The sequence below is a fragment of the Uloborus diversus genome, chromosome 1 (genome assembly GCF_026930045.1).
Source record: "Uloborus diversus isolate 005 chromosome 1, Udiv.v.3.1, whole genome shotgun sequence".
Lineage (NCBI taxonomy): Eukaryota > Metazoa > Arthropoda > Arachnida > Araneae > Uloboridae > Uloborus > Uloborus diversus.
The window spans coordinates 83,874,474-83,985,042 of record NC_072731.1 but is presented as its reverse complement, the minus strand read 5'-3'; the positions used below and the strand labels follow the sequence as shown (position 1 = coordinate 83,985,042).

The 110,569-nt window shown below is 32.6% G+C and overlaps 1 protein-coding gene across 1 annotated transcript; it reads left to right on the top strand.

The window, feature by feature from the left end:
- Window positions 1-3,268: 3,268 nt before the first annotated feature.
- On the top strand, window positions 3,269-62,355 carry LOC129230758 (casein kinase I-like; the record flags this gene model as incomplete). Its single annotated transcript, XM_054865194.1, is given in 8 exon segments — window positions 3,269-3,309; window positions 6,870-6,939; window positions 13,849-13,997; window positions 20,117-20,351; window positions 27,024-27,194; window positions 32,411-32,559; window positions 54,075-54,292; window positions 60,118-62,355. Coding segments are annotated over 8 exon segments (1,085 nt in total), but the record flags the coding sequence as incomplete, so codon positions are not given.
- Between the last annotated feature and the right edge of the window lie 48,214 nt (window positions 62,356-110,569).

Genomic DNA, 110,569 nt, shown 5'->3' with positions numbered 1-110,569 from the left:
GCTTTATCCCACTTTTTTTAATGTCTCTCAACGATTTTGAATGAAATTGTTGGCGTAGAATATACGTATTTGATATTTTAAACATTTTTTGAACTTGAAACGCTATCTTTTTTTGCATATTAAGAGGGAATAAGATGCTTTTTAGAAACTTTCCATACTTTTCATCTAGAGTTTCATACATAAATATTTTACTAAGTTGTATTCATAATTATTTCCTTACTTGTAGTAGCATTCTGTTGGAAATAGGAGCAATGAATCATGTTAAGGTTTATTTTTTAAGTGATTATTTCTATTGAATAAACTGAATAATTTCTGGAACAGATTGCTTTCAAGAATATATTCTTTTGACGTTGGGCCATTTCATAGTATTTTGTCCAAATGTAGTTTGCAACATGATGCTTACAACATGATTTTTGCCATAACTATTTAATTTACTGTTTGATTAGCACAAAATTTTACTTTGAGTCAGTCGTACCAACACACCAACTCAAAATAAAACAGTGTTAATCAAACAGTAAAATAGAAGCAGGGCTAAAAAAATCTTTGAAATTTTACATTCCCTGCTGGTCATGTTGTCTTAAGAGTGAATGCCCGAATAAAATGTTTATATCCCTAGTTTTTTTATTGTAGAATTATAAAAATATAGGAATTTGTTGTGTATAGCATTAATAAGACAAAAAATTAATTTACCAGCTTTATATTTGAATCAAGAATTATTCTACTATAAAACATTTAAAAAAAAAGGTTAAATAAATAGTACAGTATAATAAGTTGTCAGTAAAATTACCAATACTTAATCAAAAAATTATAATAATCACTTGCACAGCTGGACATGTAGGGGGAAAAAGATTCAATGGCCGATCGGAATTTTTACATGCTCGAGGCATGTCAGGCAACATAATTTTCGAGCCCTGGTAGATAGGTATGTCAAAAAAAGTGTCATGTTATGGACCCTACATTTGGACGAAATACTATGAAAGGGTCATTTCATGTCAAATCAACCAATCACTCAAAATGACTATCTCAGATTTTCATGAAACTTTCAGGGATTATACTGTTTGACATTCTAAATTCAGATCTACTTCTTTAAAAAAAAACTATCTTTTTTGGTTAATGAGTTAATATTTTAAATGTGTAAAAACTCGAGTTTTTTCACTCATCTATTGTGGTTAAAAATGCTACAATTTTTGTTCTATGGGGTCAATACAGTTGGTTAACAGCTCATTTTAAAGAGAATTGCATGAGCTTCAATTTGACATGCAACTTGCATATTTCTCTTGAATTTTTAATATTTTTTTAAATTTTAAAATTTAAAAAGTAAATTTTTTTAAAGTTAGTGTCCTTTAAAAATTTTGAAAAAAATATATGTTTTTTAATATGTTTTAATAAATACATCCTAAAAATTTCAGAGTGGGGACATGATGGGATCAGCAGTTATAGCAAATAATGCGATGACACTTTTTTTGTAAAATATATATATATATATATATATATATATTGTTTTTTCATTAGACATTTTTTTAGATTATTTTCTTTTACTTTTTTAAAATCATATTTTTTTAAATTAATCTCTTACTTTTTAAAATTACCTTTATTTTAAATTTTCTTTAAAATTATTTTTAAATTTCATTTTTAACTAAGCATTTTCTAATTGGCGACATTTTATTTAAAAATTATGATATTAATTAAAATATAATTAAAAATTGAAAATGAAATGCATTAAAACCATTTAAAGAACAGGCAGATCATGCAGCAGCTTGTTTACACACATGTTGAAACACTCCCTGACATGTTCAAACAGGTGTGTGATGCATTAAGTCCAATAATTGAAGGAAGCTGTTCATTCTTATTCTGGCTTTCAAATAGTCAAGTAGTTTGATGTATTGATAATTGTGCTTTTTTAAATTTTGCTTAATTGTTTGTTTTTCAATAGATGTTCTCATATTTTAATAGTTATAAAAGTTGATTATTTAAAAATATTTTTGTGCAAATTTTCAAGAGTGCTTATTGGAATTTAATAATGACATTTTAACCAAGCGTTAAAGAAAAAAAAAACATGACTTAAGCAGGGACTTCAAAAATTATTTTTTTGTAGTGCTGCAATCCATTTAAGAAGCCTGGACATGACTATTACAAGAAAAATTTAAGAACTGTGAGTAATAATGTATCAAAGTTTAGCCATTTTGGATCGGCTTTTTCATTGTTGCGCAGCTAGCGTTACCACAGCAAAGTTTCGGATTTCGCCAAATTTACCGAAAAAAGTATATTATTTAATAAACAATTCACGTGCCGCTAATAATTGCCGACAGTGAACAATCACCAAACGCGATAACTCTTCAGAAAAGATAATATCTCAAACACGCGCTCCGATCTGAAATGGCTGATCTTAAGCTGATGTGTTGGCTCGTATATATAGGGGCATTAGGAAAACCTAAAGCACCGATCCGGTCTCACACAGTCGTATTTCAACTACGACGACAGAATACACATTTTGCGTGAACCTTCTAGTACTTTACTTTAAAATATATCTCAGGACCTAAAACCGTTGCTTTCAAGAAATGAAGGCTTTACTCTCTCTCTACATTTTATCTATTCTCAATTGACATATCACAGTAGGAAATTTCATTACAAAAAGCAGAGCTGGCTTTCTTATTGTCCTTTGGCAAAAGTTAAATATTTATTTCAGTTCTCGCTCAACAATAGGTTAAAACAAATATTAATCATTTGGGAGCTATAACCATCCAATGTTTAAATTAATTAACAAAATCTTTTCCGATTCGATCCTTCTTGCTTCGAAACCATGCTTGCCACAACTTAATTATACACAAAAATTTTGATCAAATCGGTCCATCCGTTTAAAAGCCTTAAGGTGACAAACGTCCGCACAGAAGACTTTTATGTATTAAGATTAACAGCTTAAAACGATTTAAACACTGCATTTTATTTTATATGCAATGGTTTTCAAGTAGGGCAAAAATAGGAAACCGTTATCATTGGTAACTTAAATCAAGGGAAATTTGAGTTTAATCAGGGAAAAGTCGGGAACTTTTTTTCACAGTTCCTGTCTCCACCCTGTCTTACATTTCCTATCAGGTTTCAAGTGTTTTAAAAACCACTGTAGTAAATGATTGTTTTATTTATTCCCTGTTTTAAAATTTTGCATTTACAAAGTATGTGTTTTTATTGCCAAATTTATTTGATTTTGCTCTGATGTGTGTTTTACTTTATGTGAAATAATTAGACAATTAAAATAATTCTTTTTTTTCAGGTAAAAACTTATATAATAATGAACATGTAGCCATTAAATTGGTAAGTTTATCTGTTCTTGATAGCTTTCAACTTTATTTTGTTAGACATTAATTTTGAAGTTAAAAAGATAGTTCATGAAATAAAACTCATAGTAAAACAATTAATCTTCGTTAGTAGATGCTAAATTAAAAGACTATATATATCTTCCTTTCTTTAAGTGGCATAGAACATAGTTTATGGAAAATCACTGATTTGTTTTTTCTCAAAGTGGCAAAACTTATATAAATGCCAAGAAAAATCTGAAAATTTTGCGGATGTGATTTTGATGAAATGATGATAGAAGGCAAATTTTATACAAAATATTTTTTCATCACATTATTAATCAACATTAGTAATGCTTCAAAAATTATAGTTTTTCTGATCTGCTTCATTAATATTCAATTTAATATTGAATGTGGAATATTACAAGTGCATGCAACTATGTTTTAAGATGCCATGTTTTTATCATATATAACTTTTAAATGTCAAGAAGATTGAATCAGTTTTTGGGATTTTTTGAACTTCTGTGTCAAATCAGCACAGAAAAGTGAAATTTTTCCCTTTACAATCTCAAAAATTTATTAAAAAATATCAAACCCTTTAAAAATGGACCTATAGTTATATAGCACGAAATTTGCTTTCAACTGTTGTACGTTAGGGTGGGCTGAAAAGCACTTTTTCAAAAAAATTACGATGATGGGTAGTGCGGAAAAGGGGCCAATAGTGGAGCAAAGGGCGCACAAAAATTTGAATTTTTTCTGAAAATGTCTGGATTTGCCGCTATTGGGTTGAAGTTTGGACTAAATGCTGTTTTTCGATGATTTTAGCAAAATTAGCTTTAAAAAAAATATTTTTCTCTTTTTGATGCCGGATAGTGCGGAAATGGTGCAATTAGTGGCACGTCCCTAAAGGACCCAGCAGCCCAAGTAATTGAAGAAAAAATTGATAAAAAAAACTAGCACTACGACTTATTAACGTTACAAATATTTACTGCTGGTCTCTGGGGATAGATTTTGTTGCAGGGGGGCCCAAAATTTATAGATTCGGATCTGTTTTTACTTCATAGTTTCCAAAATGAAATAAGCAATATGAATGATTATCATGAAAATAAGAATTATATAAAAAAATGAAATGAAATAGTTATGTATTTGTTAGTTAAGCTGATTATTCATAGGTGTGTTCAATAGGTGTGTTCACAGATTCTACCCCAAAAACTTTGTTCTAAAAACTAAATTTTAGACAATATTTGGGGAAAGCAAAGAGAAGGAAAATTCAAAGAGTTTTCTCCAAATATTTTTGTAGTAGAAGTCTTAAAAAATATGATTGTTGGTTGCATCAAAGGAAGGAATGAGGTCCAAGAACTTCCCGTCAGTCACTTTTTGATATGGAGCTCCAAAATGGCAACTTTAAATGATCATCAATGGTGGTATGAAAAGAGTGATTCAGGGTTCTTTCCCAGAGAAAATTTTTGGAATTGAAGTGCTAAAAATGCAATTTAGGCCGTTTTTGATGATGTGAGTGAGGTAAAGGTGAGGTAAATGCAGAGCTCTCTCTGGAAGTGTTTTTGGTACTGAAGTTCTAAAAATGCAATTTTGTAGTATTTTTTGTGTTTTTTTTTCCTTTAAAATTGCTTATATGTAAAAACAGGGTCTTCATTTGAAGTAAAAATTCAAAAGTTTGAAATATTTTGAACTAAATAGAAGAATTTGACGAAAGACAACCAACTAGAACAAAGAATGCAGTTGATAGCAGTGAACGCAAAGAAAGGATAACGCAGATCTGGCAGAGCATGTGTGATGTGCGTTCTTAATGCACATCTGAAGACCATTTTGCTATTCCCGGTCATTACAACTATCAACTAACTAGAGACGTACCGAATACTTGGCCAATTCGCAGAGTACTCCGTACTCCGGTCAATGCCGAGTAGTTGCAAAAAATTGAATATTGTCCAAGACAGATTTTTAAATTTATAAAAAAGCGCAAGCATATATAATATTCTGCAATCATTTACAATTCAATTTACATGTCAAATTTAAATTTTGAGAATAATGAAGTTTGTAATGCTTCAATGGAATAAATCTTTATATTAATGTCCCCAAAGTTAATAAAACTTATTTATTAAAAATTGTGCAAAAAAGTAAGTATGGAAAATATGGAATTTTTATATTAAAAATTGTTTTTGCTACGAAGAAAAATTACTTATAAGAAACATAAAAATACCTTTGCTTAAAAAATAAAAGGAAATGAAACAACGTTAAAAGCACAGTGCAGACATGTGTTTTGGTATTTCAAGGAATTCCTTTTTTCAGTGCACAAAATGTGAGCTGGTGGATTTAAAGGCATCCAACTAGAGTCGAATTTTTTTGTCGAATGTTTTTACATTCTTTAGCTCACATTTTATGCACTGAAAAAGACGTTCCTTGTAACGCAGAAACATGTGTCTGCAGTGTTCCTGCACATTTGTTTTATTTGCTTTTGAAAATTATTTATGTTTGGCAGTTTAGAAGTATAATAGATTGGTATAATTTGTTTTAATTCCAACTTGATTAATCATACCTTTTATTTATTTACTTTTTTAATTTCAAAAAATAATTTTTTTGTAAAATTTTTGACATAAACAAAATTTTTTAAATAATGCATAGTTTAATTTCAGCAGGAGTTTAGTTTTAAAAACTATTATATGGACAAGGAGGTCTATACTGCTGTTCCAATAAGTTCAAAATTCACATGTGTGTTGGTGGTTCTTCTTAAAACATAATTGGTACTTGGTAACTCGACCGAGTAGTGAAAGGCTGAGTACTCGGTAACTCAGTACTCGGCCGAGTAATGAAAGACAGAGTACTCGGCTACTCAGCCAAAGTGCTACTTGGTACGTCTCTACAACTAACTATATATCAAATATTTATTTCTCTAGAGTTTAATTTCAAGCATTTGTACATTCAAATGAGAGAGAATTATATTTTATCATTCCATTTTCACGAGTTCGGTGAAAAGTCATGCTAAATACTTAAAAATTTAAAGTCAAATGGGCAGCTAAAGATTTTATTTGATTTAGCTGAAATTCTTTTTGTATAATAAATAAATAGGCTTGGTAAGAGGCAACTTTTCCACTTATAGGCTTTACTTATTTCTCAATTTGTTTTGTTTTTTTTTCACTCGACTCTACTGTACATACCATATAAATAAGACTTTAGCCCAATAATTTTTTTTGTGTCATATCTTATAATTTTCTCTTATACAGTTTTATATTTCATTCTCTTGAATTCAAGACACAATTTTTACTGTGTACCGTAGTTTTTATGTACCTTAGCTCAATTTATAGGTTATTTTGTTTGATCTGCACTTTCATTAATTCGGACAACCTGGATCTAGTCAGGATTAATCGTATTCTACTTTATGTGCATTTTGCCCCCTTTTTGTCCCTGTATATACAAAGAATTGAATCCTCATAGTTGTTTATTCTTTTAATTAGCGCTCTTGTTTTTTTTTAACCCATAAAAATAGAATGTTTGTTATATAATGTTTAAAGTGTTATTTTAAATAAGATTGAATTTATAAAAATATTTATTACGTAATTTTAGGAATCTATGAAGTCAAAAGCTCCTCAGTTACATTTAGAGTATAGGTTTTACAAATTACTTGGTAACCAGGGTAAGTTTGTCGATTTGAAAATTTTTCTTCAGTGTTTTCCTGTTTGTCAATCTATATGAATAGAACAAAGAATATATATATGTGTATAAATGTAAGAATATATGTGTATGTTCCCTATACAAATCCACAGTTCTTGTCAGATCTCGACCAAATTTGGCAGGGAGGTACTTGGTTTTCGAACGCCAAAACCCGAAAAAGAACCTGGCGGTTCAATTTTAATTTTAGGTCCCGAAAATGGCATTAAATAGCTCTTTCTACCTGAAATAATTTATGAAAATTTCTTTTTTACAAAAGTAAAAGTTTACAAAAATATTTTACTTTTCACAAAATGCGGACCCAAGAAATAAAACCTGGATCTATCCCCGATAGTACAATGCAGGGCCCAATACAGGCTGATTTTGCTACCGTTTTTCAGTACCTTCACAAAAATCTTGTTTTGAAATTGGCAATTTCACAAAAATCAAGTTATAAAATCAGTGGCTTCACAAAAACAGCAAAAATTTCACAAAAATTTGCATTTTAAAATTTGTTTCTTTGTTTAAAACAAAATTTACTCATAAAAAAATATTCTAAGCAACTTTATATGATTAATTGCTGAAATAGAAACCTTTTTGTAGTATTTTAACTAATTTTTAGCTGTTTCTCGCCAAAGTGTATTTATGCAATATTTTTGCAATCTTTCAACATCTGTTTTGGGAAACTGTTTTTCTCATAATTTCCTTTATACTATTCCACAGTACATAGCCCATTAAGCTGAAATTACGATGATATTTTTCTTAGGTTTTTAGCTCCCCTCCCCAAAAAACGAAACCTGTTAAAAATAATACTAGATGACATTTACACTTTTCGAACTAAAATTTCCCTTGTTCTACTTCTCTTTTACAAAAATTAGGATGCCTCTAAAATTTCACAAAAACGATGCTGATAAAAAAACTTTCACAATACTTTCACAAAAATAGGTAGCGAGAAAAAAATTCCTGGATTGGCTCCTGCAATGAGACTCCTGTTATATTTTTTTACTCTACCTTTTTTATTGCAGAATGATAAATCTAGATAGCATAGCAAAAAAGAAAAATAAGAAAGTGATATCAACTTTGTTTGATTTTATCAAATTAGTAATACCTTTATTAATATGAACTAAATGACATAGGTAACAATCAGAGTTACTGGCATCCAGATCAAATGTAAAAATTTGTTCAGTTATTGAAGCAAAGTTCATATGGTATTTTGTTACAGAGAAAGTGGTTTCTTTTCTTTGTTTTGTAAGGAGTTTGCTTAGTTGCAGGTCTTGTGCTGAAAGTAGATCTTTTTTAAAGACAGTCGAAATGTGTGGCATTACTTTATAACTCCAACTAGAGTTCAAAATTGTTCAGCATAATGACAATGATTTAGGCTCAATCTTTATGGACACTCTACAGTTATGATATAATTAGTCAAATTTTGCATAGTTTGAAATATTCAGAAGTAAATGAATGTTAATTTAAAGTTGTTTTATTTACTTATTTATTTTTTTAAATTTAGTATAACAATAACTAGGATGTGACTTTACAAAGTATTCAGACTTTTAACTATTTAAAACAGAATAAAATTAAACTTTTTCATAAAAGAAAAATTTGATCGTTAAAGGATGTAACAAACGCATTTAGTTACCAAATGTGTCTTGTTTTTTTTTATATATAAAACTCCGGTTGAAATTAGTTGAGGCTTTACGTAAAAAGGAAGGCTCATGCTTCTCCTATATTGTGTTATGTGTGATTCTCCCCAAATAGGCCAAATAAGAGCCAAGAATTTTTTTTTTACCAACTTTGTTAACACATGATTTATTTTTATATGAATTGCTTTGTGCTCATCTGTATTAAAAAAAATATTGACCATGCTCATTCATTTTGATTTTTTGCACGGATTTTTATTTATTTTTTTACATAAGTGCGGCAATGATGCCTATCATAGCCTTTATCTATCTGAAAATGGTTGCAGGGTTGGTCGAATGCATATTGGAAACGCATTAATGAGTTTAAAAAATATACAAGGCACACCAGGGTGGCGACAGATCAGGGAAATCAGGGAAAAGTCAGGGAACTTTATTAATCAGGGAAAAATCACGGAAATATCAGGGAATTTTGAAAAAATAACAAAAAATCAGGGAAAATTAATTTTTGGAGGAAAAAACTTTTATTTTGCTTTACAAAATTAAGTACTCTTAATTCCCTACACATTTTCCGTCAATTATCTGTTCAAAAAAAAGTAAAATTAATGAGGTGCGATTATACACTGCCGCATATTTGTGCATCTTTTTTCCTCAACGTCAAAGTATTGAATCTTACTTATTAACCACAGGATGAACTTCCTAAGATTGTTTTTGTGTCTGTTAGGTTGTTTATTTTACCTAGCTTGAAATTTCCTTTTACGCTTTCGATGCTACGTAAAATAAACAACCATACAGGCAAAGAGGAAGCCTTCAATTATGCCTTAGCTCCTTTGCCTTTATTCCATAGTCTCAAAGTAGTTAGCGTACTCTAATCACGATTTCAAGAAGAAAGCTTTGGTTTTTGAATTACTACTGATAAAAGCTTTGAAGTAATTACTTCTACGCGTTTTTAATTTAATTGCTAAAATTGAACTTTCAACTAAAAAAACTGTTTTTTGCTTTTATACTATTTTTAGTCACCGCAGATTATAAAGGTTTTCTTTTCTTCAGACTTTAGTGATTCTTTAATTTTATAACCAAGTTGTATTCTTCTTTTATATATTTTAAAATTAACAATTGCTTTTTTTTTCTTTTCTTTCCCTTGCATTTCAAAGTTGTTTGTTACAAAAGCAATCTAAGATTTTTTCTCGTTACATACTGAAATCATTTGAAATAGAGTTAACTTGTGTACTTAAGTAAATATCTTAATTTTTTTTATTGTCAAAATACTGTATTCATTCATTAAAACCTATGTTCTTGATTAGAGAAAAGCTCCCTATGAATGGTTGTCAAATGGTTTCATCTGTTTTGCATAAATATGTCAATTAGTTATGAAAGAATAACTACATCTATTCTTTCACTATTACTTGTTATTCTTGCAACAATTATTATACTGTTTGAAAACTTAGTTCAAAATAATTTCAATTACTTTTCAGTTCTATCATAAATACACATGTTTTTAAAAGTAATTTTAATAGTTTCTTAAAATTCTTATGCTAAGTGGTTTGTGGAAGTAAAGTATTTTTTTTTTTTTAAATTTTCTATAATCTCCATGTATAAAAATTTAATATGCTGTTTTGTAGGTTGTTCCCCCTCCCCCCCCCCCCAAAAAAAAAAAAATTCTTTTTTTAAACCATTTTATTAAAAAAAGTAGCATCTTTTTAAAATATATCTTTAGTTAAACAACTTTACATAACTTAAAACGTTTAAAATACTGCATTTTATACAAACATGCAATGGATTTCAAGTAAAGCAAAGAATGAAAACCATTATCATTGGTAACGTAAATCAGGGAAATTTGGTGAACTTAATCAGGGAAAAGTCGGGGAACTTTTTTTCACAGTTCCTGTCGCCACCCAGCACACACTTCTTAAACAGACATACTGATGAACTTGTAACATATAAAAATTACGAAATAGTAATTTAAGTGAATAAAATTCCACATTTACAAGTAGTCGACTGAAGTCATATAATCTAACAATTGTCAGACACAAATAAAGTTAACACTCATAATATAGTGATGATAGTAAATTTTAGAAATTATTTTGTTTGTAAAACATAAAAAATTCTGAAGGTTGGCATTTATTTTATAACAGCGAAAATAATTTAAATTTTATAACATAACAGTCGAAATTCATCACTCCCTCACTAGTGAGGTAGTGATGAATTTTAATAAAATGGCCATTAACATTTTCTTTTGTAATTTTCTGAAGAGAGATTAGGCTTAGTGGGATTTAACTATACCTAATACTTATAAATTCATGGTAATAAGAAATTGTTGAAATTTATTTTTTATTTAATTAGGGGCTGATGAGGGAGTGTTGAGGTAAAAAAAACCTTTCCTTCCACTCTCTGTTAAAATTTCCCTCTGAGAACAATAGATTTAAAAATGAAGAAACTTTTTTTTTTTTTTTTGATGCAATGAGCTGTGATGGCTACCAAAACATTTTCACTTCATCAACTAGTTTTATGTGCCCTCAGGTAGCAGTTGGATTAACTTTGATAGGTCAGTGAGAGAGCGACCTGAGAAGGTGGGGACAACATTCAATAATGATATTAAAATTAATATTTTTAATAATAAATTATAAAATTGGCATATTGTAGTCTCTGTTTGATCATAAAATCAAATTATTGAAAAATAAATAATACATTTATACTTTAATGTATAGCAATTTTTTTTTTTTAAAGTTGAAATCTTGTGAGGGAGTGACAAATGATTAATTTGGATTATAGTATCAAGGGTCTGTCCAGGATATTTCACAGGGACTGTTTTTTGCGAAAACTCAATTAATTTTGTAAAAAATCAAACAATTTTGCAAAAAAGAAAAAAAAATTGCAAAAACAAAATTTTAGAATTTTGATGGCGCAAATACTGCATCGTTGAAACTTGAAGGTGAGTGTTTTCCTCTTTTCTGTTGATAATATCATTATTGATTGTTTTACTAGTATTGGGGGTGGGGGGTGGGGGGATCGCTCTCTGGGAGATGGGCACCCCTTAGGTATCAATATTTATGTACCATTCTACACTGTGTTAAATTATACTGGAAATGTTGTATGTATAGTATTTAAAATAATTGTAACAAAAAATAGTAAAATTCCGGCTGGGGTTCAGCACTTAACTTTTTAGCCCAAGACGCTATTAAAAAGCACAGAATTTCGTTTAAAACTTATAAATTCCATGGTTTTAATAAAAATAAAAAGATATTTTATTTGTTTACTCTTAACAAAGCGTACTAAACATTGAAAAATTCAAAACATCTCATCCCCATAGCAGATTCAAAGAGATCACAATCCTCTAAGTATTGGCATCAAAAGTATACAAATGGTTTGTAAAAGAAATATTTTGATAAATTTAGTTTAGAATTGCTAGGCCTATGATAAGCATATCAGTAATATCTATCGACACAGTTGAAGCAAAAGTAAAAAGAAATCAATTCAACATTTTACTTTTTGACTCAGTCTAGGAAATAAAATTTCGCCTTAAAAATTTGAAATAAGCATTGTAACAAGAATAAAGAGACTTTTCATTTATTTGTGTCCTAATAAAAAGAAATTAGCTTGAAAAAAGAATAAAATATGATCCTCATATCGGATGTAAAAAGATTGCGCTTTTCAAAATGTAGGCATCTAAAGAAAGAAACGGTAAATAAGAGTTAATTTAAAGTTAATCATCCCTGTTAGCATTGAGAAATCAAACCCATATGATTTTCTATGAAAGTAACAGTTAGACTGCACCGCAGATACACAAATATTGCCAAACTGATGAGAATATTTTCTAATCAAGTCTATATAAAGGTTGAAAGCTGGACGCTAAGTGGGGATAATTTTGAAGTTAGTAACCCTATCTGAAGCAATCACATTTTTTTCCCACCTCTGCTATCCCTTTGCAGTTATAAGTTCATTTTGCTGTTATATATTGTTGTTTATTAAATCATGAGCAGGCAGAAAATTGATTAGGTGGCAAAGTGCTTAGGATGTCTTTTCAGAGTGGAGAAGTTTGCAACAACACCACTGCAAAATAGCTAGGATAAAACAAACAAGCAATATTATTTAAAACCAAACTGACTTTCAGCTGTTAAATTCTTTCAAAGAAACAAACAAGCATTATATTTATTTGGCAGTAGTAGTTATTTGTCACTTGCAGGAGCAGCATAAGAGTGCCTTTTTTTTTTGCAAAGTTAGCAGGTTTTGTATAAGCTCAACCCTCTAATTTAACTTTAAAAATGGTTCCAAAAATTATTGTTTTATACAGGGGAAATATGCGTTATTTTGATTTCAGATTTGCTCTTTCAATAAACAATTTGTGAAAGATGTGTTTTTATTTCTCAGAAATTTGTGAAGGGTCAGTTTTGGTTGATCAGGATTTTGTGAAAGGTCAGTTTTGATTGATCCTACTTTTGTGAAGGGTCCGTTAAGGGAACCATATTTTCTGTGGCCAGATCCCTGAGTATTAATTCATTTATAAATATCTAAATTGTAAAAACTACCAAAAAAACTTTTAAACATCATGTTATGCATAACTGGTAAATTTAGTTTTGAAACGTTGATTCGTAATGAGATACGGGGTTTGATAATTTGACCTCTTTGGAGAGAATCACACTTATGCATTTGAATTGAAATAGTGCAACTTGAACGGAACATAAAGAAACAAATCCAAGGTTTTAACATTCTTTAAAGGTTTCCAAGGGTTTCCCTGGGATATCCCAGAGTTCTGCTTGTTTTATTGACAAATCCCAGAGTTGTAGGGAAAAAAAAAACTTTTTAAATTTTTTGCTGTAGTTTGTTAACGGATTATGATCAATACCATCAATAATGCAAGCAATGAAACTATTATTAATCTTTTTTCTTTCTCTAGTAGCTAATATGAATGCTTCTTTATCGAGAAAAGTTCTGGGAGATTTTTTTTTCTTCTGAAATTGTTGAGTATGAGTAATGAACAGAAGCAAAGTTTAAAACCAGAACTTGACTATCAGAATTGCAGAAAACATTGTTTAAGCTGACAATAAACTTTCTTGCTGCAAAAAGTTTTTGAGAATTAAATACTGTTGAGAGTTAACTACTGTTTAATGTTTGTAGGAAATGTTATTAACATTTATATTCTTAGCATTGGTTAGCTTGTGCTAAGCTTTGAAATTATTTATGGCTGCATTTGTTTTGAATTGAAAGCATCAACATTTGTGTAAAAACTTGACCTTTAAAGTTTCTTTTTTTTTTAATTTCAGAGGGCATACCAAAGGTGTTTTATTTTGGACCATGTGGGAAATATAATGCACTTGTCATGGAGCTCTTAGGACCTAGTTTAGAGGATCTGTTTGATTTATGTGATCGAAAATTTAGCCTGAAAACTGTCCTCATGATTGCTATACAATTGGTTAGTGAACAAATTATGTTTATTTTTGTTTTTCATTTGAAAACTTTTTGCTTATTTTCTGTATAAATGAATTAGTAAAATTATTCTGCGTTGTTGAGCCATTCGACTTTAAAACTGCCATATTGTCCCTCAGGTAACAGCTTGTGTATTTTATTAACAGTAATCATTTTAAAGGGTAATTAATAAAATTGTTTTGCTTGAGAATAAGCAACAAAATTTTGTTCATTACACTTTTCAATTATTGTTAATAACCTATTGGAGCTATCACATGCAAGATAAAATGTCTTTTTTCTTGGAATGGCCTTGTTCCTTTTTATATCACATATAGAAATCTTTTAAATTTATATCCAGAGTGTAGTGTCATCTAGGTTTAAAAAAAGGAAGAAATCAAGGAAAGAAACTCAAAAAGTAATGCAAAAAAGTGTTCTTATTCATTATTATTATTCGTTACTCAATGGATGTAAATGAAACACATGAATTCAAACTTTTCTGTTTTGTTTGTTAATCTTTTTTGAACATGCTCTTGCTCGGTTTGTTTTGCTTCAAAACAATGAATCTAACTTGTTTCACACGTCATTTCTTCCAAAACATATTAAATACTTGGAAAGGTATTTTTTTAAAACCCCTATGTTTTAACGTACACTCTCTCCCTGAAATACAGGCACAAGCATAGATACAATTCAGAGAAAAAATATGAATTAGAGGAATTTTATTTCATATGTTTGTAATAATAAATAGTATGTGAAACACAAGTTAGGATTAATTATAAAAAAAAATGCGTGTTTAATTCACTTAAAAAAAAAGCAGAAATTAAGGTGTCTCATAACTACATATAATTTTGAATTTATGAATTACATTTTGGGTTGCATGGGCGTCGCTGGCTCTTCGTTATTGGGATGGGGATCGATTGATGCAATGTAGAACAATCACCAAGGGGTTAAACGCCCCCCCCCGATTTTTTTGAAAACGGATAGTGATGTAAAAAGAAACGGGAAGCCTTCCATCTCAAAAATAAAAATAATGGAACAGTGAATATAAGAATTAAATAAATATCCTTGTACTGAAAAGTAAAAGAAGATAAACCAAAGTTCATATGCACAAATTTTCAGGAAACAGCAAGCACGTGTTTCGGAGTTACAAGAAATCCCTTTTCTATCTTAAAGAAGGGAGTTTATGGATAGCTCATTTTTATCAGTCGTATTTGTTCATCAACTTGATTTCTATATATATTATCTGTGAAATTTTATCAGCATTAAGCTAAAAAAGTTTTAACAATGAAAATCGATAAAAACAGGTTTTTTGTATGTTTTGCAAGAACAATATTAATGAAAGAGAGTTTTTCTTTAAAAAATTAAATCTACTTTTGTTGATAAAAATAATGTTTTTTAAATACTCACAAGCGAAACTTATTATAAAGGTTTTTTTTAAAATTGATGTTCCCATTCGAAAACGTTGACGTTCAAAAAGCTAAAAATACGGTCAAAAACAGTCTCAAAAAAGCATATTCTTAACGTTTCAATAAGATAACTGAAAATAAAAAGTTAGTCTCTAAATGAGAATCTAATCCCGTTAAAAGCGAAGCAAACAAACATAGGTGAAATTTTTACCCATGTGGATGAAATAGATGAGTGCATTACGAAAAAATACTAGTAAAGAAGCAAAAAAAAAAAAAAAAATTTTCACTTTTTATTTTTAAGGGAGAATAGCTTGACTTATTTCACAAGCAGCAGTTTTAAATTTCCAAAAAAAAAAAAACCTTACTGGATAATGGACTCCCCTCCCTTAGTATTTTGTAGCGCAAAATACCAGGCATTGCCCTAAAATGCACACAAAATTGAATATCCATTTCATCACTGATCGTAAATATATCAAGATAATAGTGATATAAAAATATCGGTAACTTCAATGTTGATTTATAGTAGCAGAGTTATTATTTTTGATACATTTTGCACTATTATATTATATTTTTTATTTCTTTCTTTAACTTTTTCCGTTTTGCATTTACTTATAAACAGTAAAAATAACATGAATAAAAAAATATATTCTTTTAAATCGGTTTTTATCTTTGAAAGGAAAAGAAGAACAAATTGATTCATTTCTGGGTCAATCCGTTTGAAATCATCCAAAAGAATAAAATTTGTTGGTTGACATTTTTGATTTTCCTAATTTTTTTACCAGTTATTTCTCACTACTAAGTGAGTTCAAAAGTGTTAAAAGAAATTTTTTTAGGCTCATACATTTTTTTAATGCGCCATTTTAAGTTTGCTTAGTTGTGGTTTTTGGACCAAAAACAAGTTTTACGTAAATGCATCAGATGTCGCATCAATGGAATTTCTTTTAAAATTATATTTTATCATTTTGTTATTAGCATAAAATTTCAGTTTTATTTATTTAAATATATTGATGTAGCTATAAATTTTACTCAATTCCCAGTCATTGATCAAGATTATTAATAATAAAACAGCCAGAGAACTATAAAAACGTAAATATAGCGGAATTTTTAACTTTTAGAGATATTTGAAATAAACTTGAGGGAATTTAAGAACTCCAGAACGAAACATCGACCTTTCTACACACTCCTCAACCTCAGATTCCGTATGAGTTTCGTAGCAACCTTTCATGAACATAATTTTCTCCCTTAACCTTTATTTGTCGAGAGACAAACAGTCTAAAGTGGAAAAAAAAATCTAATGTCTCGAAAAAAATTCGATATATAGAGATTATTTTCAATGTATAGAAACAATTTTTTTATGCAATGAACATAAAAATTTGCTGGGATTTCGATATATAGAAAATTTTGATCTGTGGAAGTTCGATATATGGAGGGTCGACTGTATTTAATTATGAGGAAATTAATTTGCCAGAATTTATTCTTGGTTATTAGTAGTTAATGCCTGAACTATCACAGTAAATTATTTCTTTGATTATTTATTCCAGGACCAATTTGCATATTGTATTTTTTATAATAGTTAAAAGATTTTCAAACAATATTCTCCTACAAAAATCTCTAAGTATGAGGAAATGAACTTACAAGATTTTACTCTTAATTATTTAATTAAGAAGAAATTAGGTACAAATAGGAATATTAAACATTCCTTAATAATTAATTCATAAAATCTTCATGATTTTCTTAGAATAAAATTGTTTATCACAGAAATAGTAATAAAAACCAAATAAACCCAATTTAAACCAAAAATACTTGGTTTAAATCAAAAACACCGTATTTTTTAAGTTTTTTTCAAAAGAAAAAAAAAGGTTTTTTATATGAATCCTGGTATGAATAATTGGTAGATAATAACTTTGTTTATTCTGGCTTTATGTGTTTAAGAATTTACAATGCAGAAGTAAACTTCTAATTCCTTTGTATTTTTATTATAGATGTATACACAAAAAAAGTTTAAATTTTAAAATTTTTATATTGATTTTTTTTCACATGTTAGTCATAATAAGTAGAAATAAAATAAAAATTTGTTCTGTTTTTATCCTGAATAACTTTATATTTATCCTCCAAAAAAAGCATATTTAATGCGCTGATAATCAAGACCGATCTCTTTGACTTTTATTTTAATTGATGACTGTTTAGCGAAATATTTTGTTGTTTAAAATATATTTGTTGATAAATATATTTTGTTATTTTTTAAACCTTGATTTAATTCCCATTCTTCTATATGGTTATATAGCATCAGTATCATGAAAAATTATCCATTCCAGAACTGGATAAATTTCATTAATTATTCACGTATTTAATGAAACTTTTTTAAACTTAATATTTCTTGTCCAAATTTAGTTCCGAGTTCTTAGTTTCCTAGCCTTTTTGAAGCTTTAATATTCTTTTCTGCATTTAAATGCTACTTTTATTTGAACCAAGATATGTAACAATGTACTGAACTTTAATTATTATTTTATTATTATTTTTTTTTCTTTTGCTGTTTTGGTTTTCATTTCTCTTGCTGTAATTGACAAAAGTTTGTTGCTAAGTACTACCACAAATTCTTTTTATTTTTTGTGGCTAAGATAAATGTTTTTTCTAATTTGTGCTATGACAAAGTTTGAAGTATGTATACTGAGAGTTTTTTTTTTTTTTTTGACAATGCCTTTCTCCCAACCTTTGGATATTTGCCATTTCGGTGTCATTGTTATTCCATTGTGCCAAATGTTTAATGTTTTTATTTATTTTTGGATTTATTTTGTTTACCATTTATTTTCTACTGTTTAAGCTCATTATTTTTGTTTAATGTTTTAAAAATTTTATTTACTGTACATTTATGTAAGCCTTTGAGGAACAAATTCAAGAAATATATAATACTTTAAGCTAAAGTTCAGAAGTTAGACATGGATTATTTTCAAATGAATTGAAACATTTGGTTTGACAAAAGTTGGAAATTTTTCTTGTTATAAACATAAAAACTTTCATAGGTTCAAATTCCTTACAATTTATGGCTTTTTAACCAAGTAATTATTTTTGAGTTAATTTGCTTATATTTTAGAAATTCCAAAAAGCTTCTTGGCAAGTCACCGTTTTTCTCATGAGTGTTACCTTTATAAAACATTATGTAATTTATTTTCAAAAAATAAATTATCTTAAAAATCTTGATTAAACTATCTTAAATATTCATAAATAAATCAAAATTGTATAAATATTTGTTAAGAAATTTTAAGTATTTGTATAACTTTTTCTCATGAGTGTCCCTTTGTTTCCTAAATAAAAGGTAAAATTTACGATAAAACCATATTAACTTAAGCATTGCATTTACCATGAATAGCTAAAATATTTCAGTATTGAAACCAATTTTTAAAGATTAAAAAAATGTTTATTTATAAAAATGCTGAATTTTAACTATAGTAACACTTTTGAAAGACGGTAACACTCATGAGAGATGGACTCGTGGAATAATTTATTGTAGAGTTTGGGCTTTAATTCTTCTAAAATATGTAGGTACTTAAATACCATATCTAAAGAATTAAAAGATTTTCCTAAATAACGCACCCAAATTTCATTTTTGCGAACATTGTTTTGCATCAGTGTTCACTCTTCAATTTTGAATAAATGTGAATTTATGTATGTAGTATATGTGAAAAAATATATCTCTTTGATAAAGGTATTAAAGGTAATACAATATCCATAACTATGAATCTACTCATTATTTGAGTCTCTTTTATCATGGTTGTCATGAATGTTACCTTTTAAAAGTAACACTCATAAAGGGTAACACTCATAAGATTAAAGGATGAATTCTTCGCTGGAAAAGATTCTATCAATGTTTTTGAAAATTTAATTAGGTCTCTTGTTTCTTTTAATACAAAATACATTAATGCCTTATTGCATATTTCTACACTTAAAAAAATATTACAAAATAAATGGGTAATACTCATGAGATTTGATTAAAATCCTCTTCACATTAAATTGTACATTTCAATGTACAACATATAAGGAATAAATATATCCAATTTTCGACTTTCACATTCTAAAAAGATACAAATATGGCTTCCCTAACACTTTTGCTAACTACGGTAAAAAAATATTTTGCACATAAAAAATATTAAATCCCTGGGGTAACACTAATGAGTTGCACTTAAGAACACACACTGCATTGAAAATTCAAAATGTTAGATGAGCAGATCTATAAAACCAATTTTAGCTGTGTTTAAGTAACAAATATTATTTCTTTCATGCACAAAAAATAAAAAAGCTGCTTGAAAGTGTACAAAAAAGATAAAGTCTATGCGAACTTTCTCGTTAGGACAAGGCAATTCCATTACTAGCTAACTAAAGTAATAGAAAAGGCTTATAAATTTACAACCATGAGAAAAGACACGCAATGCAATGAATTTAATATAAAACAATGTTTTGCTACATGCTTATGCAATGCTAAAACAGTAATTTTATTAACATTTAATTCAATGGAAAAATTCAGGACACCATACTGTCAATCGGTTTGAAAATCACTCGCATTTGATATACTTTTTTAAACCCTATTTTGTTTATATAACAAATGCATTACTTTTATGGCTATGTGATCCCAGTGAAAAACTTTAAATATATAAGTCAAAAAAGCTTTATTTAATTTTTTCAATACATTTCCATGTTTATGCAAATGTTTTTTTTTTTTATTTTCCAGCTTCATCGTATTGAATATGTTCATTCCAAACATTTGATATATAGGGATGTGAAACCAGAAAACTTTCTGATAGGAAGACAGTCAACAAAAAAACATAATATTATTCATATCATAGACTTTGGTTTAGCAAAAGAATATATAGATCCTGAAACAAATAAACATATACCATATAGGGAGCATAAAAGTCTTACAGGCACAGCAAGGTATATGAGCATTAACACACATTTAGGAAAAGGTAACTAAATTTTGTTTCTTTTCTTTTCGCTTTCTGAAACAATTTCAAAACTAAATGGATTGTTAAAAAGTTTCAACAATTGGTTATGTTGTATTATTTTTGTTATAGTTGCATAACTTCAAATTTGTGACTCTTGTTTACTATTAAGAAAAATCTTACTTTTTAGTTGGTTGACAGTTTTTGTAGGTTAAGTAGGCATGGTAGGTAAAGTAAACAGCGTCCGTGTTCGAAAATTATGTAGCATGCAAAAGATCTTTTGAATCCTCTTGGCAAAGTTAAATTCTTAGTGTAGTTTTGCATCATCCTCGTGAAAGTCTAGGTGCCTCCATTGATCTGGTATGGAAACTGGACTTCAAAACTCTTGCAGTAATGGCTATTTGTCAATTGAGGTTTTATATGAAAAAAATGGGTGCCAGTTCTTGGGGAGTACAGTAGGTCTGCAAAAAGTGCGAAACCAATCTGCAGCTCCATTATAAACAAATAAGACTGTTGGTTGGTGTTTTTAAGATAAAAAAATGGTGGTAAAAGATCATTTTTACAAATCAGTAGTAAAATTTATTGTTGTAAAACTTAAAAATTTCTTGATACATTGTAAGAAATTTTGTTGTTTTTAGTCAGACTTTGATATCAAGGCACCCATCATATAAATTTACATTTGTGAAGTTCTGGCTCATTAAATTAATTCTATGTTATGAAGTCTAAAACCATGAAGTCTTATACTAAAGTATTGCTGAGCTTTTTCACTCTTACCTGAGAAAAAAGAAGCAGATTAGACACTAGAATTCTACAGCGAATCAACACTTCTGGAACTTTAGTTTTGGGATTCAATACAAGCAAAAAAGTGCTGATGGACCGTACCATGAAAAAACTAACCTACTATTTCACAGATAGTTTTTGAGAAATAAAAAAAAAGGTTTTTTTCATAGCAGACAATTGCACTGCTCATAGCAATTCCTCTTCATACATAAAACATGGCTTGAAATTGCGATTTTAAGACTTCCATGGTGAAAATTTTTTGGAGAGAGCCCGCAGCCTTCTATATTCCTTTATAGTCACCAAAAACAGCCTAAAATTGCGCTTATCAGATTTTAATTTTAGGAAAATATCTGGAAGAATCCCTGACCTCTTAAGGTCATCCAAAGTAGCCTAAAAGTAACTTCAATTTAAAAAAAAAATGGAAGGAACCACAACATTGCTCTAGCATTACTAAAAGTTGCCTTTTTGACAACAAGTTTGGGAATTTAACGAGGGGAGGGCCTTGAATTTTACCCTCCTACTATCTTCTCCTTACACTTTTCTTTGCTTTTCTTTTTTAAAATGTAAACTAAAACTTGGTTAAGAAACCAAATGACGATACAGGCATGTAGCTAGATACTAAGATTTGGAACAGTATAAAATTCAATTTTTTAGCATTGCAAAATAAATACTATTATTCATAAAGAATTAAGCTTTAAAAAGGAATTTTATATTTTTTGATGACTTACTGTTGAATAATTTTGGAACTTTGAATCACTTATTGCTGAAATGTATTCATTACCAACATGTACAATTTATGTAACTAAATGCATTGTAAAAAGCATGTATAATTTTCTTTCATGGTAAATAAGTACAACTGCCCAACTCTGCATTTTTTGTATGCAAATAAAGAAAAGTAAATGAAATCAGTTTTAATTAAACCACCAATTTTGATTTTTCATAAAAATTGGGAGATATATCAATGTTCTCCTTATCCCCCCCCCCCTTCCTCCAATTTCTGCTTTAAGGATGTACTAGTGCAAAGTTTTTCATAATCAATACTGAAACTCACAATAAAAATGCATTAAAAACTTTTATGTTGCTTTGATATTTTTATCCCAAAATGCTGATCATAAAACGAGCCCTAATTTTGCAATTCCAGATTATGTGATCTTAACCTCAAATTCTAAATGATGAACAATTTGCGGTCCTAGAGTTAGTTACGACTTTGACAAATTACTGGTCACAGCCATAGTTTTTTAAAATGATATTTTTTGTTCTTTTTTTTTGTTTCAGAGCTTTAAAGGGTTTTTCCCCCAGCTCTAATTGCAGTATTATGTTAAAAAATAATCGTTGATTTTAAAAAAGAACTATTGTTATTAAGTGGAGGGGCAGCTCGTAAACATCGCCTGGGACAGCATTCGCTATTAGCACTGTGCACAGTAAAATATTTGTACCTCCTTAGTCAGAGGATTTTACATATAAAGCTTCTCTTTGTGACTCTTTTCCAACATTTATTGCTAACTATATCAACATTTTGCCTATAGAAGTCAATTGATCTTGAAAAAGAAAAGTTAAGTACTGATTAGTGACAGAAAGAAACATGCTGATTAAGTTACAACTTTTGAACTTGATTGTTTCACTGACAATGACACGCTCCAAAGTAAAACTTCACATTTTAGGTATAGGGTTTTTTTTTTCTTTTTTTGGTGTAGGGTCATTCAATTGAGCTGAAACCACTTTGCCCAAAGCAGAAATTTTATTAGCAATTATGTCATAAGTTAAAATGATACAATCAGTATCACAGATTTACAATCCACCAATCAAAATAAACCATAACAAGATACTTTTCATTCTCCTTAAAATACTCGCATAAAAACAAATAGATTTTTAATAAAGATTTAAGAATGAAAATTTTTCTTTGTGTGCAATGCTGTTTTCCCAGTAAATAATACTCTTTTACAAATGACACAGATGTTTTCTGGCCAACGGTGAAACACAACTCAGATATGGTTCTCTTGAATAGAACAGTCCTGAAATATTTGACCATTCAAAAACTGCACTTCTGCTCTCTTGTGGCATAATATTGATGATAGATCTGGCACTCTTACAGAGATATGCTATGCGTTCATGGCAGTTTAAAAACTGACACAACTCAAAATTGCTAATTTTTGAGATACGACGTTGTTAAAAGGAGTGAGCGATGTGTTTTTATTGATTGCAGACGTTTGATTTTGTGTGTGTGTGTGTGATGGATATCATTATCTTTCAAAAAATGGTAGGCATTAAAAAAAAAATGCCGATTTTGGCAACATTATCATGGTTTGTACGCTCCTTCAAAACTCCTCCAATACTCCTTCATTCAGGTAATTTTTTTAAAGGGCCCTTCAAACTCTTTCACTTTGGTTTTAACTCCTTCAAAACTCCTTTTTTAGTTCAAGACTGCATAACCTTCCTTTATGGCGGTAACTTAAAATACTTCGGTTGACAACTTAACTTCCCCATAAGGGCAATTTCACTGTAGTAATTTCGTATATTTATTTTTTCATAAAGATTTAATTTACAAATTTATCATAGAAATCATAAAAGTTGAAGGTGAAAATATTATTAGATGACTTAGATATTTCATAAGTGAGGTAAAACTTGCTTATATATTATGCTTGGCTATTTTTTCAAGTTTTATGATTATTGTTTTCATTCCAGGGGGAAAGGGATCAAATATATTGAAAAAAAGTGCGACATCATATAAAGACAGCCCATTAGTACTCCTTCGAAATCTCATTTTACTTCTTCAAAACTCCTTTATTTTACAGTGAAGCACCGTTTATATGTTTCTCTTTTACACGTTTTTATCAATTATACGTTTTTTAAATTGGTCCCTGCAGAATCTTATACACATTATTCTATACCTATTATACGTTTTTTTTTTCATTTGTACGCTTTTTTCCCTTCAAAAACGTATGAACGGTGCTTCACTGTATTTCTAAAATTGAGTACTAACCCTGAGATATTTCTGCTATCTTTTTTGCATGTGTGTAATATTTCATAAATTGGTCCTCCAAAAAATTTACTAAAAGATACTTGAAAGTCTTTGAAAAGTATCTGAAATCTTGCAATCCAAATTGAATCTTTGGTAAAGAAAGGACTATGTTCCAGTTATTATTTTTATGTGCGTAATACCCCACTCACTTTTTATCAAAAAACAACTCAAAAAGTGTTATTGTCAAGCGTTCTTCTTGAAGCTCTGGAATGTGACCAGTTTGTTGTCATTGAAAATGAAAATTTAAGACTTTTTATGTTTGAATTAGTGTATTAAATGTTATTGAATTTGCAGCTTTAAACTAAGTTTTTTATGCTAGAAAAGTATGCTTTATATACAGTAGCGTAACTTCACATCCCCCCCCCTCCAAATTTAATTTTGGGCCCCTATTAAACATTGTATTAATGTATACTTGTATTACAATTTTTCGATTTTTGTCAGCCCCACAACTTTTTTTCACCACCCCCTACACACACATGTATAATACATACATATGAATAGAGAGAGAGAAAGAAGGCAAGGATTAAACTTTTAGTTTAGGAATTCTAGTTTAAAAATGAAATTTTAGACTATATGTGAACGAATAAAGGTTCAATTCGCCGCAAATTTTTCAAAATTGAAAACATGATTGCAAGCCATTTTTTGTAACGTAATGGAAAGGGGTCAGTGACTCTCTTCCACAAATTGGAAGTTCAAAAACCGCAATTTCAGAAGACCTTTGATGATGTTAAAACAATGAAGTTCAGGTTTCAGGGGTTATCTCTGGAAAATTTTCGAAATTGAACATCTAAAAATGCAATAGGTCACCTTTTATAACTTTAGTGAAAGGATGAGGTTCAGAACTCTCCCCCGGAGTTTTCGTTTTGCACACGTGATTGTCAGTCACCTTTGGGGGATGGGGGGAAGAGTCAGGGACTCTTCCAAAAATCTCTCGATATTAAAGTTTCAAAAACGTAATTTCAGACAGTCTTTGTTATGTTAATGAAGGGGGAGGGGATTGGGAGGCTCTCTCTCGGAATTTTTTCGAAAAGTAACTCTTAAAAACACAATTGTAGGTAACCTTTGATAATGTTACAATGTGGGATTGAATTGGGGGCTCTGATCCAGGATTTTCAAAATTGAAGTTCGAAAAAGGCAATTTAAGGCAAATTTAGGTGATATTAAAAGAGGGCAAGTTTTGGGGATCTTCTTTGTAGATTTTTCGAAACTGAAGTTTTAAAAATGAGATTGTAAGCTGTCCTTAAATTGCCTTTTTGGAGCTTCGATTGCGAAAAATTAAGGGCAAAGTTTCAAATCCTCTCATTCCTTCTCCTAACTTCATCAAAAGTGGTCCACAAATGCATTTTTAGGATGTTATGTAAGAGAAAACTTCAAATATGAGACTTCCAGAAAATTTTTTTGATATTGAAGTTCTCTAAACCCAATTTTACATGACCTTTGGTAATTTTAAAAGGAATGAGGGTTCAGAGGCTCTCCCCTGGAATTTTTTCAGAATTGAACTCCTCAAACGTAATTGTAGGCCATCTTTGATGACCTGTCGAGAAGAGATGGGGTTCCGGGGCTCTCCCGGCATTTTTTGTAAATCAAAGTTTCAAAATCATAAATTTGGGAAGAGATGAGGCTCGGAACTTCGCCTTTGAATTTTTCGAAATCGAAGTTCCAAAAAAGTAATTTTAAGCAGTTTTTGGACACATTAGAGAGAAGGAAGTTTTTTGGACTCTCTCCCAGAGCGTTTCCGAAATTGAAGTTTAAAAACACAATAAGCTGTCTTCGGTGAAGTAGAAGGAAATTATTTAGTTTTAGAAATCCTTCTTTCCCACCTTCTTGGCTAAGCCCCTATCTCTTATTTATTTCGGAAAAAAAAATGTAAGAAAACTAAGGAGGTAATGTATTTGCACTTGCCCCCCAAAAAAGTTAAAAGTAGCTATTCTATTTCTTTTCTTTAAATTGGGAGGTCAGGAGTTGGGGGCTATTCCCCATCTAATGTCAGGGCCTGTTTATTGAATAGGTCAACTTGTCTGTGGCCTAGAGACTCTGCTATTTGGGGGCTACAAGAAGGCCCCAAAGTAGTGTTTATCCTACGAACTCTGATATCTTAATTGGGGGTCCAATACCAATAGGTTCTGGAACCCTAGAGGACCCAGAACAAATATAAGCATTTAAAACTAAGCTTGATTTGCAGAAAAATTTAATAAAAGTGAATGAAAACAAAGTTGAAAAACCCTTTCAGTCCCCCCCCCCCCCACTCCAGGTCCTACCCAAAAACTTCTCTTGACTGTCTTTGGGAATTTTTCCTTCTTTCCATGGCAGGCGGCCTAGGGAGGACAATATGGTACTTCTCGCACCTAGCCAAGGTTTGGTTTTTGCATAGGAAAGTTGGGCCATGGGCCCCCTTTTCTCTCCTCAGGGCCTGTTTACTGAATAGGCCTGTATTAGCAAATAGCAAAAGTTGTAATGTTTGGCCACATGAAAGCCCCAAAAACGTGTTTTGCCTAGGTCCCCTGATTACGTTATCGGGGGCCTTCAGTCAATAGGTTCTGGGGTTCTAGAGAGCTCCAGAACCAATATTAGCTTTTAAAACTAAATTTGATTTTCAGATAAATTTAATCAAGTTAAATGAAAACAATGCTTAAAAATTTTCAGGCCCTTCTGACTCCAGGCCCTCCCACGTTGCGGGGCCTTTCGGTACGCAGTTACGCCACTGTTTATATATTTCCAACCAACCATTTGTTTTAATTTTATGTCGTTAATTTAAATGACTGTTAAATCGATGAATTATAATTAGTATGTATACAATGCTTGAAAGCTATTTCTTGTTAATAACTTAACATTCTTCTGTTTACATGTATACATTTTTTTATGTTGAGTTTCATAATTTTTCATATCGAATCTTGCAGAGCAAAGTCGCAGAGATGATTTAGAAGCTTTAGGACATATGTTTATGTATTTCCTTAGAGGTAGTTTACCTTGGCAAGGTCTTAAAGCTGACACTTTAAAAGAAAGATATCAAAAGATAGGTGACACCAAAAGAGCAACTCCTATTGAAATTTTATGTGATGGTTATCCTGGTATGTATTTTTCATGGTCTCTTGACTGAAGTAAGCTTGTTTTATGCCTGATTTCCCCCTTCTTCTCTCCCATAATTATAGATCAGCATGTGTAAGAGATTAAGTATATGATCCAAAACTTTGAAACTTTAATCTTTACTTCCTTCTATATCTAATATGTAGAAAGAACATTGAATTCGTGAAATTTTCAAATTTCTAATTTTGACAAAATTTCACGGTTTTAGGTGTGCTGAATCCTTTTTGACCATTTTTGGAAAATGTCTGTCCGTCTGTGTGTGTATGACCGTTTTTTTTTCTTTTTCTTTTTTTTTTGATTGTTCTAGCGCAAAAACTATTGCATAAAATTGAACCTAATTTGGTATATATCTGTGCCCCATTTTAATTGGTGCCCGTTAGTTTTCGGCACCAGTTCCTCTAAGGAGGGAAGGAGGGGTCGGGAACCATCGAATGTTTTCTCCATTATACATGACTGCTGTATCTCAGGAAGTAACAGATGGACTCAGACAAAAATTGGCCTATTGATAGAAATCAGAGAGTACACATGCTGATTCAGTTTTGATGTCAATATTTCAGGGGGGGGGCGTGCAATCAAACGTTTTTCTTGTTACTTGTTAAATCTCGAAGTAATAAATGGAATCAAGCAAAAATTGGTCCACAAGTAAAGTTTAGAGAGTTCAAGAGCTGATTCGGTTTTGACTCCAATAGTTCTTGGGGGTGGGGAGGGGGAATGGAATCAAATGTTCTCCTCAGTTCATTGCAACTACTATGGCTCAAGAAGTAATGCTACAATTCAGATGAAATTTGGAATAAAAGTATACAGACACAGAAACATATAGACTCTGATTGTTCCAAGGAGGACGGCTGATTTTGCCGTAAAAATAGCTTAATACAACAATGGAAGATATATCTCTTTAAAATGTTTTTCTTTCATCCGCTTTAGGAAGCCTTTCATGCATGTAATTGTTGGCAAATAATGGGAAAAATCTCAATGAGTTAAAAAATTTTGTCTGTTGCCATCTTCTACTTGTTAACAAATAAAATGTTTGTAATTAGTTTAAGCAAGGCTTTTAAAATGATTTTTACTCTTTCATTTATTTTTATTATTGAAAAAATTGGCATGATCATTTTGGCATGAGTATTTTGATTACCCTATGCAAATAGATTTTTTTCTATTCTTTCTTTGCATATTCAAAGGGAAGAAGGCATTGGTACTACTCTAGGCACTGATGCCAAAATTTGAACACCAATAAAATTTGATCACCAATTTCCTAATTATTATATCTTCCTGCTTTTGTGAATAGCAGAATTTTGTAGCAGCCATTACATGAGTGATTGTGTGTTAGAAAGAATTCATATTATAGATGCAGAAGAAAGTTTTAAGATGGCCACATCACACTAGTTGATTTTAAGATTATTTTGTTTGAAATTGATCTAAGCTAAAATAAATATTAGATGAGACAAATTAAATGCCAATCTTGAGCCTGGAGGAGGGTAGGGGATTAAATGAAACATAAGAAAAGAAAGGGAATCTTTCTCGAAAAAAGATTGAATCATGTACAATTTAACTGTGTAAAACAAGTACACATTAACAATACTTCTAACAAAAAAAAAAAAACATATTTATTGTTAACTATATCAATGATATTAAAATAAAAAATAATACTGAAAGCCTAATAATCTCTATATGCTTAATTATAGCTTCCCTTATTTTGCCATTCACTAATTTTGGCTTGTTTTAAGTAACATTTGTGTGGTTTTTAATATTTTTAAAATGCTTTTTTTAATGATAGATTCTTATTTAAACAAGTAAAATTAGTCTGTTTTGGAAGGAAATTAAAATTTTCAATTGAAACTCTGTTCCAGAACAGCATATTTTTCTACCTAGTTAAAAAGTACCAGAATTTCTAGAATTAGAAATTTTTGCTGTAATATGATTCTAATTAGGCATGACAATTTAATTTTTCTAATACTTTTGCTTGAAAATATTACAGGCTCATGCTCAAAAGTGTGCAACAGTATTTGTAGTTAAAGAACAATGTGAAAATAACGTTTATGGATCATTCTTCAAAAAAGTGTAACTTTTCTGTCACACGCCTTTTACAGTAAATGCTTTAAGGAACAATTCATTTACAATGATTTTTAATTTCACCAAAAATATATCTATTTAAACCTGCCAAAAATTTTTGAATACTAATTTTATTTTAGTATATTTTTGGTTCTAGACATGTGAATTCTCACCTGCGTGGCATGTCACACACCTTGTGTGGCTGTTTTATGTTGCTTAATAACTTGTTTAATTAAAAGTATATACTTATTTATTATTCCTTTCACAAGTGTCTCAAATACTAATTGTTTAAGTATATTTAATTTTTTAATATTATGTTTTAGTTTGTTTTAGAAGTACAAGGAGTCGTGTCACACAATAAATTCTCACCTCCGTTACCTAAACACAAAATGCCATTTCTCATTATCTCATGGCAGTAATGACATCAAATTTTATTTTCCATGATACAGGGTTTATTTTCAGCAATAGTTGAAGTTGTGAGATTTTTGTTGAAAAACAAGAAGATATATATAGATTTTTCTTTAAAAACTTAGTGGGACAGTTCTCAAAAGGTGGGAACAAAAAAGTTAACTTTGAACAATTTCAAAAATTTTCAAATTTGACATCAATTTTGCTTTTATTCTATAGTATGCATACCTGGAACACAATATATGAACATGAAAAGACAGCAGGTATTTGTAAAAATTGTTAATTAGCAAATTAAATCAGCAATCTGTAGGTAACAGATTTTGGACATTGTTGTCCTGTAGGTAACGTATTTTGGACATTGTTGCCCTGTAGATAACGGATTTTGGACATCATCATAATGCAAGTTTCACCATTTTTGACAATTGTCAATATGATTTTTAACTTTTCGAATAAAAATTTTATTTACTACTTTTTGAATTTTGCAATTTAATAGCAAAGAGGATATTAATGAAGTACTTGAATGGCTGTACATACTGCTCTTTACATATAATAAAGTTTTGGAATGATTTTGAATAAGTTGATGAAAGGTTAAAAAAAAGCTTCATGGAAATAACTATACAGACTCGTAGTTTGATTTATTGAGACAAATAAGGAATAAAAATGGAGACAAATAAGGAATAAAACTGGAGACAAATAAATACGACATATACATTTTTAAAGGAAAAATAAACAAAATGTGCTTTAAGAAAGAATGTAAAAAGTGACATCAGTTTTAATAATGAATATTCTTTCTATTGTCATAAGAATTAAAACGATGTCTTAAAAAAAAATATTGCAAAAAGAAATTCGTATTTCTATTTGGAGATCGTTCAATTATGTTTCCAAAAGAAAGGATAAACCCCCCCCCCCTAAACTAATAAAAGCGGGGGGGGGGGGGGAATTGCTAGCGCAGGTGATAAAGTCGCCAAAAGTGGTACAGTTGACGATAAACTACATTTGTCAGACTGGAATTCCCCTCTGGTAACCTTTAGCGTATCGTATACGGTGTTGTCGCCAATGTCGCCAGCGGAAGTTTGCTTGGCGATGTTAGCGCAAAATGGCTTTCGTTCGATCATAGAAAGCCATGTTACTACTGTAATTTATGCATTGTTCAATGTGTAACGTATTAATTATGCAAAATACCAATGGATTAAAGAAGATAACATTATAATAACCTTTTTTATTGAGGTTAGAAGACAGTGGATCATAAAAAATTATGAATAAACGGACAGAATTATCAGCATCAAGATCGTTACGCCATTTGGACATCTCACATGTATGTTTAAGAAAAATCATTTTTCTTCTAAGATACTGCATAAAAGCTTATGAAAACACTTTTAAACAATTAAAAATTGATTCTGAGGATCGATAAATACCTTTAAAACGAAAAAATCATATACTTAGTTCTCAAATAATAGCATTTTAAAAATCGCAACTTTTGGACATACATCAAATTTCAAAGTTACGTTTTTTTAAAATCGTTTACAAAGTAAATAATCTATCTTTATTTTTGTTATCTGTGTAAAATATTAACAAAAAGTTATTCAGTGTAAGATTCATACCTTTAATTTTTTTTTGAAACGTATGGAAATAATTAAAAAAATTTTTTTTTTAATGGTACATTTGCTCAGTTAACGTTTTGGTATGTCCAAAATTGTGCCTTTTAGCAAAGAAAATATTTTTTTAAGGGCATTTGAAGAGCATTTTTTCCATAATTTATGTCAATTCTTGTCTCTATACAGTATTATAGTTTAACTCAAAAATTTTTGAGTTAATTAAAATGAAAGTTATTTGGTGTTGAAGCTTCAAAGTTGAGGTCTGTGTTTGTTCCCACCTTTTGAGAACTGCCCAGTGTGGTTATTCTGACCTCTCACCCCCGTGAACTTGAATTTCAGGGATGTAAATTAATGTAAAAAAAGAAGTAAACATGTTTTCATATGCTTAACATGTGCAGATTGTAGCAACAAAGAAAAAAAAATTTCCATGAAAAATGTATCTATTAGGCCTATATTAATGGAAAGTTCCTCGCCTCCGTGACAGACCTCATCAATGTCATTATTTCTGAGGTGAAAATAACTGATGGAGGGGAAATACATCAATAATAGACATTCTACCAAAATTATAAATTGCCAGTATATCCTGAAATTGACTAAATACTATTTTTTAATATACATTTGAAACTACTAATTAAGCCATACTTTAATTAAGAGAGCTTAATATTATACTCCCACTAATCATTAAAATAGCTGATTGTTTGCACAATTAACAAAATTACGACCTTGATATTGAATCGGGCTCAATTTTTAAATATTAAAAGTTTTTTCTCTTTTTTTTTTATATATTTCCGTGAACAAGGCATTTTTTATTTTTTTTATTTATGATTAAAATAATTGAAACTTAGTTGGGCCATTGTTTATGGTTATTTAGAAAACGAAGGGTTTCGAAATTGAAAAATATTTGCTTTCAAAAGTTACGTTTTCTGGAGAATGACCCATATGTTATTTGAGAACAACTTCAGACTATTTGTAAACTTAGTGTCAATAGCTTACTTAATATTTTCAAAAATTAAAGAAACAAAGATAAATTGTAGTTGTAGAGTGTTAATGAACAAATTATAAATGTCACAATTAAAAACTTTAATTTTTATTATACCTTTAATAATTCTTTCATCTTTACTAACTCAAAAATGCTTTCTATTTTATAGATGAAATGTCTACTTACTTACATTATGTAAGAAGACTTGATTTTTTTGAAACACCTGACTATGATTATCTGAGAAAATTGTTTCAAGATCTCTTTGATAAGAAAAAGTATGTAGATGATGCAGAATTCGATTGGACAGGAAAACAACTGGTAATTGTTTAATTTTTGTTTTTTGTGTACTACCTGCATCAAAAAAAGTTTTAATTTTTTACTGATTTTAAGATTACAGTATGAAGCATTTTAATATGAAAATTTTAGTTAAGACAAAATTCAACTTTTTGGTATAGATTTTTATTATAGCTAACATATTGTCAAAAATGAAATTTCTAATAATTTACTGCTGCTATTTTAAACGGGCATAAGCAGCTGATCTATTTTTTTTTTCCTTTTTAAATCACTTTTGTGTTTATAGTCTCCTGTTATGTAATTTTCTGTTTCAAGGCATGTAAAATTTGTGCACCTTTTGTTTCCCTGTGTAGGCTAACTTTTTCTATGGTGTTGGCTTTTTCTGAATTTTTTTTTGAACTTAATTGCTGTTGTAACAAATTTGTTTTTTATTTATCTAATTTAGTAGTTTTGTGGTAGTACATAATTAATTTTAAGATATAGATGTTTCAGACATTCTGAAACAAAATTGCTAATCACTTTTCATTTATGCTTAAAAAGTTCGATAAGGTTGAAACCTTCATAATTGTTTCAGCAATGTTTATGAAAACTTAACAAGATTTGCATTGAACTACAATAGGTGTAAATTCCATGAATATTTGTTATAGTTATTAATTTATCTGTGTTCATAGAATTATTCAATGTTGCTCAAATGTACAAAAATTATTTAAAGTTTAAAATCTTTCTAAATAATCTATTGTGTATACAAATAGATAATTTTTGAAATCTAAATCTACTAAGTGCGATTACGATTCCACCTGGATGTTGTTGTTATACAGTTACACTACTGCATCAAATTGTTTCTGTGTGTAAATGTCATTCATCAAAGTATGTATCATAACTTTACCAGCAAAAATATCAGTCATTTTCAATTATTTCTTAAGCAATAAGTACTGTTTCTTGAAGAAAAAAAAGGTGGTGGAGAGACTGCATAAGAATTTAATTTTTGCATTGATGCTTCTGTTTGAAAGACTACTATGGGTCAACTATTAGGTTAGAATTAGTTTTGCAAAATTTTTAACTTGAAAAAATTCCTGAATAAAATATTTATTATTGATTCTGTTTTTATTTTCTCTTAATTTTATATAGTTGCCAGATTTTGGTTTTAAATGTATGGTATATGTAGTTTACCACTCTGGGGTGTTGATATATCACATTGGAGCATTCATTTATTATAGCTGATTTTTTGTTATAGTACATACCAGGAATTTTTTGTTAGCTATATGATAATGTAGCTAACTGATATGGTTAGCTATATGATAATGTAGTGATTGTGAGGTCCACATATACTGAGAGCATACAAAGGGAAAATATTGTTTATGAGATATTTTCATTGAAAAATTAATTAAAACTAGCCACCCTCATGTTTTCCTTTTTCCCCTTGAGTCATTGTGAGATGTTTTTCTGTCTAATGTTTGTGCATAACAGTTGATGTCTGACCTTTGATATTCTTGCCATTGCTTGTGTGTGTATTTGTAGTCTAACCTTGTCCTTAGTTCTCTTGCTTGATGTTTTGCTTGTTCCTAAGTGTTTGTGATACCTGGCATGCCATAATATTTTCTCCTGATTGCTTTCTTCCTACAGTTTTGTGCAAAAACCAATGGTCTTGTTTTTTGGTCTAGTTTTGTTATTTTTATTTATTTTTGCACTAATTATACATGTTTAATGTTCTAACACCTCTTTTCTATGCATGTGTGGAAAATGGCTTTGAATTTATGGTTGTTCTTTCTATCTCTGTGAAGCCCTCAAATTTTCTACAACTGCAACAGTTACGTAATGCCCCTCCATCTGACCAGAGCAGATCGGGGAAGGTTTGTATGTGTATAATGCATGTTAAAGTAGCATGTGGAAACATTAATTGAATTTTTAATGTTCATTTGTGCTTTTTACACTTTCTCTTAGCTGTGAAAGTTGGTAGAATATGTCATTGGTTTTAGACAAAAAGTACTTGCTGCTTTTTCCAACTTAAAACAAATACCCTCATAAGATACCATTGATTTCGGTATAGCGAACCATATCGTGAATCATTTTGGTCTTAATAATGGACTGGGCTGGTACGCAAACAGGACCTAGGTTGCATAATACATTACAATGCTATTATTATTATTGTGAGGTCCACATATACTGAGAGCATACAAAGGAAAAATATTGTTGTTTATGAGATATTTTCATTGAAAAATTAATTAAAACTAGCCACCTGCGATGCAGAGCCAGATGTACGGTGGGGGGGGGGGGGCAAGCTGGGGTTCATGCCCCGGGCGGCAACTTCAGGGAACAGCAAATTCGAGTGGTGCTTCCAGGAGCCAGCTGGCCAACCAAACCACGGGCCGGTGTGCCCCCCCCCCTTCTCTGCCCCCTTGCAGCTCAGGTTTTTTTTTTTTTTTTTTGCACCCTTGAACCTGTCTGCATTTGTTTCCTTTTTCCGGCTTGAACATGCGGGACCTCCGCTTTTTTTTCTTGCACCCTCGAACCTGTGCGTCTTCGAATGCGTCTGCGAAACCTGGATTCTCAAAGGACTTTGGGAGTCCAGGTTTACGCCCTTGGTGGACCTTGTCCACCCCCTGGAGCTTCTGGCAAGAAAAATAGTCTTATTCTTAAAAATTTCTGAAAATACAAGAAATATGAAACTAGAAAGAAAAAAAAAAGAGAGCAATGCAACAGTTAATCAAACTAAAAAAATTAAGGAGTTACTTACTAAAAAAAACTTAACACATGGGTAAAAATCATATAGATGGAATTTTATGCATTCTCATGTATTTGGCTGACTGAAATTGATTAACAGAGTCATTTATTTTTAAAAATAGTGGCATATTTTTCAAAAGAAGTCGATAAAACGAGGCGGCGAGCAGTAACTGGTTCTTTACACAGGCATTTTTAGGTGTTATAAAGAGTGGGGTGAGTAAACACTGAACTGGAGCATGTGTACTAGCCACCTAAATAGTTTCCTCTCTAAGTTTTTATAGCATATTAAATAATAATTTACTAAACATTGATTGTTTCCTCGTTGATCAACTACTGGCTCCTGTTGTAGGCGCCGTGCAACCACCAATTTCAGTTTATTTCAGGGGGCAGCACATTTTACAATTAAATGAAAGAAGAAACTTTTTCTTGTGATAAACCATACAACTAAAATTTTTCCTTTACAAATATTCTAACTCACCCTTTTCTTATAACGGGGAGGGGGGGGGGGGGAGAGGTGAGCAGACTTAGATAAAATGAAAAGCTTTCTGCGAACACAAATCCTAGCTGGAAAATTTTCTGCAAGTGATTATTTTGCTTAACTCACCCTTGAATAAAGAATTAAATTTATATTCAAATATTAAAAAGGCCAAAAAAAAAAAAATACTTTAAAGCATTTAATTTTTTTTACAATAACATAAAGTTTGCTTTTTTCATCAACTGAAACCAACCAAAACCATTTTTTTTTCACACATGTGCTTTAAAAGGCTTTTGGAAAAAGGCTTCAACAGAAATAACATTTTTTTAAATTCTCTTAATTTTGTTTTTTTTTTTTTTGACGTTACCAGTTTGAAAAAAATTTCTGCTGAGCCGAAAATTTTCTGTGAACGCTGTTCGAGCCTTTGTCTGTATTATGCAAGATTGGAGATGAGCCTGTAAGTTTTGCCAGAGGCATTAGCAGGCACCAGCGAGTAAACATATGGCTCTCCGTCATGGGTGCAAAAAGGAGAAAAAGTCTTGTCCCCAAATTAAAAGAAGAAGAAGAAAAAAAAATACTGCTACCTTTGTTTTGTAGTTTTTATTGTACAACTATAAAATGCAAGTATTTGGAGATTTTGGTGTAACATCTGACCACTATCACCCAGAACAAAGCATTAAATTGGCAGAAGAATACTTAGTTTAGGTATTACAAAGAGGATCATTCTGTAAATGTAACTTAGATTATAGCTGAAGCAGACTAAGAACATTGACATTGAGAAATCCTTTTTTACTAGCATAAATGCTAAGGATAATATATTGGGATACAGTTGACTCTCTGTTTAATGACTTTTAAGGGATCACAAAAAAAACGTCCTTAAATAGAATGCTTTTAAAATTACAGTGAAGCTTCCGGGACCGTGAAAGGCAGTCTTTAAATGAAGAAAATCGTTAAATAGAGCGTCGTTAAACACAGAGCCAACTGTATTATTTTAACACAAACGTTCAATGACATTGTACTGACAATTGGTGCTGCTGGCTTAGATACATGCGACAGTTGTGCAACCAGGGGGAGGGGAGAAGCACAGGACCTGCCCCTCGCCAGAGGGCCGAGTATATCAATTTTTCTATAAATTCCATATTGTTAAAGAGAAGAAACGAACGTGCCTTGGATAAATGCAGTAATCTTAATAGGAAAAAATATAGAATGTTGGGAGAAAATCTAAAGTCTTCAAAATGCAACGCTTTGGAAGCCCCCTCCTCTAACCAAAACTATTCAAAAGCGTCTCAAATCTCGTTTCCAGGGCTTCTATTTCTCAAAATTCCACAGGACCTCGCCTTCTAACAACATTGAAAATTGTTTAAGACTGCTTTTTTTAGGAAGTACAGTTTTGAAAAACTGCCGAGCCTCAAACGTAACCAAATGTGGTCTACAATCACGTTTCTAATACTTCAATTTCAGAAAAATTTCGAATAAGGCCCTTGAACCTCCTTTCTCAATACCACCCAAATCATCAGAAATTGGATTTTTTAAAACGACAACTGATTGAGGCGTTAGAATGCAGTCCCCTTAAAATTGAGTGAGCTAATGCTCCCGTGTAAAATCTAAAAATGAAAAAACTACAATTGCAAAAAAATAATAAGGGGGAGTGCTTTAAACCCCTCCTCCAAGTATCACTAAATACTACTTAAAAACGTTGTCTTTTAGGACTTTTATTTCAAAATGTTTTTTGGGGAGAGCCTCAGAGCACCCCCATCTATAACATCATCAAAGTTTGTACGTAACAACGTTTTAGAGCTTCAATTTCGAAAAATTGGGAGAGGGGTGATCGATTTCTCTCTAGTTTTCAAAAAAAAATCGTATTGGAAATGCAGCCAAGTCCCTTACCCTAACGTCAACATATATCGCCTATAATAATGTTTTTAAGACTTCAGTTTCTAAAAATTTCCTCAGAAGTCCTCACGAAATATTCCTCCCCGTCCCCGTTACATCACCAGAGGCACTCTAAACCTGTGTTCTTAGTATTACAATTTCAAAAATTTCTCCAGGGGAGAGCCCCCCGACCCCCTATCAGACAGGGAAAAAATTTAAGTGTGCCCTCTTAAAATTATTTTTTAGTTGCGCCAGACATTTACAACTGATTTTATTGCAGTATGTAATTGCTTCAAATGTGCCAACTCCTCCTGAACTTGTAGAGCACGTGAAGAAACCTGTTGCTCTTTCTGCAAGTGTAGTAGCAAAGGTTTTCAACCAACTTGTAACAAAACTTTTAACATATACTCTTAAGATTATAGTATTAGACTTTAGGTTTTGTAAAGCTCAACTGTATTTTCCCATTGTTATTGCACTTTGAGCTCTCTTTGGAAGACTTTGACACTAAGAATAGTCCAGGGTGGCGACAGATCAGGGAGATCAGGGAAAAGTCAGGGAACTTTATCAATCAGGGAAAAGTCAGGGAATTTTGAAAAAATAACAAAAAATCAGGGAAAATTGATTTTATGAAGAAAAAAATTTTTTTTTTCCTTTACCAAATTAAGTACTCTAATTCCCTACGCATTTCTCGCCAATTATCTGTTCAAAAATTAAAAAAATTAAATGAATGAGGTGCGATTATACATTGCTGCATATTTGTGCATCTTTTTTCCTCAATGTCGAAGTATTGAATCTTACTTATTAACCACACGATGAACTTCCTCAGATTGCTTCTGTGTCTGTTAGGTTGTTTATTTTACCTAGCTTGAAATTTCCTTTTACGCTTTCAATGCTACGTAAAATAAACAACCATACAGGCAAAGAGGAAGCATTCATTAATGCCTTAGCTCCTTTCCCTTTATTCCCCTGTCTCGATGTAATTAGCATACTGTAATCACGATTTCAAGAAGAAATCTTTAGTTTTTGAATTAATACTATAAACGCTTAAAAGTTATTACTTCTTCGCGTTTTTAATTTAATTGCTAAAATTGAACTTTCAATAAAAAAACTTTGTTTTTTGCCGTTATACTATTTGTTGTCACCGCAGATTATGAAGGTTTTCTTTTCTTCAGACTTAAGTGATTCTTTAATTTTATAACCAAGTTGTATTCTTCTTTTATATATTTTGAAATTTACTAATTGCTTTTTTTTCCCTTGCATTTCAAAGTTGTTTGTTACAAAAGCAATCTTAAGATTTTTTTTCATTACGTACTGAAATCATTTGAAATAGAGTTAACTTATGTACTTAAGTAAATATCTTAATTCTTTTATTGTTAAAATGCTGTATTCATTCATTTAAACCTATGTTCTTGATTAGAGAAAAGCTCCTTATGAATGGATGTCAAATGGTTTCATCTGTTTTGCATAAATATGTCAATTAGTTATATAAGAATAACTGCATTACTTCTATTCTTTCACTATAACTTGTTATTCTTGCAACAATTATTTTATGGTTTAAAAACTTAGTTCAAAATAATTTCAATTACTCTTTAGTTCTATCATAAATACACATATTTTTAAAAGTAATTTTAATAGTTTCTTAAAATTCTTATGCTAAAGTGGTTTCTGGAAGTCAAGTTTTTTTTTTTTTTAATTTTCTGTAATCTTTCCATGTAGAAAAATTTAATATACTTTTATGTATGTTTTGTTTTTTCCCAAAAAAATTGACTTTATGTTTTTTTGAACAATTTTATTAAAAAAGTAGCATTTTTTAAAAATATATCTTTAGTTCTACAACTTTACACAACTTAAAACCTTTAAAATATTGCATTTTATACAAACATACAATAGATTTCAAGTAGAGCAAAGAAAGAAAACCATTATCATTGGTAACGTAAATCAGGGAAATTTGGTGAACTCAATCAGGGAAAAGTCAGGGAACTTTTTTTCACAGTTCCTGTCGCCACCCTGTAGTCGCTTACTCTGTGGTTTTTCGAAAAAATGTGCTTATTAATCATGTTACTATGAGATTATTGGATACATGGTGAATTAACTAGCAGTCATTCAACTAAACTGTCAGTTTCAACTAAACTGTTTCTTGAGCATCATCAATTTTGAGTAAAGATTCAATGTATTTTTTGTCGCGCTTCAGACATGAGATGCTTCTTGTCTTATTAAGATTTTTTAGAACATGTTCAGTTTAATTTGTCAGACATATACATATTCATTTGTCAGACATTCATATGTCAGACATATACTTTAGTACAAATAAAAAGTGCGGAATTATTGTGCAAATTTTGTTTGTACTTGAGCTATTTTGTTACATATTTGTAAGATTACTATAATTTCCATAGGATCAAATCCTGACACCCTCATTAGAAAGAAGGGAAAGAAGTGAGGTAGTGGTATAATATTTTGTCTATGTATGACCCCACTAAATTCCGCTTCCGCTTACAAGCCTTGACAATTTTTGACTTTTCTGTGTTTAATCAATGCAGCTCATGCATCCACCAGTCAAGGTTTAGATGCAGCTCATGCATCCACCAATCAATGTTAATGTTTCAAAGTTTGTTTATTTTTGATTGGACGTCACCTATTTTGTCCTCAAGAGGCGCCACAGGGAACCCCTACATCCACCAATCAATGGCAAAGTAATGGAATTAGGGTTGCCTTGTAGTGCCCTTTGTTGCCCTATAAGAATTAAGTGAGGGCCATGGTCTATGGGATTATTGTGCAGCTCTGGTTAGTTGAGCTGTGACCTTGACTATGTTTACCTGTTTTAGGAGAGTTGAGTGAGAAATAGAAGTGTTATTGGCTCGGATTTTAGTTGGAATATTTTTGAAAAACTACTAAGAAAGTTTCTTAACTCAACGTAGCGCCAATTACCCTTCCCTATTTTCCAAAACAGAGGTAAACGTTGTCAGAGTCGGAGCTCAACTTCTCAGAGCCGCACAATAGCTATCTTGTGTTTTATGTTTGCTAATATTACAAGGGCAATATTAAAATGAAATGCTAATGAGCGCTCAGTCTGAATTGCTAGGACTTTTCTTATTAGACTAGTAAAGGTTACATTGCAGTAAAACTAAGGAAATTGAAAAAGGAATAATGCAACAATATAAACAATGTTTCTATTTATTGTTTGATGTTAAATAAAATAATCTCAAATGTTATTGGTAAAAACAAAGTTTCAGCAAAAACCATACTAAATAGATTGTGATACAATTACTAGCAGTTTCTATTGGTTCTTAGAATAGTTTCTTTGTCATTTTTCTCCTGCATATGTTTCAGATGACTTACAGCCTTATTCACAATCAGGGCTTGGCTGCGGAATAATCCGCAGATTGATCTATCTTCTGTTCCGAATCAAGCTGCCGTTCTTATTCATCAACCTCGAATAGATGAAGCGAGCGATTATTCTGACACAGATGTAAAAGCTTCGCTAATTGACTGCGTTTGGTCATGTGATGTTGTTTACATTCCCACCATTCCCAGTCGCTTCCCCCTCCCCCTCCTGATGTTCACGTGTTTCGCATAAACGAAAAATTATGGCAGCTAGGTTAGAAACAAAATCAAACTTTTCTGTTCTTGAGCAGGAATTATTAATGACCTTAGTTGATAAATACAAGGGCATTTTAGAATGCAAAAAGGCAAATGCTGTGGCGAATAAGCAGAAGGATGACATATGGGAGAAAGTGACACAAGAACATAATGCTGTTGGGTCTGTGCCGCACAGAACTGCAAAACAATTAAAAAACAAATTCAAGAATTTGAAAGCTGTGGCCACGAAGTGAAAGACGGAAGATAGGATGGAATCCTTTAAAACTGGGGGAGGAACAAAAAAAAACATGCATCATGCCGATAGACGAGCGGGTGTAGCGATAATTTTGTGACATCATATCCGCCATATTGTTAAAATTTACTTACATTTAAACATGCGGTGGAGAGTATAATCGCGGATTAAAGCCACTAAATCGGCGGCTCAGATTCGAGGCTATAATCCGCACCTGGTAGGATCGAATTATCTTCCATTTGCAATTGTGAATAACGATTTCGTGCGAATCCTCAGATTGTTTTCAACAGTGGCAACATTGAAGGATTATTCGCGATTGTGTATAAGGCTGTTAGTTTTCTGGTCGGTTTTGATTTTGTCATGAAGTTTCTAACAGGACTTAACATTATTTGCTTTCACCTTTGGTAACTCTTTCACAACTGCCAAGGAAAATCTTCCACTCTAGAGTTGTGAAAAGCAAATCTCAGCAGAAGATGAAGCACCAGGCAGACACATGGTGAATTCCACAATTTTGAAGTTGTTCAAACAGGAAACAAAAATTTCAGAAAATGCCTTGAATATGGCCATCCTTTTGCTTTTCATGTTTTTGGTTTCGTTTGTTGATACGGAAGTCTAAAGATGCTTTAGGATTTTATCGGTCAAATCACTACTTTTACTTAGTTTTATTATTAATTCTTCATGTACTTCAACTGCTTCTGACGCAGTTATATGATCCGATTCAAGATTGAAACTTTAAACATTTATCGAATTCCGTGTATGAGTTTGAAATACAAATCACAGTCGGAATCAAATTCCTCGCTGAGAGTTTAAATTACGGCTGGTCAAAGTAGAGATTCAGTTAAATCCTGATTCTACTGTACTTCCAGCTGAAGGAATATGTTTCATACTGGGGTGATCTTGTAAATTTTTCGCTGTCAAGAAAGTCGATGAGAAGTAGTTGAATCACGAGTCGTGAGGAGTTCTGTGAAAAGGGAATTTGTTTTCTCAAAAAAGCTGTGCTCTCTGGAATGATATTTAAGCTGGCATTCTGGGATTATTTCACCCCTAGTTCCATGGGATATATCTGCATATCCTATTTATTTCTCTTTACATATTTTTTCTCCTTTTAAAAAAAAATCTTAAGTGATTGAATGTTGTAAAACTATAAGCTTTTCAAAGTAAACAAAATAAGTGTTTTTACAGGACATTTTTAATTCTGTTTCGTTCCACTCAAAATGCAGCATTTGCTGCGATATATTGTCAATTATATTTATTTCATTGCACTAAATTGATTCTTTTCAATGATTGTAGTTCCATGTTTTAAATTTCAATACATAAAAATTTCATTGAGTTAGGATTTTAAACAGAATCTCATAAACTGATAAGTTATCTTACTTGAGGGAAATATGTATGGAATGTTCAATCTGTGCATTTGTGAAGTTATTATTGATTTGTTTTCAGTATTGTGTTTTACCCCCCAATTTGTTCAATATATTAACATTCATTATTAATATATTAGGACTAACAAATTGTTTTAAATGGAATCTTATGGTTTATTTACTTTTCCTTTTTTTTCCAGTTCCAAATTTTCTGCTATGCTAGATTATGATGTTTTCCATCTCTTGACATTTTTCTTGCACATTATTCTTTTTACTTAGATTCTGTTTCTACATCAATTTGTCTATCATTAGCACTTTAACAAGTTATGTCAACCCAAAGTTTTGCTAGAAAATCAATTAAAGTAAATGCTCATATTCAGATGTGTTCAGTTCTTCATGCAATATTAATTGATTGTGTTAAAATTAAACAAAAGTTTAACTTAAAAGTGAGCCCATTTCTGCTTTAAAAGGCAATGCTCAGGAGAAAAATGTCGTTTTACGAAGAGGAATTTTCAGTATATGCTTTATAGTGGATAACTGATATGATTTCAAAGCCTTTTTTTATTGATGAAATGGTGTTAAGAAGTTAACAGGCTGAATGTTTAAAAGAATTCATCCAAACTGATGAAACAAAGTGTCAGCTTATGTTTGTAAGCCATCAAGCCATCGTAAAATATTTGAAATTTATGAACATGTGCTAAAAGTACCAATTGACTATAGTTGTTCTTAATTTTCTGAGTTTTGACATACCTTTGTTGACTCATTTAAGTATCAGAGAATATTTAAACATTAAATATACCAACTTGAAAAGACTTTTTCAACCATGTGCCCAGTGTTTTGACACCCATTATATTTCAATGAGTACTTAAGTTTATGTGTTAGGGAGTTGAAAACAAAAAAGCCTTTGCTGGTCTATATTTTCTCTTAGTTCTGCCTTGTGCAGACTGTCAACAAAATGGTTGACACTAAGCAATTGCTGAGTTGCAGGCTTTTTGATAACTGTTTATTTAGTATAAGTTTTTACTATGAATGGGCTTTTTTTAATTGAAATCTTTCAAGAACAAAATAAAATTTTGGACTGATTTGTCCCTTTTCATTAGTCCACACCTGTAGGTTCAATGAAGACTACTACGGAAATGTTAGTGTCACCTAACAGGGAGAGGCATGTAGCTTATGATTCTAGGGTGAGTTTGTTCTTTTGCATGTACTCTTTAACTCAGAACTGTCGTCTCTTTTTCTATCCGCTTTTATTTTCATTATCCCCATTAGGATCTTTATACTGTGCTTATGTACACTATTGCAATTCTTTAGTATTCTCTTTTTCTCCTCACTTCTCTCAACAGTTAATGGAGCTATTTCTCTCGTGGCATGTTGTCAGTTGTGTTATAATCCTAGTTCTTCAAGAGTTTTTGTTTTTTTAGACATTTTGCCCAGTGTTATGTTTTCTTTCTGAATACTCCCCCATGAATATTTTGTTTTGTGTTGTCAGTTTTTAATAAGGTACCTAGTTAAATTATGTCTAAGATATGTAATCTTGAAAATGGATAATACATGTGTGATATGTGTAAATTGTTGTTCTATTAGAAGCTTTTGATTATTTAAAAAAAAAGGAACAATTATAATATCTTTTACTTGTAGGAAATTCTTGTGTGCTGTTAACTTTCACAAGGTTTACTAAAATACTAGAGTATGGCGTACAATAATTTACTTTTTGTTGTTTTTTGTTAGGAAACTCCTATTTTAAATTTTATTGTGTACTTTTTTCTCATTTGTTAATATTACTCAAGTATGTCAAGTTTGTTTCAAGTGGTTTGTGTTCATTGAAATGAAATACATTTGGCTTTCAAATGTTTAATATCTGCAACTCTAATGTATTTATCAATTAAGAGAATCATTAATAAGGCATGAAAATTGCAAATTATTGCATACACTTATTTCAGGGATACGAGTAACCCTTTCTTCTCAGTGCAGAAGACCCATAACCTTTTGATTGAAAGAACATCCCCCAAAAGCTTTTTTTTTTTGTATGTTCTTTCATCATTTGCAGTTTTTGTGCTTTATTAATGTCAGTTTTATTGATTTATTTTCAGCGTAATTTATCCTTCTATTTCTACTTGTGTTTATATTTTAGTACTTATTGCAGATTTCCTAAGAAACATTTTTTTTGTCAATCAGTATTTCATACAAGTGCTCCGTTTTTCCCGGAGTTTCTCCGATTTTTATTGCGTACTCCGAAAATCCGATTTATTCCAAAAAACTCCGTTTTTTTTGACTTCGCTTGTACACTTTTCGATTTTTGAGGAAAAAGAAGAAATTTCCCTATTCTCGAAGGCAGAAATTGTGCGCAAACTCAACAAAAGAGAAGACAATTTGATGCTTTGGAAGCTTAGTGTTAAGATAAACACTGAGGGGGAGCGTCGATTGGAGATCGTCGTTTTTTCCTCGAGCATTTCAGCTACGTGTAAAACGTAGCCGCCATGTTTGGTCATTCACAAGATGGAAATTAGTAGACGATGCTTAAGCGCTTTCGTTTTCAAAGCAGAATTGGGTGTTTCTTTTAACTGCAAACTAATGAAAATAAGCAAAATGTGCTGCAAAATGTTTTTTTTTTTTTGGTTATCTTAAATAATTTTATTGAGAAATATGAAAACAGTTATACCATTTAAAATTTCATTTTATCCTTATTGCTTTGGACACGAATGTGCAAAAAATTCGCAATTAAATTGTAGTTTCATGGGGATTTTTTATTTTAAAATTATTTTCATGCAATAAATTCAAAATTTTATATCTTAATTTTTGACCTAGTCGCCATATTTGGTCATTTGCGAGATTTTGGTGCACAAGACTCTTAAGTGGCCAAGTTTTCAAAATCGGAATTTGTTGTTTATTGCAATGCAAACTATTGAAAATAATGCAAAATGGGCTGAGTTTTTTTTCTTTTTTTTTTCGGAAAATTCTAAATTTTTTTCTTGAAAAATGCAAAATTTTTTCTCCAGAATATTATTTTATCCTCATTGGTTTAGACTCTCATGTGCTAAAAACTCGCTATTTCGTCTAAATTTTAGTTTTTGAGGGTCGTTAATTATTTATAATTACTTTTAATGCAAGAAATTCAAAATTTAATATCTGAATTTTTGACTTAGTCGCCATATTTGGTCATTTGCGAGATTTAAGTACAAAAGATTCTTAAGTGGCCAAGTTTTCAAAATCGGAATTAGATGTTTATTGCAATGCAAACTATTGAAAATAATGCAAAATAGGCTTTTTTTTTTCGGAAAATTCTAAAAAAATTTCTTGAAAAATGCAAAAAATTTTTTTTCAGAATATTATTTTATTCTCATTGGTTTGGACTCGAATGTGCTAATAAAAACTCGCTATTCCGTCTAAGTTTTAGTTTTTTAAGGCTTATTAATTACTAATAATTACTTTTAATGCAACAAACTCAAAAATCTGTTGTCTTGAATTTTTCACATTGTTGCCATGTTTTGTCATTTGCAACATGGAAGTAGACAAGACTATCAATAGCCTAAGTTCCCGAAAAGAGAATTAGTTGTTTGTCTCAATGCAAACTATTAAAAATAACAGAAAGCAAAAAGTTTTTTTTTTTTAAATAATTTTCATAAAGGGGAAATTTTATCTATTTGATCCTTATTGCCTTGTAGGCTGTGCTATAAACTGAAACTATTTCATCTAAATTGAAGGTTCCTGCTGACTTCTCATTTATTTGTTTTTTATTATTATTATTATTATTTTTTTAAATAAATCAGAAACCTATTTTAACTTAAATTTTCCATGTGCAAAAAAAGTATTGAATATCTCTCTTTAAATCCTATTCATCCATTATTTTTTTAGAGAAGTTGTAAAAACTGTCTCCCCCACTTCAGTTTGTATTTCAAAACTTGGCGACATTGGTGGCCACTAAGTTTTTGGAGTCTAGTGGCCACTGGCTACTTACAAAATTTCAGAGTCTTGACCTTTACTATGAAGCTGCTTTACTTCCAAGTATAAGAAATAATAGTGTTTTTTAATCTTCAATATGTTCTTATGCAATGCATTTTCAATACATGTAGGATATGTATAAAAGCATATTTTTAAAAAAGATTGCAGTTTTATTAAATCAAACAGTAATCATGTTTTTTTTTTAAACTTTTCAATATGTATCTATGTAATGTTGCTTTTTTAATATAAAATAATTTTGTTTTAAACTTGGTTGTAGTTTTGTTGAAAATCTAACATGAAAATTCAGAAAAGCATTTTAAAAGTGCTTAGAATTTATGGAAACTTATGGTACAGGAGGAAGGTTTAGCGCAGGCCACGATTTCATGCTCCTATTTTAACCCTCAGTGCTCCGATTTTTTTTCTTAAGTGCTCCTATTTTTTGTATCTTGAGGTTGGCAGCTATGTAAAGCATATTTTTAATTAAATACTACTAGCTCACCCGTGAAAAGCATTTGTACTTGAAGTGTTTTTTTTTTTTTCTTAATGACAGCAAAAATTTGTTGGTACCCAACCTATGACCTGTGGGTCACATCCGTTCCTCTAAGCTGACCTGTGTGGCCCATTGCTTTGTTCAACTTTACAAAAGGAAAATCACGTTGTGTCACAAAGTAACAAATTTAGAGACGTATGGGTGATTCTCCAAAAACCTGACATTTTCCAATCATTTTTTTTAATAAAAATGCTGAAAAAAATTATACTTACTCTTTGTTAGGAACTTATTAAGAGAAAAATAGAGGGAACTCACTTTAACTATGTTACACCCTCAAAAGAGGGGGTCACATTTTCATACATCAAGAGACTGACAAGCAGCAAGCACCAGGAGAGTTACAAAATGAATTTCTTCATGGGTTATCTAAAATGTCACTATAGTAATAAAGAAATAACTGAAGCCTGAATCAAAAAATATGATTATTACATGACAAAAAAGTTTATGTAAAACCTCTCTTAACGGACACCCCCAATTTCTTTGAGTACAAGTTCCACATAGGTTTTTCCACATTATTCACTCTGAATATCTTACTCTCCGAATAACAGGCATTCATTTCAAAGAAAAAAAATCTATTGCTACATTAAAACATTCTTTAAATTAGCTATACACAATATGATAAAATTTACAAAAAGAAAAGTTACCTTCTCATTACCTGAAAATTGTTTTATGATTCAGGAAATGCAAACATGAATCAAAAAGGGAATCAGCAATATTAATAACATATACAGTCGGACCTCCATGTATCAAAGTAGCAAATTGCCAGAAAAAAATTCGATATATAGAAATTTCGATCTATAGAAACAATCTTATTTTATCCTAAAAATCTCCTAAAACGTTAAAATTAAAACTAATTTTCGTGTATGAAACCTAATTTCTAATTTATACCAGCACCGGATTAAATGAAAGTTAATAATTAAAAAAATAACAGAAATTGCATTTTTGCGCCTTCATACTTCTTCATTCTTCGGCAATTCAACTTGATCCGCAACATTAGGGGATTTTGGTTTTGACAAATCGAGAAAAAAGTAAAAAATTAATCTACGTAACTTGAATGATATAGAATGACTAGAAACGATAATCAACAGACAAAAGGAATGACTTGAAACTGATTAAACAATGTTACTGGTTACAACTAAGATATTAGAAATAAACTTGAGGGAATTTAGGTACTCTAGAACAAAAAAACGACCTATCTACACACCCATCAACCCCAGGTTCCTTATGAGTTTCGTAGCAACCTTTAGTTGACATAATTTTCTCCCCTAACCTTCATTTTTCATGAGACAAACAGTCTAAAGTGGAAAAAAAAAAATCTATGACTGTCTTGAAAACAAATTCGATATATAGAGATTTTTTCGATATATAGAAACAATTTTTCTATGTAATGAACATAGAAATTCGCTGGGATTTTGATGTATAGAAAATTTCAATATGTGGAAGTGCGATATATGGAGGTTCGACTGTATTTTACTTTTAATTTAAAGCAACTACGAAATTTATAGCAACTTCACTAACCTATTTGAGCAACATTTAGATTAACAAATGTCCAACCAATAAATCTCTCTTGGAATAATTCATCTGAACAGCGAAAAAAATTGAATAGAATTAGTCCACTGATACATTTTTTTATTTATTGCTTGCCAAAGTTAAATTTCTTTTTTTCAATCACTCTTATTTTCCAACTAATGTATTGGAAATAAGTCTTTCTATTGTATGGGATGCATTACCAGTTCTTGAGAATAATGCTAGGAGAGTGATTTTTTTAGGACTGGAGTATGACATTTTCCATACAATTTACCTGTTATGTAGACCCAGGATTATATTTAAGGTAAATGTTATTTTTCTATTCTAACCTCTTAATTCAACCACAAACTATGAGTAGAGTTTTTATTTTTTGTTTATTTAACCTTTTAAACGCCAATGTTCCCAAATGGGAACATCAACTTAAAAAATCGTAAAAAATAAATTTTCGCTTGGGGTATTTTAATTTTTTTTTTCTATTTATTGCCAAAAATAGACCTGATTTTTTAAAAGAAAAACTAGTTCTAATTTACGATTACTTTTTTCTGCAAAAATTTGCTTTTTTACCGATTTTCACGGAGACAGATTAAAAAATTTATATATTTTTTGAAAAATGCTTAACTGTTTTGATATTTTAGAGTAACAATAAACAGGGATCCTTTTTTGATGACCAAACATGACCAATAGTAGTTTAGAACAAAAATGTAGATCCTATAAGCGAACAAACTTCGTTGTTCCCGATCAGGAACATTGACGTGATACACTATACAAAAGTGGGCAATTTACGCCACTGCGTAAGTTCTCTTATCTGATTATTGATAGTCTAAGAATTAAAAAACAACCTCTATTCATGCATCTAAAAGTAGGTGGGCGACATTTTGACCTTTCAATGTTCCCCTTTCCATCCTCTCCCTCCCCTTCGTCTCCGGTTTTAGGATCGGAGTGATATTGAAAAATTGCTTTGTACGTAGAAATGAAGATGTTTACAGCTCTTCTCAAGTACCCCGCTTAGGCTTCAATCTGTTCGCAATAAATTCCCCTCCTTGGTCACGTGAGACTTTGTAGAGCTGTCCCCCAATCATCTATTTTTCTTTTTGGCGTACTTTACCAGTAAAAGTCAGACAAAGAAGCAAAAAGCATAAAGTAAGTCTTAATGCATCTTAAAATATCATGAGGGGAAAAAAAGTAAAAAATAAATAAATTTGAGCAATTAGAATGTGAAAGTAGAGTATTGAGATGGGGAAAATGTGTCTGTCGATCTGTCTGTCTGTCCTCCTCAAATAACATTTGGGTGAATAATCCAATTCAAACGATTTTTTTTTTGTTTGAAAGATCTCCGCAAGGACACCTCATTCCCACATTTCCTTTTTTTATTTGAACAATTTTTCGTTCAATTTTGAACAGTTCAAATCCCTTAACATTATCACCTAAGGGGAAACTAAAAGTCAATCTTGGTTCAATACATTTAGTTCAAAGAAATTGTGTTGAAAATAGCTCTTGTTGACCAACTTCCGACTCCCGATTCGTTAAATTGTAGATCAGTCGACTCCTGTACCTAAAATTTAGTGGGACTCCGACTCTCTAACTCCAACTCTGACTGTAGCTTTGGAAAAAATTTAGACACAGAGAAAAAATATGATTGACTCCAACTCTTGGATTTCATGTAATTGGTATCAAATTTTGAATGAATTGTTTATTAAATACGCACTTTTTTTATTGAGCAATCAAGATTGGTTATTACTTTCATTTGACCGTTTTGATGTGCTATCATTTTATTTTCCCGCCAGCACCCTCTGCAGCATAACCGTTGACCAGATCCTCACGATGCTGCTCCTCCAGCGAAAAGCGTCTCCAGGTTGCGTCCATATCCTACACACACACGCATACATACACAACTACACGCACACATACACACGTGCATAAATGCGAACACATACACACAACTACCCACACAGTCATGCCTGCATATAGACACAAACACACATGCCTACACACACATACACATCCCCTACACACAAACACAAATACCCCCCCCCACACACAAATATGCATGCCTACATACACGCACACACTCATGATTGCGAAAAACAAAATTTGAATTCAAGATGACAAAATTCAAATTAATTTTCTTTTTTTTAAATATATATTTTGAAATATTTGAGATTGAAATGAGTGTGACAAAAAGTATCATGTATATCAAGCATTTTTGCAAAAATACAAATCTGAAGCTCTAGTGAGCATGAGGCATAATCGATTAAAAGTCTTAGTAAAAAACTTAACGTAACACGCCAATGTTCCCAAACAGAAATATTACAAAAATATTAGATAAAAAATTTTTTTTTTGAATATTTCTTCTTGCATTGTGTAAAGGGATGCCTAAGAGTCCTATTTTCATGAAGCAATTCAATATTTTACAGTGGAACATAGAGTGGCATTTAAAGGGTTAAAGCAGAAATATTGTTCAGGAGAATGACAGCAAAAATGTTACATGCTCTATTCTTGAAGTTCAAAATGTTAATGAGAACAGCAGACAAATCATATTAACAAAATACTTAAGGAAGCCAACAAAATGGTGATAATAAACAGTTTTATAGTACAGCAGATTAAAAATTCGTTTTTTTTTAATCTGTAACTAGCTGCATTAGCCGGATTTGCATAGTCTACCTCGAAAATAAAAGCTTTGTCAAGTGACCCATGTTCAGCAATCAGGCTTTCAAAAGTTCCTAAAAAAATTAAATGCAGCTCTCCATAAATACCACTGAAATCCTTAAAATAAAAAAGAAAGAAGACAAATTGCCAAATAATGATCAAAAAATGAAATTTTTACCTCAAAACGAAAAGCAAAATTTTATTTAGTCACAGCCATGAAAAAAAAAAAAAGTGGCAACCTTCTGAACACTAATTTAAAATGAGAAAGCTCAAACGATAATTTTCCGATTTGAAATTTCTTTTCCATTACGCTTAGTAGTGCTTTTTAATTTTTTCCCGGTGATTTTACTTTCTCTTTTTTTGAAATTTGAAGGAAGTGAATGAACTGTATGGGTGTTTTTCGTACACTTTTGAATGGGTGCCAAAATCGAACTGATGAGATAATTTTATCGGGTAGAAAGAGCCATTTAATGCCATTTTCGGGCTCTAAAATTACAATTTGAATGGTTTGGTTCTTTTTTGGCTTTCGAAAACCCCCTACTCTCCTTCTTAGGGGCCTAAGTACCTCCTTTGCCAAATTTGGTCGAGATCTGAGGTAAACTGGATTTGTATAGGGAACATACACTCACATATATATATTTATTGCTTTATTTATATAGATAATTGAACTCATTCCTATAGGACAGAAGAACGACATGGAAACCTGCGGACAAAGTTTAAAACAATGTACCTTGATTTAAATAATTCAATGTATTTAAAGAATGCTATTTTAGAGCTTTAAGTATACTTGATTTTGTACTACAAATTGAATTTTTGGAATGTTGACATACAATTTTTAAATAATTTAAGTCGATTTGAAAAACGGATGGGGACACGCCAAAAGTGACTTTCTGGTTATTTAAAAAAATTTTATAGAAAAAACTAAATAAGTTATTGTTTTAATAAGAGTAGAATAACATCAGGTAAGTTATTTCTAACTATTAAAAAAGTGAAAACACTTTCTGAGTTAAACAATTCTTGTGCTAGGCTACTGGGACATAATATTGTTAGGATTTTGGAGAATCACCCATATATTCAAATGTTAGTTTCTGAAACACAGATTCAAATTTTGCTTTAGTAAAATAAGCATCTAGTTTTGATAACAATTCTTAGTCTGTAATTTTCTTTTCCATGTTTTTCTATACTACCATAAAATGCATTCTGGCCCGCAACAACCATTTTAATATAAGGTGCGGCCCTTGGGATAAAAAAAAGGTTGGGCACCACTGCTCTAAAGCAATGTGTAATAATAAAGCAACAAAATAAATTGAAATGGATTCCTTTATTTTGTTAGATAATTGTTTAAAATTATACTATGATTTAAGATAAAATTAATGTTTTGGTTCCTGTTTTTAACAACAGCAGAGCTTTAACTCAGAATCTTGAAATAAGTTTAGATTATATAGTAATGAAAATTTAGATCAAATTTATAGTGTTCTTCACAAAAGAAAAAAAAACTTTGAGCAATAACATACATGATTAAACCATGCATTCAACAAAGCACAACCTAAAATGATTTTGCTTTTGAAATTTCTAGTTATGAAGACCTTCCTTCAGTTTTCGAATCCAATTATAGTTGGGAGTCACAGTCCTAGAAGTGCAAAAGAAGTTCAGTAAATTATATGTAATAAATCTTCTAAATTTCTCCTCCAATGTTTTTTTTTTTTTTTTTTTAAGTTTTCAATGCTGGTATAAGAGAATTTAAATCATAAATTTTTATGTGATTTAATCAGCACTTTGTGCAAAGAAATTTGTATGTTCCTGACTGCAAACCTTTTTTAAATTTTTTTGTCCTCTATGGTAAATGATTCATAAAAATGTTCTAGCTTAGATATACCATGTGAAAAAAACCTTTTTATATTGTGTCTACTTTCTAGCTTGAAATATTGATGATCTAACATGTCAACCCTATTTTCAGCTTAAAAATTCAAACTGAGAAATAATCAATACTTAGCAAGAATTGTCATTAGGGAATTATTGTTTTAAAAGTTAACCAACAAAGATAAATTTAAAACAGGACGGGCACCCACCCACCCGTAAAAGCAAGGGTGCACCCTGCTATATATCGCTAAGACCCCCCTCCCCCCAAAATGAGAAAAATACCTGTCAAAACAACCCTCCTAAAATTTCAATGGCGCAGTCTACGCTATATTCCCCCCCCCCCCTTTCTAGGTAGACACCCTTGATTTAAAAGATAAGTGTTTATTTCTGTATTAATCAAAAAATGATATACATGTACTGGTAGGTTTTTCAAGGTGTTCAGGAATTTTGAAATTTTTTGCTTTGAAAATATTGCACGCTTATTCCTTTTCTTTGAATGTATGATTTTTGTATAATATATGCAAAGCCAAGTAAAACTTCAAATGTAACCAGAAGGAAATTTTGGTAGTACTGGGTACAAGCAGGGGGGGAGTAGAGGTTGGGTGAGAAATCTTTTCAAAAACTTTTATAATCTGTTTTGTATGTTTAAGTTGCTATGATTATGTTTGCGAAGAGCTGTTAAAAAGAAAATATTTTTTACTGTGCTTTGTTTTAGCTTTTAATCATTTATTTTCTGTATTTAAGAAAAAAATACTTTTGTTTCAGAACAAAAAACCTCGCCAATTTGGTTCAGTTATTATAGTCGATCATTCAAAGCCACCAGAGATGAACGTCTTGAGCAGCAATTTGGCTCCGAACGATCGCCATGATTCCGTCCAAGTCGTCAGCTCCACATACAGTGAAGCACCAGATAACCCAACTACAGGGCACTCAAACACACCCATTGCAATACCTAATGAAGTGGAAGTCATCTCAGAGACAAAGTATGACTTATTTAATGAACTTTTATACAATACTAGCATTCCCGTACCCAGCATTGCTCGGGTAATAGAATTAGCCGGGGATAACAGTGCTTGGTGCACCTAGTTACGAAAATCCCCTATACTAATTATTTATTACCTATATTTTTTCTAATTTTGGGAGGGTCCCGGGGCTCCTGGACTTCTCATATATATGTCCTTGTCCTTAACCGATCCTTAACTGTCATTAACGATCCTTTAAAAGTATTGATTTTCTTTACCTGAGCAATGCCGGGTACGGGAATGCTAGTATATATATGTTGTCTCAGGACATTGATTTTTATCATTTACTTTTACGATGTGAAATAACACTTAAATGCTTATGTATTTTATCTGTGATGTTCTTAAAAACTGTTTCCAGTTTTGAAAAAGTGAAAGCGAAAGCCAGAAACATCATTTGACTTGAGAAAAGCTTTGAAGAATCATGTGAGAAACAAAAACAATATCAAATTTAAAATTCGCTATCAACCAAAAGTTGAGATGAAGTACTAAATAATGATTTAAATGGAGGAAAGCCTTTGAAAATAAAGGATTTAAATTTCAATTACAGGTTTTAAATTTGCAGAAATTAAGGGATTTTAATTAATTTCTCTCGAAATATTTGATAGTTTGTAGTGATTGTGTGTGTCAGTTGGTATGTCAAGTCTGTGATATTGCATCACATAAAAAGCATGCAAGCAGAAAAGATTCTTATTAGTGTCCTTAACATTAAACTTGGTTTCAGGAAATCTGTGAATTCAGACCCTTCCATTAGAAACTCTATAGAGTATTTTGAACTTCTCAAAATATTATTGCGCACATATCCTCTTACAATTTTTTCAAACATAATATTGTTTTCATAAGGTCTTTGAATACACTGTATGAAAACTGCACTTTCCTGCATGAAGCTCTGAGGGATAAAACAACACAACTTTTATTGTAATACAGCCAGACCTTGATATAAGATCACCCTGTATACAAGGTCACGTTTCTTTAGTCCCGGTTCATTGAATAGAAGTTCTGTGTTATGAATTATCGGATATATGGTCCGAACATGAATACCGTAATTGCTTATAAGGTCACTTTTATCTGACTTTCTTTGGGTGATTTCAGTGTCACACAGATTCAATTGCAAGAATTTCCGTGGTACGTAATCTTTTATCGGTGAAATATTACTTTTTCTACTAATCTATATATATAAAGGTGACGGTGTTTCTTTCTGTGCACCCAATGGCCAGAAGACCCCATAGCACCTACAGCCCTGAAACTTGGCACGAAATTTAAACGTACCCCGAGGGTCTGCACCTCAAAGCCCGAATTCTAAATTTCCAATTAGTTTTTTCATAATTAACTAATTAAGCTGAAATTTTAAGTTTTTTTTGCCTAATTAAGGGGTAAAAAATCCCCCCATCCCCTTAACATTATCTGTTGTTGGAAAGAGCTTCCCTTTCTGAACAAGATGTTTGTTCCATTTCTCTCAATTAATTAGAACAGGAGATATAAGCTATTCTAATTGCAATCCTAATTGAGTCAATTTTTAAGGCTAAACTTGGTTTTTGTTTCTGCAATGATGTCACGTCATCTTCAGTATACAGATGAAATGTGTTTGCAGTGACGTCATCTTCGCTATACGGATGTGTTCGAATAGTAGAACCAGTGGTTGCGCTGTTGTCATTTTTGTTAAATTCATTTTGCGAATGTTAATTGATTTTCTTTTTTAATTTGAAAGTTGCTTGGCAAATTTGGAGATAAACAATGGAGTTGTGGATTATTTGTTTATTTCGCATTTAGATTTTTAAAGGGTGAACAAATCAAAATAAGCTCAAACGCAACGAACCCCTTGATGAAGCCCCAGGGGTGTTTTGGGATTATTGTTCAACTTTTTATTATTCAACTTTTCTGTGGCTAATATTACATATATATATATATATATATATATATACATACTTGAAGGATGAGTAACGACATTTTAATTCAAAAGTAAAGCACATTAATGGGGAACAAAAAAGTTCTTGCTTAAGTACATGCAGAACGCAGCAGCTCCCCCCCCCCCCCCCCCGGAACTCTCGGAAGTAAACACAGTCAAAATAATGATATAAGAATTGTTAAAAAGACAAGAGCTCTGAAGAATATACAGAACAATGATTAATAAATTTAAAGGGAAAAAAAAGTAAAAATGTATTAGAAAAAATAGATTTAACTGTGTCAAATCTTTTTTTTCTTGTGCTCGCCGGGAAGGGGGGGGGGGGGCTCCGCGAAGTTCGTAATTTTTCCGGGGGGGGGGGGTTCACGGAGATCTGAAGTTTGGGAACCTCTGATCTAATGTATTACAAACAATACACTTGCATCATTTTGTCCTCAGTCTATCATTCCAACTACGTGTTTAAAACTTTTGAGCTGGATGGTAATTACATTTTAACGTATTTCCCCTGAAAAAGACATAAACAATGGCTACCTTCGCTAAAACTTTTGCATGTGTTAAAACAAAAGTTCACTTAATACAGCGGTTCCCCCATCTTTTTCAGGCTAGTGCCCATAAAGTCATAATATATTAACAATTACCCTCAAGACACTTTAATATGAAAACAAATTTGCTATAGCATTTTTTTCTTTTAAATTGGGGTTTCAGGTGTGGGGAGCGATTCCCCCTTTAATTTTCCTGACTTTGAAAAATTTATGTATAGGGCATGGCTTTTGCTGTTTTTCGATACAATATGCATCCTCCCCTTTCGCCCCTCCCCCTGGAAAAATTCAGAATGTCGGGTTGGTAAATATGAAAACTACTAATAAAATATTGAATTCACTTAATATAATATTTTATAACAACATAAATTTTGACAAAGCAGTTATTTCAATTATTTAGAAAAAAAGTTTAAAAATCCTTACCTTTCCATCAGAAGGTGTTGAGACTCTTGATGGTTGCATGCTTGGTTCTTGCTATCATCGACGATTTAAATAAGTGAAGTCTCACGCAAAAGAAAAGTTACTATCCCATGCCCCATGAGCACATTACGACTAGACAACTAGACGCCTTTTTGTGCAAATGAACCACATTTCGCCAAAATTATCGAAGAGTGTCCGTTTTAATGAGGGTAAAAATCCTTTTTACAAGAAAAGTTATATCCGTGACCAAGTTTGATAGTCTCCACTTTAATAAAGGGAAATTTAATGTTTTAATCCTAAAAAATGGAGGAAATAAAAAAAAAACTGTCCGGAATGAGGGGTGTACGTTAAGCGAGGCTTCACTGTTTTACGCACACTTAAGGAAATTTATTTTCCGCAAAACAACTCTTTTGCGAATATTAATTGTTTATGTGCAAATATAGATGTAACCGCAATAGAGGTTTAGCAATGATCTGTTCAAACAAGATATTCCTCTTTAAAAAAAAAATAATTAAAAAAAAAAAATCCAAGAAGTAATTCCAGGTTTTTAAAGAAAAACCTATTTGCCAGAATTTGTTTATAAATATCCAACAAAAATTACTTGAACCCCTGCCCCACCCCCCTCTTTACTTTTTTTTTTAAAGCAAAGCCTCTACATTGTCTCGTTCCTTATAGGTACCAGGTATTTTGTGTTGAGATATGCATTGCAGTCTATATATAACTGCAATATGCTGCTTCAAACTGCTTAAAGCCAGAGCTCTCAGCACAAAAATCTTTCTAATTTAAATACAAAAACGCTTCCCCCACCCCCTATTTTTTCGCTGGGATATAATTTAAATTTGTACACAAATTGGGTGATCCTCAATTTCTCCTTCGAAAAAAATCTGTAACTGGAAGATTAAAAAGGATCTGGTGGGTAATGTTTGGTTTGGTTAAGGGGGGTGGGGTCATGACCCTCATGATCCCCCCCCCTCTTGGACCCACGCTTTTCCCCTCCGTAAATTTTGCGTTTGGATATAATTAAATTTTTTATACAAACTGGGTGATCCTCAATTTCTCCTTCGAAAAAATCTGTAACTGGAAGAATAAAAAGGATCTGGTGGGTAATGTTTGGTCTGGTTAAGGGGAGTAGGCTCATGATCCCCATGACCCCTCCCCCTTGGATCCACACTTGCCCCTCCCCCCTCCTTAATTTTGCACTTGGATATAATTTAAATTTGTTCATAAAGTGGGTGATCCTCAATTTCTCTTTCGGAAAAATCTGTAACTGGAAGTTTAAAAAGGCTCTGTTGGGCTATGTTTGGTCTAGCTAGGGGGGTCATGACCCCATGACCTCCCGCTTGACCCACACTTGCCCCCCCCCCCTATAATTTTGTACTTGGATATAATTTAAATTTGTTCACAAACTGGATAATCCTCAATTCTCCTTCGAAAAATTCAGTAACAGGAGGATTAAAAAGGCCCTGTTGTGTAATGTTTGGTCTGGCTAAGGGAGGGGGGGGGGTCATGACCCACCCCTTGGATCCGCGCTTGAATGTAACACACGCAGTACACAAGCACAAACACTCACACAGAGCATTAATGTCATAAGACATTTTAAAATTACTATGTAAAAGCAGGAAACTTTTTAATCAGAAAATATAAAACTTAAAGTAATACAAAACTTGGAGAAATTGCGGCAGTTTTGTGTATGATGGACTAGCTGTGTTGGCCAACTTTGCAGGGTTTACCTTGAAAATAAAAGTTCTGTCAAGTGACACATGTTCAACAATTTGGCATAAATGAGGGAAAAAAGTGTATGATTTCCTGTCAGAATAATGACAACATTCCCTTAAAATGCCTATTTAAAACTGACATTAGTCCCTAAAAGTTTCCATTTGAATAAAGAAAATTCTTAAATATTCCCTAAAAATCCAGACTCCCATCAGATTGCATCTGGCACTGCGTGAACTTTAACGATCGTTGTAGTGGTCCCTGCCGAGAAAAAGAATTGAGAGTATGAACCATGAGAAGTCTTTTTCTCCTAAATAAATAAGGAAAAGGCCAAAAAACTCATTAGTCCCAAAGTATTGTCAACAGACCCCACAAATCCCCATTAGAATGAGGATAACAGTACCCAAAAATTCCCTGTATAGTCTCAACGTTAGTTCCCAAAAAAAATCCTTCCTTGAAGACCACTGTTCATCCATTAGGATGAGGACAATGATCTTGAAAACGCTCCTTAAGAGAAAAAAACATTACCTAATATTCATTGTGGCAAATGTCTGCAATTTCTGTGATTTTTTTTTTCATTGAAACTAGATATAAAACATGTAGGAAACTGGCTAGGGGTGACAGTTTCAGTTTTTTACCTCGGTTAGGAAAAATAGTAGATCGGCCACTAGTACCACTAAAAATGTACAGATCAGTGGAATTTTGTAGGTACCTGTCTATTGAACTAGTGACTTATTTTTATAAATTTTTACCCCTGGATTGTTTTATTGACATGTTATTTTCATCAAAAGCAATGTTTGTTTTGGGTTTCTTGATTTACCAATTAAAAAAATAATACTTTTATTTCTAATTTTGCTTTGGCTGCTAAAAATTGTAGCAATAAATAAAATTAATAAATACAAGATGTGAATTAGCTCCCCCCAATCAAAAAATTATTTGTAAAAGTTAATATGTATGAAAACAATTTTTTTTAAAAATCAGTGTTTCAAAAGTTGGTGTTCATGGTTTATGCATGGATACTATTGATGTTTTAATTTGTAACATTTTTTACATATATGTTATTTAATATATTTTTTAACTTTTTTCTTTGAAATGTTTTGACATTTTCCTACTGAAAGTTGATTTTATATTTTTAATTTTTACTTCTACCAAACACTCTGCATATATCAAGTCAAAACATTATCAATTTAATTTTCCATTTTTTTCCCCTTCAGATGTTGTTGCTTCTTCAAACGAAAAAAAAAGAAACCAAGCCGCCAGAAATGACTCGCAGTCACTTGTAGTCCTGAGCAAGAAGTTGTGTTACTGCACACTTCCCCATCAGATTCCAAGGAGAGTCTGAGCGTACGAACTGCTACGGTTTGAGAAAATAAATCCCTCTTCATCACACATTCTAATTCATTAAGGGCTTATCCATCATTTGTCAGCTGTGCGAGCTGTCTGACGCCTCAACTGCAGCATTTCCGTGTTTTGGCTCATACAAAGCTGTGATTAACTTTTCCTTCTTTGGAAATGTGTATGAAAAAAAATTCACTTAATGTCACTCTCTCCTTGTTCTCTAGTGGACAAGATTTCATTGCGCAGTACTTGCAACTTGGGTTTAGATTTGATACTAACAGAAATTACCAAAGTGTAGCCTTTTGGGAAAGCTGGAATTTGCAGGCTAGAGTTTCCCGAGATGCCCAGTTATCTATTTTTATTTTAAATCTGTTTTAAGGCTTTTAATTGTAACATTTTGTTTTCCCATATAGGCTGCTATAGTCAATTACAATTAGTCATCAGCTTGTACTCAACTCATTGAATTTGAAACAAAAGTTATTTCTGTGTTTTGGAAGTACATATGAAGCATAAAGCCTACTTGGGCTTAGGTTTTTCTTTTTTTTTTTTCTTTTTTTTAATATCAAGTTACATATTTTTATTTTCATTTGCCAAAGCTATTATTTTTGAGTTGCAGGGTTTACATTTGCAATAATTGAAAATTCTTTTCAGCATTGAAAGAATTTTTCAACATTAACCAAAATGATCCCCGTGGTAAATTTTATGGATTGGTCTATGAAACAGCGATTTAACTTCATTAATAACCATACTTTACATTCTCCTTGCACAAAAGCATGAAGTCTTTCCTGTGTTGTAGAGTTTGAATTCTTGGGACAGTTTGAATGAAAAAACTTGAATGTTGTTTGGGATATTGTTATATACAGTAAATTATAAATATATATATATAAATAAAATTATTCTAATTACCAGTGCTATCTGCTGTCACTGGTGTAATTTTGCTCTCTGTAAATAGTATGTTATTATTGTCTTAACCTTTATCAGTACTTTCAGGATAGGTATGACGACTTATGACATTTTCAAGTAAATCTTATTCTTTCAAGATACACTGCTAGCTAATGTTTGAAACTTACATTAGAAAACCATAATGAGCTCATAGTAATAAAGTTGTGCACTTTGAATTTTAGTGTATATTTTTTTATGTATTCATTTTGAGCTCCTTAATGTGTTCACATATTTCATCCAATACATTTCTCCAAAATTTTTTGAACGATACTTAACCCAAGACCAAAATTTATTTTTACTATAATGTGCTACGTGTTGGTTCTCATTGCTTGATGTATGTTGCATGTGTTAAATCTTTATTATGCTTTTAAATTTTGACAAATTGTGATACTTGACTAAAATCATTAAATATATTTTCTTGTATAAGCAACCAAAGCCCCCCCCCCCCCTTTTTTTTTTCTTTAAACAAAATTTTGGTCTTTGGTGGTAAGCAATTTTACCCTTTTATTTTTAACTCCATCCCCTATTTTATCAGTAAATATATTTAATATAAAACTATAGACAGTTAATTTGACAGATGGCAGGCATATTTCCTTATTCACTCCTAAGACTGTTAGGTTGTCAACTTCTAAACTGCAAGTTAGTTTTGCTTCTGTTAGTTATGCAGTCAAATTTTTTGTAATTAGGGTTGTATATTGTGGAATTTTTCCTAAATATGGCAGTATGTGCTTTTTATTTAATACTTGTTAGTTCTTTTAGTTTTAAATTATTTAAATTTATAAACATTGAAAACAAATGCTCACTCTTTTCCGTTTGTGAGGTTTTAGTCAAATTTTGTGGTGTCTTGATATTTTTTTTTCTTCCAAAAGCGTGTATGAAATAATGCTGCCAGCTGTATTTTACAGAGTCCAGTTGAAAACCTATTTTTATGTATTAATATATGTTGTTTTTGAACTGAAATATTGTTTATATTTTAGTTGTATTATTTTTTATAAGACACGGGATAGTTTAAATTTTCCAGCACATAAAATGCCCATGCCTTTTTAAATCTATTTCTTGAATTGAAATCATTTTCCCGAATGGATTTTTTTGTAGCTGTTTTGTACAATCATTAAAAAATTGAATTATTTGTACTATGTATAGATGGAATAAAGAAAGCTGTCTGAATCAAACTGTGCTTGATTTTTTAAAATTATTATTTTATTTTTAAAGAGAACCATTTCATTTACATCAAGTCTGTATGCAAGGGGAAGGTTTTTAGTCTTGAAACGCCCTCCAAAATTTTTCAAAACTATTACAAAACAGAACAAAAAAAGTATCTGGAAAAAAAATATTACTGTTATTTTCAATTTTCCTTGAAAAATGAAATTATTGCTATTGAAAAATGGTACAAACTATTGCTGTATCTGTATTTCTTTTTGAGAAATGCCGTTTGTTTCATCAGCACTCACATTGAAACATTATTTTGCATTTAACTTCTTTCTGTTTCTTCCTTATTGATTATTTTCGCAAATAGAAATGAAATGATGTTGTAATTAATAAAGTTGCATATTATACATTTCCTGAAGTGGACTTTAGATTTTTTAAAAAATTTTTTAGAACTTGAGCGTCAGAAATTTTCCATCAGTGACATTCTTGTACTTCACTCTCGTTCGCCATTTTTCCAAAAGGAGGAGTCCCTCTTGAGTGTAATTTCTTGAATTCCAAAAAGTATATTGTTTCTATATTTATTTAATATGTACGTCATCTTCTACATTTGCTCATGCAATAAGCAGAAATATCTCTCCCTCATTAAAATAATCTATTAAAACAAAAGAAAATGTACCAATTTTGATCTCACAAAAATGTGTTTGGTAAAACCCTCCTCAAAACAAAAGTCTAATTACGGCCGTGATTTACAGGTTTCCTATGCTCCTTCAAAACTCCTCCAATACTCTTTCATTTAGGAAAATTTTTCAAGGGCCTTTCAAACTCCTTCATTTTTGTTTCAACTCCTTCAAATCTTCGTTAATTTTAGTTCAAGACTACATAATCTCCCTCTATGATAGTCATTTTAAATACTTGAATTGACAACTGTTAACTTCGTCATGAGGGTGAAGGGGAGAAAAAAAAGGCTGTATCGCTTGTAGTTGAGAAAAAATAATAAACACATTTGAAACAGACGATAATTTTTACATCTCGGGAAAAGAAAATAATTTTCTCCGGAATTTAGTTTCCATATATTTCATTCGTCACATCTCATAAAAATTGTCTGCCATGTTAGTAAATAGCAGTTTTGCTTTTCACATGGTGAAAGTCAAAGGCAATTATAAGGGAGGGTGCCCTGCCCCCTCCCAAAATAGAAAAAATAAATAATTAAAAGTAGTTATTTGGTTCAAGTTTGTCACAAATAATCCTATACTTTTAGCTATTGACGGAAAAATATAAAGTAATATTTTTCGCGGACAAGGGGTGAGAAAAACAACATTCATATTCTATAAAAACGTTTTCACTATTCTATAGTTTTTTTTATCTTTGCCAATACCAAAAAAAAAAAAAAAGCTGATGTGTATATCACATGACTTCCTTTTATGGCAATCCCGATAGCAGAAACCGCGAGAAGTATGTCGCAGATTTTTCAGTGGCCTGCAGACAATTTTACAAAAGAACAGAAAGAAGGAAAGAATAAATAAATAAAAGAAAAAAAAGAAAGAAATACAGCTTGGCAAATATCGTTTAGAGATTGTTTTTTGACTGGAAAGGCGATTGATGCTTTCAGCTAGAAACATAGTCACCATATTTGGTCATTCAAAAGATCGAAGTAGATAAGATGCTTAAGTGCCTAAGTTTTCAAAAACGAAGCAGAATTGGATGTTTTATTTAACTATAAATTAATGGAAAGAACTTAAAATGTGCAGCATATCTTTTTTTTTTTTGAGCAATCACATTGCTTATTGTTTTCATTTGACTGTTTTGATGTCCTATGATTCCCCCCCGCCTCACGATGCTGCTCCTCTAGCGAAAGCAGTCTCCAGGTTGCGTCCATATCCTACACACACGCGCATACATACACACACATACATAGATACATACACATGCACACACAAATACACATACACTCATGCCTGCACACGGACACAAACACACATGCCTACATACACTCCTATATACACATACGTACACACAGACACAAATACACATACACACACTCATGCCTGCACACAGACACAAACACACACGCCTACATACACACACTCGTGATTGCGAAAAACATAATTTGAATTCCAGATGTCAAAATTCAAATTTATTTTTATTTTTTTAAGTAATTTTCTTGAGAAATGAAAAGTTTTATGTTTAAAATTTCACCTTATCCTCATTGCTTTGGACCCAAAAGTGCTAAACACTTTAGCTAAAGTGTAATCCAATGAGGATCTTTTTTTAAATTATTTTTTTGGTACAAATTCAAAAATTTATAACATAATTTTCAGTGTAGTCGCCATGTTTGGTCATTCCCAAGATGCTGGTAAGCAAGATACTTCTAGTGCCTACGTTTACATAAACGGAATGAGATGTTTATTGCAATGCAAACTGGGGGAGGGGGGGCTTAAAATTATGCAAAATGTGCCCTTTTTTTCGGACAATTCTTAATTACTGTTTTGAAAATTGCAAAATTTTATCTTTAGAATATTATTTTATCTTCATTGCTTTAGAGGCTATGTCTAAAAACTGACTATTTCATCTACACAGTCCAGTCACATTAATCTGACCATCTGTCAAAAGCCAGAATAACCACCTTTCGCAGAGCGGACTGCTGCGAGACGTGCAGGAAGAGAGTCACTTAGGTCCCTGAAGGTGTTCTCTGGGATGTTGAGCCATGCCGACTCTAATGCCGTGGCCAGCTGGGCTATATTACGCGGTTGAGGATCCATGGCGCAAACAACTCGATCGAGATGGTCCCACAGATGCTCGATTGGGTTTAAGTCAGGTGAGTTTGCTGGCCAGGGGAGGACGGTAAACTCATCCTGGTGCTCTTCGAACCACGCATGTACACTGGCAGCTGTATGGCACCTAAAATTGTCCTGCTGGAAGATGCCATCATCCTGAGAAAAAATGCGCATGTAGGGGTGGACATGGTCCGCAAGGACAGATACATACTTTTATTGATCCATCGTGCCTTCCACAATGAGCAGTGAACCCAGAGAATGCCAGGAAAACATTCACCAGACCATAATGCTCCCACCTCCAGCTTGGACCGTTCTGGCAATGGTTGCAGGGTGGTTCCTTTCATAGGTTTCACACCTTATACGCCAACGTCCATCTGTCCGATGGAGCATAAAACGCGATTCATCTGAAAACGCTACCTGTCGCCACTCAGTGGACGTCCAGCTGCTGTACTGGCATGCAAGTTCTAGCCTTCGTCGTCGATGAACAGCAGTCAGCATAGGTGCACGAACCAGGCATCTGCTTCGGAGGCCCAGACGCAGCAATGTTCGCTGAATAGTAGTTTGGAAGACACTTTTGGTAGCCCCTTGGTTCATTTTGGTGGGCAGTTGCTCAACGGTAGCCCGTCTATCTGCCCGAACGCATCTCCGCAACCGTCGTTTGCCTCTGTCATCTATGGCCCGTGGTACACCACATTTGCCATGTCGCTGATTTCGGACAGTCCCATTTTGCCATGCACGGTACACTTTTACCATGGCGGCACGCGAACAGTTCACAAACTCAGCCGTTTCGGAAATGCTTCCACCCTTGGCCCGAAAGCCAATGATCATGCCCTTTTGGACGTCGGATAAATCGCTTCTTTTCTGCATTACGCCAACGATTGAAATGTTTCCCGAAGTCCTCACACACCCTTTATATACGCTCAACTGCACTGTGCTGCCTTCTGCGATTGGTTATTTAACTCCGACGTGGAAAGTACGTGGTGGTCACATTAATGTGACTGGACTGTGTAAATTGTAGTTTTTTAAGGATTTTGAATTTATTTCTACGTTTATGTAACAAATTCAAAAATCTATTTAAGAATCATGCATTTTTCGCGTAGATGCCATGTTTGGTCATTTGCAAGGTGGAAATAGACAAGACTATTACTTGCCTAAGTTTCCAAAAACAGAAATTGATGTTTACCTCAATACAAACTATTGAAGATTACATAAAATGTACAATAAATCATGTTTCTTTTTAATTAATTTTATAAAAATTTTTAATTATTACCTGCACAATTGTATTTGCTTTAGAAGCTTACCTGTAAACTAAAACATTCATCTGAAATGTAGTTTCTTGCCAACTTCTAATTTACAAATTTGTTTATTCATTTTTTGAAAAAAAAATTCAAAAACCTATTTTTACCTTAATTTCCCACATTTAAATAAATGTGTATTGAATAATTGATTTTCATAATGCGCAGAGTTCTATTTATTTTTGTGAAAGTAGTGAAAACTGCCCTGCCCCCCCCCCCCTCCCCCTTTTTTTTTTGTACTTTAAAACTCGACGACAGTAGTAACTACTAAGTTTTTCAGGTCTAGCAGCTACTGGCCAGATGGAAAATTACTGAGTTTTGACCTTTACTTATGTATTTTATGAAAACTTAAAACTGATAATTATGCTGCAAATTATTTTCAACTGCCCATATAGTGTCGCAGACTGGCTAGAAAGTTTCTGCTACTATGATGCCAATTTAATGATAATAGTGCTTTGGAGTAAGCAAAGAAACTTGAGAAATATTTTTACCCCAAGTTCCTTGTGAGCTGAAGCAAAGAAACGTTTTATACAGATTAATTTTCCCAATATTGGACATTTTAATGTGACTCAGTTATTAACTCTCAAAATATCTCCAATAGTGGCCAAAATAAAACCAGATTTTAAAAAAAAAACTTCGAAATTCGTGACCAATCTCCAAATGTTTACCAAATTATAACACCACTTGAATTTGCATTGAAATTAACAATGATTTCCCCCCGAAAAGGTGAAAAACATTTCTTTGGAACATTCGAATGCAACCAAAAGGGGAGGTGCACAACTAGTCCCCACCAGGCGTCTACATACCAAATTTCAACTTTCTAGGACATACCATTTTTGAGTTATGCAAAATACGTGCATATGCACATAATACATACAGACGTCACGAGAAAACTCATAACCAATTTGGGTTCTTCAAAATGGATATTTCTGGTGTTCATACGTTCTTAGGCATATATCCATGTGTGGTCGGGTTGGAAAAAAATTCGATAATCATTCGGGGGCGAACAAAATGGAAATTAAGGTCCATTTTTGAGTGAATACAATACTTTACTTCGTAAAAGAAAGTTAAAATGATAGTGCAGCCAATAATTGAGTTAAATAACACAAAATATACACATTTTAGACGAAAATAAATTGATGAATATTAGGTGAAAAACACAGACAGGGGGGGGGGGAGATCTGAAATACATTCCCAAAAGACCTTGAGCAAACAACCCACTGTTATGAATTTTTCAAAAAATAATGTACTGAAAAAACAAAGATTTCATAACTCAAGTAGTTATAATTTTTATACATCCTATTTAACATATATACTAGTTTTTAAACTATATTGTTAACTAAGCTTATTTCAGAAACGTTTTGCCAATAACATTAGTTAATTCATTTATATAGCTATTGTTGGATTATTTTTATGTTTTAAGACAAATGTCATTTTAGAAAGGTAAAGAAAATTTCCTCACTTATATAATCGAATACCAAGAACAGGCAGCGGTGAAATTGTGACAAGGGGAAGAGAGAGAGAGTGACAAAAAGGACATCACACACTTATTAAAAAATATGTTTATAAAAAGTATGACAAGTGACAAAGGGAAGTGGGTCAAATACGTTAAAAAAATGAATGACATCAATTATGGACTGCCCAAAAATACTCCTTCAAAATCTCATATTACTCCTTCAAAACTCGTTCACTGATTTCTGAAATGGAGTACAAACCCTGGTTTTACCTCGTAATAACATCTTAATGCTTTAAATCAAGTTTCAATTTTATTTAATCCATTTGCCTAAAATCAGCATTTAAATTATTTGCAATGATCAATTTCATCTCTGAATACTAATGCATTCAATTACATAACTTCTTAGTGGCTAAGTGAAACACTTTTCTGCCAGCTAGTGAAATAAATGCATCATAATACAAACACAATGAAGCATATGCGTTCCTATCTGCTGTTATTTTTAAGATACATTACACTATAAAGCCAGTTTTGGGATATAACACTTTTCAGATTTTTTATTTATATATTTATTGGTATTACTTTTTTTAAGTATCTTATTCAGAATTTGTGGCTGTATTTACTAACAAAAGATCATGATTAGTTTCATTTTAAGCTGCTTGGGATAACTGAATATGTTCTTTGATCAAACTTAAAATTAACACAAACAGTTTGTTTGGCTAAAAGTTTAACGCTTGATACAGTCGAATTTTGCAAATTAGTTCTTACAAATTTTACAAAAAACTGGCCTAACTTGGCCATAAAATAGCTCTAAGGTCGATGAATAAAGAAATTTCAAAAAAAATTTTACTGACAAGATCAGCAGAAGACAGCAGCATTGTTTCAGATTACTGAAGTAGCATTGAATTAGTATTGTTATATATGAATTCTTAGAAGATTGGGTAATTTATTTTATCGACTGTTTTGTATCTATAATGTTTACCTGCTGAATCTTTATCACAGATTTTTTTTTTTTTTTTTTTCCTTATAGGACTGTCTCTTGATTTCTCACATAAATATAATACAATTTTCTTTCACTTAAAAGAAAAAATAGCTTAAAACCCTTAGGAGATTGAACATAACTAAAAACGGTAAAATTTGCAAAAACTATGTCAAAACAAAAATTTTTTGTTTCATTATTTTTTAATTTCTCCAAAAGTGTCAATCATCGTGTCAGTAATAATTAATATGGCCAGATTAAAAGGCAATTCTGATTTTTTTATATGCATTATAGTTTACGACAGTTAACAATTGAGGCAGTGAGAAGCAAAGGGATGCAAGTGGATTATTTTAAGTTTTGAGTAAAACGTGTTTAAAGATCAGTTCCTAGATAGGCTTTCATTGAAATTTTTTTTCTAATTCATGCTGTACAGCAGCACCTACCAGGGCTACTAATACTATCTCTTGCCCCAAGATAGAGGAGAGGTTCACCTATCATTTGCACTAGTTATCTCCAAATTTTTAATTTTGCCACTTGCATCTCTTTGCTACTCACTACCTCAATTGTTTAGTGAATTTTAATTAAAACTAAATTTTAAAAAAATTTACTGATTTTGTATAATATACTGTACAGGCAACAGGTCTACCTGGAACATGGACGCTAGACGGGTACCATATTGCTATCTAACTAATCAAATACACATGTTAGTAACAAATAAAAGATCAAAGCAAATAAATCATCAGTAACTTTGACAAAACTTATTGAAACCACAATTACAACAGATTTTTTCTTGCTCGAAAGATCTGTGCAATGACACCTCATTCCTATAGTTCACTTTTTGATTTGAAATATTTTTCATTTAATTTTGAACAGTTCAAAAAACCTAACATTAGCGCCTATGGGGAAATATAAAGAGCAAAAATAAATTAATTAATAATTAATGTTCATTTTTTCTCATCCTCAAACACACGAAATGTGTGGAATTTCTTTTTCGTTGCTGTCTGAGCTTAATTTTTAAATGGGAAAACACGTTAACACATAAAATTGCTAGTATTGTTAAGAAAACTTTAAAAGGGGGCTACAACTTACCTAGTTTGTGTAAACTTAATTTTCTTCTGATTACAAATTTGTTCTAGATATGTTTCCTATAAGTGTGTGGTAGAAAAATACTGTGTGTTAAAACAGAAAATAATAGGAATTTCAATTACTGATTCAGGAGGGATGCACCTCACTCTGGCTGTCCTTCGTGCAGCATGTGTCTAGGAAATCCAGTCTAAATGCAAAAAAAGTCAAAACAAAAGAAAGAAAGAAAACCACGCCAATGAGACTGGGGGACGGCGAAAGTGACGATGAATGAAATACACCACCAGCTCAGTCATTTCCAGCCGAGGACTGCAGTTTCGTGCTTATAAACACTCATCAGCACAGCATAGGAAAGTGACTGAGCTGGAAATGGAAAACCTCTTAAGGAAACCAAGAGTGCCAAACAAACTGGTAGCATATATAGAATTAGCGCAGAACCAGACGAGTGACCGAAGCAATGGTAGCGCAGTCACTTTCCTATGCCGGGCTGATGAGTGCTTATAAGCACGAAACTGCAGTCCTCGGCTGGAAATGACTGAGCTGGTGGTATATTTCATGTGTGTCTGCTTTAGCCCTGGCAATTGGGCGGTAATTTCCTGATGATGAATGTTTGTTTTCAATTACTTTGCCGATGGCAATCTGGTGGACCAAGGGAAAGGGACCGAATTTCCAGGTCACAACCCAGCTGAATTGAAAGAAGAAACGGAAATTCGCCATTTTCGAAGCAGACAGTGGTCATTCGGGAAGTGGGGGTCCGGACCCCATGGACCCCCCCCCCCCCCCTTGGCTACATCCTTACCCAAGAATTTTGGTTTGACAAAACAAGATTTATGTTCATTAGGCTGCAGGCTGCATAAAAAAAACGCTTTTTTTTTTAGAAATTCAAGACATCAAGTTGATAAAAAGTTGCTCATAGCAGACCCACATATGCCACAAAATCTCTTATTCAAATCCAAAAATATTTAGGTATGCTGCACAAGGCCAAAAGTTTAATTTTCTACAAAAAAAAAATTTTTTTTCTATATTTTGACTAACGAAATTTTACAAAAAATTAAGTTGACTAATGTAAATAAAATCGAACATTGTTGCAAAAAGAAAAAAGAAAAAAAAAACTTTTACTGAAATGCAACATTTAGCTCTCTCGCATAGTTCTCAAAAATTAGGATTTTTTTAAAAATTGAAGTTATATTTTTTCAAAATGAACAAATTAATTACATTGAGAAGCATGAAAAATACCTGTCACCATTTTTGCTGGTTTTTATGTAAAATGACCTCCTGAACCCGAATATGTGACCACCGTCCCCCCCCCCCCCCCCATCCTCCAACACTTTTTCAAAATAGCGCTTCCGTTTTTTTTTTTTTTTCAGTTTCTGACAATTTCATTGCCATTATTTTGATATGGAGGGAAACAGAGCATTATATTAACCGTTAACATCCTTTTGGGGTTTTGGAGAGGCGAAAAGTTCAAAAGCTTAATCCTTTGTATCAAGTTGGGGGACTAATATGGGTATCCCCCCCCCCCAAAAAAAAATTAAAAAGTCATCAAAAAAAAAAATCTGGTTTATTTTTCGGTGTAAAACCAGATCATCTGCTTTACTCGTATAAAGGCCGAATCTGAACCTATGTTCACGTTGTAAAAAAATATTACAAAAATTCCAGAAAGAAAGATGGTTTTCAATGATTTTTTAAAAATATTTTACCCTCCACCCCATGAAGTTTTATAGAACTGGGAGATGTTAAGAAAAAAAAAGCAACTTCGGTGCAGAATTTGTACATTAAAGTTCAATCAATTCCTATCAAGCTTTCAGGAACGTTAGGGAATTCTTATTTTGGGGAAATTTACTCCTTTATTTATTTATTTTTTAAATTACTATTTTATTCAGATAGTTGGATTATATTAAAAGGACTATTTTATTTTGTTGATTAAATAATATTGCCCAATGGATTCTTATGGCCATTTTTCTTTTCACTTAAGACATTTAAGGCGTATTTCCAACATTCTGTTTTCCTCTCAAGAATTAATAATTAAACTGAACCGCACAAAATTCGGACCTTTCATCACAGCATGGAGATATTAAAAAGTCCAATATACATTTAAAAAAAAAAACACACTACACACATTAAGAAATATTAAAAGTTAAAAGTTATGTCATGTGACGCGAATTCAACAATCAGGCTTGAACAAAAATAAAATTAAAAAAAAAAAAAAAAAAAAAAAACACTGTTTAATTTCTCGATTGCGGGAAAATAACCAAAAAGGAAAAAAAATGTCCCTTATTACAGGAAAAGCATCAAAGCAAAGATAATAATTTTATTTGTTGACAATCGAGAAAAAAAGGGCAACAGATCTTTCTTCTCAATGATTTTATTCGCAACTCCAACGAACTATAGGGGGCACTGAAGTCACTGTCTAATGGCGGACTTAAAAACTAAAACAAATGCACATGGTAACGAAGAAAATGCTATAAGTGTTGTGATTTTTGTTCGTACGTATGATTTTTTCGCTTTATTCTTTTTAAATTAATTTTCAAAGTCTTGTGGATATTCTGGCCCACGTAGAAAGAAATGAGAATTCAAGAAGCATTACTAAACGTCAAAGATTAATGCAAACTACGTAGTACGTAGTTCTAAGCAGCTATTTCCACGATGTTGAATCACCACCACACTAGAGTCAATGCCTGTGAACTGAAAAATGACGTCATCATGGGTTGGCCGATAATCAACCATCTTATTGCGTAAACTAAGGAAATCTCGCAAGCATTTTAAAAATTTCATTTCATTTATGAACCTAGTTGCTCTACATTCTGAAAAATGAAGTGTTAAATTTTTTAGAAATAAAATTAAGGTTAAAAATTTTCTTTTCTCTACTTTTCACAGAATTATAAAAAGCCAATTTTGTTAATTTTTGAAAATGGCTATAATGTCGAGTAATAAGGGTACATTGGCGGTATAATGGATTTATCGCTGTTGAAAGTTAAGAATTTGCTCACTGGCGACATTTTACGACTGCATTGCAACCGCAATATTTATCATTATGTTTAGTCCAAGTTACATAGAAAATATACCTTTTTGCGAATAATACAGCTTTGTTTTGCCTTTGTAAGTTACTTCTAAATTTAAAAAAAAATCAAATTAAATAGATTGAAAGCTCCATCAAATATAAAATATTCCTTCAAATAAATAAATTAATCCATTTAAGCGTAAAATAATTCGCCAAAAGAAGAAATCAAGCCATCAAATAACATTAAAAAAAGTTACATTAAAATATAAAAGAATTTCCCAAATAAATTAATTGGAGAGTAATTTTTCCGTATTTAATCTTGGCGATCATTTTTCATTTTATTTATTGCCACCATGTTGAATAAAAGTTACTAACAAATATGAAACTGCGTGTTTGGTAGTATCATGTATTTTTGTATTTTTTTAGTACACTTTTAAAGAAACAAAACGTTAAATGAGAATAAAAAGTTTCTGAAATTTGAAAAATAGCCACCCTTCCTACCCCCATGTAATTAAAATAAGCCTTCAAAAAGCAAAACAATCCGCAAAACGGAAAAACGGGATTAAAACTATATTCGCCAATTAAATTAAACAATACTGTTAATACTCGATCAATTTATTTCTTCAGTGCAACTTTCGCTTATTAACCTTATTTGATGCAATCAGACTCGCCATTGGTAGGTAACGAAGGGGGGGGGGGGATCAATTTCCCCCTATGGAATGTCAAAATCAGTAAAACCTGTGAAGTTGACCACTTTTGTTAGTTGATCACCTGTCTAATTTGACCGCTATTTTCAGGAACAGAATTTGATCTATATCATATAATTCAAAATCTATAAGTTGACCACCTGTTTAAGTTGACCGAATAACCGCAAGTGGTTAACTTACACAGGTTTCACTACGAACTATATTGTAAGACTACAAGAAGAGAAGAGAAATGCCACTACTACTACCAGATCAATTCAATTATACATGTCAAACAAAAACTACGAATAGAAAACTTGATAAACAAGTTCTAAACAGCAAATCCTCCCACAGAATGTAATAAAAAATCCTAGAACTGTAATAAATTAAAACTGTACATGATTATTATTCTCTTTTGTAGAACTTGTAAGATAAAATTTATTGGTATAATGTTGAATGAAAAAATAACGATTGTCACTTAAAATACATTTCACAGAATAGAATACAATATACAGTTTATTAAAAATCGAAAAATGTATACAAATTTTTTTTACAAAGTGATAAAATATGAGCAAAGGTTAAAATGACATATAATAAAGCTTCATATATTAAAGTGAAGTTCCATTGTTTCAGAATGGAATGTAATACATAAAATCATTTACATTTGCTGTAAAACTTATTCTAATTTTTTCTTTCATTTAATGTGTCATACAAAATAATGTAATAACTGTACATTTATTACAAAACATTACGTTAAATAATATTAATTTCTTAGCATGTTACATTTCAATAGGTTCAAACAACAATACTGAAGTAGTATTATTAATCAACATTGAATTTTTATTGGGAATTTTACTTTTATCTTCAGTTATTGCTGCTTGAGCTAAAAATTTTGTCGTTTTCGAAATTAAAACATCGAACAAAACTAACCATAACCATTGTTTCTTTCCATTGCGCAGGGGTTTTCTTTATAAGAGCAACGATAATATCGCCATCGTTTTTTAAGATACACCAATTTTCATTTAAGTGTACTTGAACTTTTATAGCAAGATCATCCAGAGTTGATATAAAATCTTTTCATCTTCAATTTCCTTCACTTTTAAACTTTCTGAAATAGCAAGAGAAAGTTGCCGGTTCTCCTGAATTTCTCTTCTGTCTTCGAAACGTATCCTATACTTTTTATCTTTTGATAAATAAGAAGGTGCTCCGGGTATTTTTGATGGTACTGAACCTGACCTTAGGCGAGGAAAACTCAGAGGTGCGGACAGTAAGACTCCAGTAGATGGATTAAAGTACTTTGTTTCTATCTCTTCGGCATCAAAATGCAGCTCACACACCTAGAAAAGTGAATTGAATGAGACTGAGAAATTGTAGTTAAATCATAATGGTGCAAAATTAATATTAGTTTCAAAGCAGCTAAGTTGAAGTCGTAAATTGGCGACCATAAGGTAACTTTTTTGTTGCTAATTTGACTATACACCACCAAATGAGAATTGGCGCCGAAATTGAAATTGAACTGGGGAGAGGAATTGGCGCCAAAAATGAAACGTCGAATTCAGTAACAGAATTGGCGATATTTAGCGAGTTAATGTTAAACGGGTGCTCATTGTCAAAAACTCCAGATACTACTCAGCTACAACTACTGCCAAAGACGTATCGAAGGTCTTTCAATGAAATTTAAAATATATTTAAAAATAGCAAACCATTCATATGTAATGTTAAAACATCCCAATTTCTTTCCCAACCATTTTCCACAATACTAATTTTTGATTAAAAAACGAAGCCCGAAAGTGATGTAATGGCAATTTTTAATTCGTGAAAAGTTTAAAATGTCTCTGGGTATTACAATAGTTTTGCTGGTGCTTGGCGACTTGTTTACTTTTTGAATCAGAATAAACCGAAAAATATTGTTTACAATGTTAGCTCCTCATGTTTTAATTCTACAATGTAATAAAACATGTTCATTTTTAATATTTCATTCTTTTATTTTGTGAATTATTTTATATTTTAATAAATTTTTTAATGTTTTGTTCAGTTGAAAGATCATTTTTGTTTAACTTTTCAAGTTATTTGATGATTTATTTTTCTATTTGGCAAAGTAGTTTACTTATTAACTGTTTAATTTAGCGAATTATTTTTAATTTTAACGTAACTTTTCGTCTTGTTTAAAAGCTTGTTTTGTTTAAAAGTCCACTTAAAAAACAAAATAACGTACGGTATCGTCAAACAAGCTGTTTCTATGCAACTTTGACCAAATTGGCGTCAAACAATAAAATTAAATATAATCGCCAAAATGCACCAACCGTGGTACCTATAATGGGAAAGTACCAAATTCCTCACATGAATCAGATTGAAACTGTGTTTTGTGCATAGATAGAGGATGTAAATAATATTTAAAATGATCTTCTGTTCTCTGTAAGGTCCTTTTGCATGGCATTTTTGACGCTTTTTCAAGTTTCATTTAGTATTGTATTGTCATCGCAATTTCAGATTTGAGACGCCAACAAAAACATGAAATTTCCTTGATCTTCAAAGAACTATTTCCGATATTCAGCATAGTTAACTTATAGGAGTAGGAAAGTGTATACAGGTAAAGCATATTTAAATATTACACTGCAATCAAGGGTGCCCATATGCAAAATTGTAAGGGGCTCCGATATTTTCCCCATGGTTTAGCAGAATATTTTCCCCTGGAAACTAATTTTAGTGCAGATTAGAGTTATTAAAAATTATTTAATGTATTACAAATTTGACATTTTTTATAACTTCTTCATTAATTCGGCCGGAGAAGAAATGTTTTTACATTTTTTCAAAGAAAAAAGTACTAAAAGTAAGGAAGTTCTAAATTCTAAGGGATGGGGGCTTGAGCCCCCCCCTCCCCCCCCACTTCCCCATATGGGCGCTCTTGACTGCAATATTTTCACACAATCACTGCAAGCATTATACTAACATGGTGTTTCATACGTAAATTTAACATAAACAAGTACTTTAATTTTAGGACTCGAGGAACAATTATGAATTACTTACCCTATATTGCTTTGTAGGTGTAAAATCTTTACAGTGAATAGCTCTTATCCATGCGTCCTTCAAATTTGCGTCCTTTGGAAACGCAAAAGTGGAGACTTTTGGCCCTTTTCTATAATTTCCATTGCAAAGTGGTACAACACACTTACAGACCATCTTGATTTTAGTTGTACTAACGAGACATTTAAAGATCATCTGGCCAAGCTGTGCTGACGTCATAAAATATTTCGTTACCAGTCCACAGGCATTGACTCTAGTGTGGTGGTGGTTGAATTCGATACTTATCAATTCTTGATAAAACTAAATAATAATTGTGGCCTGACAAGAATAACAATTAATGCTAGAAAATTCAATATGACATTACAAATTGTTATCGAAAGAAGATGATACTTTTTTGCCTTGCTTGGCTAGCGCTTATTGTTTTCCATTTGTAGCTGAATTACTTCTCTTGAATTCCCGAATCGGTTAATTTAAAAATTTTCTGTTTCGATTTTTCTAATTTCTGAGTTACGATTTAATTGTGTCATGTTATGCAAATCATCAACAAAATTCTCACGGATATATGGTGGTAGTTTTCTTTTCAGTTGACTGACCATTATTTCTTTTCACTTATCGAATTCTGTAATCTTACTACCATTTTATTCCACTCATGATAAAAATTAAAAATGGTTTAACTAAAAACGCGAAATCTCGCCAAGGCTACTTTGCTCGCACTATACTAAAACTATAACCCTAAACAAATTTGGCGAAACCTTTCAGCTGAGAATAAAAGGAATAAAGTAAATTCTTTCTTGGTTATTCAATTTGTTCTACGATAATATATTCAAGAAAATATTTTGCATACTGTCCATTCCAACTAAATGCTGTTGTAAAATATGGTAAGTTTAATTAATTTAAGATTAAAAAAAAACCCCATATTCTTACGAATTCATACAAAACAATAAAAAAATTTTCCTTGTATAACGTTATCCAAGTTTGTTAATCCAGAATTTTTGCTTTCACCAATTATTAAGGAAATAATGAAAACTAACATTATTTTGAGAAGCTCGAGAATACTACTAAGGGACGAATTAATTTCTGTAGCTGAAAGCAAACTAAGACACATCGATTGCGTTAATAAATACTCAGAACAAACTGCCTGTGTTTACGTCAACAGACACACGTGGAACGCAACGTGGCAATGTTTTAGTTTCATTTGCAGTTTTGTAAATCACCGCAAGGTAGCGTATTCGAGCGCTGGAGTTCCGAATTCACTCTAATTAAAACTGAACCCGCGGCAGACGATTAATTTCCGATTTGATATTAATGTTCCTTCACTTAAAAATGCTTCGCTTATAACTTTTGGTGGTTTTGAAATCCGAAGTAGTTCTACTTCAGGGGTATTTTTCGCGGGCTTTCGAATGAGACTGAAAACAAGACATTCGGACAATTATTTCGGGTAGAAAGAGAGATTTGATGGTATTTTCCGGTCCCAAAATTAAAATTTGAACGGTTTGGAACTTTTTTGGTTTTCGACCCCCTCCCCCCTCCTTGCGTTCCTTCTCGGGTTCTCGAGTACCTCTCTGCCAAAGTTGGCCGAGATCCGATGTAAACTGAATTTGTATTGGGAACATACATGCATACACACACATATATTCTTTGTTTTATTTTTATAGATTGCCAAATCAACATAACTAAATAAAAGTTTACCATCTGAAACTCTACTGTCAGTGTCTTTCGCAAATATTTTGCGAACTGTTACTAAATTTGGCTCTTGCGCTAACACAAAATATCCATTTCCAGCCAATGATTTTTTTAATTCATAGAATAAGAGTAAAACTAAAGCGAGTTGGTGTTATTTAAATGGCTGTACGCCTGAAAACGGTTTGACTACATACAACCGTTTGGCGAGCGGCGCTGTCTAACTTTCAGCAAATACGTAAACTTAGGCGCCATACTATGTTTCTGAAAAACAGTGTTACATGTAACAAAGGGGAGAATGTCAAAAAAAAAAGTTGCATTATTTTGGGACAGCCCCTCTTAGTTAAGCTCCTAATTTAACTCCACTATTATGTGGTGAAGAAGATGAAAAATACAGTACCCCTTACTTGGATCACTACCTTCTCTTCATTTCAACAGCCAGTTTTTACCTTGCAGAGAAAGGAGTATGCACTCCGGTGTTATATTAACTCTGTGGTAAGAATTAGATAATGTGTTATTCTCTGAATTCCAAGACTCGCTGTGTCGCTAAACTGATTTTTTTTTTTTTGGGGAAGGGGGGGGGGGGAGAAAGAGAAAAAAAATCCACACATTTTAATATTACAGTGGAACCTCAGAGCCGGCCTTAAGCCGATAAAAGCAAAAAAGTCCAATGGGGGTCCGCGCCAGCACGGGCCTCTCTGTTATTTTTTTTTCCTCACGAAAATAAATAGGAAAATAAAGGAAATGAAAAGTTCAAATGAACTTAACTGATATTAATCATAAAATCCTTAACTGATATTTAATCTGGGGGTATGAAGCTACTTTCAATGCGGTGAAGACGGTCGGGAGAGTTTTCTGAGGCTTTTAGCATCTCTATTAAAGTTAGCAAATAAATGTCCAAAGCTACTATAGAAAAAATTAAAACATATAGCCAGTTGAACAATTTTAAATCCATATCTAAGGCCGTACCCTCTGTACCCTAAAACTTCCGGTCAAGAGAAAGGAACTAGGTAGTGGGGAACCAAAGTACAAATTTTTAATAATTATCAGCAATTAATACGGTATGCAATAACGTAAGGATCAAGGGCCCTTATCCCAAAATCTTACTATCACATGGGCAATGCGGAAATTTACTCGAGACTCCGTAATTTCAGGAATTTCCAGAGCCATATCCTTATATATTATTTCTGTAGCCTGTTTTTGGTTTCTACGCCAGATTTTCCTCAACTCTTGATTGATTTCTTTGATTTACACCTTATTTTAAAGCTTATGGTGCTGGCTATTGACGAAAAATAGACCCACGTCTAAAAATTGTTTTTTTTTCAGCCGAAAAACGTGTTTTAAAGAACCAGAATGAGGTTTTCGGTTAAACTTATAACTTTAACTTGCACTATGACCGACAGAGCTGAATAGCTTGATCGGCAGAGCGTTCTCCTCGTAACCAGGAGAATGCGTGTTCGGGGCCACGTCCGGACAATCTGCATCAAAAAATTAGAGAAATATCGTGCATTACATTAACACTTAATTAAGTGAATACCAAATATGAGGAAATAGAATAAATGAGAAGGAAACGCTCCTTGCTCTTACGAAAACTTGATGTGACTTTGTGTTAATTACTTCTGAAATGTACGTTTTTTTTTTTTTTTTTTTGAGCTTTGGCTCTGGTTAGAAAATTAAAGCATAATGTAAGCGAAAATATAAGTAACAGGTTTAAGATTTTAGACTACAACAGAATCGCTTTTTGTTTGGAAAAAAAATAATAAATCGTATATTGAAATATATATTCTACTAATGAGTTTTTCACTCTTTGTACAAATAAAAAAATTACTACCTCAATTTGAAGAGTAAAATATATATTTTTTCTTCTTTTTGCAAAAAAAAAAAAAAGCTTATCACATTTTTACTACATTTGAAAAGCTACGCTTAAAATAGAGCATAGTTCAATTTAATTTGTATTTTAACAGTGCTGTTAAATGATGAACGCGTGCTGCCATCTAAGTTATAACGGTTCAAGCAGCCTGCGGTTAGAATTTGTAAAAATTTTCAAAACTAAAAATATTTTTCTTCAATATCTTTTCTAATATATTATTCCACTCACATTTTAAAACTTATCAGGCTGGCTAATGACGAAAAATAGACTTACGGTCGAAAAATCAAGTTTGCGAAAACGCCCCTTGCTGTTTCAAAACCTTGATGCAACCTGTAGTTCTTATGCATTTTTTTAAAGCAAAGTTTTAATGCAGTTTTCCATTTTTTTACGTCGGTTTCGGCAAAAAAAAAAAAAAAGCCTGTGTGTGTGTGTTTATATTTTAATAAAGCTTAAAAGCACTGGACTTAGTTGTTCGGTTAAATTGATAAGTTTTTTTCGGTAGAGCGTTCGGCTATAAACTATATGAACTTCGGGCAAGTTTGGGCTGTCGACATAATATCAAATTTATATTAGTATTACGCATTACATGTACTCATAACATACAAACGTAATAAAATAAATGCAGTGGGAATGTTACTTGGTGTTTCGACTACTTGATGCAGACTACAGTTATCATTCGGATAAGTTGACTGTTAATCGAAGGGTGTTCTTCCTTTTTTTAAAGCTTTGACTCACCCAGTAAACCTTTAATTTTTTATTTGTGCGACTGCGATATAAAACATTAAAATTATTATCAACGTCATTCGTAAGAAATCATTTTCTACTCCTCTGCTTTCTGCTGAAAAAAAAAATACATTTTGTCTACGTTCGAAAAATTACTTTAAAAAAATGGATTCAGGTTAACTGGTTTTGGTTTTGAATTTTAAGTGTTCGATTAAAAGAGAAACATGTGCGGGAATTTAAGCCGTAACGGTTAAAGCAGCCTACTATGGGAAATAGTTCAATATTCAAAAATAAAAGCACTTATTTTCAATCTAATTTATTACTTCTCTAGAATTTTTGTTTCAATTGTTACGTCAGATATTCGTCATTCTTTAATCAAATCCCATGTTATACAAATAATTTTAAATCGTATCATGCTGGCTAATGACAAAAAATAAACGCATAATCTGATTACTTTTTTTCGGCAAAAAGCTTTTTTGCTGTTTTTTACTAGGCATTCCTTCAATGAATAGCATTCGAAAAGGAATACGCAATTGCTAGGTTTGTTGGAGTGTCGTGCTGTTAATCAGAATGGCGCCAATTCGAATCTGTGCCAATAAATATCTCTTTAATGTTTCTTTTTTTCCCGTCAGATGCTCACATGGGCAGGACTGTATTTGCCACAACCTGTGTTTTCACATGCACAATTACTGCTTTTTCACGAGTCACTACTCAGCCACACTTTTAATGATATTTATGTTTGCATTGAAATTACGTACAACCAAAAGGTGAGCGATGATCAAATTATCTCAACGTTGTATTTAACGAGGTTTTGTTACTGATGTCTTCAAATTACATGCCTTTTCTTGTGCGCTTACTTTTTCCGTGTACTCTTTTTCGGTTCTTCTTCATAATGTTCTTCCTTTGAAATTTTTAAAGAACGAAATGCCTTATGAAACGATTTGAAGCACAGTGCGGAGTTCCGCACGGGTCAACTAGTTTTTAACTTATTTCATTTATATATTTACTTTTATTATTTTTTTTTCTTTCTTTAATTGTGTAGATAAAAAACTTGAAACTCAAAACCAATGATTATTTGTGAATAAAATATGACAACGTATATAAAGTACAAATTCAAAATGAAAAAAGGTTAAAAAACCAGCAAACAGCTGTTTCGGCACTCTAAAATACAAGTGCCATCATCAGTGCAATTAAAAACGAAGACAGGTTCAACCCGACTAAAACACAGTCGAGGCGAACATTGGAATGAGAGACGAGTTGTAAAAGATATGAGAGCAGTACCTGGAAACGATGACGTCAAGGTTACGTCAGAACTACAGAGGACAGTTGCACTCAGGAGAAAACGTCACAGACAAAAAGTAAATCAAATAACAGACTTCCAAACATTAGGAAAAGGGGGAGTGCTAGACAAATCATTGAAGATTAAATTAGCATTTTTCCATATGTAATATGACTCCCAAAAATCTAAATCATGAATGGACGAACACTCGTGAATAACTTTGGCGGAAGAAAAAATAAAATTATGGCCACAAGACCAACAATGTTGACCAATAGAGGAGCGTTTGAGATCCTGTTTTTTGACGTAGTTTTCGTGTTTTTTTATCCGGAATTTGAGGGATCGTCGAGTCTGCCCAATGTAGGCCAATTTGCACTGGCAGGAAACACTATAAATGCCCCATTTGTCAAGGTTCTGAACAGGGTGTTTAAGCTGTGAAAATTTTAATTTATTAACAGGAGAAAAAGTGACGGAAAAATGAAACTTTTTTAAGATTTTGGCAATTTGTAGACTGATTTTAGGAAAAAAGGGTAAGACAACGGAACTCGAATAGTTCACAGGAGCAAGTGTTTGATTTTTGTTAGCTGAGCTACATAGCTTCTTATAAATGGTATCAATAATATCTGATGTGAATCCCCGATCAACCGCAATACCTCGTAGGTAATTCAGTTCTGATGAATGTAAATTGGAATTTGAACAAATGGCTAAAGCACGGTAAATAAAAGATCTAAAAGCAGCCAATTTTTGTTTAGGAGGGTGAACGGATAACTTGTGGGGGGGAAGAGAAACAGCAAAGGGTTTACGGAAAACAGTAGTTGTAAACATATTATTATGACGAGTGATGGACACATCAATGATTATTTCTTTAATACACAATTACCACCAACTTAGGTTCAATTTTGAAAAATAAGTAAATGATAAACTTCAATACTGCGTGCTTAATACGCGTAAAATATCTCCATAACAATTCCTAAGAAAGCAAATTGCCATTCATTTTCTAACGTTTATACATGTAGCCAGGAACTTAGTTTGTAAATCTTCAAAGCCAAAAAATTTCTAGGAGCAGGCACTAAACCCTGTCATATTTCCTAACGTGACTGAACATGCGTTTTTTTAAGATTTCAATTTTAAAAAATTCAGGAGAACGCAACTCAAACGTCCTTTATCACAAAAAAACTGACTAAAATTTAAATCATCCAGTTTTCAATTTTAACGGATTTCCAAGGAAGAAAGATTTATAATTTTCACAACCTTCCTCCACTTTTTCTCCTCAAACGTCTCCAAAAGGTAACCTAAAATAGTGATTTTAAGATTTTAATTTCGGAATATTTCATAGGGAAGGTCTCTGAAACCTTTTTCCTAACTAATGACCCCTTTCTTTAGCATCAGCACAACAGCTCAAAATTTCCCTTTTGGAAAAATTTTCCAAAAGAAAACTCTCCATAAATAGCATAAAATAAGCATAAAATTAATTTCAGTTTCAAAAAAAATTCCGGGGGGAATCGCCTTCTTTTTCCTCTATCGTTACCAAGCAGAGCCCAAAACTGAGTTTTTAACTCTTCAATATCGAAAAATTCTCGAAGAGTTACTGAATCCCCTAAAGTCACAAATAATAGTCTAAAATTGAGCCTAAAGTCCCCGATTTTGCAAGTTCTCCGCAGGAGATCACCAAATTCCTTTCTTCTCCAATTTCATCAAACATTACATAATTTTGACAAAAATTTCTGAGAGGAGCAACCCAATTCCCTGTCACTACAGAAATTAATCTAAACTCATCTTAATGTATAAAAATCTTCTGTACGGACGTTTGTCACCATAAGGCTTTTAAACGGCTGGACCGATTTTGATCAAATTTTTTGTGTGTAATTAAGTTGTGGCAAGCATGGTTTTGAAGCGCGATGGATCGTATTGGAAACGTTTTTGTTAATTAATTAATTAATTTAAACATTAGATGGGTATATCTCCCAAATGAGTAATATTTATTTTAACCTATTGTTGAGCGAGAATTTTTTTTTTTTGTCGTGTCCATGGACAATTAAATGGCTCCGTGTGTCTTCAAGACTGCGTCCGCTAGCTGCAATGCATCTGTGCTGTAGAGGACCTCTCGAAGTTCTGAAGCCAGTGGCACCATACCCAGCTGCAGAACATGTGGGATAAGGGCCGGGCACTCAAGAATGTGATCCGGAGTCAGTTGGGCATCGGTGTAGTTCTTGCAGGGAACATAAGTTCTCGTTTTGTTGGGAAGAATTTTCATCCCTTTATAGTGGTTTGTTCTTAATCTTGCAATTGTAGATGTTAGGATTCTGGGGCAATCAAAGTCGGTGATGAGGGGCTTCTTAAAGGTATGCGGCAGAAGTCTATGTTTTGCGACCGCATTTGAGTCTGCAAGCGTGATGGTGGTGCAAGGTTTGCCAATGTTTCTGCCTTCTTTTGCTAGGGTTGCACTATCCATGGAAAGGAGTAGAGCCGCTATATAGACAGGCCGACGCATCAGCTTAAGTTTAGCCTTTTTGGATCGGATTTTCATTGTTGCACTGCTAGGGTTACCACAGCAAAGTTTCGGATTTCGCCAAATTTTCTGAAAATAATATTTTATTTAATAAACAATTCACGTGCCGCTAATATAATTGCTCACAGTGAACAATTACCAAACGCGATAACTTGCCAGAAAAGGCAACCACTCAAAAACGCGCTCCGATCCAAAAAGGCTGATCTTAAGCTGATGCGTCGGCTCGTATATATAGGGGCCTTAGAAAGGAGGGTTGCCAGAGCCTCGAAAGGTTGGACTTCTACCTGTTGGTCCGCGGAAGGTATTTTATTGAGCGAGTATTATTGAGCGAGAATTGAAATAAATATTTAACACGTTGCCAAAGGACAATAAGAAAGCCAGCTCTGCTTTTTGTAATGAAATTTCCTACTGCAAGGCTTCACTTGATACGCGTCTTATAAGACGCTCATCGAGTGAAGCCTTGGTTTAGATTATCATACCAATACTCGCCTTTTTTCCAGTCAAATAAATTTATTTATTCCAATCCTTCTTGAGATGCATTTGACCTTTACTTGCAAATGGTCAACTTCTACTATCTCTCCGGGATACCATGTTTTCCTAAGCTTTAGTGCTACAAAATTACCAGATATCAGTAAGAAATGACTGTCTTTCTAAAACTGGGTGATTTGATTTTTTATGTTTTCTTTGTTTTAGTCTATGTCATCCTCAAATTATGTTTCAGATTCTGAATGTTCGCTATATAACACATTATGTTCATCACTATTTAAGACATTGTTATAAATAATTGCATTTTTAATATTAATAACAGATAAAAAATTAGTATGGTTGGAAAAATATGAATATTAGTACGACTGTTTTAGCCATAATTCACATTACACAATACGTCCATCTCTATCTATATCGATTTACTGTGTTTCTAAAGCTTTTTTTTATAAAAAGCATTAAAAACATATTATTTTAGGTGTCACTACTGTAATTTTATATTAAAGTTTAAAACAAACCGTGCAAAAAGCCATTCGAATTAGAAAAGTCTTTTTTAAAATAACTCCATAACGTACTAGATAAACACCTTCCTCAGCTTATTATACTCATGTGATTTTGTTTTGAAACTTAATATTTCTTGAAAACAAAGTTACATATTTTTTCACTTTTAACCTAAAATAGCTTTTCAAACATTTTTCTTGAAGAAGAAAAATCCGCTTTAAAATTAAATCAAACAGTTTTGAACTCAATTTTGAATATTCACTTTAAAAATAAACTTATCTGATGTTTATATTGTTAATGTTGCCTTAAAATCAAACAGATGTCGCTGGAGTCTGACCAGGTTTTTTGTTTGATTGATCGGTTTCATACTACAACTTTTATTGAAATGACTGAGCCTGATAAGACGCGTATCAAGTGAAGCCTTGTCTAAACATATTATGCACAGTAGATCCACCTGTACCTATATCAAAACGAGCATTTTCTATTCAACATAAAGACGCTCTTACTGCCCAAAGCTGTTTATGTTAAACGTTGCTTCTTTGTAATAAATTAAAAATTAATATGGTCAAAACACTATCTGGGAGTGATAAGATTAAATTAACAAAATACATAAATAAACAAATAAAAAAAATAATAATAATAATAAATGAAAAAAAATGCACCACAACATACTAACTTCGAATAATTATATTTCCAAAAGTAGTAGGGGTGACACTAATTTTATTAGTTCAAATGTTAGACAAACGTGTTGGTTATCAAAATTAGTTTCAGATCTCTGTATGAGGGTGCTAGTTGTATTCAGATTAGAAAATGGTCAATTTCTACTATTTCTCCGGGATACCATGTTTTCCCAAGCTTTAGTGCTACAAAATTACCAGATATCAATAAGAGATGACCGTCTTTCTGAAACTAGGTGATTTGATTTTTTATGTTTTCTTTGTTTTAGTCAACGTCATCCTGAAATTATGTTTCAGATTCTGAATGCTCGCTATATAATACATTATGTTCATCACTATTTAAGACATTATGTTTTAATAGTTGCATTTTTAATATAAATAACAGATAAAAAATTAGTATGGTTGGAAAAATATGAATATTAGTACGACTATTTTAGCCATAATTCACCTTACACAATACGTCCATCTCTACCTATATCGATTTACTCTGTTTCTAAAGCTTTTTTTATAAAAAGCATTAAAAACATATTATTTTAGGTGTCACTACTGTAATTTTATATTAAAGTTTAAAACAAACCGTGCAAAAAGCCATTCGAATTAGAAAAGTCTTTTTTAAAATAACTCCATAACATACTAATTTCGAATGATTATATTTCCGAAAGTAATAGGAGTGACACCGATTTTTTTATTTCATAGGTTAGACGAACATGTTGGTTATCAAACTTAATTAGTTTCAAATCTCTGCTATGAGGGCGAGAGTAGTAGTTAGATTTTAAACATTTGCATTTTTGTGAAATTTATCACATAAAAGTTCCAATATCTTCTGGCGCCCTTATAGTGACACCAATTTTATTACATATTTTTGATGTATGCAAGTGTAGCTAGGAATTTATGTAAAAACGTTGGTGTCATCATGAAGGCGCTTTGAGAAAATTGGCATTGAATGTAGTAAAAAAAATCGTTTTCGGTCATTTTTAAACGGAGTTTGTGGCCGTCGCCCTCGTAGTGACTCCGATTTGACATCTGTAATAGTATCTAAGAAGACCATATAATAGTACAGAATTTAAAAATCCATGTCATTATTGGAGCGCTTAAAGCAACAAGAACTTTAAAATCTGCAAATTTGAAAAACACGCAAAAATGTGCCACGCCCCCTAAATTTAAAAATTTAATTTCCCAAAAACGGTAAGGCAGACAAAGCTGATATTTTGCACAAACATTACATTCATGATAAGGAACATCATATGTGAAAATAAAGAAAATTAAAAATGCCAACAATCACAACTTGCTTGATCCTTACAGACAATGGCTCTTAAGTATTAAAAATAATTCGGTAAGCAGGGAGCCTCAACCTCTTCCCATTTCTCTTATTTTTACACAAAATTGTCCAAATTTGCGATTTTAGAAGTCAGCTTTGAAGACTTTTCCGGGGATCGTGGGTGGTTAATCTGACCTCTAACGTCCCTCTCTCCCCCCCCCCCCCACATCATATTCGTACAAAAACTGCTTTTTTAAACTTCAATTTCGAAACATTTCCAAGAAGAGCTCCCCCCTTCCCAACAATTCCCTTCCGTTCCACTTCTGACATCGCAAAGGCATCTGGTTTTTTGCATGAAGTCTAAAATCATATTTTTAGAACTGATAAATTTTGGTTTATTTTCCTTTTCCGTCTAAGCTATAAATTGTGCACATAGGCGGCTCGTTCGAGCGGGGAGGAGGGGGGGGAGGCTGCCGCCCGCTCACTTCCAGCGGTGAAGGGGCTTGCTCCCTAACTTCTCAAAGTTGCACAATTATGATCGATAGAAAAATTATTTTTTACTGGGTGGGTTGATTTGTTCCACGAAAGTAAAAACTAAAAATTCTAACTAAATGGATTTTTCTCATGTTATTTCTCGATAATCGAACTTTTAATTGGAAAAGGGAAGTCTACGGTGACCATCCGTTCCGGTTTTGGAGGCCATATTCCAAATTTTTTGAAGGTCATTTAATTAGTCATGTTAAAATCACATAACATCGTTCAATTTTACAAAAAAAAAAAAAAAAAAAATTTGAATTTTGACATCTTGAATTCAAGTTATGTTTTTCGCAATCACGAGTGTGTGTATAAAGGAGTGTGTGTGTGTGTGGGAAGTATGTGTATGTGTGTGCAGGCATGTGTGTTTGTGTCTGTGTGCTGGCATAAGTGTGTGGGTAGTTGTGTGTATGAATGTGTATGTGTCGGGGGAGGGGGTATGTGTATGTGTGTGTAGGTATATGTATTTGTGTCTGTGTGCAGGCATGAGTGTGTGGGTAGTTGTGTGTATGTGTGTGTAGGTGTATGTGTTTGTGTGTGTGCGTGTGTGTGTGTGTGTAGTTGTGTATGTATGCGCATTTGTGTTGACATGGATGCAACCTGGAGACGGCTTTCGCTATAGGAGCAGCATCGTGAGGAGCCGACCGACGGTGATGGTGCGGAGGGTGGCGGTGGGAAAATAAAATGATAGCACGCCAAAAACAGTCAAGTGAAAGCAATAAGCAATCGTGATTGCTCAAAAAAAAAAAAAAAAAAAAAAAAAAAAAGAAAAAAAAGGGGTCGTATCTAAAATTTTAAAAGTATTTTTTTCTGAAAGAACAGGCTTAAAAACATAGGATCTAACCATTTTTTAAATAATTTGTTTAAGTTTAATATTGTTAAAAAATTACTTAAATCGGTGCGCTTTTATTGTTTACATTTCTTGCCGATGACATCACAAATAATGAAACGTCATTCACAGAGCAAAATATTTAATTCGCATCTTTACTCACGTATATTGGCAGTGATATGGTTGATAACAAGCGTAGAGCGCAATTTTAATTCGCTTCTGGGCCGTGGTAGCCCGATCGGTAGAGTGTCGGATTCGGGGCCGGAGGGTCCCGGGTTCGAACCTCAATGGTCGAAGACCCACCGTCGTCATTAAAGGGGAATGGGTGACGTTAAATATGCTCGTGGTCTCAATGTCCTCCAAGTGAAACGATACCTCTGGGGGTGCTAGTACTAGGCAGCTATTAGCTCCTGGACTAGTTTCAAAATTCTCATTAACTGTTCGATCCGGTGATGGTGCTGCCATCTATCGGTAGATAAAATAATGGAGGCAAGGCACTTAGTATGCAGTCCTCGACATAAATACAGTTGTAGTCAGTTGTGACTCTGAATAGGAATAGGAATAATTCGCTTCTTGATTATCATAACGTGGAAACGCGGTACTAAATGCGCCCAAGGAGCATCATTGTGATGTCATCAAGATCACTCCTTGTTTGCAAAATCGGACACTTAAAAAAATTAATTAAAAAATAACTGTTGGGAAAATGAAAGTATTTTCTGGGTCCATGTTATTTTCTTTGCTTATTCTATCAATTTCAGTGACTAAAAGTACTACTTTTGATTGAAGGAAACAACCCCATTAGCATCGCTACGTTATTCCCTAACCCCCCACACTTGTTTTGAAACGCCAATTTTCTCGTGCACCAACTACATGATTGGGCATTTCAGAGCGTACTTATCTTACATTCTTAAAATTTACACTTATTTTTGTGGCCATTTAATTCATTCATTTCTTAAGATGAAATGAAGTAAAAATCAAATGTGATGCTGAAATTCAAAGGAAGACGGAATAATTGCGGCAGTTTCGAATCGTTGGTCGAATCTGAAAAATCGGTCGGCACTTCTTGAATTCGAGCAGCCAATTTATTAAGAAAGACCCCACCAGATTTCTATAATGGGGCCCCACATGTGCTAAGGCCGGCTCTTTAGAACCTCGTAATACCGATTTTCCTCAGTACATTGTGGAATCGGTTATACTGCCGCATTTCTCCCCCGCTATTCTATGAAATATGTTCAATTCTATTTCTCTTCACCTCAAAAATCTATTTATTCGCTCACCTCCCACTTGATGCCGGTCCCAAGCCCGGGTAAATGGGGAAGGTTTTGCGATGGTATAGCATCCACGCATCTAAAACTACCACTCTTTACTTACGTGTGAGCAAATCTGTTCAGTGGCTAATTGAGCAGGAGAGTGAGTAGGCAATGGGTGCCACCGAAGTCAGGTCTGTACCTGGGTTCACGGTGCCTAGAGTCGTAAGTGGTATGAATTTTTTCCGTTGGGAAGAGACGGGTCCCCGGCCAAAGTTGGTAGTGCAGGGCGAGGGTCCCCTCATTGTGTACCGCCCACTATATATCAGGGCCGAAAAGAATAGAGAGAACATATCAGCATGTCAGCATGGTCAAGAACTAAGTGCGCGGCTCAGAATCGGAATAGTATCCCCCTTACCACTTTCATAAGATGTCTACTCAGTGGCGGATCCAGACGATCCTTTTGGGAGAGGCGAATTACTAATTCATTATGGGGGGGGGGATTCAAAATCAAAATCAAATGATGAATGGTTTTGCAGGAATGCCTTATGGTTTCGCTGGTAAAGGGGGGGGGGGAGTGTGACTAATAAAAATAAAATTTAAAAAACGATTACGAAATGAAGCGTGATGTTTTTTTTTTTTTTTTTTTGAATAATGTATTGGATTGATTCAAAGAGTTTAAATGATAATTAAAAGTTTTTCGAATACGAAGAATAAAAAATGGTAAATCGAAAATAAAAAAAAAAAGGAAAATTCTCTATAGTACTTACGATCCATTATACAAATGGACCCCCTTAACTTTTGATTCGTTTGGAAACTCATGATCTATTTTCTGTAGCCATTTTAGGCTCTCAATTATACTTTCTCCTTGTAAAAGAAACGTCACAGTATCAAGCTAGCATTTCTTTTTTACCATTTTTTGTTCCGAACATAATGAAATACAAAAATTGCATAAGTAAATAAAATTTCAAGATAGTTATGGATTTGTGAATAAAATATGACAACGGCATACAAAGTACAAATTCAAAATGAAAAAAGGTTAAAAAAACCAGCAAAACAGCTGTTTCGGCACTCTAAAATACAAGTGCCATCATCAGTGCAAATAAAAACGAAGACAGGTTCAACCCGACTAAAACACAGTCGAGGCGAACATTGGAATGGGAGACGAGTTGTAAAAGATATGAGAGCAGTACCTGGAAACGATGACGTCAGGGTTACGTCAGAACTACAGAGGACAGTTGCACTCAGGAGAAAACGTCACGGACAAAAAATAAATCAAATAACAGACTTCCAAACATTAGGAAAAGGGGAGTGCTAGACAAATCATTGACGATTAATTAGCATTTTTCCATATGTAATATGACTCCCAAAAATCTAAATCATGAATGGACGAAACACTCGTGAATAACTTTGGCGGAAGAAAAAATAAAATTATGGCCACAAGACCAACAATGTTGAGCAATAGAGGAGCGTTTGAGATCCTGTTTTTTGACGTAGTTTGCGTGTTCATTTATCCGGAATTTGAGGGATCGTCGAGTCTGCCCAATGTAGGCCAATTTGCACTGGCAGGAAACACTATAAATGCCCCATTTGTCAAGGTTCTGAACAGCGTGTTTAAGCTGTGAAAATTTTAATTTATTAACAGGAGAAAAAGTGACGGAAAAAATGAAACTTTTTTAAGATTTTGGCAATTTGTAGACTGATTTTAGGAAAAAAGGGTAAGACAACGGAACTCGAATAGTTCACAGGAGCAAGTGTTTGATTTTTGTTAGCTGAGCTACGTAGCTTCTTATAAATGGTATCAATAATATCTGATGTGAATCCCCGATCAACCGCAATACCTCGTAGGTAATTCAGTTCTGATGAAGTAAATTGGAATTTGAACAAATGGCTAAAGCACGGTAAATAAAAGATCTAAAAGCAGCCAATTTTTGTTTAGGAGGGTGAACGGATAACTTGTGGGGGGAAGAGAAACAGCAAAGGTTTACGGAAAACAGTAGTTGTAAAACATATTGTTATGACGAGTGATGGACACATCAAGAAAAGAAAAATGATTTCCAGATTCCAATTCAACAGTAAATTGAATATGTGGGTCAATAGTATTTTTAGGATGGATAAAAGGTTATCAAGGTCACTGACAGACGAGTCCAAAAGCACAAAAATGTCGTCAACTTGTATAATTTTAAATAATTTAAGTTCGAAATAGTGCATGTACAAATCACTTAGAATTGGACTCAAAGGGTTGCCCATAGCAAGACCTTCAGTCATACGGAAAAAATTACCGTCGAAAACAAACGTGTTTAGTTTTAAGCAAGAACGTGTTAAATTGCATAATTCATTGATCTCAAAATCGGAAAAGTGATGTTCAGTTAATCTCATTTTAAGGCAGTCTAACGCACCTTCAACAGGCACGTTAGTGAAGAGTGATTTCACATCAAAAGAGGCCATTCTATGGTTATTTAGCTGAAAAATTCGAAGTTTGCGAACAAAGTCGAGAGAGTTCCGAACAGTAAAACAATTGCTGGAAAGAAGATATGAAAAAACGGAAACTAAAAAATTTGGCCAATTTGTAAGAAGCACTACCAATGTTAGAAACAATGGGACGGAGAGGAATGAGTGGTGTATGCACTTTAGGCAAAGCGTAGAATCTGGAACATTGTGCAACAGAAGGAATCAAGCGTTTTTTGTGAAAATCTGGAATCAACGGAGATGACTTAATGGCGTTACTGATAGTTTTTAATTCTTTACCACAAGGATCTTGTTTGATTTTTTCATATGGCCCGTCTAAAATTAAGTTATTGCATTTGTTGATATAATCTTTTTTGTTTTAGAACAACAATTTGGCCCCCCTTATCAGCGTTTGTAATGACTAAATCAGAGTTAGCACATAAATCTACTTACGGTACGAGTTACATTATATAGCTTGTTGTTATGGAACTGTGAATTGAAGTTGATGTTGTTAGAATTGAGATGACGGATTGAATCCTTCTGTGTGGAAGTTAAAGCACTAAATTTCAAGCCTTTTCGACCGGAGCAATTAAAAGAGGAAACGACGGTTTAGATGGGGCCGCAAAATTACTATTGAATTTTAAAGCATTAACTTGAACAGAATTTAAGGAAACATCTGAAAGATTGACGACAGCATTAACATTAACTTTTGGTAAGTTATAAGTTGTAAGATTAGAAGAAACTTTACATAAACTGGTTAACTTTTTATTAAGTACTGATTGAGTACTGATGGCACTTGTATTTTAGAGTGCCGAAACAGCTGTTTGCTGGTTTTTTAACCTTTTCTCATTTTGAATTTGTACTTTGTATGCGTTGTCATATTTTATTCACTATGCAGTACAAAGTTTTCGACTACTTTTTATGTAGGAGTGTTTTTTTTTTGGGGGGGGCTCTACCAGTCCCCCCCCCCCCCTCCTCCCGGTGATGACTCTCCCCCGAAAGCTTTTGAAAGGAACACATTTTTTAGATGCTTTTTGGTGGTTAATAGGAAGAAGGGAGATTGGAGGTTCCTCGCTGGAAAAATTTTGAATTTTAAGGGTATATTTGCGAAAGTACAATGGGTTGTTTCCATATTCAAAAGTACTACTTTAGTAACTGAAATTAATAGAAAAAAAAAACATGGCTCCAGCAAATACCTTTATTTTCCCAACAGTTCTTTTTTAATTAACTTTTTTAAAATGTCTGATTTTTCAAAGAAGGCGTGGTCTTTATGACGTCACAAATGATGCCCTTTCGCTCATCTTTCAACCACGGTTCCAGATTATGATATTCAAGAAGCGAATTCAATATTGCGCTCTGCGTTTGTTATCAACCAAATACATTGACTCCCAAAAGTGTTCGTACACCTACGACCTTTCAATGAAATATGACCCTATCCATTGGTTGGAATTATTATTTCGGTATAGGTATTTAATTATAAGATCTATGATCAATTTTCAACAAAACTACATGAACTTTTTTTAAAAAAATGTTTAAACTTTATTTTTTAAAAATCAAAAACCAAAAGTGCCGGAAATCAACACTGTTTAAATGTTTGGGAATTCTTTTTTTTCTTCCTTTTTTTTTTTTTTTTTTTTTTTTGCGTAATTTCTGAGTAAGTGTTCAACCACACTTCGAGAGTGTTACTTTTTCTAGCTCTATTTTCGTTTCAAAGCCGTATTTTCGTAATCTAGGCCTCCAGATATCTCCAAATATGTTACATTAAGTTCAAATCTGGAGATTGAAGGAGTATTTTCTAAACTTTAGGACAATTTTTGAGGCACTAGACGCAAACGTTGAAAGCTGTGTGCTTCTTATACGTTATCTTGATAAAAAACAAAGTTGTTTCCGATTACCAAATTTTTGGCTAAGAGTGTAATATTGTTTTTTTAAAATATTTAAATGAACAGCATGATTTATTGTTTTATCAAAAAATTCTATACTGCCAAGTCCTGATGCTGATATGCACCTTCGCACAAGAAACCCCTTCACCGACCTGATTAAATTGATTCAATTAAGTTCTTAAGACCAAGTTCCTCATTTTTTCTTCTAATTGACAATTATACAACAATTTTAACCAAAAATGCTAAATTTAATTTCATCTGTAAGTAAGACGTTATTCCAAAACGCTTTGGAGCTTATTTATCTTTTTTTTTTTTTTTTTTTTTTTGCGACAAAAAGCGTAACCTTTCCGTTTTTCGCACGAACAAGGAATTTCTACTGGAAGAGTTCCCATTTAATCCAGTTAATCAGAGAACTTGGCGAACAACGTTAGGTGAAAATTAAATGTAAAAATTTTCATTGAACTCTGCAGAAACTGTTGCAGCACTCAAATGTGTATTTTTTCCTCAATTTTTTTAAATGTAAATTTCCGATCATGCTTTGTCCCACTTTGCCGGTTGACCTTTTCTTGCCTTGTTTTCGGTCCGATCCTTTTCTTTAAAGCATTTCATCAAGCACTACTATAGAATGGAATAAATTAACTAATTTAGAGACACTTCAAACGAATTTACCTCCACTGTGAGGAAAAAATTCAAATTTCGAATGGTGCTTGTGGTTTTTTTTACGGATACCAGCCATTTTGAAGTAATAAGCACAATATTAAGGAATAAATAATCTAAAAATCAAAGCCAAATGATTCTTAAGGGGGCAACACAATGAAAAGTAATAAAAAAAACGACATATGATAATTTTAATCATGAATTTATTCGAAAATATTTTAGTGTACGATGATTTTTGTGGCGTCCTGGCGTATGATTTCTCTGTCTCTTCGTTTTTTGACCCATTTCAAAAAGAAGATCCGTCAATATTTTGAAAAAACTACAGGGTTTTATTTAGTATGACATAGGAATGATGTGAAAAAATATTGGACTTTATATTCGAATTCAGTTTCGCGTTATTTTGGTTTTACTAAAAAATTTTAAAGTGTACGAACACTTTTGAGTGCCACTGTAATTGCCCAAAACACGTGAGTAAAGATGCGAATTAAAATATTTTGCTCTGTGAATGGCAACAGTGAATGGCATTTCATCATTTGTGATGTCATCGGCTGAAGCGAAAACAATGAAAGCGCACCGATAAAAAGTAATTTTTTAAAAATATTAAACTCGAAAAAAGAAAAAAGAAAATTAAAAATGGTCAGATCCTATGTTTTTAAGCATGCTCTTTCAGAAAAAAAATACTTTTAAAAATTTTGTAAACTACCCCATTGTTTGCCATTTTTGGTGGTTTCAAGTTTCCCTTCAAGTCATCAAAGACGGCTTGTTTGGGGAAAATTCATAGATGATATTCAGGAATTTTCTCCAATCATTTTTTGATGAGCTCTAAAAAATGCAATTTTAGCGATCTTTATTAATGCTAAAAAACAAAGGAGTTCGGATGTTTTCCCACCAGAAAATTTTTTGGAATTTAAGTCCTAAAACCGCAATAGTAGGCCACGCTTTATAACGAAGCAGAAGACAAGGGGTTCAGAACTTTCCGAGAGCTATTTCGATGTAGAAGTTCCGAAAACGCAGTTTTAGACGATTTTGTGAAAGACGAGGAAAGAAATACTTTGGGGTTCCTCTCCGGAAATTTTTCAAAATTGAAGTCTTGAAAACGTTGTTGTCGGCCATTTTTTTATGACGTGGGGGGGGGGGGGGGGGAGAAACGGGTTTCAGAACTTTCCGCCAGAAATTGTTCGAAAGTGGAGTTTTGAAAATGCGATTATTGTCCATCTTTCGGAGTTTTAAGGGAAGGGATGGAATCAGAAGCTGTCCCTCAACTTTTAAAGCTTCAAAATGTAATGTTAGAGGATCTTCATTGATGATATGGGATGGGATCGGGCTCGTGGGCTCATCCCCGGAAATTTTTCGACATTGAAGTCCCAAAAAAGCAATCGAAAGCCCTCTTTAAAAGGCGTGAGGTTCAACACTCTCCACCGGAAAATGTGTTGATATTAAAGTTCCAAAATACGCTGTTTAAGATTTTCTTCTGATGTTATGAGAAGGAAAGGTTCTGTAGTCTTCCCGCGGAAGTTTTTTGGAACTGGACAACTGGAGTCTTAAAAACACAATTGTAGGATGACTTTGGTAACATTAGGTAAAGTGATGGGATTCAAGGAATCTTCCCCGGCCATTTTTTCGAAATTAAAGCTCCAAAACTTCATAACCTTTTGACGATATTCGATGGACATTGGAGAACCCTTAGAAATTTTTTTCAAAATAAAGTCTTAAAAATACAGTTGTAGGTGATTTTTTGTGATGTGTTGGGGGGGGGGGAGAGGTTTTAGTGGTCTTCTCCTGGAAATTTTCGAATTTACAAGCCTTTGGGGGGGGGGGAGAGATCTCCCCCCCCCCCACCCGTGGATCCGCCTTTGTTGCCTACTGCTTACTAAGTGGAAAGACTGCGCGTGCGCGACGCAAAAGAGGGTCATGTGTTTATGAGTATGTGTGTGTGTGTATGTATGTTTGTTCTTATGTTGCGTTATAGTGGCTAAACGCCTTGGCCAATTTTGATGATTCTTACGCCAATCGATTTGTTTTAACCTTGGGAGTGCCACTAAACATATGATCAAAATTCATCATATCAACAACCACTTCCTATATTGTCAGTTCAGGATCGTGTCGCACATTACCTACGTGCGTCAAATGCAGGTAGAATTTTCACTGCTTTCATTTTTTGTTTACTAATAAGTCTACTAACATGTTGCATTTATTTATGTCGTGATTCAGGAGACTGAGTTTCTTCAAGTGTACTTTCTTGACGGGCTTTTTTAGTTTTGCAAGAAAGATTTGACTGACGACGATTCCGGGCTCGTGTCATCATGAGTTGTATACAGGCTATTTATACAGCTTTGGTTGACTTAAGTTCGCGCATTTTTGCTATAGGTCAAGCATATGTAGCTTTAAGCCGAGTTAGGTCCCTAGAGCGACTAATAAATCAGTAGTTTAGGCGGCCGCAAGTTACTTAATAATTCTCACGATACAAACTCTCTCCATAAAATGATGAAGGTTACGAAATTTACTATCGTATAATCATAATAACTAAGTCAATGAAAATTAACAAAAAAATTTTTAAATAAAAAATATTATTAAAAAAAAAGACTGCTTAAAAACCAAAAAATCTAAAAAGAAAAAAATATAAGCCCAGTAGTTTAGAATATTATTAAGTACTACTGAATAAGGACACCATTGAAATATATAATCGATACATACATAAGACAAATCATAAATTCAAAAGCAGAATAGAAGGAACAGCAGTCGGAACCCATTCATATTTTACGGGTTTCATTTTTTATTTTTGTTGCAGAAAAACTGCCTGTCCTCTAGTCTGTTTCTGTTATAGGTTGATACCATTGAGAAGAGTTTAAATGGAGGGAGTGAAGACTTTCATTCGTGAAGCAAACAAAGATCCCAAGTCATGTGATAGATTTTAAAGCAAAGCAGTGAAAGAAATTAGGTTTCTTTCGCTAATTTCACGCAAAACGTGGCAACTATGAGTCGTTGTTGAGTCACGTGACTTGGGGTTTTCGCCTCAGCTTTTGCTAAGCAAATGATTGGACTTGCTCCCTTCATTTACTCATTCCTGCTCTAAGGTTCTTACGATGTTCAGGTATGTTCGATTGTGCAATTTTATGAAATCAATGTTTTTTGAGTACTTCTGCTTTCAGTAATATGTGATTTTTTTTTTTTTAATGGGGTTGCGTTAGGTTATTTAGCTCTTTGTAGACCTAATGCGATATCCTGATGCTGCATCCAGTCTTTCTTGTGCCAGCGTTAAGGCGCGGATGTCAATGGCACAGATAATTTTAACACCCAGTTTCCAACCAGATGGAGGCACCTGGGCTCCCTTCGATGCGAAACTGCACTTATTATTTATTTTTGCAAAGGGAATTCAAAGTCAAACATTATACGTGATGTAATTTCAATAAAATTTGCAACCGCGTTTCATTGAACGTCGATTAATCACAATCGTATATCATATTGCTGTTATTAAAGTTGCATTCAGTTTCAATTTATCACAGTTGTGTTATAACCCGGGTTCAATTCATATCCCCCATACACTGCGCTATAATGGGATTTACTGCTTCTAAATTTTTCTTAAACTATTTTTTTAGTTTTTACCGGCATTAATCAATGTAAGACTTCTACTAGAAAAATTAAAGCTTTTGTTCCTTTACAAAGTAAGAAAATATATTGGGGATTACAAGTAATGGAAATGAAGAATAGATTTTGAAAAATTGTCTCAAGAAACTCATTGTCAAGTTTAAACAATTATAATCGGAAAATTTGTTTTAAGGGGCCTCAGTGACCGAGTGGTCATAGCGATTACTTGGCACACTTGAGTCGGTAGGTTCGACTCCCACCCTCGCTCCGGATGTACTTCCCTTCTTTGTGCTGTAAATTCTTTCATTTTCTGTAGGTACTATATGTAATAAAATATAACGTATATAAGGGAGGCGAAACACCCCATGAGATTGTAGTCCTCAGCAAATAAAATTCAGAGCATTACGCTCCAAGAAGAGAGAAGAAGAAGAAATTTGGTTTAACTGCAATCGTCAAATATTCTAATTTTTTAAAAAACTGACGTCAAATTGGTCAGCCTGACGCATTTCGCTGCGGGTAAACTGTTACAGAAACTTTTCTTCAGGTTGGCAGTTGGCAAGGTAAAATATTGGATACTGTGTTGCACTACATCTGGAACGCTATGCGGCTGGCAATTTTCTTCTTCATTTGTTTACTTTTTGTGACGGTTATGTCTGCTTCTGTCAAAGAAGAAAGTAAAGAAGTCAATCAAATTCAGAAGAGTCGGCAGGGGAAAATGGCTGGAAGTCTGTTAGCCCGCCTTGCTTTGCGAAAGATGTTTCTGAAGTTGGTCAGAACCTTCGCCCAGTACTTCGTAGACATATTTCTTGGAGAAATCATTGGAGCCCGAAGCGTATCCGATGGCAAGTGGTCCAACAAGTGGCCTCCGTCCTACCAACAGACGAAGATTAAGTCTCAATAGTAAGCCGTTTATGCTCTTCACGGTGATATTTTTACATGAACTGCTACTGTAATTTTTATAAAGAATCAATTTTATTCCGATTTGCAATATTTAAATAGATTTCATTTTTTTTTAAAACCTGATCTGGACTTTTCAATGGATGTTTTTATGCCGAACTCTATGGACACTGTTGTCGCAGTTCATGGAATATACTTGTTAAAGCTGATTGAATTTCTCAAACAAGAATGAACTCTTAAGATTTTTTCTGCAATTGTGAAAAAGGGCACAATCTAAAGCTGCTGTCAATTTTCATTTGCCCGGCTGCAAATTAAAATTGTATTATCATTTTTAGATTTTAAATAGTAATATTTAATAAAATTTTAAACAAAGCGGATTTTTGTGGTGGTGTGCTACTTAAAAATTGTCTTGCTGCTCTTGTGTATTTGAAACTTAATTAGTCTTTGGTTGGATAGCCCGTAAATAACACCATCCACGGAAAGAGAGTGATATTGCTTCGAGAGGTTATAACTTAAATGTCTTAGCATTTATTTTAGTTTGGTAAAACGTTTTAAAGTATATGTATATTGCAATGGCTTTATAGTGAAAATTTTACTGCCTTATGTATTCCCAAAGTAAACTAAACTTAAATACCTTAAATGTTTTCAGTGCTTCAAAAAGTTGATAAGTTCATTTTGTAATCTTACTTCATTGATTTTGTATGTGGTAGCTTACATCTCAGTTCTACTTTTCGAACAGGAGAACCTGATAGGAGGTAACTGCGACTCCCCTCCCCACACACAAATTTCTCGTTTCGGCAAATTTGGAGACAGCATTGCAAAATTGCTACTTTGAAATTTTGTAATGATGCTTAATGTCTCTTCTCATTACACGCAGGTATGTGTGTATGCTTGTATTTTATCATTCGGAAAATTTAGAATTTCATTCGGGAACTTTGAAATCCCCCCTCCCCTCAAAAGTTTTAAGTTCGGTGCGTCCCTGTTTTTAAACCACGTTGCACCTTGACCTCTCGGTAACCGGGTGACACGTGCCTAGAAATGCTTTATTTTCAACTTTTCCTCGTCATTTATCAAATGAGGCAGTGAGAAGCAAAGGGATGTAAGTGGCAAAATTAAAAATTTTGGAGATAACCAAACCAGTACACATGGTAGGGGAACCTCTCCTCTGTCTTGGGGCAAGGGATAGTACTAGTAGTTGCTGCTATATAGCATGATTTAGAAAAACATTTCAATGAAAGCCTACCTAGAATGTTATCTTTAAACGTATTTTACTCAAAACTTGAAAATGCCCACTTACATCCCTTTGCTTTTCACTGCCTCAAATGACATTTTCTGTTTTGATAGAAACTTACTGCATTTAAAAAATAGGTACATTTATTTTGGCTAGAAAAACAACCTTAATGCAAAAAAAAAAAACCTTCATGGGGGGGGGGGGAGACATTTTTAGCACTGAAATTTTTATAAGTTTGTTCAGGTTTAATGGCGAATTAACAAGTTTGGAGGCCCGTCGCAATGCGTTTCTGAAGAGACTTTTATTTATCACAGAACTATGCAAAACATTTATGTGCATTTTGCAGCCCGTAGGATCGTGCGGCCCTTCGCAATTGCGACATGGTAAATCCGCCACAGTGTTTGGCATAATATTCCTTCAGCGACCATAAGAATTGAAAGCCATTTCAGACATGCGTTTCGGGGTTTCAAGGAGCCCCATTTTTAATCGCAGAAGAGTGAAGTTTCCGATGTAGAGTCATCCGATAAAAGCAAAAATTATATTATTTTCAATAATGTAAATTGTAACAATATTTCTGCATTTTACCCCATTCTTATGGCTACATTACTCCTATTTTCAAACACTCCTCACTTAAATTGATAGTCGTCTGGACTTCTGTGGATAAGTTCGTAATTAAAGCTAACTTTTCACGGAATTGTTCGAATGCTTTTGTCATTCTTCCCTCTCATTAAGAAATTTTGTCTTCTTTGGAGTATGCGATTTCAAACTCTGGTTGAAATTCGGCACATTTAAGAGTTTGACATATTTTGAAGTAGTCTTATTTAAGATAACTGCTATTTTCATACTCTGTACCGAATTCATAATTTTAGAAATAATGCTTATACTTATCAACCGCTGCTTTTTATGTCTTATTTAAAATTTGAGGGACTGTTGTTAATGTTAGTTTCAAGTATTGCACAATGGTGTTTTCTCTGGATTATATAATCTCACCTGCAATTTGTTGCGTGTGATGATTTTCAATCGTAAATTCCACAATCGAAAAAGTTTGATTTTTTTTGTGACCAAAAAGTGTACTAGAACAGACAATGGAAAAAATATTAGAGAAATGTTTTTTTTTTTGTTATTTTGTAATAGATAAAATAGTCAGACGTAAATGCAGATTAGAAAAAGACAGGACTGTAGGTCATTACACATATTCTTTAATTCATCTCAGAAATAAATAAATAGTTGTGATAATTTTATGGAACAATTTAAGATTCAAGATATCGTAGGCCAGTAATATCCTACAAGTTTGTTAGTAGAAAAATGAAACAGTGCTAGTCGAGGTTTCTAAAGTGCTTAAATATCTACGTCAAAATTAAATTCAGGAACAAATAGGGTCAACGTTGAAATATCATAGAAGAGAATGTTTTGTGGCTGGCTTACAGCTAATGTTCAATATATTCTTGGAGGCGCCTAAATGTTAAAAAGTTTGATAATGCATTGTGTATAAATCGACTGAGAAATCTAATTCTACATTAAGAACAGGGAAAGTTCCTGCAATGACACAAAACTCTTTAGAAAATAATGTAAATACAATTTAAAATGGAGTATCATTCTTTCCTCAGTTCACTTTAACAATCGGTTAACTTTTGTCAGAATGAGATGAATACTCAATCTCCTTGATTGCCTAGAAACTTTTTATTTTGCTCTTTTAAAGCTCCTTAATTTATACATATAATAAAATGTTTTTGTGTGTGTGGCGCGCCATTCCGGGAAAATGGCAAAGCCTAGAAAGATGGAATTTGGTATATAGATGCAATTTTTACCGACGATGTGCACCTCGGGCTTCGATTTTTGATATTTTAATTAGAAAAAAGTAATTTAATGTTTTATGTGATTATTAGCACTTTTTAGTACTTTTTTTACCGCACAGACCCCGAAACAATTGTGCCACACAAATATTTTTTGTACTATGGTGTAAGAAATTTAATTTTAAACACGATGAAATAAAAAAAATTCGAAGGTAGAGTAATTCTTGTATTTTTTTTTTATGAATTTTTGAAAAACCTTTATTTTGCATTTTTTTCCCGGGTTCAGTTTTTTTTCAATGCTCATGCTGCAAAAATGTATAATAGCCTCTTTTCTAAATTTAAATATGTGATAGTGAGAACATTTCACCCTCTTCAGAAAAAAGTTTTCAAAAACACGCAAGTTTTTTTTACAATTTTTTGAATACAGAACGAAGATATGAGCTCTCGCTTCACCGAAGATCTGCTGTGTGTTAGCTTCGAACATGACGTAACGCGCCCTCGTAATCTTACTGAAGTAACTTGCTTTTCCCTTCCTTTCAAAGGATTTATCCGTTTTTCTTTTCTTCCAGGGATTTCATTTGCTTCTCCCCCCCCCCCCCCCCCCCCCCCCCCCCACCCCCCCCCCCCCCGACATTTTGCTAACCAGAAAATTTAGAGATGGATCGAATAGGTAGATAGATATTGAGTGCACAAAAAATGTTTTTTACGAATTAATATTTTTCATTGAAAAAAATTGTTAATTACCATCAAAGGTAGATATGCATAGATCTACAGATATATAAATATCGTACGTCTATCTCTTGCTGTCCATCGAGGTCGTTTTGGTCGATGGATAGCAAGACATAGACAGGTCCGCCATTTAAGGAACTTCAACGGGAGCCAATAGTCCCACCCCCTCCACGATTTTGAAAAAATAATGCTATCACATGAAAATGCTTTTTGTTATTTTCCGACAAAATTTGCATTAAAGTACACCCTGTGCCCCCTCCCCCTCTTTTGGGAAAATTCCAAACGATGGTACTGGAGATAGATATAGAAAATATTTCATTCAAATTAATATTGATATAGATAAATATAAATTGATTCATACCGTCGCCAATTTTGTTATAGCCGCCGAAGGCGGCAAGCTTGGCGTAAAATGGTGAATGACAAGTAATCAAGCAGCCGCCGTAGACGGCTGCTTTCATTTAAAGGTGAATAGCGTAAAAAGGCGAACCAGCTGGTCGCCGCAGGCGACTACTTTGTTTTCTATGAATTGAGTTATCAGCAGTTTGGATTTAACAAGTTTTGATTAGCGCAGACCCAAATTACAGCTTCAAGAACGGTAGCTCCTTTCTGTTTAGGTTTAATTGCCCGAAAAAAAGAAAAGCATAGTTACTATACGAAGCGTATTGCTACAAAAGTAGGAATCTCCAAAAACAAATTTTCAAGGAAAAATTCATATCTGTCGATACAAAACGATATTAGTTACAATAACTTTTCCTGTTTTGTTCAGACCCTTTGGGGACAGTTTTGAAACTCTTGGATTGTCTCAGGTTTGCTTACCTAGTATTGCAGTATTGCATTGAAAAAACTGCGTAAAAAATGCGTTTACGCAAGAATTAGAATTGGATACCTACTTTTGCAGCTATACGCTTCACATTTGATGTGAAAACTATAAATTAATGTAAAAACATCAGTGTTAGGACAACGTTATTGGGAAGATGACAGAAGCACTTCAAGTGGCAATGAAAATAAATAAATGAAATCACTGGGGAAAGTATATTTTTAGGGTTCGCAAATGATAAGGAAAAATAACATAATCGTCGAATATCCGTTGCTCGCAGCGAATATTTTTTCAAAGATGTTTTCAACCACCTTGTCTTGCTCTTGTTACTTGTGTTGCTACCAGAGCTGCGCGATTGGAAAACAAAACGACAGACTCCGGGAATTTTGGAACCTCCGGCTCCATTTACCCCAAAGAGTAGCCGGGGGGAAAGCGGCTGACTCACCCCCCCCTCATGGGAAGGGGGGAAATCCCAGCACAGAGATAGAAATATCAATTTTTCAACGAAATTTTCGCCTCTTATTTTATAATGAACGTGAAATGCGTGATACCTAATAAATTCAATTGTAAAATAAATTTTCCAATAGTTGCGATTTTTGAAGTAAGATTACTCAAAAATACCATTGTTATTTTTTTTAATTTGAAAAAGGATTAATTTGCACCCTTTTTAATGTTTAACATGTAGGTGTCTATTTTTATTAAATTATTCAATGTTCGTTTATCTCGTATATTAAGTAACTTTTTTACAGCATTTCATTCTTCAGAATTTGTACTGAAATCGAATGACTGTTTAAATATATTTAAATACCAATGTGGTTTTTTTCATTTAAAAATTGCAACTTTATATTAAACTTCACATTTTAATTAGTGTTTGTTTTCAGGGATAAATTTCTTTTACCATTTGAAAATTTGACTTCCGACTCAGGCTCCGCAGATCTGGTTACTACATCTTTCGCAGTTGCTTGCAATTGCACATCAACACTGAGAGCAGTTTTTTTTTTTTTTTTTTTTTTTTGCCACCACCGTAGTAGAAATGAAAGAAAACTCGTTTTCCAGGGTTTTTTCCACATTACGTTTTAAACTCCCTTCCAAGTATCATTCCTTTAATTGCTTTCCGCGGCACCCCAGGATTACATCAAGATTATTCAATGATTCGAAAAACTTGCATTCTTTCTTTTAATCGAAATTAGCCACTAAAATTGCTAAATGTAAGGTTCATCAGTATTTTCTGAATGGACAGCAGAGAGAAAAAACTAAAATGAGTTGCAGATTGAAAATTCAATTCATTGAAATGATTGTCTTTCGGCTACGTTAGAAGAAGAATCCGAAACTTTATTGAAGTGACGTTTGATAAATGTTTGAAACCGATTTTGAATTTAATGCCTTCGTTGGAACTCTGGTTCTGTAAAATGTGAATCTTCTCCAATCGTAAGTGGTTTTGGTACTTAAACCATTTTAAACTTCATGTATGAGTGAAACGAGATTCCCAACTTATGTATCAAGAAAAGAGATAAAAAATAAAAAAATGCTTCGACTGGCCTATATCTGACATGAGAATTTAACTTTCATCTATTGAGCCTAATATTAAATGTATCTGCGATAATGAAATAAATACAATTCATGAGAATTTAATTAATATTATTGTGCTGAAAAGTATAAGATAATAATGCAACGTTAATCTGCATTAATTTGCAGAAAACTTCAGACACGTATCTCGGGATTAAAAGGAATCCAGTTATCAAGCCAAAGAAAAGTGAGCTAAAGGATGAAAAGCCGTCCGTCAAAAGCTTTGTCGGATATATTTTCCTCCATAAGCTCACTTTGACACTGGAAAAGGTATTCCTTGCAACCCTTAAACATGTGCATGCAGTTGAACGAACATTTATGCATATTAACGTTGAATTAAAACTTTAAAATTTTGTTTCACATTAGTTGTTCAAAAATATTAAGAAATTCTGTGTTAATTTTTGAAGTTACTTTTAAGATAATAAATAGTGCTTGAAATTTCGACTTTTATTGCGAGCAAACTATTTTCAGAGTGTTGCATTCAAACTATACTATTGAAGAAAAGCAAAAGTTTCATGAAAAAAGTAGGCATTAAAAAGAACATTAAAAGCATGAACTCTCAAATTTTTTCTTGTATTTAAAAAATAGTGATTTGTACGTTAGGGTGGAGTGAAAAAAAACCGAAATCTGATAAACGTTAAATAATAGTGCGAAAAAGTTGCCTTTTGTAGAGAGTCATGCAAAAGGATTTCGAAAGAAAAAATCTTGAGGGCTCGCCGGCGCCTTGAAGTTGACCTTTACTGTATAAAAAGGGGAAAAAGTTACAATTTCGTCAAAAATAAAATTTGATAAATTTGATGTAATATCTGAAGAGTAGGCGATTTGTGTGGATTACACACTGCATAAGATCATTTTAATAATAAATTATATTTTATAGTTCCACACATGCTTTGAATTTGACGAATATAGCGTCAAAACTGAATAACATCGTTAAGCTCAATACATTGAGGAAAAAGTATTAGAAGTTACTATTTGTAAAAATTTGCTTCCATATTAATTCTTACATAGATACGGAAAAAATAAGTAATACAAGCATTTCTTATCCAGTAAAAAAAAAGGTTATTCTCCACTTAGTCAATAGATTTAGCTCAAAAAGTAAAATTTGCCTGATAAAGAACAATGGTTAAGTGTAAAAATGTAAATGTAGCTTGAAACAATCGACATTAAGTCACACCTCGAAACAAAAGTTGCTAAATAAATTTTAACGGTTTTTGAGTTCTCAGACTGTAACCACATTTCACACCATAAAGCATAGTTAGGCTGGCGAGTCGGACTTATTATCTTGACACGTAACAATGTTTGGCCTTAGTGATGCAATGTGGTGTAATATTTCTGGATTCTAATCTGACTCTAAGAAATCCATCTCTCTTGGTTAGACAAACTGAATCGATTATTGCAGAAAGGGCATTAGGTCACATTTTTTTTTTCAAAATTGAGTTAGCTCTGGTTTTCCCATATTTGTTTGTAGAGATATCGACTGGGATAGCAGAGAAGTCAATCCTTGTACAACAAAGCACTTTGTTTTGGCGTCACATTTTTCGTTTAGTGCAGAAAGGGCATTAGTACCGAACTTATGCCCTTTCTGCACTAAACGCGAAGGAAGAAATAGTAAGACTCAATGACACGATCAGAGAACAACTACATTTTTTGGCTTAATGAAGTAAAAACAAATAAATCCTTTGATCTAGCATTTTCGGTAAGTATGGTAGGTTTGTCAATTTGGGGGAATTAGGGGGGGGGATTCAAAATCACGGAGTCGGGATGCTAATTTCTCAGGTTTTATTAATCAGGCTCTATCAACTGCAAAAAAAAAAAAACACTATGCTTACAGTGAGATAGATATACGCTGGTCAAAATAAAACCAGCACTGCAGGAGACTTTTTGTAGAAATAACACTGAAGAAATTTAACAAGATTGCTCATGACGTTCCTCTGAGAAGAATTTGTTTGTCCTTTGCGATCGGGATTTTGGGACAGTAAAGAGAATGTTAAGCAGATATGACATATTATAACCATGTGAAAGTCACTCTTATAAGTGAAATCCTGAAATTACGTTAATATTCACCGCCAAATCTGTTGAAAACAATGAAATTTGTAACTGATAAAACAGGTGCCCTTCATTTTTTAAGAGGACTTATCTCTGAAATTGAGATTTTGGAAAAAGATCCTATTGGGCGACAAATGTTTTCAATTATCAACATTCATAACGTTGAAATATTCGACTGAACATCAAAGGAAGGGTTTCAGGCTAGCATTTCATAGACTGTTTTCAAGAGAATATTGCTAAGTAACGCTTGTCGACTGAACTACCTTTGTCAACATTGAGTATAAAGGGAAAATTTTCATATTGTTGGAAGAAATAACAAATATCAAAAACAACGGTTCACACTGATCAGTTTCATGGACCGGATGTGACCGTGGGACGTAGGTTGGACACCACTGGTTTATCATATTGTAAGAAGTGAAATAAAAAAAGAAATACTCCGGTATCATCATTAGTTTTCGAGCTGTAAGCGTATAATCATAATACTGCTATTGCAATGTTTCGGACGGTGTGGGGGGGGAAGCAATAGGGGTAGGGACTCTGTGTTTTTTTAGTGTATACTTAGTATACCAACATCTTGAAAAAAAATCAGCTTTCCCCCGTTTAGTTGGGACATGAAAAGCGTATAATCATAGTACTGCTCTTGCAATGTTTCGGGGGGGGGAGCAAGAGGGGGGTCGGGACTTTGTGGCTTTTTAGTGTGTACTTTGTGTACTAACATCCTGCCAAAATTCAGCTTTCCCCTAATTAGTTGCGACACGAAAAAGTAATATCATAGTACTGCTCTTGCAATGTTTCGCAGGGAGGTGGGGGAGAAAGCAAGAGGGGTGGGGGTCGGAACTTTGTATTTTTTTAGTGTATACTTTATGTATTAACAACCTGCAAAAATTTAGCTTTCCCTAAATTAGTTGCGACACGAAACCTTTATTGACTGGGCTAACTGTGGTTACTGGTTACTTTGAGAATCTAAAAAATATTACACTGGGGAATGCAGATGATCGTCATCAGAGAACTTGGTTTGCGTCGGATTACGACGACAAATTCGAAGAATTCAACTGGACATTGAAAATTTACAATTTCAGATTTCAATTTCGAAGCCGAGAGTCTACCATGAGCATCGATAAGCAGAAGTGGGGAAACTTGGCTCCACCTTTCCAAAATGGGAATTTTAGATAAAACTTTGAAAACAATGGTGCTTAATGACGTATTTACTGAATTTTATGGTTTTCGAAACCTCACAGGTGATACTAAAGCAGTGAGACGATAGATAAAATTAGATAATTGTCTAACCAAGAGTTGAGACAACAAACTGTTTAAACCAAGGGGTTATTCGAATCAAATTAGAATCCAGGTAATAAGCCACAATATAACACTAAGACCGGAAATTGGCAAAAGTGAAATAGTTCAACTCGCACGCCAATATGTTGTAGAGTAAGGAATGTGATTACACTTTGAGAGTTCAAAAATATTACAGTTTATTTAGCAACTTCTTTAGTTTCAAGGTGTGACTTATATCGGTTGTTTCAAGCTACATTTTCAAATTTTTACACTTAATCACTGTTCCCTATCAGGCAAATTTTACTTTTTGAGCTAAGGTTATTGACTAAGTGGAGAATTATTTATTTTTTACTGAATGTGAAATGCTTGTATTACTTATTTTTTCCGTATCTATGTAAGAATTATTTAATATGGAAGCAAATTTTTACAAATACAGTAGATTATCGTTTAACGCGGGGGCTACGTTCCACGGAAATGCCGCGTGAATCGAAACCGCGTAAATTGAGACCTAGTACTAGTATTAAAATAGGGGTTTGGTTCCGTAGCTAACAACATACTTCATTCTAAGTGATGACTAATAGAGAATTTGCAAGCTATTAAATATTCCTATTTTGACTATTAGATATTATTAACAGACCCTCAAAACTCAGAAATTCACCGAAGTCGTATTATGAAACACAACGGCTGATTTTTTATGAATTTTTAAAAATCTTACGCGCAAAAAAGCGCGCCTTGAGGTGACGTTACATGGCTGTAGAGAAACTCACTCCGAGCGAGGTCCCGAGTTCAGATTACGAGCACGTAGTAAATCTATTAACTAATCTGCTTAATACACAATGGAGGCTGGAGGCATGAGGGGACAATCCAATAACCTTCCTGAAGTGACTTTGATGATATTTGAATTTTTCCGGGAGGTTTTCGCTTTATTGGCAATACATTTTGATAAATCTCTCTCTTTTCCTTTAATTTTCTTTTATTTTTTTCTATTGTTTAAATTCCATTTAACTTTACTCAGTTTTAAACTTTTGCAAAAAAAAAACTAGTATGTTGTGGCCATCACGAAACTTTCTTCTATATTTTTCTTTTTTTTTTTTTTCTGATCCCTCCCCATGCTTGACGAGGAAGCAATATTCCCAACAAAAACAAAATGACACATGCAAAAACTTGACGACTATCCCAATGTCTGAATTATTGCAAAAGCAAAGCAAAGAGCGAAAATTGAAAATTATTTTAAAAGCCTTGCTTGAATGAATTACAAATATTTTATTTGTTAACAAACATAAGATGGCAACAGTTAAAAATTTTAAATCATTGGGATAATATTTCCTATCATTTCCATACAATTAAAATCACGAGAAATACGCAGACGACAATCTATTACGATTTATCTTTCTTATTGTTGCATTAATAAAAATATTTTTATTCGCAAAA